The following is a 141,138-nucleotide window of genomic DNA, read 5'->3' on the forward strand; positions in this document are numbered from 1 at the left end:
CTGTAATGAGATCTGGTGCCCTCTTCTGGTGTGCAGACATAATGCAGGCAAAATACTGTATACATAATAAATAAATAAATCTTTTAAAAAATTCATAAATGAATCTGGATCCCCCACTAAATAGAAGCAACCATTGGTTTATGCACTGGGCTTGAAGAATTTAAACACTGACCAAATTCTTGTCAACTCTCCAAATACAGTGTGATGGATAATTTTATGTCAACTTGACACAAGCTAAAGTTATCTGGAAGGAGGGAACCTCAATTAGGAAAATACCTCCATAAGATTGGGCTGTAGCTTGGTAGTGATGGCGCACACCTTTAACCCCAACACTTAGGAGGCAGAGACAGGCGGGTCTCTGTGAGTTTGAGGACAGCCTGGTCTACAGAGTGAGATCCAGGACAGGTACCAATACTACACAGAGAAACCCTATCTCGAAAAAACCAAAAAAAAAAAAAAAAAAAAAAAAAAAAAAAAAAAAAAAAAAAAAAAAAAAATTGGGCTGTGGGCAAGCCTATAAGGTTCTAATTTTTTTTTTTTTTTTTTTTTTTTTTTTGGTTTTTCGAGACAGGGTTTCTCTGTGTAGCTTTGCGCCTTTCCTGGAACTTGCTCTGTAGACCAGGCTGGCCTCGAACTCACAGAGATCCACCTGCCTCTGCCTCCCAAGTGCTGGGACTAAAGGTGTGCGCCACCACCGACTGACTAAGGTTTTAATTTTAATAATTTAATTTTAGTTTTAAGAATATAGCCAAATGAATGGAAACACATGAACTATGAACCAATGGCTGAGGGGTCCACACTGGATCAGGCCCTCCGAATGGGTGAGACAGTTGATTGGCTTGATCTGTTTGGGAGGCATCCAGGCAGTGGGACCAGATCTTGTGCTCATTGCATGAGTTGGCTGTTTGAAACCTGGGGCCTATGCAGGATTGTTTGCCTCGGCCTGGGAGGAGGGGACTAGACCTACCTGGACTGAGTCTACCAGGTTGACCTCAGTCTGTGGGGAAGGCTTTGCCCTGGAGGAGATGGGAATGGGGGTGGGGGCGTTGGGGGGAAGGTGAGGGGGACGGGAGGGGGGAGAACAAGGGAATCCGTGACTGATATGTAGAACTGAATTGTATTGCAAAATAAATTAAAATAAATTAAAAAAAAAAAAAAAAAAAAAAAAAAAAAAGAATTTTCTTAATTAGTGATTGATGTGGGAGGGTGCTGTGCATTGTAGGTGGTGCCACCCCTGGGGTGGTGATCCCGGGTTCTGTAAGAAATCAGGTTGAGGAAGCCATGAGGAGCAAGGCAGTGAGCAGCATCCCTCCGTGGCCTCTGCATCACCTTCTTCCTCCAGATTCCTTCCCAGTTTTGAGTTCCTGTCCTGACTTCCTGGACTGATGGACTATAATGCGGAAGTGTAAGCAAAACAAAGCCTTCTCCTGCCAAATTGCTTTGGTCATGATGTTTCATCACAGCAAAAGTAAAGCTGACTAAGACAAGCTGGTATCCTAAGTGGAGTATTGATTGCTGTGACAGACCTGACCATGTTGTCTGGGGGAAGACTGCAGAACTTTGGGCTAGGTAAGTCACTGAGTGTTGAGAGCTCAGTGAGCTGTTCTTTAGGAGCTTGGACGATAAGACTGTTGAGAGCAGTGCAGAAGATGGAGGCCTGGCTTGTGACGTTTCAGAGGGAAGTTTAAAGACTCCACCAGGGCCATTTGTTATTTTGAATTAAGATCCTGTGGTTCTGGTTAGCTGGGGCTGAAGAATCAGCTGTGATTAACAAGAACTACTAAGGCGAAAAGTTTGCTTTGCTGGGGTACTTGATGCTGGGTGGCAGGAACTAAGAAATCGGCAGTGATTAAGAAGACATTAGCATCATTCAGCTGAAATCTGGGAAGTGTTTCCTGAGAGCACAGAGGAGCTGCATTCTAGACACAGCCAAGGCCGTACCTCGTGCCAGCAGCCAAACTTGATGATGTGTAAGAGTCACCCAGGCGGTACTGGTTTTGAAGGCATGAAGGGGTCATGGAGAGCCACTGTGAAAGGCCATTGGTAAAGGTGCAGCCTCAGTAGCAGTTGAAGCCCCACGACTGAAGAGGTCATGAAGAGAGGTTGAGGCTTGGAAGAGAACTGAAGAGAGGCTATTAGTCAAAGTGTAGCCCAGTTGCAGCAGAGACATCAGCACTTTGGAAATGTCAGTACCATGGAAGTGGAGCCAGCCAGAGTTGTGTGTGCTGCAGAGGGTGGAGTCTGGGGAGTGATTTTGATTTTTATGAGAGCCCATAGTTGAGAGATTTTGAACTTTTTTTTTTTTTTTTTTTTTTTTGGTTTTTCGAGACAGGGTTTCTCTGTGTAGCTTTGCACCTGTCCTGGAACTCACTTGGTAGCCCAGGCTGGCCTCGAACTCACAGAGATCCACCTGGCTCTACCTCCCGAGTGCTGGGATTAAAGGCGTGCGCCACCACCGCCCGGCTGAGATTTTGAACTTTTAAAAGAGATATTGGGACGGGCGGTGGTGGTGCACGCCTTTAATCCCAGCACTCGGGAAGCCGTGCCGGCAGATCTCTGTGAGTTCGAGGCCAGCCTGGGCTACAGAGCGAGATCCAGGACAGGCACCAAAACTACACAGAGAAACCCTGTCTGGAAAAAAACAAACAAAAGAGAGAGAGAGAGAGAGAGAGAGAGAGAGAGAGAGAGAGAGAGAGAGAGAGAGAGAGATCTTAGATTTTTAAAGAGACTGGATAAAGGGACTGAACTTCTGTTTCTTGTTTTGTGTTTTTCAAGATAGAGTTTCTTTGTGTAGTCATTGGCTGTCCTGGAGCTCACTCTTACAGACCAAGCTGGCCTGGAACTCAGAGATCTACTGCCTCTAACTCCTGAGTACTGAGATTAAAGGCTTGTGCCACCACACCTGGTGGGACTAAACTTTTAATGTGTTTAAATTTGTAAAGACTGTGGGAATTTTAAAGCTATTTATTTGTTTGTTTGTTTGTTTGTTTGTTTGTTTTTTATAGTCAAGTTTCAGTAAGCCTGGTTTCAGCAGGTGCACTGGCAGCTGTAGAACATTCTAGAAAACACCGAGGGGAGCAACACAGCCGACATGGCCTGTCTTTCGCAAGGGGGAAGGTTACTTGGTCCAGCTGATTTTAGGAATGTCATAGTGCTCGGTGAGTGCGTCCAGGTGCCGGTTGAACTCCTCCACTCTCTGCTTATGGGTTTTGGACGCCTTCTTCAGGATTCTTTCCATCTGCCGCTTCTCCTGCATCTTCTCGAAGGCCACCTGCGCCGGCGTGCGCTTGTCCAGGCAGCACCTCTTCTCCTCCTCCTCCTGGCTCTTCTTACTCGTCCCCATGGCCTCCAGAAGCTTGGCCTTGTCTATGTCCTTCTTCTTCTTCTTCTTCGGCTTCGTCACGCCAAGCTCCGCAACGCCTTTCAGCTTCAGGGGGCCCTTCTGGACCTGCTCGTACGCCTCCATGGGGCTTGCCCGCCGTGCGCCGTTATTTATGTTTTTAATGTGAGCTATTGGGGATGAATGAGAAAAGAGAGGTTGTGGCTTAACGGTGATGTGTTTGTGTATCAAGCTGATGAAGGGTCAAATGTGCTGAATTGTAACAGGAATTGCTAAACGGTCTTATTTAAAAAAGAAAGAAAAAAAAAATACAGATCCAGATATTGGGGTAAAGGCTTAGAGAGACAGAACAAGTCACAGCCAACCTCACCTCGCCAACTCTTCAGCCGATCCCGTTTCCATGAATACTCAGACTGAAATCCTGAGTCCTCACCCCTGGGGGTCTCAGTTGAACTGCTGCTTAGTTCCTGTCTCCTCACGCCTTATATACCATTCTCCACCCAGCCATGTCACTTCCTGGGATTAAAGGCGTGTGTGTGTGTGTGTGTGTGTGTGTGTGTGTGTGTGTGTGTGTGTGTGTGTGTGTGTGTATGTGTGTGCTTCCCAAGCAAAGACATGAGATCTCAAGTGCTGGGATTAAAGGTGTGTGCCGCCACTGCCTGATTCTGCTCCCAGTGTGGCCTTGAACTCGCAGAGATCCACTGTCTGGCCTCTATGTCTAATCTAGTGGCCGGCTCTGTCCTCTGATCCCCAGATAAATTTATTAGGGTACACAATATATTGGGGTACACAATGTATCACCACAAGGAGCTCTCCTCTTGCACAAGTCCCTACCTAATATTCCAATGGCAAATACTCCACAGTTCTTTCAAGATTAGTTTGGTGTGGTGATAAAGCAGAACTAAATTACCATATAAATATCAAATCCTCTCTTAGTCATCGAAGAAGTATTTGCTACCTGCCTACTGCAGGCCAAACATTCCCTAAGGCTTGAAGATACAAGGGCACAAGCGTTGTTGAGCATGGTGGTGCACAGCTGTAATCCCAGCACTTGGGAGGCAGACACAGGAGAATCAGGAGTACGAGGTCAGCCTGGGCTACACAGAGAGGCTGTCAAAAGAAAGGAAGGAAGGAAGAGGGGGAAGAGAGAGGGAAGGAAAGGGAGGAAAAGAAAGGGATGGAGAGAAGGAGCGAGACAGTGACTTCCTCTTCGAGGAACAGGGATAAACACTTGTGCTCAACCCAGGAAAATCGGAAAAGAAGCACATGGTCCAATTTTCTGGAAGAAGTCGGGTCGGAAACCTGAAAAGGGCTAAAGCCAGCCAGAGAGAGTGGACAGCAGCAGCTGTAGTTAGTTACTCAAGTGCTGGGAGGGGGAGCCCGATCGCAGATGGCCTCCTCCTCAGGCACTGGGGAGGAGCTTCACTGTCTGGAGCTGGCTACGGAAAGCACTGAAGAAAGGGGCTTTTGTTTGTTTAGATTTGTTTTTATTCGTATTTGTGTGTGTGTGTGTGTGTGTGTGTGTGTGTGTGCCACTTAATGTGGGTGCCCGAAGCTGAACTCAGGTTCTCTGTTAGAGCAGCCAGCACACGATTGCTAGGCCATCTCTTCCACCCTAACATGCAAAGGCTTTGTTTTATTTGATTTTTTTTTTTTCTTGATGCATCACTATGTAGCCCTGGCTGTCCTGGAACTCTCTATGCAGACCAGGCTGGCCTTGGACTCACAGAGAGCCACCTGCCTCTGCCTTCTCAGTACTGGGATTAAAGGATGTGACATCATGCTCAACTGCAAAGGCTTTATTTATTTATTTATTTATTTATTTATTTATTTATTTATTTATTTATTTATTTATTTCTCTTTCCAGACAGGGTTTCTCTGTGTAGCTTTGCACCTGTCCTGGAACTTGCTTTGTAGACCAGGCTGGCCTCGAACTCACAGAGATCCACCTGGCTCTGCCTCCCGAGGGCTGGGATTAAAGTCAGACACCACCATGCCTGGCTATCAACCCTTTGTCTACTGCCACTGATAACCGCATGACTTGGGCAATGACTTAGCATCTCTTTTCTTCCAGTTTCCCATCCACTAATGGCAAGTTGTGGCTAGACTATTTACCTCATCAAGTTACAGGAGTTAAATGACACACTGGGACTCAGGATATTGGCAGTTATCAGACTGTCACCAGGACCACATTTTACTTAACGAAACAACCACCTAATGAGTCCCCTTGATTTCAGTCCCTTTCAGTCCCTTCTCCTTTGCTCTACAGCTCTACTGATCTTTCTGAAAGGCAAATCTCTCTATGGCACACTTTGGAGTAAACCTTCCCAAGGTCCTAAATGATCTCCAGCACTGAAGGGAGAAAGGGGTAGTGGGGTTGGAGAGATGGCTCAGTAGTAATGCTGTGGTGGCGCATACCTTCAATCCCAGCACTCAGGAGGCAGAGCCAGGAGGATCTCTGTGAGTTCGAGGCCAGTTTGGTCTACAGAGTGAGATCCAGGACAGGCACCAAAACTACACAGAGAAACCCTGCCTCAAAAAATTAGACAGACAGACAGACAAAGAAGACTAGACTCATGAAATATTTAGGAGGTTACATGGACAGGACTGAACAGCTAATTATCCAATTGACGTTCGTCGCTGACTGGGGAGGGAGACAGGTAGCAATGATAATATGCAAGCTTCCATCTGGGGTATCTTGGAAAGTGCAGGAGAAGCCATGGGGTCGGTGGGAGAAGGGTCTAGTCGGGTGTGGGGTTTGATTTCAAGGCATCAGAATCCCCATCAGGAGCTGCTGAGAGGCAGGGGCTGTGGTGGAGCTCAAAGCAAGGTTTGTGATGCCATCAACCTCAACTCCAGCCAAGTGGAAAACAGAGCAAAACCACCTTCAGAGATTCTGACCATGGCGCCAGCTTCGAAAGCAAAACATTTAAATGAAACTCCCTGTACGTCCTTCTGCTGATTTTTCCGAGGACCCTACCTCCTTCCCTTCTTCCCCAAGTCTGGCAGAGTCTGACTGTATCACAGTCCCGTCTTCAGCCCAAAGTGAGCTGGGATTACTGGTGTGTGTAACCAGGCCTGCTAAAACGTGTTTCTTATCTCGAAGCCTCACAGAGATCCACCTGTCATCTGTCTGTCCCAGCCTCCCAAGTGCTGGCATTAAAGGTGTATACATCTAGTCCACGAGATTTTCTTAAAGATTTATTTTAATTATCATTTAAAATTTTGTCCGTTTGTCTGTGTGTCCGTGTGTGTGTGTGTGTGTGTGTGTGTGTGTGTGTGTGTGTGTGTGTAAGTAGGTATGTGCACGTGAGAACAGGTGCCCTAGGAGGCCCCCTGAGAGTTTTAACACACGCTTCCTAAGGGCCCATTTCCCCCAGGGTGTGGGAGCTCTGGCTAGCAACATCAACTCCTGACACACCAGGGAACCCGTTAGCAAACCAACATATCGGTGTCCTCCCCGGTGTCCTAACAGCCTGGAAACAGCTCCGTACTCCCTTTGCAACTGGAAGACAGTCCACACTGGAGCAAGTTTGCTTTGCTGGAAATGCTAGAGAAATAGTAACATCCCAAATATGCTACTTACACTTCCGGTGAATTAATGTCTTCCTTTGACTTCCTTTCCAGCCACTGAAGATGCTGAACTGGTAGAGGATTCCGCTTGTTCTAGAACTCAGGACTGAACTCAGGGCCTCCCCTATGCTAAGTGCCTACACCACTACTGAGAAGCCAGAAGAGGGCATCTGATCCCCAGTTTTGAAGTGCCATAGGGATGCCAGGACTCGAACCCAGGTAGGTGCTCTAGAAGAGCAGGAGGTGCTCTTAACCTCTGAGAGTCCAGCCTACTTCCAAATCCCTGGTCTCAAGTGATTCTCTAAGGTCCTCTCCCAAATAGCTGGGACACAGGCCTGTGCTACTATCCTTAGCAAGAAACAGCTTAATTTTTATTACATTTTTATTTGGGGGTCAGGGGCACCACGTAGGAATCTGTTCTCACCTTCCACCACATGGGTCCAGGGATCAAACTCAGTTTGCCAGGTTTGGTGGCAAGTGCCTTTCAGCCATCTTGCTACCACAAATTAAAATAAACATCTTCTCACTGGGTGGTGGCAGCACACACTTTTAATCCCAGCACTTTGAGAGGCAGAGGCAGGAGGATGTCTGAGCTCGAGGCCAGCCTGGTCTACAGAGTGAACTCCAGGACAGCCAGGGCTACACAGAGAAACCCTGTCTCAAAAAAAAAAAAAAAGAAAAAAATCTAAAATAAAATAAAATAGTAATGTTTTACTTAAGAGTTTTGTCTGCATGCATGTATGTGTACCACTCCTGTGTCTGGTGTCCTACAAAGGTCAGAAGAGGATCTTGGATCCTCTGGAGTTATGGACAGTTGTAAGCCTCTATGTGGGGGCTGGGAATTGAACTTGGGTCCTTTGCCAAAGCAAGAAGTGCTCTTAAATGCTGAACCACCTCTCCAGCCCCTGCTTTGGTCATAAATCACAAGCTCTGCCTATTTCTAAGAGATAGCCTAATGGTTTTGCTATTTTGTTTGTTTGTTTATTAACCTATTTGGGTTGGGGGAAGCACATGCCAATCACGTGTGGAGGACAACCTCCAGGAGTTAGTTCTCTCTTTCTACTATGCGGGTCACAGGAGTCGAACTCATGTCATCAGGCTTCTACTGAAAGCATCTTTACCCACTGAGCCATCTTACTAGCCATTTCAAAGGTCATTTTCATTTTGTTTGTTTGGAGACAGGGTCTTGCTATATATAGACCAGGCTGGCCTCAAACTCAAGAGATCCACCCGACTCTGTCTCCTGAGCACTGGGAAAAAGTGTACACCACTATGCCTGTTGCTGGCTCTTGTTTGTGTTCCCAGAAACTCTTTTAAAAAAAAATTTACTCATTTTATGTGTATGAGTGCTCTATCTACATGTACCACTTTATGCCAGAAGAGGGCATCAGATCCCACTATAGATGGTTGTGAGTCACCATATAGTTGCTGGGAATTGAACTCAGGACCTCTGGAAGAGCAACCAGTGCTCTTAACTACTGAGCCATTTCTCCAGCCCCCAGAAACTCTCTTTTTAAAACAAAGACTCTAACTTTTTCTTTTGGATGTTTTCCTTCTTCCTGCAAAGCTACTGAGATACTTATATCCAATACTTCCATGTTGCTTTTGCCACTGGCATGGACTTCTTAGGAAACTATCCAGGCTTTTACATCGACCAGATGAGATGTAGCATACTCAGAGTTCAAAATACTGACTGTATCCTCAATTCCTTCAGGAAAGCTTATGCAAAATACCTGTACAACATCTATGCACAAAGCAGAAATGTAAAGATGATCATGCCCGACTTTATTATTATTATTTTTTTTTATTTATTTATTTTGGTTTTTCGAGACAGGGTTTCTCTGTGTAGCTTTGCGCCTTTCCTGGAACTCGCTTTGGAGACCAGGCTGGCCTTGAACTCATAGAGATCCGCTTGGCTCTGCCTCCCGAGTACTGGGATTAAAGGCGTGCGCCACCACCGCCCAGCTATGCCCAACTTTAAAAAGCCTGATGAGAGGCTCTGATATCAACCTGTTTGAGATTACCAAAATAACTCAGTTGTTTTGATTTTAAAAATTATACCTTTAATAATAGAATATTGTTAGGATAATACAGCTGTAGACAAGACACTAGGATAGTTGACCTATACCAAGGGAATGCCTCTACAGATTACTTGTTCATCCCCGCCACAACCACAGAACACAGTCACAGAGTGTCTGGGTATGTGCCGAAACAGCCAGGGACCTGCAAACAGAAGGCATGCAAAGAGCACCAGTGAAGCGTGGCAGCGGCACGACTTCCACAAAGCTCAGCACAGGAAGTGGGCAGCAACTGACCGCAGGAGAGCGAGCGGAGCTGGCATGGCCACCCCGCTGGAGTATACACGCACGGAGAGGTGGGAAGGCCATCAGAAACCTTTCCCGAGCCTTTGGTCTCCTAGAAAGCGAAAGCAGCAAATGGGACGCTAGCATAACCTTTAAAGGAAGGCTGGAGGAGGGTTGCCGGGGTGGAGTGGGGGAGCGTGGGGGCGGGATAAGCACAGGGGAGGGAAAGGGGGGGAAATGAAGCTGGGTCAGAGGTGCTGTCTTCAACTGCTACTCCCAAGCAGTCACTTACAGTGACTCAAAGAAGCAACAGGAGAATGCTGAAATCCACCCACGTCATCGGCTACACTGATACAGACAATACATCTGAGTTTAGTTACCAAGAATACGCAAGTCACCTAACAGTTAAAATATGAACACCCACGGCAGGCTAGATTTTGTACAGAATAGAAACCACATGCCCTGCCCCAGGTTCGTACTCAAATGGGAGGGACCACTTAAAGTTCCCGGGAGTGGTTTTTCATTCGGTGGCTTTTGAGGTTGTCCCTAGTGAGTGATACGGTGTCACCCAGCAGTGCTCACAGTGACTCTGTAGTGAAAGCGCTACACCTTAAATGCCAAATCCCAAAGAATTTGAACAAAAAGCGTTTTTTGTTGTTTTTCAAGACAGGATTTCTCCGTGTAGCCCTGGCTATATTGGAGCTCACTCTGTAGACCAGGCTGGCCTGGAACTAACAGAGATTTGCCTGCCTCTGGCTCCCCAGTGCTGGGATTAAAGGCGTGCGCCACTCCTCTATCTACTCCCCACCCCGCAAAAGTTTTCTTAAAAAAAAGTTAATGTTTGCAACTTTGTACTAAGCACCATAGAAACAGGCTGGGCACCGACTCCCTCCCATCCCCGCAGGACTGACTAAGCACCAATAACCAATATCCGGCTAGCTTGTAATTCCTACTTGGGCTGAGATAAGGAGAACTGGGTACTGGGCTACACTGGATCAACCCTTGCTTAAACTATTTGTATCTGGAGGCTGGAAACACATTCCTCTTTAGATTTATTTGTTTCTTCTGATGATGCCGAAGAGGTTTTCATCACAGGAGAAGATAATTCAGTCTGAGAAAGGACAATGGACTTAACTGTCCAGTCATTATCTCACAATTGATGGACACATACAAACAGAGTTTAGTTCTATACAAACCGAACCTTGCAGGAGCGTGCATGCCTGGCACGAGCTTTCAGATTTTTTCCCGAACAAGAGAAAAATAAAGGACATTTCTCACATCGGAGTTATGTCTACAGTTCTATCTTATGATCTACATCACGCAAAAACATGCTGATTCTTATGACTTCGGTTTCTGCTATTAGAATACACATTTCACTGTACATACACATGCCTTTATGCAAGCTAAGATAAAGACTGGGGTGTGGCTCTATCAAACCCTAGAGTTAGCAGTACAGGGGCCAGTGATCTGGAAAGTTAGATGGCAGAGAACACAGAACTGACTGACGTTCCCTGGGAAGGGCTCTGTGCCCCCTTCCCTGGAGGGCTCAATTCACTGCCTACTCCAATCATCACTCACAGGCCTACCTACCTATCTTTTCCTAAAGGCAGTTTCCATACTATGATCCCTAAAGTGATTTCTGAAGGAAATATGTAAACCTGATTAATGACTGCGTCAATGGGAACCTCTTGCTAAGGTCACCACCATCCATGGGCCCTTGGTCCTCAAACCTGAACCTCCTTCTTCCCTTCACATTGTATCTTCAGGCAGCTTTCAAAAACATGCAAGCTATACACGAGGGAGAAACAAGGAGAAACGATGTGATCACTGCCCTCAGCGTGCAGAATCCTGTGTGCAGGATGGCAAGATACAAATCTGAGCCACTCAAGGAAAAAGCCTTTTGGAAGGGAAGTGCATGAGCCCAGCTACTGCAGTGTGTGAACAGTGGCAACCCAGGACAAGTCTGCCTGCCTTCTGCCGAAGCAGCTGCGACCACCCTGTCTCGGTCCTACATTCCCACTGCAGCCTTTTTGGGCCAAAGATAGGAGAAAAAAAAAAAAAAAACTTGAAAGATCTACTCCATCTCCAGGCCCAAGCATCCACCATCTTGTCCTCTGGCCTTCAGTTTTCAACTGACTTGGGATGGGGGCTGGTTTCGATGAAGCGATTCATATAATAATCAATGGATAAAAAAATAACTATTTCGGAGGAGGGGATAACATCCCCAAAGCTGTGGGTCGGAATTTCAAAAAGGCTGTCTTCTTCCATGTTTTAAACTGTGGCCCACGACAAGGAAAGTCAGGTAAGGAAGCTCACTGATACCAAATAGAACTGTACCTTCAAATGAGTCATTTCTTACTCGGATTACAGGACTCAGTCAGTATGGACTCTCTTGTGTTTAATAAGAGCTGAGCTCCGGCTGAAACTCTTATCACATTCAGTACACTCGTAGGGCTTCTCTCCAGTGTGAACCCTCTGATGGGTGATGAGGTTGGAGCTCTGTGTAAATCCCTTCCCACACCGCACACACTCATAGGGCTTTTCTCCCGTGTGGGTCCTCTGGTGCTTAATCAGATCCGACCTCTCCCCGAAGCTTCGCCAGCACTCGTTACACTCGTAGGGCTTCTCCCCGGTGTGGACTTTCTGGTGTGTGATCAGGTGAGAGCTCCGGCTGAAGCTTTTCCCACAGGCGGTGCACTCATACGGCTTCTCGCCCGTGTGCGTCCTCTGGTGCTGCGCCAAGTGTGAGATGCGGCTGAAGTTTTCCCCGCACTCGTTACAGTGGTACGGTTTCTCCCCCGTGTGGGCCCGGCGGTGGCGCACAAGGTCCGAGTTCTGACTGAAATTCTTCCCGCACTCGTCACACTTGTAGGGCCTCTCCCCTGTGTGGACGCGGTAGTGTTTGATGAGGTCAGACCTCTCACTGAAGCCTCGCCCACACTCATTACACTCGTAGGGCTTCTCGCCCGTGTGGGTCCTCTGGTGCTGAGCCAGGTGGGAGCTGCGGCTGAAGCTTTTCCCGCACTCCTCACACTCGTACGGTTTCTCGCCGCTGTGGGTCCTCTGGTGCTGGATGAGGTGAGAGAGGCGGCAGAAACTCTTCCCACACTCATTGCACTTGTGAGGCTTCTCCCCGGTGTGGATGGTCTGGTGCTGGATGAGGTGAGAGCTCCTGCCGAAGCTTTTCCCGCACTCGCTGCAGTCATAGGGCCGCTCGCCAGTGTGTGTTCGCTGGTGCTGAATAAGGTGGGAGCTGCGGCTGAAGCCCTTTCCACACTCGTAACACTTGTAGGGCCTGTCTCCCGCGTGCGTTTTCTGGTGTCGGTTGAGGTCGGAGATCTGACTGAAGGCCTTCCCACACTGGGAACATATGTGATAGCGGATGTCTGCGTGGACCTCTTTGTGGACAAGCAGGTCCGTGACTTGCTGGAGAGGGTAGCTGACCCACTCTTCTGCTGTCAGGTCTTCCCACGGTCTTTCGGACCTGTCCCCACTTTCAAAGGCCTCTTCACTTTCAGGATTCTTCTCGGCATCCCCGACAGGCTCTTCGGACATGGTCACAAATTCTACATCTTCACTAAGCTCTTGTTTCGAGTTTGCTTCGTTCTCGCTCCTGATCTCAAAATCTGCGAGAAGAGTAAACAGCGTGCAGACAGGTCAGTGTACAAACGGACCTACCGTGTTCTGGGCACCGAACTAAGGGGTTCTATTTATCCTCTATACATGGTGCTGGAGAGTAAGCCGGGGTTTGGGGCGTGTTGTTTAAAAGTTCTACCACTCAGCGACACCACGTCCAGCTCCAGAACCGAGTTCTCTTTTTTTTCTTTTTCTTTTTAGTTTATTTCAGCAGCGGGTGAGAAAGCAAAAGTGGGAAGTACGTACGTCATCCACAGGGGAGGGGGAGCTGAGCTGAAGAGCAATGGCAACACACTAGGTTTTTAACATGAATAAATGTTAATGCTCACAATTATCGTGAAAGTCCCTATCTCTGAAGAAGAGAGCCAAGACTCAGAGAAGTGAGGTGACTTTCCCAAGGTAATGTGATACAGAGCAGGGCCTGGAGAGATGACCTGGAGGCTAAGAGTGCTCATATAGAGGACCTGGGTATGGTTGCCATTACCCACACACCGGGCAGCAGTGGCGCGCACCTTTAATCCCAGCATTCGGGAGGCAGAGGCAGGTGGATCTCTGTGAGTTCAAGGTCAGCCTGGTCTACAGAGCGAGATCCAGGACAGGCACCAAAACTACATGGAGAAACCCTGTCTCAAAAAATCCAAAAAACATGAGAACTTAAATTAGAATATCTAAAAGACTCTAGAAAAATTTTGGGGCATGTGTCATTGTGTTTAATTTGTTAAGCCTTCTTAATTATCACATTATATCTACTAAGAACCTGTTGTTGTTTTTGTTCTTTTGGGGTGCTTGCCACCCTGCTCCCAAATAAATCATACACATGGAAGATTATTACTTATAAATGCCCGGCCTTAGTGTGGCTTGTTTCTTGCCAGCTTTTCTTAAGTTATTCCATTTACCTTTTGCCTCTGGGCTTTTTCCTTTTCTTATTCTGTGTATCTTATTTTCACTCCTACTCCCTGGCTGGCTGGGTGGCTGGGTGGCTGGGTGGCTGGCCCCTTGTGTCCTCCTCCTTCTCTTGCTTCATCTTCTTTTCCTCCCAGATTTCTCCTTCTGTTTATTCTCTCTGCCTGCCAGCCCCGCCTATTCTTTCTCCTGCCTCACTATTGGCCGTTCAGCTCTTTATTAGACCATCAGGTGTTTTAGACAGGCACAGTAACACAGCTTCACAGAGTTTAACAAATGCATCGTAAAAGAATGCAACATATCTTTGCATCATTAAACAAATGTTCCACAGCATAAACAGATGTAACACATCTTGAAATAATATTCTACAACAAGAACCTACCAGACTACTATGAAGAAAAGTTATTTTTTAACTATCTTTATCAGGAACTTTTGTTTGTGACAGGGTCTCTTAGCTGGCCTAGAACTATGTCAGGTGACACTGAATGTCTCACCCTTCTGACTCTATCTACTCAGTACAGTGAACACTGGTGCACCCCACCGAAGCAGCTCCTGGATCATCACCTCTTTTTTTTTTTAAATTTATTATGTACACAGTGTTCCACCTGCGTGTTTGCCTGCAGGCCAGAAGAGGGCGCCAGATACCATTACAGATGGTTGTGAGCCACCATGTGGTTGCTGGGAATTGAACTCATGACCTGTAGAAAAGCAAGCAGTCAGTGCTCTTAACCTCTGAGCCATCTTTCCAGCCCCATGTCTTCAATTCTTACTTGACAGAAAAAGCAACTTACAAACGTCACTTAAAGTCACAGAACATAAGGATGCTCGGTTCAAAGCAGTCTCTCTTGCAGAGAGGAGTGTTGGAGAGCATGCATGGAATCCGAGGTTCCACGTGTGCTCAGCATATGCTCTACTACTAAACTATACACCAGAACCAGGCCGACAGTTTAACTAAGTAAGTATATTGCATATACTTCAATATTTCATGTATTTCAAGAGTGAAAATAAAAATATACAACCCGCTAATAAGGAACTTCTATCAGACACTACATTTTTCAAATTGGGTTTCTTAGTACACACCAGAAAACAGTTAAGTAGTTATGTTCATTGAAAAGGGTCTATGATGCCGGGCGGTGGTGGCGCACGCCTTTAATCCCAGCACTCGGGAGGCAGAGCCAGGCAGATCTCTGTGAGTTCGAGGCCAGCCTGGGCTACCAAGTGAGTCCCAGGAAAGGCGCAAAGCTACACAGAGAAACCCTGTCTCGAAAAACCAAAAAAAAAAAAAAAAAAAAAAAGAAAAAAGAAAAGGGTCTATGAGTAAATTAATTTGGTAACTAGTCACAAAAACAAAAAACAACCCCCCCAAACAAAAACAAACAAACAAAAAACCAAACAGAGGTTGGGAAGATGGCTTAGTAGATTAAGTATCTGCTGTACAAACATTAGAATCTGGGTTGGGACATCAAGCACACACAAAAGCTGGGCATACCATGAATCCCAGCACTTGAGAGGACGGAGTCAAGTGGATCTAGGGAGCCTGCTAGCCAGTCAGGCTCACTGAAGGGCTAGCTCAAGGTTCAATGAGAGACCTTGTCTCAAAAAAATAAGGTGGTAACAGATAGAGGAAGTACTGGGAGGGGCCTCTGGCTTATACACACAGATGAAGCAAGCAAACAAGAAAAGAAATCCAAGCCGGGCATGGTGGCACACGCTTTTAATCCTAGCACTCTGGAAGTAGAGGCAGGGGGTTCTTTATGAGTTCACGGCCAGCCTGGTCTACAGAGTGAGTTCCAGGATAGCCAAAGCTGTTACACAGAGAAACTCTGTCTCAAAAAAAACCCAAAAATCCAAATGTTTAATGATACGTTAAAGGAACCAAGGGGTCCTGAGATAAAACAAACAAACAAACACCTTGAAGGGCCTGAGAAGGCTTAGTGGTCCAGAGCACTTGCAGAGGACATGAGTTCAGTTCCCAGCACCCACATCAGGCAGCACACAACTGTCTGTAACTCCAGCTCCAGGGACTCTGATGTCCTCTTCTGGCCTCCGTGGGCACTAGGCACTCATGTGGTGAACAGACATACATTCAGACACAACACCCATACACATTAAAAGGAGAAACAAAACAACAAAGTGCCTTGGAAACATTTATTAACCCTCCCCTAAATTTACCTGGGTAAGCAACAAGGTTCTTCGTGATTCTATCTAAGAAGTACTCCTGAAATAGTCTATAGGGATGCAAAAGCATGTCTTTTTAAAGATGCTCCTTCCTTTTCTTCTTTTTGTTGTTGTTGTGTGGGGTGATATATTTAGGTTTTATTTGCAATAGATCTGGGTAAATAACATAGTTTGGCGGTTTAATTTTTACTTCATTTTTAATGACGTGTCTGTGTCTAGGTTGGGGATACATGTGACTGCAGGTGCCCTTCAGGGGCCAGAAGAGGGCATCTGATCTGCTGGAGTTGGAATTACAGGTGGTTGTGAGCTGCCTGATGGGGGTGCTGGGAAATGAATTTGGGTCCTTTGCAATAGGAATACATGCTCTTAACAGCTGAGTTTTTGTTCATTTTGTTTTTGGTAGTGGAGTTGTGGTTGCTGTTTATAAGGAACAATTCAAGGGACAAAGGCTCAAGGAAAAAGTAGGGTAGGGGAACAAATCAGAATAAAGTATACCAACACATATATATATATATAAAAACATCACAATGAAATCCTTTATTTAGTATCACCTAGAAATGAATTTAAAAAAATAAAAAGAATCCAAAGAAATTGGGACATCAGAGAAAGCCCAAGCTAAGGAAGTCCCTCAGGTCACCTTTTGTTCTGAGAATAAAACATTTAAAAATACCTTAGTCCTGTGCCTGGCTTTATGTAGAGCTGAGGATCAAACCCAGGGCTTCAAGTATGCTAAGCACTCTTCCAGCTGAGCTGCACCCCCAGCCTCACGGTTCTCCTCTTCATGGGATTTGTGATCTAACTAGGCAAGGATTCCTCCAAAACAACCTGAAGGATGATCACCTCTGAAACAGCTCCAGACAAGAACCTACCTAGACAAAGTACCTGAGGCAAAGCTGCAGCTCTGGAGCCAAAACAAACACCAGCGGGGTGGCTTCTGCCCCTCTGGGAACCTGTTTCAGAACCCCTCATCTTCCAGCGCCCTAGAGAAAAAGCACCGTTTACAGGACATTTATGTCCTGGCAAGCGCCACAGCGTCAGACCTGTTTGGTCAGTGACCTGTACAAACAGGCTGCAAAAGGCGAATGACTCAGGGGTGAGAATCCTGAAAGTCTCTAAAACTGCAGAAACAGCTTTTTCTTTTTTGACCATATAACATAGATCATCCCACATTTAAAGCTTGGAGTAACTAATTGTGTGGTTTTCCTTAAAAACAAACAAGTCAGTATTGAAAGACCTAAGTAAGCCATTTTGACAGTTTCAAAACAGAAGATGAAAAAAGATAAAATCCTCACTCACCCAGTGAGACAACATTTCCATAATTCTCCTGCATCACGTCCCTGTAAAGGTCTCTCTGTGTAGGATCCAGAGGTCTCCATTCTTCCCGAGTGAGGTACATGGCCATATCTTCAAATGTCACAGGGGCCTGAAATCACACAATGCTTCCTCACTACTTAGTATCTAGGTGTTTAGTACCAGTTTTTCTTCTTGAAATTAGAGACATGGTTAGAAATGTCGAGAAGGCAATGGCATTAAGTCTGATCTGTAGAGTCCAAAGAAGAAATAAGAAAGAAAGAAAAAAAAAAGACATGTGGTCAAAGGCAGGGGCAATCCATTAGCTAGCTACCTTCTCAAGCAATCTACTAAATATCCCTGCCCACTTTAGGACCCTTATCCACTAGCCATATCTTCGGAACAGATCTAGAACTTACATGGCTCCATATCTCTACATACAATGTTCTCCTTTTCTAAAACCAGTGAAATTTTCCTCTTTATGGTCCAGTTCGAGCACCGCTGTTCTGTCCCCACCCCCCACCCTTTTGCTCTTCACTCCTTCCTCGGATGCCGCATCTAGAGTTAATCACTCCACGATTTACTGGTTCCCACACCACAGCACTTTATTGCTAAGGTAAATAGAGTGCTTATCATATTGTATCAAGGTTAATCGGATGCACCTCTCTCCCTACAGATTGTTGGCAAGGAGGGTACCACCCATCTTATTCGGTTTTATTCTCCTCAGTATTTAAAAGCATAGCAGATGTTCGATATATGCTTGTATATGGCTAAATTAGCCAGGACTAGCCCCTGCAGCAGAATAGCGAAATGAGCTAATCCCAGGGAATTTCCTATAGGGGTTTGCAGAACGGGGAAACACCGGGCGAGTTGGGTAAGTAGAGGCGAGGTCCGGGAAGCCACCCTCGGCTTACCTGGGACCCAGCCATGAGCAGGGTGGCTGCCATCTCAGGCTCAAGCGTTCGTCTCCTGGGAGAGAGAGCAGGAAAACCAGCTAGCAGACAGCGCTGAAGGAGGCGAAAAGCAGAGAGTGAGGCGCGGCAAGAAGCCCTGCCCACTCCCTAGGGCTGGAGTTCTGGTCGCAGGGTATGCGGGGACGGCCCAGGACTGGTCACTCTCCTCCCTGACCCCCGAGCGTGACCCGTTCTTCGTGTCTCGGCTAATACCGAGTACAAGCACTGCTAGAGTAAGGGAGGACAACCGCTGGCTAGGTGCCCCCTGGGCTGGGGGTCAGGCCGATGCTATTTGAGGGAGGAGGCTTTCAACCCAGCCCCACAGAACGCCTCTGCTCTTCCATCTCCGGCCGGGGCCTTTCCGGCAGCAACCTCAGCCAATCAGCAAAAAGACTCATAAAACACGGGACCAATCAGATGCCAAATCATCAGCCCTCCTCCTGCCGCGTGGCCGAGCATCTCCACCACGCGTGCGCGCGCCTCGCGGCCTGCCGGGACTTGGAGTTCCGCTCTGGCGTACAAAGGCCACTTAGAGGCCAAGAGCAGGGGTGGGGAAAGAACAAAAGGAAGGAAATACAACCACGTCCTTCAAGACCAGAAGGAGTATCCTCCACTTTCTTCTCGGAGATCACAGCATGACTCAGTGAAGGGGCTTCCCTGTTTTTTCTCGTGGCCCTGCGACCGTCTTTGAGTCAGATATTATCCGCCAGGTCAGACTGAGTGTGGCGGCCTGGGCTGAACTCGGTTGGGATCAGCCCTCATTTTTGACAGCCCCGGCCAGAGCGGGAAAAGGCTCCAGTTCCCTCCCTCGGGAGACTCCGGGGACGCGGTGGAACTTTGGGCCCCGCCCACGTACTCACGACACCTCCCAGCGCTGCCAGCAGCCTTGGCTCTCCTTGTCCGAGAACTACAACTCCCAGCAGACCTTGCAGCATTCGCAACCTGCCTGCAGACTACATATCCCAGGAGGCTTCGTGCTGCACGGCCCTCTGCGGGAGTGCAGTAAGCCGCCTGGTCCAGGGTATCCTGTTAACCCTCTAGGGAGCTTCTCGCGCTTTTTTATAGAGACCGAACCCAAGTGCACTTATCTAAAACGCCAGAACACTGAAATCAGAAGCGGGGAAGGGGGTAGGGTGCGTAGGGAGAGAGCTGGCCTCAGAGTGGAGACTCAAGGACCTTGCACTTTTGACTGTCTCTGCTGAAATGATTCTTGAAGACCTCCCAACACCATTGAGACTCTGGGCCTGAAGACCTGAACCTGAAAGAGTCCTAAGGATGTTAGCTGTCTCTGTTTCAAAGAAGCCACAAACCCGGGTTAGGGCAGAACGAACAGGCTTACCTCCTAGTCTGTGAAAGATCCAACGGATTGCTGGCTCCAAGATCCTCGAGAGGCCTGAGATCCCTAACGCTCAGAATTCTAAAGAACCCTGACGTTCGGAAAGATTCGAGATATCACCAGCAGATTCCGGAGATCTCAGAGCCACGGGTAGAAATCCGAATCCATGTATTAACAGGCAAAGGCCAGAGTTTGATGATTGAGCCCAAAGCTTCAAGATTTGCAGAGACCTCAGACTGTTCTATTGCTCTGAGAAACCACAAACTCATAAACAGATCCCTGAGGCCACAACAGAAGGCCAATAAACACCAGCAGTAACTATGCTGCATTCAGTAAGAGTCCTCCAAACGGAAGGACTTGGAGCCTTCCCTTTCCCCAGCCGGGATGAAGGAATTAGACAATGGAAGGCGAGGGCTAGGCAAAGCAGGCATTCTGCGTGGGGAAGAGCTCCCAGCTTGCTGTAGCCTTGGAGAGGGAAGTGATGGAAAAAGAATATAGCAGCTTATTAGGGACTCCCACCCTCTTCAAGTTATAAATATCCCCAGAACCTTGGCTTGATGCCCAGAAGCCTGTTGTCTCTGGCTGAACAGGAGACTTCTCTGCCTGGGCTGGGAAAAGGGGCTTTTCTTTTGTTTTGCAGATACATCCACGAACTGAAGGACTTAAAAAAAATTTTTTTTTCAAATATGACTCCCGGTCATGCTTTTATTAGACTGCCCTGTTCCCCAGTGCCGTTATTTATGGCTACATGACTCAAGGATCTAAAAATGAGCTCGCAGGACCCCTACCAGCCATAATGTGTCCCTTCTAACTGTGTTTCTCTTCCACTCCCAAAGCTGGGACTCAAAAATGTTTAGATGCCACAGAATTATACCATTGTACCTACTGTAAAGTTGATCCAGCCACCGTGTAAATTAGAATCCTGAAGGATTTACAAGAGTCAGAAGAATGTGGGCATAAAGGTTAGACAGACCTACATCAGGACCTAGGCTGTGTATTCTTCAGGAAAATCTCTCCAGGCCCATTTCCTTTTTTAAAATTTATTTTATTTTTAATTATTTGTAGTCATGGGGGAGTATGCGCATGTGAGTGCAGGTGCCTGAGGAAGCCAGAAGAGGGTGTCCAGGTCCAGTTACCTGCAGGAATTACAGGTGGTTGTTGTGAAATGGTGCATGAGAGGCCTTGGAGGGTTTGCGCCTAGGAGATACGTCATGCCAGCGGCAGCCCAGGGGGCATGGTGGAAAGTTACTCACACCATGCAGGTACCACATCCACGTGGAAAGTTTTATTAAAAGGGGAGGGGAAAGGGAATAGAGAGAGGGAAGGAGGGAGAGAGAGAAGGAGAGGGAAAGAGAGAAAAGGAGAGAAAGGAAAGCGGAGGTGCCCGAAGCCACCTGGAGAGAGGGAAAGGGGAAGAAGAAGGAGGAAGGGTTTTTTTCCTCTTAAAGGGGCTTTACATCAGGATGCTGGAGGGTCCGCAAGGGGCAGGCCAGAATGCCAAACAGTTGTGAACCACCCTGTGAAAGCCCTGGAAAACAAATTTAGGACTTCTGCAAGAGCATATACACTTTTTGTTGTTGTTTTTCCGAGACACAGTTGCTCTGAGTATCCCTGTCTATCCTGGAACTCATTTTGCATGCCAGCCTGGCCTCAAACTCACAGAGATCTGCCTGCCTGCGCCTCCCAAGTGCTGAGATTAAAGGCATGTGCCACCACTGCCCCGCTGAGCAGTATATACATTTAGTCACTGAGCTACCTCTCCAGCCCCACCATTTCCTTGTCTGTACAGTTGGAATTGCCATAGCTAAGGAAGTTGAAAAGGGATTTAAACCACCCCTGCACAGAAGTATTTGGATGGATCTTGCCTTTGGTAGCAGGAGAAACTTCCAGAAAGGTCCATGGGTATATTCAATGACCCGAAGGTCTGGGCAATCAAAGCAACTGTGGTGTGGCCCTACCCTCACACTGTCGTTTCTGCTGGAAATACAATAGGAACTGGAAGTCGGGCCAGTGGGTGGGTTCAAGTTCATGGTATGTAGAGCCTCGTATATGGGATTGCCAGCAACTCAGAAAGTTGAGGCCTCACTCAGACAAAACTGAGTCAGGGGTCAACAACCAAACTCCTAGAAACAAGGAGGATGACTGTTGTAGAGTTGGGCTGCTTAACAGCAGGCCTCTAAGGTGAGAAGCCGGCCCAGGCCCGCCGCCGCGGAAGGGGCTCCCTTTTCACGTCTCTTCTAGCAGATTGCTTTGTAAACTCAGACCTCTTGTCCCGCGGCTGTCAAGCTTTAAGCCCTCTTTTGTCCCGCCTGCTCTTCTTTTTATTCCCAAGGACTGCGCCTGGGGCCAGGATGGCTCTGTGTGCCCAGCTTGTCAGTTTGCTGGAGTAAGTGCTTTTTCTTCATCCACCTGGGAGTGGAGGGAAGGTATGAAGAGGAAGAGAAGCACTGGGGGACTGGGGCAGGAAAGACAGTGGCTGAGGGGCTTCCTGTGGCAGCCCGCTGCTTAACATCAAGGGTTGGGGTGGGAGGGGGTGGGAGGGGGTGGGAGGGGCGGGTGGGAGGGGGGGACCGCTGGCTGTCACTGGAGGAGGCGGCGGCTTCCTGCCCTGTTGTTCAGTGTTATTCAGAAATACTGTTTCGGGTTTTCTAGAGGGAATTGGAAAGTCCTGTCTGTCCTCATCATTCATCAAATGATGAGCACCTACTGTGTGTGGAGATTTCAGTACAGCTTAACCCTGGGAAATGAGGACCTTTGCATGTCTTTAAAATATGCATTTGCTACGGAATCAGTCAGTGTTCCTGTGGGGCTCTGTAAATGTTTTGTTTGTTTGTTTGGGTTTTTTTTGTTGTTTTTTTGTTTGTTTGTTTTTTTGTTTTTTTTTTTTTTTGAGACAGGGTTTCTCTGTGTAGCTTTGGAGCCTATCCTAGAACTCGCTCTGTAGCCCAGGCTGGCCTCAAACTCACAGAGATCCACCTGCCTCTGCCTCCCAAGTGCTGGGGTTAAAGGCGTGCACCACCACTGCCCAGTTGGTAAATGGTTGTTTTTAGTAAACATTTTTCTAAAGATTCATTTTTTTAACTTACCACCGTGTGTGTGTGTATGTGTGTGTGTGTGTGTGTGTGTGTGTGTGTGCACCCCAAGAAAGCCAGGAGCTCGATCCCCTGGAGCTGGAATTGTAGGCCATTGTGAGCCATCCAATGTCAGTATTGGAAATCAAACTCCAGTCCTCTAAGAGAAAAGCACCTTTAATCTCTGAACCAGCTCTCCAGCCCCATATTTTAATAAACCTTACGGTTATCTATGAGCAGTCTATTGCCGTTTTTCTTTCTCAGAAGCATTAATCTGTTGAACATTTTAAAACATGGCTCCATGTTTGTAATTCCATTTTCTCAATTTTCTTTTTCAAAGGAGATGACCTGGGTCTCCCTTGACCTTACAGCCGCGCCCAGACGTGCATCCTGTCCTGTCCCTGCCCGCCCGCCCACCACCCCCTTCTCTCTGGGAAGGAGGGCGGCTTTGCAATGGAGGTGCCATCCAAGCAGTCTTGCAGACTGTAGGCATGTCAGAGATGGAGGCTGTCGGAGGGAGAGCTTTGGTCTTGAAAGTTTGTGCAAAGGCACAGAGGCGTGAAAGGACAGCTCTGTTCCAGCATGGCTCGGGTTCCTCAGGACCAGAGGGAAGAGTGGCGGGGGTAGAAGCAGGGTGAGGACAGTGTCTCAGGTTCCCTGGCATGCCTGTCTGTCTCTGCCATTGGCTGCAGATCAGTGAAGCTGGTAGTCAGTCCCACATGAAGGCCCCAGGGGCTGGCCTGGGTGAGAAGAGCCGATGGTCTCTGCAGGAGGAGAGCGGGGCCCAGAGGACCGGGGCGCTTGGTCTCATAATGCTTCTGCTAGTTTTTCCCAAAGAGAGTATTTTCCCAAAAATGTAGGGCATGGCTTTAAAAATGCACAATGGGCCGGGCGGTGGTGGCGCACGCCTTTAATCCCAGCACTCGGGAGGCAGAAGCAGGCGGATCTCTGTGAGTTTGAGGCCAGCCTGGGCTACCAAGTGAGTTCCAGGAAAGGCGCAAAGCTACACAGAGAAACCCTGTCTTGAAAAAAACCAAAAAAAAAAAAAAAAAAAATGCACAATGGACCTATCTGGTATTGTCCAGGCTGTTTAAGGACACCAACTGGACCCAGGTTATTATTCCCTTTCTGTACCTGATCCTAAGCTAGGAACTGGACACCACCCCCTAAATGGCTGCAGGGCTGCTGTGAGGGTTAAGTGTGAAAATGACACAGAGGAGGGCCTTGGCACATGGTGGCCATTGTCTGTGGTGATATTTTGTTGTACCAAAATAAAATTTACCTGAAGATCAGGGAACATTACGAGCCACTAGATTAAACATAGATGTCAGGCAGTGGTGGCACACACCTTTAATCCTCGCACTTGGGAGGCAGAGATCCAAATGGTTCTCTGTGAGTTCAAAGCCACCCTGGACTACATGAGATTGATTCAGTCTAGGAGAGAAAACAGAGCCAGGCAGTAGTGGCACACACCTTTACTCCCAGTACTTGGGAGTCACATGCCTTTAATCCCAGGAAGTGATGGCTGGGCGGAGAAAGGTGTATAAAGCGTGAGGAGACAGGAACTAAGGCCCTTTTCGGCTGGACCCCTTTCAGCTGAGGACTCAGAGACATTAAGTCAGAGGATTCATGGAGTGAGAAGTAGCTGTGGCTTGTTCCTTTGTCTCTCTGATCTTTCAGCATTTACCCCAATATCTGGCTCCGGGTTTTTTTTAGTATAAGACCAATTAGATTTTGTGTTACAATTGTCCCAGACAGGAGGGAGTTAAATGTGTCACAGATGTTCTGTGTGGCAAAGCTATATGAAGTGACTCAGAAGGTAACTGGGGATCTGGGTCTAAATTCAAGCTCTGTCTCCCGAGAACAAATTACTCCCTGAACTTTGGGCTCCTCGGCTTATTTTTTTTTTTTTTTTTTTTTTTTTGGTTTTTCGAGACAGGGTTTCTCTGTGTAGCTTTGCGCCTTTCCTGGAACTCGCTTTGGAGACCAGGCTGGCCTCGAACTCACAGAGATCCGCCTGGCTCTGCCTCCCGAGTGCTGGGATTAAAGGCGTGCGCCACCACCGCCCGGCTCCTCGGCTTATAAAGAATCTAATAATACAAACAGTGATCTAGTGGTTGCCGGGATGGGGGGATGGGGCCCCTCATATGTTAGACTGACAGACAAGCTCTCTACCACTGAGCCACAGCTTCAGCCTTTAAGAGATGGATAAAAAACTTGGTGGGTGGTGGCAGTGCACACTTTTAATACCAGCACTCAAGAAGCAGAGGCAGGCAGATCTCTGAGTTCGAGGCCAGCCTGGTCTACAGAGCGAGGTCCAGGACAGCCAGAGCTACACAGAGAAACCTTGTCTCAAAAAAAAAAAAACTAAGACTGAGAAGATGGCTCAGTCAATATGGTGTTTGCCGTACTAGCCTGAGGACCTGAGTTTGATCGCCAGCACTCATGTAAAGGCTGGGTATGGTGGCATCCTGTAATTCCAGCTCTGGGGAGGTGGAGACAGGATGGTCCCTGGGGCTTACTGATCGGTGAGCTCCAGGTTCAATGAAGAGACCTTGTCAAAAAAAAGGTGAAGAAAGATGTACAAAAAAAACCCTTGACATTGACCTCCAGCCTCCACGGGTGTAGACACACACTTGCATGCACATGTACACACACAAGAATACACACATGCATACAACCAAAAAACCTGCTAGACAGACATATTCACATATGACAATGTGAATGTTGTAACTGAACTAAACTGCCAAACTATAAATTTCAAATGGTTAAGATGATTTGCTGGGTGTGTTCTACTGCAGTATTAATAACTGATTGACCATGGATCTCACTGTGTTAGTCAACCTGGTCTAGAAATTGTGAACTCATTCCCCACCCCTACAGACAGGGTTTCTCTGTGTAGCCCTGGCTGTCCTGGAACTTATTCCGTAGACTAGACTGGCCTCAAACTCACAGTAATCCACCTGTCTGCCTCCTGAGTGCTAGCATTAAAGGTATATGCCACCATTGCCTGGCTTAAGTAATTTTTTTAAAAAGTTGTAATACCACCAACTCAAGCCAGCCTGTACTTTCAGTTACTGAGGAGACAAATGGAGGAGGAGCCCAAGTTCAAAGTCAGCCCGGGAAGCTTAGGTGAGACCTTATCTCAAAAAAATAAATAAAATAAAAAGGCTGGAGATATAGTTCAGTGGTAGAGTGCTTGCCTAGCATGCTTAAAGTCCTAGGTTCAAATTAGCTCTGCAACAAAACAATACTGACCCAGTTCTTGGGCCAGAGGGTTCATTGAGAAAGTCAGTGTCAGATGCTCGTAGTGAAAGGACTAGCTGTTGCTACTAAACAGCGTGTGTGAAGCAGGATTGAAGCCTTTTGCATGTCACTAACTTCATGCTGGGAGTGAGTATTGCCACTGTTTTGCAAGTGGAAAGCTGGAAGTACGGAGAGTTACGTAGTGTGCCCCAGATACTCACCCACTTGGTAAATGCCCAATGACTGACAGACGCTATTGGCACTGTGAGGCAAAGAAGTATTTTAAAAATCATGGCCTGAAGCAACAGACTGATCTAGAACCCTGGTACTGTTGCCTGGGGGTGGAAATTGTGACTTCATCTGTCTGTCTGAGGTGAGCCTGAGGAATGGGTGCAATTTGCACCAGCCTGGGGTGGAGGAAGCCGAACAGCTAGCCATAGGTGGGAAGGGCCATGTGTAACGAATAAGGCAAACAGCCCGCTTAGGCTGGAGCAGCAGATCAGGGGTGGAAGACGAGCCGTCAAGACCAGATGGAAGCAGGGCGGTGGTGGTGGCGCACACCTTTAATCCCAGCACTCGGGAGGCAGAGGCAGGTGGATCTCTGTGAGTTCGCGGCCAGCCTGGTCTACAAAGCGAGTTCTAGGATAGGCTTCAAAGCTACACAGAGAAACCCTGTCTTGAAAAAAAACCAAACAAACAAACAGAAAAAGAAGGAGAAGAAGAAGAAGAAGAAGAAGAAGAAGAAGAAGAAGAAGAAGAAGAAGAAGAAGAAGAAGAAGAAGAAGAGAAAAAAAGACAGGGTGTCGGGATGGTGGTTAATGGTTAAAGAGCACTGGCTGCTCTTCCAGAGGACCTGGGTTCAGTTCCCAGCACCCACATGGCAGCTCACAACTGTCTGTGACTCCAGTTCCAGGGGATCTGGCACCCTCACACAAGGATACATGTAAGCAAAACACCAATGCACACTAAAAAAAAAGAAAAAGAAAAAAGACAGGGAGAGGGGAAGCGTCTCCCAAACCATCCCCCCCCCAAAAAAAAAAAACCCTCCAGGTTCCTCAAAACATAAAACACAGGCAGATAGCAGATGGAGTGGGGGATGCTTTGCAAGCTGGATAAGGCATTTGAACTTTATTTGTGGGCTGATGGAAATGGGCTGAGGATGCCTGAGGAGGCCACTCAGGGACAAAAGTGGAATAGGGAGTGTAGTGCATTCCTGCTGAGCTCCTGGCCGGGTTCAGAGAGCAGCACCTAGCCCTAATCCTTCCTTTGTTTAACCACACCTTTTGTTTCTCTTACCTTTTGTTTCTCTGATACCTTTTGTTTCTCTTATCGCCCTATGTGAATCTTGTCTGAGAGTCAAGGATCAGAGTCCCCCCAAGGATCAAAGGCCTATGCAAAACTTGGTCCAGGAAACCCAGACCGCTGTGGTACCTGATAAGTCAAGCAATTTGCAGTTGGCATTTGGTCTCTGGGAGCTCCTTTTAAGTTGCTTTGAAGGTACGGAAATTAACTGGCTTAACTGTAAATAGAGAGTAAATAAAAATGCCCTAGGCAAAGGGAAGATGCTTCAGTCCTTCCAGGCTGGACCCCCCTGCAGCCATGAAAGGCTAGATTCATTCTTAAGATGCCTCTGAGTCTCCATACCACGGACCCTCGTGAACCCACACCCCTGTGTTACGACACACAGTTACAAGGGAGGGCACTGCACTGGGAGCCCAGTCGAAGGGCTTTTCCATCAGTCCCAGAGAGAGAATCTTGAGAAGCCATCTTGATGGTGGCAGTGGCGGAGAGAAGGGCTTCACAACGGAGAGACTTTGCTATATCTGAGAGGCCCTGGGTGACACGGTCTTGAGTTAAAGAGAATGGAAGACTAACAAAAAGAGAACGGGTAGCCTCAATGAGATGATTGAGACTTCTGGGTGTGTGGGGGTAAGCACTGGAGAGATGGCTCAGTGGTTAAGAGCACTTGCTGCTTTCAAAGAGGCCCCAGGTTCGATTCCCAGCACCTACATTGTGGCTCACAATCTTCTAAAACTCCAGTTCCAGAGTTATCCCATACCCTCTCCCGGCTTGTGTGGGCACCAGGCATGCATCTGGTGCACTGCCATGCATGCATGCAGGCAAACACTCATGCCTTATATGCATGAGACCCTTTGGTTGCCTGATCCCCAACACTGGCAGGGGTCGGGAGTATTACGGGCATCTAAAATATGGTATCATAGTCTTTATTTTTATTGATTGTCTGTGTGAGAGACCCTGGCGGGCTTCTAATTCATACAAAATTAACAATGACTTTGAGCTCCTGAGCTTCCCAGTTAGCTGGGATTACAGGTGTGCAATAATATGCCCAGTTGAGGGGGCTAGACAGATGGCTCAAAGGTTAAGAGCACTGACTGCTCTTCTAGAGGTCCTGAGTTCAATTCCCAGTACCCACATGGTGGCTCACAACCATCTGGAATGAGATTTGGTGCTGTCTTCTGACATGCAGGCAGAACACTGTATACATAATAGATAAATAATGTCAAAATCAGTTGTAGGCTATTTAATGGGCTATTATTTTCCATCTATTTGCTGAAATAACTTGTTGAGATCTTTTTTCCAAACTCCCAAAACATGTCTTCTTTCTGCTTCACCTCATCCAACCTTGTCCTTTTCCTCCTTCAGGGAAACAATCTTGCCTCCTCCAGAAAGCCTACCTGAGAGGTAGATGTTAATGCTAATTTGCCTAAGGCTTGGTGAAGGCAGCCATGGCGTTAAGAGGCATCCCCAACAAATCTGAGAGGCCAGTGTGGCTGTGGAACCAAGTGTGAAGGTGAGGCAAGGCCCTCTAAGCCCCGCCAAGAGCATGGGGGGGAAATGGACGCTTTTAAATGGGGGTGGCAGAGCAGGGAACTTGAATGCATTCACACCTGTGATCTTGCCACTGAAACCGCATGAATCGGATGGATCCTGGGTGGGGACAGGAAAACACACTGGCAGGGTATTATAAGACCTACAGCCCATTCAATCTTTTTTGTGTCCTTTTGTGAAGGAGACATGTGGTCTTGCACGGGCTTGTTCCTTCACGGTTTAATCTGACTCATTGCCTTTGTAAACAGTGAGGTCACTGACAAAGATGGCTCAGGTTGGTTTTCCCCATGCTCTAACTCCTTCCGACCCAGAGAACGTTAAGAGGTAATTAGCTTCTGGTATTGAAAGTCTTTCAGGGTGTCTTTTAAAATACTCACTCATGGGCTAGGGAGAAGGCTCAGTAGATAAGGTGGTTGGCACCAAGGATGAGGACCTAAGTTAGGACCCCAGGACCCATGTGATGGAAGGAGAGAACCAAGAGCCAGTTCTCACATGGTGTCTTCCATACACACAGTGTGGCACGCGTGTGCACAACACACACACACACACACACACACACACACACACACACACACACACACACACTATGAATGAGTGAATGAATGTAAAATTATCTGTGACATTTTCTTTTTTAAATTTACTCATTTTTTTATGTGCAGTGGCATTTTGCCTGCATCTATGTCTGTGTGAGGGTGTCAGATCCCCTGGAACTGGAGTTATACACAGTTGTGAGCTGCCATGTGGGTCCTGGTATTGAACCCAGGTCCTCCGAAAGAGCAGCTAGTGCTCCTAACCACTGAGCCATCTCTCCAGCCCCATCTGTGACATCAGTGACATTTTCAAGGGTAAAATGTTACCACTATAACTCCTGTTATAAACAGCATTATAATACTGAACATTCATTGCTTAATTCTAAGGCTGGAATTTTTGTTTTATAAAGGATGTATAAAGCTTTCTTTACCTTTTAAAAATATATTTTAGTTCAGTATGTAAAAGTGAGGGAATGTAAAATTTAAAAAAACATGCTAAAGCAACATTAATAAATTTTATGAAATTAATAAACATCTAATAAACTAACATTATTAGATTGATAATGGGCACTGCTGTGCTCTTCCTTTGGTTTACAAACAATCGGATGGAGGATTAGATACATTTGCTCTTAGCCAGAAGGTGAGAAGCAATGGAGAATTAAATCATGCAGAGAGAAATCTAGGCATCGGAACCCTTCCTACTTAGAGTGTGGTCCATGGCCAGAAGCACTGGCAGCGCCCGGGAGCTTACTAAAACTAAAAACTCTCAGCCTCACCCGGGGCCCACCGAGTCGGATGCTGTATCTCAACCTGACCCCGGGGTCAACTCCCAGGGTAAACTTTAAGGAACACCTAGATTCCTAAGTGCCATCCCTCTGCACATCTGGGGGTGACATTTGTGCCTCAGAAGCGGCACACATCACCACCCAGTGTAGAAGTCCGTTTCCCTGCCAGGCGGAGACCAGCTGGAAGGTAGGGCTGAGGCTGTGAGCAGCTCTGGATCTCCCAGCATCGTACACAGGGACAGGAAGCAGATCCAGATGTCTGTCCTGCTCTGTCTTTAGGAGCTTCAAGCGGGAAACCCTCTGCGGAGTCAGCCTTTCCACAGGCAACTTTGACTGGTGTAAAAGCTGGAGGCTTTAGCAAGTTTGCCTGCCTGCCTGCCCGCCTTTCTCTCGACATCGCTCTTTCTTCGTTTATTTTTTGGATGGATGTGTTTAGGGGAGGTGCCCGTCCAATGGCATGCATGTGGAGATCAAAGGGCAACCTGTGGAAGTCCACTCTCTATGTGGATCCTGAGGATCAGACTTGGGTTATCAACTTGGCAGAAAGTGATTTTCCCCTCCTGGGCCATCCTGCCAGCTCCCTGTGGCAGATTTCCCTATCCAGTCTGTTTACAGGTTCCATCTTCTAGTGCAGGTCTATGACAGGTGGAAGGAATCTGACCATCCATTCGGTAGGGGTGATGCCCAGAAGACGACAGCTCCTCCACTATCACGATCCAGCAGTGTTACCCCATGGGGACAGATGGAAACTCTGTAGCCCCTACAGTCACCCTAGGAGGCAGGAGTTCTGCCCACGGTTGTACTCAAGACATTGGTGCAGAGGGGTGACATATTCAAATTCCTAGGAGTCAGAGGCCTTCTGTGCTTCGGCCATGGTGGGACGCACGGTCTAGGAGACTCAGTCTGGGGCTGCTAGACAGTCAGTGACAGAACTATCAGAGCTCACCACACCTGCGTCAAAGGCTGTTCTAGAAGTTTGTAGCTTTGCCTAAAGCTCTCCTCAGTATAATGAGCAAGCTGATGTCAACACGGGATAACAAAGCTCCTATGTTCCACACACTTCTTGGAGGCTCAGAGAGCTGTGAGGAACACCCTCGGTCTGGGCAGGCTCTGGGGTTCAGGACCCTCAAGGTGGCTAAAAGTCATGGCATTGCTGTAACCCTGCCTGCATGCTAGATCTATTCCTGCCTAGAATGATCCAGAGTCCTTAGAGGCCTTTCAGGACACAGAGCATTTGGGGAGAAGCCAAACCACACAGCGACCCTTCTGACACGCAACTGTGTAGAAAAAGTTGGTCTTGAACTTACAGCTTTCCTACCTCTACCTCCTAAGCACTGGGATTCCATGTATGCACCACCACACATGGGGTTTTTTTTTCTTCTAATTTTTTTTTTTTAAGATTTACTTATTTTATATCTCTGAGTGTTTTGCCTGCATGAATGTACGTGTACCACATGTGTGCCCGGTGCTCTCAGAGACCAGAAGAGGGCATCAGATCCTCTGGAGTTTTGGATGGCTGTGAGACACTATGTGGGTGCTGGTAACTGAACCTGGGTCCTCTGTAAGAGCAATAGGTGCTCTTCACCAGCAACCCATCTCTCCAGCCCTCATGTTTTCTGTTTTGTTTAAAGATAGAGTTTTGAGCTGGGAGTGTAGCTATGTTGGTAGAGTGCTTGCCTAGCAGGCATGAAGCCCTGGGTTCAATGTCCAGCATAAACTGGGCATCATGGCACAGGCCTATAATCCCAAGTCTTGAAGGTGGAGGCAAGGTGACCAGAAGTTCAACACATCCTCAACTACACACGGAGTTTGAATTTATCCTGGGTTGCGTGAGACCCTATCTCAAAATACAATAAAATAATAAAATGGAAATGAAATAAAGAAAATAAGAGACAGGGTTTCACTGTTTCCTAGGCTGGCTTTGAACTCCCAGACTCAGGTGATCATCTTCAGCCTCCCAAGCAGTTGGAATCACAAGCAAACAGCACCATGCCAGGCTTTTGTCCTTTCTTCTCTCCTTCCCCTCTCTACTCTATAAGGGGATGGATCTACTCCATGCTGGGTGGAGCCCAGGGCCTACCCTTGAGTGGTACCCCCAGCCCCAATCTGCTATTTTTCAGTAGGGGAGGAGGAAGAGGAACTAAAGATGTGCCAGGCCACTGTCATGTCAAAGATAAGACTCCTCTGATTTGATGCTGACACTCCACATAGGTGCTGGGGTGAGCATCACGATCATTTTTCATGACTGATTAGTAATTGGAAAAAGAAGCCTCCCCACACACACACACATAGCACACACACCTCCTCTAATCCCTAGCCTCATCCAGGGCTCAGCAGTTTCCTTCATTTGAACTTTTATTGTTGCTCCGGGTCACACAGTCTGTTTTTGTGGCTTGATCTTCCTCACCTTGTCCACCGCGCTCCTGGTGGGGGGTTCCGTCAGCAGAACTATAAAACCAAAGGCAACAGCATTAGAGGTCTCTTCGAGTCTCAGAGACAAGAAGGCGGATACAGCCAGGCATGGTATGGTGGTGCCCGCCTTTAATCCCAGCACTCAGGAGGCAAAGGCAGGTGGATCTCTGTGAGTGTGAGACCAGCCCGGCCTGTGTAAGGAGTCCCAGGACAGCCAGGGCTACATAGAGAGACCCTGTCTCAAAACAACAACAAAAATAGCATGGTGGTTACAGACCACTTGGCTGGACTTTAGCTGTCCCACATGGCAGTGGATATTAACTAGAAATACTGTCAGAAGACAAGATGCAACCTCCCTTGGATCCTGCCTTTCCAACAGGCACAAAGGAGCAAACAGAATGTCCTTTCCTCATAGTAGCCACCATCATGGAACACGGATCTTTGCTAGGCCATGGTAATATGTTTAAATCCATCTCACCAAGTGTCTTTTCCATTTTTTTTTCTTCAATTACATTTTTATAATTGTGTGTGTGTGTGTTTGTGTTCCACTGGAAATCAAACCCAGGACCTCATTCACATCAGAACATGCTCTAGTCCTGAGCTATACCCCCAGCGAGCAGTATCTGGGAGGATTCTGCTGGGCTCTCATGGCTGAAAACCGACCATTGCCCCTGCAGGAGCCAGGCCTCTAGGTCACAGCACTGAGTAGTAGAAGGCTTTTCCAGAGCTTTCTAAGAAGGACAGGACACTCAGGCCACCTCAGGGCTACTCCACTGTGACAGGGCTCAGCTTCCCTGTCTTATCCATGTGTGGCCAGGTTCAAAGGCAATAGCTTCAGTGAAAGCGCTTTGCAGAGGCCTGGTTTAAATGCTGTTTTTTCCTCCCCTCTGTGGTACCCAGGAAGCCAAGCCCATCCATGTTCAACAGAAGGCCTTGCCCACACTGTAATAAACACTGAGCTGCTACTCTTCCCAGCTGCTGCCCTTCCAAACTAACACTCCCTTCCCAGGAAATACCTGCCACTGTCACTATACTGCAGGCTGGCAAGCCTCCAGCCTGCTGGCACAGGGCCCCCTTCCTGTCTGTAGATATACTATTTCTTATATAGGGCAGCATCTGTGGATGATGGGGAGGGAGAAAGGCACAAGCATACAGACCTTCCAGCGATTCCCACATTCATTGCACAAGACAAAGGTGGTCATGGGCTCATCAGCACTGCGTGTCTGCACCTAACAGAGAGAAGAATCATTCATAAGGTCACCCCCCTGCTGTGGCTCCCACTGTCTTTAGAAGTGGATTCAAATCCCGAAGGTCGACACTGACATTCACCAGACTTTGGTAACCTCCTTGACATGGATGGAAAATCCCTTTTCCTCTGGTCATCTGCCAGCTCACTCAGAATCCCACAGCTCAGCCTGGCCATTGCACTTGCACTCTTGTTGATCCTTCCAAACTGGTTTCTCTTCTTCTGTTCCAAGCCTCACCTCTTACAAGAAGCCTTCCCAGACTCACCCCCTGAACACACTGTATCTGACATGGGTCTGGGCCGGAGGTACCTGGGAAATCACCTGGTCTACTGTCATCCTGCAAGTAGCTGAGACCCAGAGAGGAAAGGGGGCTTGCAGATCACTGGGGCAGGTTATGCTGTGTTTTCCTATTTCCGGTCCTCCAAGTCACTCTGGTTCAGTGACATGGGTTTCCACCACAAGGCCCTGGAGTTCCCAGCTTCTCTAAAACCAGCCTGGTGATGTCCGCTGGGATCAGCAGCGGGGGAAGGAGCCCTCTGTTGGTATGTGCCTCCAGCTGTCTGTCAGGGGGGCACAGCAGGGCACAGCCTTGTCACTACACAGCAGTAGTAAGGAGGAAGGGCAGCAGTGAGCTTTGGGGGGAATAAACTATGCTAGTGAGCAGCTCACTTCTGAAGGCCAGTGTTGTGCAAGCGCCCATAACCCCATCTGGAGCAGGCACAGAGGATCACAGGAGCTTGCTCAGATGTCCCCCAATTCCGGAACTGGACTGCTTCAAGAGATCCTTTCAGAAAACAAGATGGATGACTATATTTCTACTGTAGCCACAGGGTGCTGAGGGCAAAGTGGTCCTCATATTTCCTCCCCACCCTTGTGGTAGCGTCTCATATTTATGTATCCAAAACTAACCTTGAACTTCTGACCCTCTTTCCTCTCTTTAAAAAAAATTAAATTACATTTCATTTTGTGTGTATGTATGTGGCTGCATATGTCATGGCATGTGCGGAGGTCAGAGGACAGTTTGCAGGAGATGGATCTCTCCCTTTTACCATCTGGGTCATCAGGGTTGGCAACAAGCACCTTTACCTAACGAGCCATCTCGCTAGCCCCCCCTCCCTCTACCTTTCTAGTGCTGGGATGAGAGTGAACCACCACTTCTGGTCTCTGTGGTGCTGGGGATCAAACCCACTGCTTCAAGCCTGCCGAACCACCACTTCTGGTCTCTGTGGTGCTGGGGATCAAACCCACTGCTTCAAGCCTGCCCCCACCCCACACCCCACTGATCTACCAACAGAGCTACATTCCCAATCCTAATTTTTTTTTTAAAAAAAAGAGGTGCTGTGGGATGGTCTGTATGTCAAATGTGTTGCTGATTGGTCAATAAATAAATCACTGATTGGCCATTGGCTAGACAGGAAGTGTAGGCGGGACAAGGAGGAGAATAAAGCTGGGAAGTGGAAGGCTGAGTCAAAGAGACACTGCCAGCCGCCACGATGACAAACAGCATGTGAAGATGCCGGTAAGCCACGAGTCACGTGGCAAGGTATAGATTTATAGAAATGGATTAATTTAAGCTGTAAGAACAGTTAGCAAGAAGCCTGCCACGGCCATACAGTTTGTAAGGAATATAAGTCTTTGTGTTTACTTGGTTGGGTTTGAGCGGCTGTGGGACTGGCAGGTGAGAGAGATTTGTCCTGACTGTGGGCCAGGCAGGAAAACTCTAGCTACAAAGAGGTGTGTGTGCACGTGTGCATGCACACACTCACAGTGCATGCATACATGCAGGTGCACACTGAGGCCAGAGGGGGACATCAGATCCCCTGGAACTGGAGTTACAAGCATTTGTGGACCATCCAATATGAGTGCTGGGATCTGATTTCTCTTTAACCACTGAGCCATCTCTCTAACTCATTTTTCCCCCCTTTCAGACAGGTTTCCCTATGTATCCCAGGCTGGCTTTAACGCCCCCGCCCCCAATCCTGCCCTCTTGCCTCAGACTCCCCAGTGATGGAAATACAGACATGTGCCACCATGCCTGGCTATCTTGATGAATTTTGCTTGCTGAGCTGAGCAGGTAAGAGAAATGAAGAGAGTTCTAGATTCACTAAATACGAGTTAGAACTCAAGAATATTGCTACTCTGAGGACAGAACCTAGCAATAGGCCATTCTTGGGGTTTAGGGGAATGTCTGTTCCCCATCTCCCAGTCTGCTATGGTTCTTGGGTATCTTCATCCTCAGGAACCCCCTTAGTCATCACTGGACAAGCTGACTGGACTCCCTCAGAAAGGTTTGGGACCCAACAGCCCATCATGGTGGTGTACACATGAAATCCCAGCACTTAGGAGGCAAGAGGATCAGAAATTCCAGGGTAGCCTTAGCTACAAAGTAAATTCAAGGCTCTAATAACCAAGTATGATAAAAAGAAAAGAAATGTTCAGATCTGAGTTCAAAGTCTTCCTGCCATCAGCCTGCCTAAGCACCATGGGTTTCACACTGCTACATTTCCTTCCAGCATCTGTGACTCTCCTGAAGTCTGTGCCCAGCAGTGTGCATGGAGGTCAGTGTGGTGCAGGTTGGGGTCTGGGGCTTCCTCTCACTTCAGGACAGACAGGACACACTGGTCCTGTTCCATGGATATATGGCAGCTCATTCCACAATCTGAACATTTTCCAGAAAGCCACAAGGCATTGAGGTGGCATCTCCAAGCTTGCCAGTGGCCTGAAGCGTTTGGTTCCTGTTCCCCTCAACACCTTCATGGGCTCCCCCTGCTGTGGCCCTGCCCCACTCCGCCTAACCTCTGCCCACCTGGTTATAGGTGCAATTCTTCTTCTTGCACTTGCTACATCGCAAGAGGTCAGTGGTGGTGCCGCCTGTCTTGGCCATCTGGTGCTCACGGATGGCCTCCTGAGTCAACGCGTTCCTCAGCTCCCTCAGCTCATCGCTGGCCATTTCCTGGAGAGAAATGAGTCTGTTTGGGGGTGGGTGGGGGAGCTCTTTCCTTTGTCAGGTTTCTAGAGTCTGAGCTGAGGAGGAAGTACCATGCTGGGTCAAGAACATAGAGCTGGAGGAGAGGTTGGACTCCCTGGTCCCACCTGACCTGGGAGAGGCCTGTCCTGGAGCAATCTCCTCTCCATCCTGGCTGGAAGGTCCAGCCTGGGAGTTCTAGCTGGGTCAAGGTCAGCTGGGAATGTGCAGGACAGCAGCAGGTGCTGACAGCCGGAATTAGTACTGTGGGATCATTCCTTTAGGATGGTGCTCATCCTGTCTGCCAGGCCTTGGCCTGGATCAAACTGTCCTGGCATCTGACCTGGCTGCTGCTCACCCGTGTCCCATAGCCTTCCACTCTGGGCTTTAACCCAGTGCCTGCTTGAGCTATGAATGCTCTCTAGCCCTGTGTGCTGGTGGGAACCATGACCTGTGGGCTACACCACCCAGCAGGTCCCCACAGTAACCAGGCTCACACATCAGGTCTTCAAGCTTGATGGCAAGCTCCTTTATCTATTGAATTATCTTGCCGGCCCCATTGTGCTCCATTTAAAAGGTCTGGGTTTTGTGGTTGCTATTTGTTTTGAGTTAGGGTCTCACTATGTAGTTCTAGCCACACACCACACATTCATATTAATCACATACCACCTACTCATATCATGTTACACTTGCAGTAATGATACATCATATGCATATCACATATCATACACATAAACATTCCACACATCACCTACACCACAGAAAGCTATCTATATCACACTCACACACTAAACATTCTAACCATACATTTGTCACACACACCACAAACACTTTGTATATCACATATATACCACACACCACATCACACATACAACAACATACAATATCGTACACACACCCCAGATACTCATTCCATACATTATGCACAGAGCATACACCATGTTCCTCCGCTCTGGACCACCAAAACACCCTCAATCCCACCCAGTCTTTAGAAGCTTAACACATTTCCTCTCGCCTTTTCTAGGTCTCTTCATTTCTCCAACGTCTGAAGACTGATGGGGAGTCCCCTGGTAGCTCTGGAAGCTAATCACACCCAAGGGTGTGCCAAAGATCTTTCAAAGATGCGGGGTCTGAAATAAGTGGGTCCAACAAGAGTCTCCTATGACCCTCAATACTTACGAACTGGTGCGGGCTGGGCTGGGCCTGTTGAAAGAGCACCTAGATCATGTCCTTAGAGTTACATCCACTGCTCTCAGAGCTGGGCAGCAAGGGGCCCTGGCCAGGACCCTGCACCAAGGCCCCATGAACCTCCTCACCTCTGCTGTCATCTTGGCGATGAGCCCTGGGGAAATGGCCCCAGTGAGCACGTTCCGCCTCAGGCCAGGATTCCTGGGGTCCTTCAGGTTGCTGATGCGGCTGCGCACACGGTTCCGGTACTTCATATCTGTGCTCTTGAGTTCCTGATAGATATGTGTCTGGGTCAAGGGCCATCTTGCCATCCATGGAGGAGCATGGGGGAATGGGATCCTGCTACAGGAGCCAGGGGTCATCTCTGTGGCCTCTGCTTAATGGGCATCTGGTTTGAGCACTGGGGTCAGCCAGGTATCAGAGACAGGAACAGAGAGAAGAGACTAGATTATAGCAAGCACTGTGGTATCAGGGACTCTGGGAACAGGCACCCTGGTTTGTCTGAGTCTCTCTTGTGACCTCAGGTGAGTCACATGACTTCTGTGCCTCAGTTCCCTTTTTTGTTTAAACGCTAACAAACAAAAACAAAAAGCAGGGCTGTTAGGAGGCATCACTGAGCTGTTACACATGAGGAACCAGTGTGGGGTCTGGAACATGTCCATATTCAGGGATGCTACCATGAGAAAAATGAGGGTAACCTCTCGTTTGAAAAGACCCCAGAGTTGGGGAGCAACTGTCAGAGGAACAGGTCAAGAGCCACGTGTTCCTGGCTCCGAGAAGTACAAAAACAAACCACCGGAGCTGAGCGTGGTGGTGCACACTTAAAGAACTCAGGAGGCAGAGGCAGACAGATTTTTGTAAGTTTGAGGCCAGCCTGCTCAACATTGTAAGTTCCAGAACAGCCAGGGCTATGGAGACCCTGCCTCAAAACACCAAGAAGCAAAACAAAACAACAACAAAATCTAGTCAGCAGTCCTGTTCTCCCTGGCCACCTCCAATTTCTTCTGAGACAGGTCTTTTGCAGTCTAGTATAGCCTAGATCTCTCTGCGCAGCTGAGGATGATGCAGCCAAGGATAGCCAAGAACTCTCTAGTCCTCTCGCTTCCTTCTCTTGGGTGCTAGAATTATAGGCACGCACTCCACCAACCGAGCCGTACCCCCAGCCTCACCCACAGTGTCTGCTCGGAGTTCTCCCTCCCTCTGAGGCACACAGCCTTTCATCCCAGGGATCCACGTTGGGAATGATTGGCCAGTTACTTCTCCCACAAGTAGATGAGGAAGCTGAGGCTTGGAAAGGGTTCAGGTCCTTGCTCAAGGTCAGAGGGCAAAGTCCCAGTGGGGCCAGGGCTGCAAGCCAGGCCTCTTCTTAATGGCCATTCTCTGCTCCCTCATGGGCAGGAAGTCACCCCCGGCCACCGACCATAGTTAGTACTGTCTAAGCCCAGCGACCCAGATCCTCCTCCTCCCCTCTGGAGACGCAGGGCAGGGCTGGGAAGGCCAGCCTCATTTTCTTGGTCTCCTGAGCCAAGCAAAGGAAGCAAGACAAAGCTGTTGCTGGGAGAACACACAGCCGAGACAGAGTCCAGGGCAACGTGCAGCGTGGGGCGGCTGACTTTCAGGGACTGTGGGAAGGAGGTGGAGCTGTGGCTTTTGTCCATCTTTGTTTTAATGTCATCTGTACAGTAAGACTGTGAAAATAAGAGAATATGGGGGCTGGAGAGATGGCTCAGAGGTTAAGAGCACTGGCTGCTCTTCCAGAGGTCCTGAGTTCAATTCCCAGCAACCACATGGTGGCTCACAACCATCTGTAATGACATCTGATACCCTCTTCTGTATACATAATAAATAAATAAATCTTAAAAAAAAAATAAGAGAATACACACAAAGCATTCGGGAGCCAGACTATGAGTTTAAAGCTGCCATCCCGAACTTCTGTAGTGTGGATCTGTGGATCCGAGGGGATGCTTGGGGACACCAGCCTCTCTGGCTCCTCCTGCACACACCAGTATCACTAGGGAGGATCAGGTGGAAAGCAGTCCTGGGGACTCTGGGGACGATTCAGAGGGTCACACCCATGACCCATGCCATGTTAGTTCAGGGTCACTCCACAGAGGACAGATCTTTTGAGGGACACAGAGCATATGAGCCCTGTATTCATCCTCCCCTTGGCTTGCTGCGGCTTTAGCTACTCTCCTCCCAAGAGGGACAGAGCATGGAGGAAGCAAATGGGAGGAGGGCAGAAGTGGGACCGGGTACCAGGCCACCCACTCTGCTTCAAACTGGGCTTGGAAGCCACTGACCGTTCTGGAGACAATGAGGATGAAGTCCTGAGACCCCGAAGCTCTGGGTTCTTGAACTGACAGAAAATGGTGAAAATATATTTGCTGAGAGACTGGAAAATACAAAATTTGTTGAGGTATGGCTGGATAATCAATGAACAATGGCTAATAGAAACTACCAGAGGCTGTGCCGGGGTAGACCAAGGGTTGACTGCAGGCAGGAGACAGAAACAGGCAAGTTAGCTGCCTATAGTCTGTTCCCTGGTCTCCCAGTCACACGTCACATGTGCCACTGAGAATCTTTTTCCCCTGGAGCTCCCCTTCATTCCACACTTCATCTTAGACATGTAAACCTCTGTCTGCAGCGAGAGAAAGTACAACATCCTTTCAGTGGCAAGCAACTATTTTCCCTAAGAAGCAAATCTTCTCTTGTGGTAGAGTCGTATTACAGTTAGTCACCTCCGCTGTCTCCACAGGGCAAGGAAAGCCAGAAGGTGATCGGTGGTGGCACACGCCTTTAATCCCAGCACTTGGGAGGCAGATCTCTGAGTCGGAGGCCAGCCTGGTCTATAGAGGGAGTTCCAGGATAGCCAGGGCTACACAGAGAAACCCTGTCTTGAAAAACAAAACAAAGGAAAAAAAAGTGGAGGGTTCAGCAGTTAAGAGCTGCTCTTTCAAGGGACCCGGGTTCGATTCCCAGCACCCACAGGGCAGCTCACAACTGTCTGTAATTCCAGTTCCAGGGAAGCTGACATCAATGCACCTAAAATAAAGTTAAATAATTTTTTTTGGTTTTGTTTTTTGAGACAGGGTTTCTCTATGTAGCTTTGCGCCTTTCCTGGCCTCGAACTCGCCAAGATCCGCCTGCCTCTGCCTCCCGAGTGCTGGGATTAAAGGCATGCACCACCACCGCCCGGCTATTTTTTAAAAAAGAAAAAAAAAAAAGGTGGAAAATCAGGAGGTGAAATCAGTGGGGAAAGTACATATGATCATATGTATGAGCATATAAATCCACCAGGCATGCTGGTGTGTGCCTTTAATCCCAGCACTCGGGAGGCAGAGGCAGGCAGTTTGAGGCTAGCCAGGTCTACATAGAGAGGGAGTTCTGGCAAGCCAGGGCTACACAGTGATATTCTATTATAAAAATGTACTTTCTTATACATAGGGCCGTAGACCAAGACTTTCAGTCGGGCTGTGACATCTTGGGAGTTCCCAGCCTTGGTTCCCTGTGTATACAATGAGAACACCAGCATGCACCACAGGAATGGGTGGGAGCATTAAGAGTCAAGAAGTGTCAGTTTCCTGGCACAGTGCCTGCCTAACAGCATCACAGAGCGCAGTTCGTGAGTTGAGGAGGGAGGGGAACACCGTGCATGAAGCATGCTGCCTTCTGTTCATTCAGATCTGGCAGGCAATGACTTGACCAGCTGAGACCTGCATAACGTGGCCCGTTTGGCACAGCAACTAAGCCCTCAGGTTCTGGAGTCACATTTCCAGGGTTCAAACCCCAGCTCTGCAGCTCCATTCAGCTGCAGGAGCTCCGACGGTTGACAGTGCCTCCCTGGGCCTCTGGTGCATCACCTGCCACCAGATAAACCCAGGGAACCTACTGAGGGGCAGGGTAAGACCTAACAGCAATATCAGCTGCACTTAGGAGCTCTGGTTCAAGGGCAGAGCAGGGAGCTGTCCCCAGAGCTGCTCCCACACCCCGCCAACCAGACAGTCTAGGCAGTCCTAGCCCCACGTGACATGAGGATATGGTCTTCTATTTCTGAGGCCAGCTTGTCACAGTTGACTCCGTAGTCCTTGAAATCATCTAAAAGAGACCAGGAAATAGACATCAGCCCCGTGTGACTTTGCCAGGGATGCCTCTTGACAACGGCATTTCTATACCCCTACTGAAGACCTGTCTGAAAATAAATAAATAAATAAATAAATAATAAACAAACAAACAAACAAACAAACAAATAAATAAATGGCATCTGGCCTCCACTTCTCCTCCCTCACCCCTGGCCAAGCCCTCACCTTCTGCCTTCAGGGCTGCTGACAGCATCTCCACACACTTGTCCCGAACAGAGTCCCCTGTGAGGTAGCAGGGGGCCAGGAGACAGACAGAGGGGGCAAATGTGGGAGTTGAGGGGCTGCTGGGGGTCTTGGGAGTTTCCACTTTAGATCTGCTGCTGTTAGATCTGAGGATGACAATCGGTAATGGGCATGTTGACACAAGGCAAACAAACCACTTATGGAGAATAGCATTCCAGATGTTTCCATGGATGCTCTCCTCTAATTCCCATAATTCCCTTCTGAGGCAGAGGCTGTTTTAGATTTTTGACAACGGTCATCCCATTTAATGCTCATAGCAATGCCAGCAGGTCCATACTATTCTTATCCCACACTAGAGCTGCCACCTTAGAAATAGATGAGTTATAGCCGGGTGGTAGTGACGCACGCCTTTAATACCAACCCTCAGGAGGCAGAGGCAGGCAGATCTCTGAGTTCGAAGCCAGTTTGGTCTACACAGTGAGTTCCAGGACAGCCAGGGCTACATAGAGAAACCCTGTCTCAAAAACAAACAAACAAAAGACAAAAAAAGAAAGAAGGAAGATGCGTTATGAAGATGAGCTTGAGGCCCAGTGTAGTGGCACACTCCTTTTAATCTTAGCTCTTGGGAGGCGGAGGTGAATCTCTGTGAGTTCAAGGGCAGCCTGGTCTACATAGTAAGGTCCAGGCCAGCCATGGCTACACAGCAAGACTCTGCCTAAAAACAACAAAACAAAAAAAAATGAGTTAAAACATAAGAGCTTGACTCTGGTCACACATCTGGGAGCCTGTAGAAACTCAAAGCCAAGCATTTGAGCTTCTGGAACCCAGACTCCTCACCAATCACTGTGCTCTACTTGACAGAGAACAAGGGACACTCAATGGTCCAGCTCCCAGCTCTTCTGCACTATGCTGGTTGTCCCCTTCTACGTAAGTTTATATCACCATCCCGTATTTATCAGGCACTGCATCCGTTTATACCATCCATCCATCCATCCACCCATTCATCATTTGTCAGGTCCCCACTCTCCAGAAACTGCTAAGAACAAGCAGCCAAGGGGGATTGCCTCCCTCTCTCCAGGAGCTCACAGTCTACTGGGTAATGCCTCTCTATCACCATCTAACAGGCCTGACTCAGCAAGGACCAGAGTTGTGCCAGGCACTTCTCGAACATTTTCGAGTTTCATCTTTATAGGAGTCCCCGGTGGCTGACACCCTTACCACCCTATTTACAAACAAAGGAACAAACTTGGCAGATCCCTTCACTGAGCTGTACCTGGAATGACTCACCAAGACCACAGCTCAGGGCTGTGTGCCAACACCTTCACTGTCTCTGGTACATTGTCTACAGTGATCCCATTTACTGCAGAGACCAGATGAAAAAAATAAAAATCTCATAGTGCAGGCTAGCCTCAAACTTACCAAGTAGCTGAAGATAACAACGAACTTCTGATCCTCCTGCCTCCACTCCCAACTGCTAAGGTTATAGGTGTCTATCCCCGCCTAGTTTATGAGGTGCCAGGGACTGAACCCAGGCTTTGAGTATGCTAGGCAAGCATGCTAGTACCTACAGCCCCAACTGGCTGATTTTTGGGTTTGGTATTTGTGTGAATGTGTGTGTCCATGTGTGTGGAAGCCGGAAGTCAACCTCAGGTGGTCTCCGGAGTCACGCACCTTATTTTCTGAGATAGAATCTCTTGCTGTGACCTTGCTCACCACTTTCAGGTTAGGCTGGCCAGCCAGGGAGCTGTCTCTATCTCTCCAGGACTGAGAACACAAGCATGCACATGCTCCGCGGCGTCCAGCTTCTCACGAGTGCTTTAGACCGCATGTATGTTTGCTGAGCTATCTCCTGGTCTTTCTTTCCTTTTGTTATTTTGGTGTTTGGAGACAGGGTTTCTCTGTGTAGCCCTCACTGTCCTGGAATTTACTCTGTAGACCACACTGGCCCCAAATTCAGAGATCCGCCTGCCTCTGCCTCCCTAGGGCTGGGATCAAAGGCGTGCACCTCCACATCCCAGTAGGCCTAAAGAGTTTTGTCTGAGAGTAGGACTGACTGAGTAGCTGGCATTTCCCAGAGTTAAAAACACCAAGTCGGCCGGGCGGTGGTGGCACACGCCTTTAATCCCAGCACTTGGGAGGCAGAGCCAGGTGGATCTCTGTGAGTTCGAGGCCAGCCTGGGCTACCAAGTGAGTCCCAGGAAAGGCGCAAAGCTACACAGAGAAACCCTGTCTCGAAAAACCAAAAAAAACCAAACAAAACAAAACAAAAAACAAACAAAACAAAACAAAACAAAACACCAAGTCAGTCAGGTCTCAGCCCAAAGGCCATACATACCCTCAGGGAGATGTTCCCCATCACCTTAGGCAAGACAGACTGTCTCTACCCTGCTTTCTTACCGCATAGCACTTACCCACGTCTATAATTAACTGGCTCACGTGTTTATAAACATTGTCTGCTTCCATCCTCAAATGACAGTCCACACAGAGACCATGCGGCTCAGTCACTCCTCTAACTCCACACTCAGCAAGTGCTCGATAACCTCTGCTGAATGCATGGCGGACAGAAGGAGTTGATGACGGACAGAAGGAGTTGGTCATAAAGGGATGAAGGACCAGGGAGTGCAGATGGAGCTCATCCGGAGGGAGGCGTATCTTTTCGGAAGGCAGTGAATAGCCCTACTCCCTGGGTTTACAGGAGGACTCACTCTCCCATCTCCTCAGTGGAAAGAAGTCCTTACTGATATGTGTGGCCCGGCACACATAAAGTCCAAGGCTCACCAAGGAACATATACAACATACAGAGCATATAGAGCATATTCCCAACCTGTGGGTTGTGACCCCCTTGGAGGTCACATATCAGACATCCTGCATATCCAATATTTACATTATAATTCATAACAGCAGCAAAATTATAGTTATAAAGTAGCAATGAAAATAATTTTACGGTTGGGGAGTCACTATAACATAAGGAACCACATTAAAGGGTCATAGCGTTAGGAAGGTTGAAACCACTGATGTAAAGGAACTCCACAGCACAGGGCGTTGGGGCAGACAGTAGTGACAGCTGTCATATTTGGAATGCCTGCACTGAGTTTGAATCCAAGCTCCAGAGCTGGGTGTGGTAGCACATCCCTGGAATTCCAGTGCTCAGGAGGCTGAGACAAGAGGATTATGAGTTCCAGCCTGGGCTACATAATGAGGACCAGTCTCATACCCCAATCCCTAAAGAATCTAGGCTTTGGGCTAGAGAGATGGCTCAGAGGTTAAGAGCACTGGCTGCTCTTCCAGAGGTCCTGAGTTCAATTCCCAGCAACCACATGGTGGCTCACAACCATCTGTAATGAGATCTGATGTCCTCTTCTGGATGCAGGCAGAACACTATATACATAATAAATAAATAAATAAATCTTAAAAAAAAAAAAAAAAAAGAACCCAGGCTTTGATGGTCTAGCAGATAAAGACAGCTGCTACCAAGCCTGATGACTTGATTTCAAGTCTTGAAACCCACATGGTAGAAAGAGAGAACCAATTCCCCAAAGTTTTCCATGCGCAAACACACACACACACACACACACATACACATACACACGAGCATGTGCGCATACACACTGCATTTCTAGGCTTCAGAGGTAATGCCAAAGCCTGGTGCACCCACTTTGTAGCTCTACGTCCTTGGGTGGGTTCTTTTACCCCCAAATATGTTTTCTCACATGTAAAATAGGAAACCCATCATATGGGTGTGTTGTAATGACTAAAAGGACCTAAGAAAATTCTAGCAAAAAAGTATCCGGTTACTCATACTGCATATGAATGTGACTGTTCCACATGTGCAGAGTGTGGGGGTGGGCTGGGAACAACGCCAGGCCTTCCATCTCACCATCTGATCCTCACAATGACCTTAGGGAGTCAAAATTACTTCCACTCCATAGATCAATAGAGCAAGTCTCAGAGTTAAACTGAGTTGTCTGAAGTCAATCCACCCAACTTCCAAGTGGTTGAGCTACATGGGACAGGGCTGTCTGCCTCTCCAGTTCTGCCAACATATTTCACTGTGTCTAGAAGCGAGAGTTTTCCAAAGTCTCCTTACCATGCAAGGTGGAGCATCTTCCCTGCCTTCCTGGTAGGACCCTGGCTCTGTGCCTTCCAGCTTGACTAGGAAATGGCTGCCTAGATTTTGTGTCTGGGCTGTTTCAAGCAGTCATGTTCATATCATTAGGAACTGCCAAACTCCAGAAAGGGCATCATTAGTGAGACTCAGGGGTTAGATACATTGTATCTGCACTTTCCTTTTTTGTTGATTTGTTTGGTTTGTTTTGTTTTCTCGAGACAGGGTTTCCCTGTGTAGCCCTGACTGTCCTGGATCTCGCTCTGTAGACCAGGCTGGCCTCAAACTCACAGAGATCCGCCTGCCTCTGCCTCCCGAGTGCTGGGATTAAAGGTGTGTGCCACCATGCTCAGCTGCTTCACCTCCCTTCTGCTCCCAGGTCTGTCAGCCTCACCTTCAGTCAGCACTAGAGCCAGCTCTCAGAAAATCCTGCCCAGTGCCTGGCAGAGGCACTTGGGGGCCCTGTTTGCTGCTCTTGCTTGCCACCTTGAGGGCAATTTAGTTACTGCAAGTGTGCAGAAGCTGCCTGGCCAAAGTCCAGATCTGAATGCAACTTTCTTCTCTGTTACAATGGAGCCCTGTGTGTGTGTGTGTGTGTGTGTGTGTGTGTGTGTGTGTGTGTGTGTGTGTGTGTGTGTGTGTGTGTTACAGCATAGTCCCCAGAACACCTGTTCATTCCTTATGTCATACTTTTGCACCCCTATCCCAGGGCACTCCTGTCCTCTGAGTTAGCAGGCCATCTCCCAGCTCAAATTCTCCTTCCTATGTGAGGCATGCCTTGACACTCTTCCTGTGTTCCCACTGCACGGGACAGCCACTCCACTGAACCCAAGCTGTGGGTCCAAGGAATCCAAGCTAGCATTGGGGTGTGTGACCTCTGTACCGCGTCCTGTTGTGTCCCAGAAAAAAATCCGCACGTGTGGCCAATATTTACAACTGGAAATTTCCTCTGAAGACTATGAATGTCTAGCTTTCCTTAAAAACTGGGAGGCTTAGCCGGGCGGTGGTGGCGCACGCCTTTAATCCCAGCACTCGGGAGGCAGAGCCAGGCGGATCTCTGTGAGTTCGAGGCCAGCCTGGGCTACCAAGTGAGTCCCAGGAAAGGCGCAAAGCTTCACAGAGAAACCCTGTCTCGAAAAACCAAAAAAAAAAAAAAAAAAAAAAAAAACAAACTGGGAGGCTGGGAGAGACGGCTCAGCAACCGAGAGAGCTGAGTCTCCTTGCAGGGGGTCTGTTACCATCCCAGCGTGGCTCACGACCACCTGTAACTCCAGGTCCAGATCCAATGCCCTTGGCTGGCCTTGACCTTCTGCGCATGCATGGTGCACATATATAAACTCATGCAAGCAGACACATATACACACAAATTTAACAACAGCAACAACAACGCCTAGAACGGGAAGACTGTGGGTTGGTGAGACGGTTGTTTGCCGCCAGACCTGACAACCTGAGCTCCATCCCGGAACCCACACAGTGGAAGGAGAGGAGCAACTCCTACAAGCTGTCCTTTGACCTCCATGTGTATGTCCACACACATGTACACAACCAATCAATCAAATAATAATAATTTTAATATTGGAAGATCAGGGCCAGAGAGATGGCCACAAAAGTCTGATGCCCTGGGTTTGATCCTCAGAATCTATATAAGGATAGAAATTGAGAACCAGCTCCACAAAGTTGTCCTCTGACCCCATGACATGCACCCACACATCATGTACACACTCATAATCACACACACACACACACACACACACACACACACACACACACACGAATGCATGCTCACACATACAAAGAAAAAAACTGAAGAGTGACAGCCAACACGGTGGCACACGTCTGTCTGTACACTCAGTTATTTGGAAAGCTAAGGCAATAAGACTGCTTGAGCCCAGGAGTTTAAGGTCAGCCAGGGTCCTCACACAGTGAGATCCTGGTGGCACACACCCTTAACCCCAGTTACATAGTGAGACCCTGTCTCACAAACAACAACAAACTCTTAAAGACACACTGGATGGGCATTTTCATAAGGGAACCCTTGGTTGGGGCTGGGCAGTGTTGCCCCTTCAGGCAGGCAGGTAGTCGAGTTGGCTACACTCTGCACTAGTCACCCAGGGTGTGACTATGTCCTTGATGCCTAGGGGACGGTGGGTTTGCAAAGGCATGCTCAGCAGCTGGGCTTGCTGAACAAATGAACAGATGCATGCATGAATGAATGAATGAGATTAAACAGAGCTGGCCATGACAACATAGACCTGTAATCCCAACATGTGGGAAGCTGAGGCAGGAGGATTTTGAGTTTGAGGTCAGCCTCAACAGAGATCTTGTGAAAAGGAACAAGGAGGTAGGAAAAGGAGAGGAGAGGAGAAGAAAGGGAAAGGGAGGGATTGTGATGGTGGTCATGTCAGAGGAGCTGCAGCCAGCAACGGAGGACTGGCTACTCTGGGTCCTCCCCGGAGAGGCAAAGTCCCGGAAGGATTGTTCCCAGAATGCCCCTCGCTTCTGCCGTGCTTCCTCCTGCTTGCTGCTGCCTGCCGTGTTCCCGCTGTATTCGGCACGGTGTGATTACTATGTGAAGGGATCCCACTGTATCTCGTACAGTGTGACTGTTTCATGGGAAAACTCCACTCCTCACTGGGCAGTTCACTTGCAGATCATAATGAAGATGATTCTTATGAGAGCAATGATGATTAGTTAGATCTACGATATAACTGAACTTTCTGAGTTAGCCTAAAAGATTCAGGTGGTTAAGACAGTAAAGATGATTGGGGAAATGGTTTAGGTTATTCTGCCAATTCTCCAGTAAGAGATTTAAAAAAAAGGCAAAAGTAGGCTAGCAGTCACCTTCCCTTTGTTAGATATGAGATTTACTGAAGATGAAAATTAAAAACAAGGAAGTTTCATGCATTCTAGACCGGTGAATGCTGCCTGTGGAAAAACAGGCAGATGATTAAAGAAAACAATTATGTCCCTACACCCAAGGTTAGGCCTGAGTTCTTTGGTCATATAACTTACAGAATTAATCACAGGTCCTAGTATGCACCTTAAAAAAACAAACTTGTGAAAGGAAATTAAATGACCCTATTGTGTGTAAAGAAAAATAGATGGTCAGCTGACCACTTGGTGAAAGTTTTTTATAAGGATAGGAATCTGTTACCCTGAAGCCACAAGCATCGGCTGCCAGTACAAAGGGAACTGGCTAAAATACACTTAGCTTGCTTAAAACTTTGTGAGTCAGTAATAAAAGAATTATTGCTTTGAGGCGAAGATGTTATGGTGGGAAAATGAATACAAAGAAAAATGTTTAATTACTTGTGGGCTTCTAAGGACAACACGTAACTTGTGATCTTCATGTGATTTCTTCCTATGTAAAGATTTTAATTTGTTCTTGGAAAACATGTAACTTGTGGTTGTGAGGTAATCTTTTCTTGCGTAGAAATTTTTGTCTTGGGATGTATAAAAGGATAAAATAAGAGATGTAGAAGGAAAGACGCAGAGAGATAACGTCGCGGAAGACACAGAAGAAGAACATCTGGGAAGGAAGAGGAAAACATCAGGGCAGAAGAACCGGAAGAATAGCGTAGAACAAGCAGCAGAATGAAAAGTAAAATGAAGAATTAAGCTTTGGCCCTCAGAAAAAGTCCCCATGTGTCTGTCTGTCTGTCCAGTAGTTTACTTAGTCTACATCTCTCTAGTTTCTCTGACCTGCTGAAAGCTGGGCTTTCAGCAGCAAGATTGATAGTTTCCTGATGAAAGACTACACTTCCCAGCTTCCCTTGTGGACCATGGGAGTCATTCTTGCCCCTCTAAGGGGCTGCATCCCATCTTCTAATGTAGGCATTTTGGCTACTCGCACATGTGGGAACAAAGATGCCCCCTGGCTATGAATAAACAAGGTCCATCTAGGGTCAGACCAAGCCTCTCTTCCTCTCTGCCTTCCGTCTCTCTACAGCTGCCTTAAATAATCTAACAGAGATGAGGAGGGAAAGAGAGAAATCAAAAATGAAGAGGTAGAAAGTAGAAAGTATAAGATGGATTAAGACCTGCGTCTGCCTTTTGATCGCCTATACTGATTCTTAACCGACAGGGAATGGTACAGCTACCAGAAAGATGATACATTCTGCTTGGTTGGCTTTCAGAAGAAAAAGAAAGCACTGTGGAGGAGCCAGGAGGCAGTTGGGAAAGGAGTTCTGGAGGTAGAAATCCTTCCCTCAGAGCTAGCCTCATGTCCCATGACATTTAGCATCTCTTCCAATTAAATACCAGCAGTGTCTCCCCACCTCCACCCCTCACCCACAGAGTATTCCCCATGGAGCCTCCTAGGGAGAACCAGTGGAGAACAGGATGATGTTGGAGCTTGTTTCCTAGGCCTTGCCCTCTGCAGACATTACTAATTGATTGCAGAGTTCTTTTCTTCAGAGGCAGGATGATACAGTCTCAGACCCTCAGGCACAGTTCAGGAGCCTCTACTCACCAGCTGGGGCTGCCACTTCCCACCATGCTGAATCTGGGTCAACCTCCCAGGCCAGGTAAATCTTCATAAAGCTCTCAGTGACCACATTTTGTCCTCCTACTCTTTCCAAGGGCAATCTTACTGTTACTGAAATGAGGCTTCAAAATAGTGCATCATCCAAGACATTCTCCTATAAGCCAATACACCCTTAGTGTCCAGGCAGGCCAGCCGGGGATTCAGTATGGCTCCTAGATCTGCCCCATTTCTCTCCGTTCACCACTAGGCAACTTGCCAGCCTGCCTGGCTCTCCCTCATGTTTCTTTGGCTGCTCTCACCTTTGACCTTCCCTTCTTCTGGACCCCAATTTGTACTCATACCTTTACCCACAAACTCTTTGGTGCCCTCACTCAGGTTTCTAGCCTAACATGTCAGCTACATACTAATGACTCATTTTTATGTCCAGCCCAAGCTTCCTTACTCCACTGATTCCTTTGCTCTGCCAAAATGTCTTAAGTCAGCTCAAATCCAACATTTCCAGATCTAGGCCTCAAACTGGTGATCCACCTGCCTCTGCCTCTTAAGTGCATTGCCATCCCACCCAGCTCAGAAGACCTGAACTCTTTTTAATTCTACAGTCCACTCTGATGCAGCCACCAACAAAAGCCTGATAACTCCTGTGATGCCATTCCCAAGCCAGTGGCCCCAGTTTCTAAAGGAGCCGTGTGGGACTGGACTCACCCATGCATTGCCTCCCCCAGTCTGCTCCTGCAGACTCTGTCACTGTTCCTTGGCTCTCTCTCTCAGGTTGCCTTCACACACCTAGGACCCTTGGCTAGGTATGACTCCAATACCTGCATAACCAGCTCTCCTACCTCTTACTATACAGCCTAGGCAGGCCTTGAGTTTACAGTAATCCTCCTGTCTCCAAAATACTGGTTTTGGTTTGTTTTTCTTTTTCTTTCTTTCTTTTTTTTTTTTTGGTTTTTCAAGACAGGGTTTCTCTGTGTAGCTTTGCGCCTTTCCTGGAACTCACTTGGTAGCCCAGGCTGGCCTCGAACTCACAGAGATCCGCCTGGCTCTGCCTCCCGAGTGCTGGGATTAAAGGCATGCGCCACCACCGCCCGGGGTTTGTTTGTTTTTCAAGACAGGATTTCTCTGTAGAGCCCTGGCTGTCCTTACTGAGCTCAACTTGACCTTGGGGATGGTACTCAGTATTGGGGTGACAGCGACTTGTCAGGAGTCACACCTGCAGGTCCTAGGATTTGGAGGTAACATAGTGTATGGGGTTTCCTACTTTCTCCTGCTTCAGGCTTCCCCTGCTGAGCAGTGCTCCACCCCCTCACTCCCATCCCAATGTACAAGGCCCATAGCCAAGGAGAAGTCAGAGGCTTCCTTTACCTTTCCACAGATGGCCTTTTTGGAGAGGAGGTGGAGGACGACCTGGAGTCTACAGAGTCTCTCCTGGAAGACACAAAACTGGAGATGATGCCGTTGTGTGGTCTGACAGCAGCACTGCTCTCCCGGGAGAGGGACCCCTGGAGCAAGGCCTGATGGGCAGAGGATGAGGGAGCCTCCCTGGGCCACAGCGGCCAGGGAAAGGGAGGTCCGTCCAGAAGTGCCCACCCCCACCTGACAGCAGTACAAGAGAGAAAACAGATGTCTACAGAAATGCTACATTCAGTCGGGCGATGGTATCGCAGCCTTTGATCCCAGCACTCGGGAGGCAGAGGCAGGCGGATCTCTGTGAGTTCAAGGCCCGCCTGGACTACAGAGTGTAGCTTTGCGCCTTTCCTGGAACTCACTTGGTAGCCCAGGTTGGTCTCGAACTCACAGAGATCCGCCTGGCTCTGCCTCCCGAGTGCTGGGATTAAAGGTGTGCGCCACCACCGCCCAGCTAACTTCTGATTTCTAAGGCACTGTTTCCTGCCACTGTTTTTTGTAAAATTCTTGTCTGTAAACTATAGTTTCACTCTCATCTCATCTAATTCTCCTAATTCCACAGCTCACATTTCCTAGTATGCTGCGCCACTTACTTCCTGATTATATGTATTACGCAACAGCCCTCCATGAAGTTATGGAAGAGTGGTGTGTGTGAGGACCAGGCTGTACTTCAGCGGTAGAGTGCTTGTCTAGCATGGGGAGGCCCTGGGTTCCACCCCCAGCACTGTGAAGAGAGGCGACAGGGACAGGAAGAGAGGAGAGGGGAGGAAGAGAGGAGAGAGGAGATGAGAGATGGAAAGGGGAGGGGAGAGAAAAAGGGGAGGAGGGGGGAGATGCCAAGCCTGAAGACTGGAGTTTGGTACCAAAAATCCACATGGGAGAAGGACAGAATTGACTCCTACAAGTTATCCCCTGACCGTCATATGTGCACACACACACACACACACACACACACACACACACACACACACACAAATGTTTCTTAAGTCTGTGCATTGAGGCATTTGAAAGATTCTGAAGGTATGTGTCGGCAGTGTGACAATATCTACCACCAACCTACTAACTACCAGGTGGCCAAACATAAACCCCAAGAAGTTGGAGGACTCCCGGTTACAGGGACTGAGGAAGATGTCGTTCTTTTCCTCCTGCTCCTGAGTGCTGTGTTTACAGTCATGTGCCACTGTGCCTGGCCCCTGTGAGTATCTCAAGGGTGAGCAATGCCAGGGCTACACGGCTGGCATGCTCCCCACCCCTTCACCTTTCTAGGGGAAGCCAGTGCCACGTGAACCAGTCAGATTGAACCAAAGGCCCCAGGATGAGCGCTGGAGAAGACACGGACAGCCACCTCTGAGGGCTGATGCCTTCCGGAAAAGTCTCTGAACAGCTGCTGGTGGAGGACATGGCAGCCCAGGAGAGAAGTACCTGGGTTTGGGCTCTCCCCCGCCTTTCTTCCTGGGCGGAGAAAGACCCACTTCTGGTTTCCAGTCGGAGCAGCCGAGGCCCTTCTCTTTCCTCTTTGCTTTGTCTCTTTCTCCTTTGGCAGTTCTGGGGGAGTCTGCAGATGAAAGAGTGGCATTGTCTCTCCACGAAGCCCCTTTTCAGGACAGCCCTGCAGGGCTTTGGGCACTGGGGAATAAAGTGTCAGGACCGGGGGACAGCTGCATGCGTGCCCATTACACACACACACACACACACACACCCACTCATGCACACATGTGCATGCACGTGCACACATGCACACACACACAGAGATGCATATATAATATGTACACCTCACATGGGAGTGTGAACATAGAAGTACACCCATTTTTGCAGAGTCAGGCAATGTGCACAAACACGCACACAAACAGAAACATATAGACACATACAAGAAAGGTTAGATGCTACATACAGATCTTACACTTGCGCACACAACACCGTGAACTCCATGATTCAGGGGCCACGTGCCATTAATTAAATAACTCAATGACACTAGCCGAGCTGTACAGGGAGGAGGCCCCATCGTCCACCAGTCTCGCCCCCTCTCACCCAGCAGCCGCTTCCAGTTTTTAATGAGGACTTTGGCCAAGGACACCACCTCCTTGTCTGAGCAGTGCTTTCGAACTCCGTTGACAGCGACTCCGATCCTGGTGGTCTGTGAGGAAGGGATTAAGGGAGCTGACCCACAGGACTGGTCACTCTTACCGAAGGAAGCAGCACCAGCTCAACCATCACTTCCCTCCAACCTAGACCTCTCCAGGTTCCTGGCCCTGACCCTGGGTCATCTATCCTAGAACTAGGCCCTGACCTGCTACCCTGCCTGAGACCCAAGCCTATACTGATAGGTAACTTTGGTGGAGAGCTGGAGGGTACGTGTTGGCTGTAATTAGGGTCCTGTACCATTCTCAGTCCGCTAGACACTGAGAAAAAGTCTTCACTTAGACCCACCTCTGGCTACCATATCTCAGATCTGCACTTGTCTTTTAGGGCCAGAAGTCTCTGGTAAAGTTTGGGGGTATGTGGAAAATCTAAGGAGGACTTGAAAGCAGGGGACATCATCCTCTCCCTGGGTCATGGGCCACTTGGATCCCACAGCTTTGGATAGAGATTCAAGGAAACCCCCTACTCCCTAAACCCAAGGACTGTGACCCCCGAGCCTGGGGAAGAACCTGACCTCAAGAGATATTCCCCATGTCCCAACTCCACGTCTGCATCTCACCCCAAAGAGCCCCCTCCGAAACCTCCTCAGGGTCTTTCCCTCCCACAGAGGCCCTACCCCAAGAGCCTCCCACACCTGCAGCAGCTGGATGGACATCTGGCAGTTGTTCAGCTTCTTCAGAAGGTCGAGGGCCCCTTCCTGTGGGAAGTCATAAGAAGAGCACTGAGGTACAGGTGATGCCCCAGGCCTCTCTCTGACTGCTGTGGGCTTTGGGGAGAACAGACAGATGTGTGGTCCAAGGACAGGCGTCGGCACACAGAAGAAGAGAGAAGGGAAAGGTTCTGGCCCCAGACCAGTTGGCTAGCTGTGCCTCCCACCACCTCCCTTCACCAAGCCCTAGTCTTTCCCTCTGCTTCACTTTCTGCCCAGCACACCCCTGGCTTGTGTCTGCCTCGGAATGGAGTCACTGCCTGGCTTACTGTTGTACCAGAAGCTTCCATACCTCCTTTCCTCTCTCCACATCGCTTTCCCTCACTTACTGTGAGCTTACAAGGATGAGGACTACGAGCTTTGTGTTTGTTTTGTTCGATGTGTGTGTGTGTGTGTGTGTGTGTGTGTGTGTGTGTGTCTTACTATGTTGCCTAGGCTGGCTTGGAACTCCTGGGGTCTTCCCACCTCAACCTCCCAAAGTGGCTGGGATTTTACATGCTCATGCTACTGCATCCGGCATTTTCAGGCTTTTAGATCAGCTTTATGAAGGTATCAACTGTATGAGTTTTTTCTTTTCTGCATCTATGTCTCAGTGTGGTGTGCATATGTATGTTTGCATGTGTTTGAGTATACGTGCACATGTGTGTGGATGCCTGTGTGTGGAGACCAGCGGTTAACATCTCTCTTTCTCCAGCACTCTCCACCTTATATACGGAACAAGGCCTCTCAAGTGATCCCAGAGCTTGTCCATCTGGCTAGTCCCAGCTAATCAGCTCACTCTGGGATCCCTTGTCTGTGTCTCCAGCACATGCTAAGAGAACAGGTGGTCATCGGATGGGTGCTGGGAATTGAAGTCTAGTCTTCAAACTGGTACAGCAAACACTTTATCTGCTGATCCATCTCCCAAAGCCCGAAATCGGTTATTTGAGCTTTTAAAAATTATTATTTAAAAATGTTTCATTGAACCAGGCAATAGTGGCACATGCCTTTAAAAACAACACTTGGGAGGCAGAGGCAGACAGATCTCTGAGTTCGAGGCCAGCCTGGTCTACAGAGCGAGTTCCAGGACAGCCAAGGCTACACAGAGAAACCCTTTCTCAAAAAAACAAAACAAACCGGGCAGTGGTGGCGCACACCTTTAATCCCAGCACTCGGGAGGCAGAGCCAGGCGGATCTCTATGAGTTCGAGGCCAGCCTGGGCTACCAAGTGAGTCCCAGGAAAGGCGCAAAGCTACACAGAGAAACCCTGTCTCAAAAAACCAAAAAAAAAAAAAAAAAAAAAAACCCCAAAAAAAAAATTTAATTGTGTATATTCCTATGCATAATTTAAACATTTTATTTTAAATGTACATTTTATCTACATGCAAGTATGTGCACCACATATGTGCCTGGTACTTGTGGAGGTCAGAAGAAGACGACATTGGACACCCACCCACACACACTGAAACTGGAATTACAGATAGTTGTGAGCTATCCCATGGGTTCTGAGAACTGAATTCGCTCAGGTTCTCTGTAAGAGCAGCCAGTGCTCTTAACCCCTGGATCATCTCTCCAGCCCCATATGTATATTTTAAATTATGTGTATGTTTTGCTTATGTGCCTCTAGGTGCTATGTGCATGTAAATGCTGGATGTCATGTCCCCTAGAGCCAGAGCCACGGGTAGCTGTGAGTTGCCCAATATGGGTGCTAGAAACTGAACTCTAGTCCTCAAGTGCTGGGATTAAAGGCGTGCACCACCACCGCCCGGCTTCCAGTATTCATTCTTAACCACTGAGCCATCTCTCCAGCTCCCCTGAATTGGTGCTTTTTTTTTAAACAAATAAAGCAAATGTTTTTCAAGAAGGGTTTCTCTGTGTAGCCCTGGCTCTCCTGGAACTCATTCTGTAGACCAGGCTGGCCTCGAACTCAGAGATCTGCCTGCCTCTGCCTCTGGAGTGCTGGGATTAAAGGCATCACCCGACTCCTGAGTTGGTACTTTTTTTTTGTTTTGTTTTGTTTTGTTTTTCGAGACAGGGTTTCTCTGTGTAGCTTTGCGCCTTTCCTGGGACTCACTTGGTAGTCCAGGCTGGCCTCGAACTCACAGAGATCCGCCTGGCTCTGCCTCCCGAGTGCTGGGATTAAAGGCGTGCGCCACCACCGCCCGGCTCTGAGTTGGTACTTTAAGAATATATTTTTTCATGGTTTATCTTGTTGGAGGAAGGCAGGCCAGGTGTCTTGCCAAGGCGCACTGTGGAGGACAGAGGGTACTTGCTGGAGCAGGCTCTCTCCTGCCACCACGTGGGTCCCAAACTCAGGTCACCAGACTTGGCAATAAATGCCTTTACACATTGCCTGTCCCTCTAGTCTGCCTGTGAGTTTTGACACACGTGTGATCCCATGACGCCATCACCACCAAGCACACGGATGCCACTCCAGACACTTCCTTGGGTTCTTTGTATTGCATACCTTTGTCACCACCAATGTCACACAACCAACATTCTCCTCCCATTGCTGCAAGTGACGTGTGTGTGTGTGCGTGTGTGCGCGTATGTTTATGTGCATGTGCCTGCCATGCATGTGATAGGCATGTGCTTGTGGTAGAGACCGGAGGTCAATCTTGGATGCTTTCTCTCAGGTACCATTCACTTTGTTTTGTTGAGACAGTCTCTCTCAACAGGACCACAGGCTCAACAGGTGGGCTAGGCTGGCTGGCCCATGAGCTCTAGGGAATCTACCTGCCTCTAATTCCTCATTGTGGTGGTTCCAAGCATGTGCCGCCATGTCTGGCTTTTTGCATGAGTGCTGGGGCTTGAACTCGGGTCCTTGTGGTTGTACACCAAACACTTTACTAACTGACTTATCCCCCACCCTTGACTTTCTTTTTGTGGGTTTTTTTTTCTTTTTTGTTTGTTTTGAGACCAGGTCTCTCCATATAGCCTGGCTGTTCTGGAACTTGCAATGTAGACTACACTGGTTTTGAACTCACAGAGCACCTGCCTCTGCTTTCTCTCCTAAATGCTGAGATTAAAGGTGTGGGTCACCATGCCCAGCTCTAGACTTTTGTTTTGTTTGTTTGTTTGTTTGTTTTTGTTTTTGTATTGTTTTGTTGGTTTTTCGAGACAGGGTTCCTCTGTATAGCTTTGCGCCTTTCCTGGATCTCACTCTTTTTTTTTTTTTTTTTTTTGGTTTTTCGAGACAGGGTTTCTCTGTGTAGCTTTGCGCCTGTCCTGGAACTCACTTGGTAGCCCAGGCTGGCCTCGAACTCACAGAGATCCGCCTGGCTCTGCCTCCCGAGTGCTGGGATTAAAGGCGTGCGCCACCACCGCCCGGCTGGATCTCACTCTTTAGCCCAGGCTAGCCTCGAACTCACAGAGATCCCCCTGGCTCTGCCTCCCAAGTGCTGGGATTAAGGGCGTGCGCCACCACCGCCCGGCTAGACTTTGTATTCTTAAGCATGTTTTTTTTAACAGGGTCTCAATATGTATCTCAAGCTGGCTTCTCCTGCGTCAAACTCACAAACGCTGAGACCAAAGGCTTGGGCCACCATGCCTGGCCAACAAAAAAAGTGTAGCCCTGGGTGGTGGCAGCGGTGATGGCACACATGCCTTTAATCCCAGCACTCAGGAGGCAGAGGCAGGCGGATCTCTGTGAGTTCAAAGCCAGCCTGGGCTACAGAGTGAGTTCCAGGACAGCCAGGGCTACACAGAGAGACCCTGTCTCGAAAAACCAAAAAGTGTGGCATAAGCACCTCTTTTGCTTTCCTAGCTTACTGTTTCTGAGATCCATCTATATTACCTCAGATCAACAGGGCCAACAGTTCCTTTTTTTTCTACTGAGTAGTTTTCCATTATACATATCTGTTTATCTAATAGTATAAAATACTTGGAAGAATTCCTGGTATATAGTAAGAATCCAGTGGACGGAATTTTTGGGTCATTTCAATGTGGAACCACTACAAAGACAGCGCCTATGAACATGTACCTTCAAGGCTTTGGGATTTGTTTGGAAACAAGGTCTCCCTAGCCCAGGCTGGCCTTGAACTTGTGATCCTCCAGCCTCAGCTTCTAGAGTGCTGTCAGCCCTCATCTCTGAGTCTTTCTATGGACAAATAATTTCACTCCTCTTGAGTAATGAGCATTGCTTTCCTCTCTAAGACCTTAGACTTCTGCACGAGAGCCGGCTGCTCGCTGAGTAAATAAACGCAAGAATGAATGAGACGGGGCTAGAGGGGTGGCTCAGGGGTTTGAACACTTGCTGCTCTCTAAGAGGACTCGGTTCCCAGCACCCACAGGGAGGGAGGCTCACAACCCGCTGTCCTCTTCTGGTCTCCATGGGCACTGCAGGCATGTGGTCCCCAGACAGACGGACAGACAGGCAAAATTCCCATGCACACAGAGTAAAAATAAATAAGTATTTTTTTTTTTTTTTTTTTTTTTTTTTGGTTTTTCGAGACAGGGTTTCTCTGTGTAGCTTTGCGCCTTTCCTGGGACTCACTTGGTAGCCCAGGCTGGCCTCGAACTCACAGAGATCCGCCTGGCTCTGCCTCCCGAGTGCTGGGATTAAAGGCGTGCGCCACCACCGCCCGGCAATAAGTATTTTTAACGAAGTAGAAAGCAGAAGGAGGAGAGAAAGAAGGAAGCTTACCGCCGAAACTCGGTCTCCTGGTCCTAAGCACACCTTCAGCCCATCTTAGCCTCCTCCTTCCTGGCACCTGCAGCTAGAAGCCAGCCCTGTCGCCTCTCAGCTTTCCGGCTAAGAGCAAGTTTAGTGTCTAGAAGCCAGCCCTGGCTATCTTGAGATTAATTCCCTGAGAAATACAAACTAACTATGTCCTGTATGTCCCTTGGCTGGTTCCAGCTCTCAGCCTCCCCTTGCCAGGACCTGGACCACATCCGATGAACTGCCCTCTGTTAGTCCTTAGCCTCCCTTAGCACTGAGGTTCAGTGTTTCCAAAACGACCCACAGACGGGTGTGTATATGAACTCGTGTGCATATGAAGTCTTAGGCACACAACTCCATGCTTAATGTTAACGCAAGGTTTACTATGTGCTGGAACACGTCTAAGTCCCTGACCTGTGCTGACTTCTCACAAGGAGGAGCCGGGAAGGCAGTTCAGTCAGAGGAGTGCTCACTTCTCATGCACGAAGCTTAGACACGGTTCCCAGCACCGTATAACACCGGGGTGGTAGTTCACAACTGGAATCTCAGCTCTTGGGAGGTAGAGGCAGGAAGAGCCTCCAAATTCAAGGTCATTCTCAGTTACAAATCGAGTTTGAGGCCTTATCTATACATATGAGACACTGTCTCCAAACAAACCACCCCCACCTCTCAGAAGGCCCCTGGGAAGTGGGTCCTATTTACTATTCTACTTTTGCAGAATTATTAACCCATTTCACAGAAGAGGAAAACAAGAAACTTTGCAAAGAGCTAGGCTGAACCGGGCAGTGGTAGCACATGTCTTTAGTCCCAGCACTCAAGAGGCAGAGGCAGGCAGATCTCTGTGAGTTTGAGGCCAGCCTGGTCTACAGAGTGAGTTCCAGGACAGCCAGGGCTACACAGAGAAACCCTGTCTCAGGGAAAAAAGAAAAAAAAAAGCTGGGCTGCAATGAACACTGGGCTTGGAGCTTCACATATTATATCAAGGCATAAATCTGCCAACACATACAATCATGGAGTACCAACATGGGTAAGTGGAGTCACAAGGTGGTGAATACCGCTAGCCGGTTCCCAAAGAGAAAACCCTGACTCATAGCATTTGCTAGTTTCTGTGGTGCAAATACTCCTTCCTGCGATGGTGAATCTCAAGCCACCAACATGTTCCTGAACTGAGTTTTCTTTTACATTTATTTATTGTATGTGTGTGCACACACATGCACATGTCAGAGCACACATGTGGAGGTCAGAGGATGGCCCACTGGAGTCAGTGTCTCCTCTTACCAGGCTTTGTTCTGGTCTTGTTGTTGTTTTCTCGTTTTTTGAGACAGGGTTTGTCCTGGCTGTCCGGGAACTCTGTAGACCAGGCTAGCCTCCAACTCATCGATCCACCTGCCTCTGCCTCCCAAGTGCTGGGGTTAAAGGTGTGCACCACCATGCCGAGCTCACCACGCGTCCTGAACCCAGTTCGACAGGCTTAGCGGCAAGCAACTTTACTCACTGAGCAATCTTGCTAGTCCAGGTTTGTTGTGTTTTTGTTTTTGTTTTTTCCAAACCCTGACCCCTGATGATATGTGGGGAAGAACTGGCAGGGGAGGCCCTGGGCCAAGACTTCTTTTCATTATAAGCATATTAACGTTTTTTGAAACTCCTGAAAATTCCATAGTCAATGTTAAATCATTTGCAGCTCACCACTGAGTACATGTTTCTGTATCCCGGGTCATCTGGAGAGTAACACCCATGAGCCTGTGTTGTAGGTGGGCTCCTAAAGCTGTATGTCAATCCCGCTGGGTGTGCCTCTCTCATTGTATGGCTAACAGTCTCTCTGGTGCAGGCGTGAAGCAGTGAGGATGCAGACTGAGACCCAACTGTGTCAGTTTGTCCCTCTGTGGTGACGTCTGAAGGTATAAATGAGGCTGTTGGCTTTGCATATCCCAGTGAAGCCGTGGTGTCAACTTTTGGGGCATTCTGCTTTAATTCAAGTTGTCAGAGTGCAGCACGTGGACCATGCCTGTCCTGTTAGTGGCAGGAGCTGCATCTCACACGCAGTCAAACAGAAGGTGTGTGTGAGGTAGTTCTGTTGATATGTCAGTAAGTGTACACTGGTGTCTGTCTCTTGCAAACTCCTTAGCTGGTGCATGCTCACAGTATCTGACAAAAGCCCCAAGTCATTGAATAAATAAATTCCAGCCCTAAGCTGCAACGTGGAGGATCTGTCTAATTGCAGGAAGTAGTTCCTTCTTGGACTAACCACCACTGGGCAGGCCCGCTTTCACTCTGAGTGCAGGCCCGCCTTTCTCAGGCAGAAGCCCAGAACTCTGTGCCTACCCAAACCCTGCTAGCGTCCAGGCAGATGTGGCTCTACATTAGCTCGGTCCTGTAAGGACCCTGTGGCCAGACATGCAGCTTTCCTGGAGACAGCTCTGGCACTTCCATGGGACCCTCATCCCCAAGAGGCACTGTTTCCTCTTCCCATTTCACAGAAGAGGAAACTGAGGTCCGAAGAAGAAAAGAGGAGTAGCTGGCCTAGGGCTGTAAAAGGACTGAGGGGGAAGCCATGGCAGGCCCCTTAATCCTTCCAAGCTGGCTGTCTTCCCTGGAGCCTCCTGAGTTTCCTTCTACCCCTAAACCTTCTCACCCACAAGTCCAGACTTCCTTTACTGGCCCAAGTCTGGGGTGAGCAAGGGGCTAGGCTTAGACAGCCTGCGTACCTGAAATACCATTCCGTTCCAGTTCCTTGGCTGGGCTCTGCCATCTCCAGCCGAGGAAGTGTCCTGTGACTTGAGGTTAGGTTTTGCTGGCAACTTTGGGGGAAGCCCAGAACAACCCAGTGAAGGCAGGGAGCTGAGGGGGGAGCGGCTGCCTCGGCAGGTGCAGGTGAGCGGCATTTTTCTGCATCCCCTCCAACCATGCAGAAGCAAGCCTCGCTCACCTCAGCGACCTGCCTCAGACCTGCTACTGGCTTTGCACACCCGTGTCGCTCTTTGCACACCTCCTCAACCCTCCCTACTGCCCCCAGAGATGCTCTTCCCTTAGGCATTCAATCACCTTACAGACAAGCGGTTCTCACCACTGGACCAACCACCATCCCATTGTTGCCCTGCAACTATCCCAGGATGCCTGACACTCCTTGGCTCCTCAGGCCTCAGTCACCCTTCCTGGCTCTGAAACCGCTCTTAGGGCCCCAGCAATTTTCAACTTTCCTGGAATGCGCCGGCAATGCAGGTCCCGATGTAACACATTGCTAGAAAAGGACCCCGCGGCAAGTCAGCGCGGAAGGCCTTATCCCCTGGATCCCCGGTCTTCTCCCTTTCAGTCCACGCCCTCCAGAATTGGCACAGGCGCCAGCCACCAGCCTGAGGCAAAGATCGCTAGCTAGATCAAACATTAACTTTCCATCTGGCTCTCGATGCACGCTGCTGAGACTGAGAGATCAGGGACCCTCGCGCAGGGCTGCGGACCCTCCTCCCGACACAGTTCCCGGTCTGCGCACCTCCCCCGCTGGGGCAGCCCTGGCCTCATCCTCTCCTTCCCCCGCCCAGCACCTGTTCACCTCCGCCCGCCAGGGCCTCCTGCAGCAGCCAAGGAAAAAGTTGCAAACAGACTCCCGGCACCCCAGCTAAGGCCCTTCGCTCGGGTCTCGAAGGCCCACTCCCCGGGGGGGGGGGGTGCAAATATGAGCCTCGGCGCCCCCTCCTCAAGCGGAGTTTCTCTGATCTTTTTCGAGTCACCCAGAATTTGTCCCTCCAGCTCCCTCCGTGCCTGCAGCTCCCCGGCCTTGCGCACACCCGGAGCCCTGGGACTCCCAAAGTCCTCGCCCCCGGTTCGTGTTTCTCCTCGCGCTTTCTCTGCTCAGCGCAGGCAGCCCACGCGTGCACCCGACCTGTCCACACTGACTTGTACCAGCCGCGTTCAGGGGGGCCTGCACGATCCCCTCCAGACCTGGCCACGCACATGCCCACCCTAAGTGCCCAGCAAGTAACGGGGACTCCCCTGCCTGGCAGCCGGCCGCCCAAGTCCCGAGCGCTCCCTTTGGGCACACCGCCGGCACGCCCACCAAGCCCAGGGCTGGTGGAGTCGCGCCTCGGTGGCCCCGGGGGCTGCGTTGCAAACTTTGCAGCCTCACCGTCTTCTTCCGGGCCACCATCTTCTCCAGCTTTTTGGCGATCCTCAGCAGCTCCTCTTCCAAGCCCATGTTGGTCCACGACGCCCCGCTGGGGTTAGGGGCACAGAGCAGCAGCGGGCGCCAAAGCGCAGAGCGCGAGCCGCACGGGCCGCAAACACACCAGCTACTCAAGCCCGGCGGGGGCGGGGCACGCCCCTCCCAGCGCTGGGGGAGGGGTGGCGGGCACTAAATATAGACTTCAAGGACTGCCCGGGCAAAGATTGCCTGAGCCAGACGGGTCGTACCTTTGGGGGAAGGACCAGGCTGGAAGAAGGGGCTCTTCCCCTCCGACCCTCTGAGGGGTGCCCCGGGCTGCAGAGACGTTTGGGTATGAGGGTTCCCCTGGGGTGTCAGTGAAGCTGCGGGAAGTTCTGAGCTGCCGGGTCTTAAGCATCGTTTCGCTCCCAGAAGGGGGACTTAGCTCCGTGGCTATGGCCAAGCCGAGAAAAACTGGTGCATTCATTGGATCTTGGTGCAGATCCTGAAGTCGGCTTGCCCTAACTTAGGCTCCTTCGTGTGCCCAAGGCCTGTGGTGTGCATGCGTCTCCAGCTTTTTCTCGGGAGGTATGGTCAGAGCCGTCTGCCGCCGCAGTCAACTTTATTGTGTTTCTAACAAACTCTAAGTCCTGGAGTGCAGCCATGCTCTGAGAGGCTCAGCTTTGGCGAGTCTTAGGGCAGTGTGCAAAGGGTGGGCTTGGAAGCGTAATTTTGGGTGGAGGGAGTAACTGCCTCCCACTCTCAGCTGTACACACATCTGCTCTCGGGTGGAAGGATCTTACAAGACTCCTCTGCAGACCTAGCTCCCCTCCTGACAGAAAATGACCTTCCTGCGAGGGTCTCTGATCTGGATGGAGGGCAGAAGAGGGTCCGCGGTGTGTGGGGGTGGGGGAACTGTGAAATCCCCCAACCTTCTGAGATAACCTCAGAGAACTAGGTCTGGACCAGAGGTAGCCTGTTGTAGACCAACTGCTGCTGTGTGATGACCGGCAAGGATTTTCTTTTTTCAACAAACGTGTCCAATCGCCTAGCAAGAAAGACCTCACCGTAGCAGGCTGGGCAAAATAACCATCAAAGAGGACTGTATTCATCACAGCTGGGGTGGGGCAGGAGAGGAGAAGGCACTTGAAAGGCCCAGCTGGGTGTCATCCCTCTCAAGAAGTGAAATTCATGGCAGCAAAGGGCAGAGTGGAGTTTGGTGGGAGAAAGAGGGGATCTGTGTAACCGAGGAGGCAGCACGTGTTTATTCTATTTACTGAGCACCTACCATGTTCCAGGTAGTTCTAGCATCCAGAAGGGAGCAATACTGCTCTCCTGGAGAACTCCACGTACAAAGCTTAGGGATGGAAGGGTCCCTGGCCTGTCAGTGGTGGAGGAACTGAAAAGTCGGTGGCTGCAGCATAGGGATTCGGAGAAAGGTGGGGTTAGTGTGTGTGTGTGGGGAGGGGGGGTGCTGGCTTAGCACCTAGTTGCCAAAGCCAGGTTTTTCTTGATTAGAGCTTCTGGGAGGCCTCTTGGTCAACACAAGTATGAAGGACCCTAAGAAAACATGTCCAACCTTATTGTACAATGGGAATCTCAGGAAGTAGGATCTGTCACTGATACTCTCCCGGAATGTAGGCAGCACTGCTGGTACCCATTATATCCCTCTCTGCCTACCTGTCCACCTGAGAGGTCACCTGCACACAATCATGACACACAGCTGCCACTTGGCATATCTCCCTGTGAGCTTTGGGGGCAGCAGGGAACTGATACCCCCAGGAGGGGCCCAGCATTGGTAGTAAACACCGTGTTCTTTATTCTTTTTTTTTTTTCCGAGACAGGGTTTCTCTGTGTAGCTTTGCGCCTTTTCCTGGAACTCACTTGGTAGCCCAGTCTGACCTCGAACTCAGAGAGATCCGCCTGGCTCTGCCTCCCGAGTGCTGGGATTAAAGGCGTGCGCCACCACCGCCCGGCCGTGTTCTTTATTCTTAAAGGGACAGAGTGAAGGTATTTCCTAATCCATGCTCCTGCCTCGGCCTCCAGAATGCTGGAGTTACAGATGTGCCAAAGTGTCAGCATCCTTTATGCTTTGGGGTGTGTGTGCATGTGGTGACTGGAGATTGATGGGTGCTTTTCTCAATTGCTAGCCACCTTGTTTTTTGAGACAGGGTCTCTCACTGAACTTGGAGCTGCTCAGCAAGCTCCTGGGGTCCGCTAGTGTCCACTTCCCCAGAGCCAGGAGGATGGGAGTACACTACACGCCTGGCATTTGCGTGAGTTCTGGGGATTCGAACTCACGTCCTCGTGCTTGCGTGGCGAGCACATTGTCAACAGCCTTCTCCTTGCCCTCCTCCATTGCTTGCTGGCCTCCTGTCTCACTTCTCTGCCCTCGAGCTTCCAGGGGTCACCTCACAAACTACTTTGCCCAACACATCACCTCAGGGCAATCAAGGGACCATGGGGGAGTCGAGTCCTCACATTTCAGTCCAGTGCGCTTCCCTGCACACCAGAGGTTCTCACACTTAGTGCCAAAATTTTGGATTAGCCCATTCACCGCGTAGGGATGACCATTACCACGCAGAGATGGTTTGAGTGTATTTTCTTACATGCAGCTAGATTCCGGATGTGGCAATGTTGAGTGGTGACTGAGCCTTTGAGGGGTGGAGCCTAGTGGGAGGTAATTACATCGCAGGGGGTGCTGCCTTGGAAGGGCTTGAGGCCTGTCTCTCAGAGCAAGTGAGTTGTTATAAAGCAAACTGAGGCCACTGCACATAGGTGCTTACTTCCCACTTCTCTGCGATGTTGTGAGAGTCAGGGGGCTTTTACAGGGTGGGTAGGGGTGTTCACGACATGCTGTTTGGACTTTCTAATCACCAGAATCCCAAGTCAAATAAAACCTTTTGCTGTAGAAAGTGCCCTGCCTCTGGCCTTCTATTACAGCCACACAAAACAGACTAAAAGAGGCTGTGCTGGAGGGTGTTCAACATCCCTGAGGTCAGGGATGCTCCCTCCAGTTGGAAACCATGTTTGCCGTACCAAACGTCTCCTACGGCAACTCCCTGCTTATACTGTGACCACTGTTCTTTACCAACCATGTCCCTCACCGGGGCCAGGGAAAGAATGCCGAGTCCCAAGAGTCTTTGTCCCTATTACTCTTTAGAACCCATAAAGGAACCAGCAGGATCCATCCCTCCCCCAGAATCCTTTATTAGAGATGAATAAAAGAGTAAGTCTGAGATGAACAAAAGCTGACCCTGGGAGGCTCAGAAGCAATCCTGCTTCTTTAGCATCAAGGCGCATCCCAGCCTCCACGGTGAACAGACTGCTGGCCATTCACTGGGTGCCCCCTGGTCTCCTGTGTTTGGATTGGTCCGCCCCGTAGGACCCAGCAGCCAGTGGCTATAAAAACAGCTGTCCATGGTTGCTGACAGCATCTGTTTTCTAACTGGGGCTGAGCAGTGGTGGGATTTCTGGCCCTGGAAAGCAGACTCTTGAAGTTTGCTCTCCTTTCTTGGCCCCTCACTTCCCCTAGACTGGAAGGCTTCTGGTTTGATCAAGAGAACAGGGAGAGAAGTAGGGTCAGTCAACCCAGACCATTCCTTTCCTTCCTGTTGAACCAAGGAGGCAGGCAGACAGGTGAGTTGTACTCTACTTCCCAGCTGGGGAACACAGTACAGACTCCGGGGAGGTGGGGGGTCGGGGACAAGGCTCTCCCTCTAAAGGAGGCACTCAGAGTACTTAGCCTGCGCTGCATTGGCCTTGGCCAACTACAACTAGGTTGTAACAGTTGCAATGATCAGACAGGAGACCAGCTGACATTGGTCCCGCCTCTGAGCTCAGAGCCACCCTCTGCAATCTGGCTCTGCTCATTCCAAGTCAGTTCTTGAGACCAGTTTTCCAGCAAGGGACCACACCTGTGGGATGCTTGTCTTGTTCATGCGATATCCATAGTACCTTGCAAAGGACTGGATATAAAGCTGGAATTCATTAAAGGAAAAGACTAGACTGATAAATGGCCCACAAGACAGTGCCTGAATGTGAATGGTGGGGAGCAGGTCCACCCTTGTAGTGAGGAACAGTCCTGGTCTGGTAAAGATTGAGAGCTGTGTAACTGAACCTAGCCCAGGCACCCTCAGATCTAACTTCAGGACTGCCTGGCCCAGGACATCAGTCCCAACATAGAAGGACCAGTGTCTTGGTAGGGGTATGGTCCGGGGAAGGTGAGCTCCCAGTTCTGTGGTCTCAAGTCTCAGCTCTGAATGTCGGGGTCCAGTGTGGGCCATGCAGAGGGCTCAGCAAGGAGCTAGTCGTGCAAAAGTTGCAGAGAACTTGCCGGGAGAACCCCGGTCTTTGAGCCGTCTCCTTCTGTGAGGCCGACCTGGGAAAAGAAGAATAAGGAAGTGCTGTGGGATGTTCTGTATGGCAAATGTGTTGCTCTGATTGGTTGGTAAATAAAACACTGATTGGCCAGTAGTCAGGCAGGAAGAAGTGTAGGCGGGACAAGGAGGAGAATAAAGCTGGGAAGTGGAAGGCTGAGTTAGAGAGACACTGCCAGCCGCCACAATGACAAACAGCATGTGAAGATGCCGGTAAGCCACGAGTCACGTGGCAAGGTATAGATTTATGGAAATGGATTAATTTAAGCTGTAAGAACAGTTAGCAAGAAGCCTGCCACGGGCATACAGTTTGTAAGCAATATAAGTCTCTGTGTTTACTTGGTCGGGTCTGAGCGGCTGTGGGATTGGCAGGTGACAGAGATTTGCCCTGTCCATGGGCCAGGCAGGAAAACTCTAGCTACAAGGAAGACACTTTTAAAGCTCCTTTTGCATCTTCTCTGGGAAATGGCTAGAGTTGGGCTTCACTCAGCTTCGCACAGTCCTGAGCAGGAAGGTGGCACCAGGCCTAACACTGGCCATCTCAGTCCATAGCGTTGTCACTGTGGAGAGAGGTCTCCCCTCCCTCTAGGCCTGCTCTTGACCAGTTCCACAACCCAGGTCCTGCCCCTCAAACCACACACCCAGAGCTCCTACCAGAAAGTTCCTTCTAGACAGAGGCTGCCGGGCGGAGGGACTGTCGTCTAGACTCCGACCTCCCCGTCTGTAGGATCGAGTGCTCTCCGAGCTGGAAGACAAGGATGGCCAATGCCACTCTGCTGCCCGGAGCCCCTCAGAGGGACCCGGGTAGACAAACAAGGCCAGGGTGGTGGTAACTGGGAACCAGAGTCCACCAGGCCCCTAAGGCTGGGTCATCACAGGCCCTGGAGGGCTGGAACTGATCTCTCCCCAGAGGGCTCTGAGGATGTTCCCAAATCCACTGCTCCCCAAACTCAAGTCCAGACAAAAAAGGGTTTGTAGAGAAGAGAGGCAGGCCGGGCAGCGATGGCGCACGCCTTTAATCCCAGCACTTGGGAGGCAGAGCCAGGCAGATCTCAGTGAGTTCAAGGCCAGCCTGGGCTACAGAGCGAGATCCAGGACAGGCACCAAAACTACACAGGAAACCCTGTCTCGAAAAACTGGGAAAAAAAAAAAAAAAAGAGGCAGTTGGATTGACAGGTGAAGATTTCATGGGGGCTTAAGAAGGATCCATGCAGGTGGGGCTAAGCTTTTTCTCCTGCCCCTAACTTCAGTAGCCCAAGCCCCAACTCTTCCTTGGCTCTCCTGGCCAGACTTGAAAGCAGGTGGTAGTACGAGGAAAAAAATAAGCCACCCTCCACCCAGGTCCAGCCTACAACTTAGGTCCTAGAGTGAGACTATGCCCAGGCTTCAGACAGGTACTGTTCAGAGGTGGGGAGGCCAACACCTGCTCAGAGAGGTCAGGGGGCACACTGGGTGGCACAGCAGAGCCGTACCAACCTGAACTTGACAGGGAGATGCACCTCAGCAGGAGTGGTCCCAGAAGCCGGCCCAGGTCGGGAGGTGCCTGGTGGCTCCTGGAGGCCTTCTTCAGGACTAGGCGGGGCTAGGCTCAGTCCCCCAGGTTCCACAGAGCTGGTGAGGCTGGATGAGGAAGACGCTGGACTGTTTGGGTTCTCTAAGACCTCGGGAGACTCTGACCTCAGGCTGGGGGCATCAGAGCGATCTAGAATCACAAAGTGACATTTGTTTTGTAATTGCTCCCTGTGGTAATGTGAAGCTGGAGAGATGGCTCAGTGGTTAAGAGCACTGGCTGCTCTTCCAGAGGACCTGGGTTCAATTCCCAGCACCCACATGGTGGGTCTCAACCGTCTATAACAGGATCTGATACCCTCTTCTGTCACGAAGGTGTACATGCAAATAGAGCACTCATATACATAAAATAAATATTTTTTAAAAAAAGAAGGCTGGGCGGTGGTGGCGCACGCCTTTAATCCCAGCACTCGGGAGGCAGAGCCAGGCGGATCTCTCTGAGTTCGAGGCTAGCCTGGGCTACCAAGTGAGTTCCAGGAGAGGCGCAAAGCTACACAGAGAAACCCTGCTTCGAAAAACCAAAATAAATCAATAAATAAATAAATAAATAAATAAATAAGGAAAGTAGAAATACTTTTCTCCTTGTCCAATGTCAAAGCTGACTTTAGCTTCTAGGATCCATCATGTTCTTTTGTAACTCCCCAGACCCTCTACCACCCCAGCACTCTCATTTAGGAGGGTCATGATGTGCCGTTCCTGTTCATCCCCGCTCCTCAGCCTGGGCATTCCTGCTCATCCCCCAAGCTCAGTTTAGGCACTGCTTCCCTCAGGGAGCCCTCCTAACGCACTGTCAACTCCAGTAGGATCTACTCTCCCCTTTCTCTCCCGGCCTCCCGGAGCAAGTTCCATTCATCCAACACACAAGCCCAAGAGCACAGCCAAGCTCTGCTGGGCGCTGCAGAGGACCAAACCTGGACCTGCTGGGATCAGCACTCTAGGGTGTCGAGCCTCATGTTATGACCGACCGCTTCCCAGGCTCTATCCCCTCACTAGGCTCACACAGGGCATGCTCCACCAACTCTTGTCTTTTTGTTTAAGTGAAGCACTTAAGAATCTGAGCAAGACCAACCCGGGTTGGAATCTCACAACAGAAGCTTCAAGAACGGTGGCATGTCACTTAACATCTCTTCCTTTACCTGAGGAGAGGATGGCAACCCTAAGGGAACCTTAACGGGCAGGATGGACTTGCCGCCATTCATTCTTTGTTGTTATTTTCAGACAGGGTCTCAAGGAGCCCAGGCTGGCCTTAAACTCAGTATATAGCCAAGTGTGGTCTTGAACTCTTGATCTTCCTGCCTCCACCTCCTCAGAGCTGGAATTACAGGCATGAGCCACCACACTTAGCTCTGGCACGTACCCGCGGCTCAGTGCCCTCACACAGCAATCTCTCAATAAACAGCATGATCACAATACTTCAGGGCAGCCAACTATACCTCCACTGGAATGTCCTGCTCGCCCTGGGAGTATGGTCCTAGAGGAGTTTTTGACAGGCAGGGGTGGGGGGCTGTCCTCACTCTGGCTCTGAGAGGTAGCTGGTCCCGGGCTAGCAACGGTCTCGTAGGTCTTGTTGCTGATGTCCAGCCTCCCACTGCCCCAGCAGGCCTGAGCTGGGGGCTTCACAGGACAGTGCTGTGGGGACAAGGCCAGCTTGGTTTCCACAGCTCAGCTTGCTCCTTCCCACAGCAGGCCCAATATGGCTCTTGTCTGGTGCCCTCCAGAGGGGAAGGGCTGGGCCTACCTTTTCTTCCTCATCCTCCTCACTGTCAAAGCCATGTTCCAGGGAATGTCCCCATGGGTAGTCCATGTGGAGAGGGAAGGTGAGGGTCCCTGCTTGTGCCTGCTCCAGCTAACAAAAACAAAGCCTTGCCGTGTCAGAGGGCCAGCAGGGGTGAGGAGGGGTTAGAGGGCGGCCTCTTCCCTCAGACTCACCAGTTCCTCACACTCTTTGTGCTGTTTCTTCTTGGCTATGTCCAGAGCTGTCTCTCCAGCGTCATTTACTGTGAAGGGTAAATCCAGGGACCATGGTCAGAATCAAGGCAGCTTAGAGGTCAATATGGGCCTCAGAATTGGATTGTCTGGGTATGAAAACTGGCTCTCTGACGTCCTAGCTCTGTGACCTTAGGTGACCTACTTTGGACCTTCCTGCTGCCACCTAGGCATATTTATTGTTACACAAAGTATTTCCTCATACTAAGGCCCCTCATCTTAATTCACATGTCTTACTGAAGGAGAGCGTCACATGCCTCCATGACTCTGGTCCTTCGTTATGTATGGTGTGCAATACACAATAATGCAAGAGTCTCAGGTGTGCCCTGGGCTGTCTTGTGACCAAAGTCATGGGATGGCTGCAAAGCCCCTTCAGCCAAACAATTCTACAGATCAAGGGAAACAATCACTGTTTTCCACAAGGATTCTTCAACGTCAAAGTACTTCTAAAAACTAGCTGTTCATTCTAATATCTACCCCATAAAATGATTCTGCTAAATTCCTACAACACTACTTAATCTCTCTGGGTCTTTGTTTGTTTGTTTGTTTTTCGAGACAGGGTTTCTCTGTGTAGTTTTGGTGCCTGTCCTGGATCTTGCTCTGTAGACCAGGCTGGCCTCGAACTCACAGAGATCTACCTGGCTCTGCCTCCCGAGTGCTGGGATTAAAGGCTTGCGCCATGAGCACCTGGCTTCTCTGGGTTTTAACTGTCTCATCTATAAAATGAATATGATATCGGAAACTATCTGGTCAGGCTGTGTTGATTCACTGATTAACAGTACAGATCACTTATCATGGGGCCAGACACATGTTCTATAGTAAGCAGAGTAACAGTTACATCATTAGTGTACCCAGATTCAGATAGGATTCAGTTTGCTCCATCCCCACCTTTTGGCGGGCTCACACCTCCCATTTTACAGGTGAGGAAGTTGAGGCTCTAGAAGTGAATGACAGCCCCCACCCCCGGGGCCACAGAGGAGTGCAGAAGCAAGCCAGGAGTAGGAATATTAGGAGTATGCCTGCAAAGAATGTGCCTGCTGCCAGTGCTCTGGTCTGTGAGGGCAGGAGGCCCCACATGGGGCGGTCTGAGAGGAGTCTGGAGGAGGCATCAGGCCGCACCTGCCCCCACGGGAGCTCTCCCTTTCAGCAGCAGCTTGAGGCAGTCCAGCTGGCCGTGGAGCGCAGCGCAGTGCAGGGCGGTGTTCCCATCTGCGGCCTTGGCATCCAAGTGGCCACTGGAAGGAGGGGTCAGAGGGAGGTTCAGGGAGGGGGACGAGCAGGTAAGGGGGTCAAAGGGAGGTTCAGGGAGGGGACAAGCAGGTAAGGGGGTCAGAGGGAGGTTCAGGGAGGGGGACAAGCAGGTAAGGGGGTCAGAGTCCCAGGGAAGGAGACAGGGGCAGGGAGGCAGTGGGGGAGGCTGCTGGTGGCAGACGGGCTCTCACCCATTCTGGATGAGGAAGTCCACTAGGGGCAGGGAAGCCTGGCTGGCGACTCTCACGGCCAAATGCAGGGCGAGCTCTCCAGGTGCCTGAACACACACACATGCCTGAATTTCCCCTCACCTGCCCTCAACCCAGTGCTGCCCTCTTGAACCCGGGTTGCCCCAGCATCTCTGATTATGAAGTGGTCAGAAACTCCACGAGATGAGACCGAACAGGCAGACCCTCCCATTAGGGAACCGTGAGAAAGCCCAGGCAGTCCTTTATGGTCTCCTTCAGTGGTTCTTCCTGGGCCCTAGGAGAAAGGGTTCCCAAGTCTCCATTGGGCTGGGGCTCTCCTTTTCTCCCACATCCTCACAGAGATCTCTTTGGCCTCCTGCTTTCTAAGTGTGCCCATTCTGCCCCCCTTACCCAAGTGCTATGGTCCAGCTTCCCACCTCACCCAAGTGCTATGCCCTCACTGTCCACTAGGTGGCCTGTGAAGATTTCAGACGCGCAGTTCAGAGACATCCTGCCCCACGTCCTCCAGGGCTGGGGGCTCACTCAGGGCCTCACAGGCTAAGCTCACTATGCTCAATCACTGAGCTACAGCCCCAGCTGGAGACATCCAGTTGTTCTGTTTGTAAAAGATTGCCTTCATTTTTTGTTTCCAGTTTCATGTGCCTGAATGTTTTGCCTGCATGTCTGTGTACCACATGCATACAGTGCTCACAGAGGCCAGAAGAGGGCATTAGAACCCCTGGAACTGGAGTTACAGACAGTAGTGAGCTGCCATGTGAAAACTGGGGATTGAACCCGGGTCCTCTGGAAGAGAAGCCAGTGCTCTAACCACTGAGCAATCTCTCCAGTCACATAACATCCAGTTTTCAAATGTCCAATCAGTCACAGCCACTCCTGCTGACGAGATCATTCTGAAACCCTTCCTCCCTCATGAATGCATCTCCAAAATGTAGCGGCTTTCACTGCTCTAATTAGACCTGCCTTTTCCCACTTCCAAGGATATTGTTAACCCATGTTATAGACCAGGAAACAGGACTCAGAGAAGTTAAGTAACTGCCCTGGGTCACACAGCTAAGAAAAGATAGAGCCAGGATTCCAACCTAGGTCTGCTTGGCTGGAGTTATTCTCTTTCCCACCTAATGTGTAAGATTTGAGCAGATGGGGGCTGGAGAGATGGCTCAGAGGTTAAGAGCACTGGCTGCTGGCTGCTCTTCCAGAGGTCCTGAGTTCAAATCCCAGCAACCACACGGTGACTCACAACCATCTAGAATGAGATCTGGTGCCCTCTTCTGGCGAGTCGGCATACATGCAGACAGAACACTGTATACATAATAAATAAACCTTTAAAAAAAAAGATTTGAGCAGATGGTAGAAGATTGATCGTCACATCTGGTCCTAGAGGAAGTCTGAGGAGCATGTGAGTGTAGGTGGGTTAAAAGTGGCCCTGGGAGGGGGCTCTCACCTGCCCATCAGGCCCTGGCAGCAGCTGTCCAAAGTCCTGCCCATTGGCAAAGGCCTCCAGCACAGACAGGAGGTCCCTGTGGCAGATAGCTGCCCTTAGCCTCTGGGGCTCAGGTGTGGACTGGCGTGCAAACCTGTGTTCCACATACTTGGCCACAATGTAGTTCCTGCGGCTACTCCTACCAAGACAATAGACAAGCACAGGTCCTCAGAAGTTGTTCCACATAGTAGCTTCTGGAACCCCCTCCAGGAGAATCTGGTGTCCTGACAACTTCCATGTCAGAGAGCTCTCTCCTCCCTAGCCTTCTGACCCCAGATCCCTCTCGGACTCTGGGAACTGGGGAGCTAGCAAACCCCACCTTTTGAGACCGTCCTTACATGTCACTCTCAGCAGAGGGTTTAGGGCTGCCGTGGGAGGGCAGACGGGCCTCCATGACTTCATTGAAGTGGGAGTTTCCGATGTTCAAAGCCAGCTGGAGGGAGAGCACAGTGTGTTGAGTCAGCCAGGAAAATCACGGGTTAGGACAGAGCCCCTGGCAAGGTTCAGCCTTCTAGAAAGTGAGGCCCTTCCCCACAGTTCCCCAGGTGCCGCCCCTACCAACCCCACTTTGGTTACTTTGGATCCATTCCCAGTTAGCCAAGCTCGGTCTCCCAAGCCCGGCCCCACACCCCTCACATTTCTCTCTGACCCCTGACCCTGCTCTCACCAGCAGCTCGCAGGGGCCCAGGAGGTCCAGGGTGAGGGACTGTATGCGGGAGAAGCGCACGCCCAGCTCGCGGTGGACTCCGGAGCACTGGATGCAGGTGAGCACACCGAGGTTGGTGCTGAGCCACGTGGGGTCTGCAGAGGGACGCAGCTAAAGCCTACAGCCCAGAGCCCCTTCTCCACACCTCCCACCAAACCTTCCCCACCACTGACCTGCAGCCCCACAGTCGCAACAATGGCCATTCCCCGGCCGACTCTTCACCTCAGCGATGAGCATCTTGGTGAGGTCCTGGGGCTCTGCATCCAACCTGGCGCCGCCCCAAGACCACTGGCCCCCACTGGGCTCCCCATTAAAGGCGCTGCTCAGTGCTTCATCCTTACTGTTCTGCAGCACCGACACCCATCTGTGCGGAAGGAACAGGCAGACTGGGGACAGAAGACCGGGTGTGGACCGAGCTCCCTGCCCCATGCACGCTGCCCCTACCACAGCTGGCCCAGAGCGCCACTCACGCCTCACACTCCAGCTCGTCCTCTGCATGGAAGTGGTAAGTACGGTTGTCTGTGGGTGAGAGAAAAGGGCGTCAAGCCCACAGATCATGCAGGCCTTCCCCAGGACAAACCCCTGTGTGCCCCTGAGATCAGGCCCTCCTAAGTGTCACCCCCTTCAGAAGTCATCTCCAAAGTAGGACCCCAGCTCTCCGTACGAGGCCTTGGCTCCAGGGTCAGTGCACAGCACACCCCCACACCCAGCACAAGCACAGCATGCCCCCTACCCCCAGCCACCACCCCACTCTACTCTCCTTGCTTCCTACCTCTCCCCCTTCACCCAGCCCTACCAGACCCCAAGCTGTTGTGTCTAAGGCTTTAACCATATGACACTCTGCTTCCAGACCCCATGGGTCCCAACTATCAGGGAACAAGGTCCAGACCTGTAAGAGACAGTTCCAGGCCTTGCCTCTCACTGTTCCCATGTGTGAAGTCCCTTGTAAGACTGATGGGGGAAGTCTGCATTCTGCTTCCATGCCTCCTACCCTACTGCCCCCCTTAAAGCCCCCCCCCTTCTCATAAATGCTACAATCTCTGTGCCTCTCAGAGCTAAATGCAAATGCTCTCTCTACAGCAGTTCAGGTCTTCTGAGGGTCTCTATGCATGCCTCTCTCCTCTGGACAACCGGCCCCCCATCTTAGAGTCCTGGGTCCCCTCCTCATTCCTTCCAAGAGGGTTGGTTCCCTGAAGAAAAGAGCCTTTAAAAAAAATGAGACAGGGGGTTGGGGATTTAGCTCAGTGGTAGAGCCTTGCCTAGGCCCTGGGTTCGATACTCAGCTCAAAAAAAAAAGAGAGAGACAGGGTCTCATGTAGCCCAGGCTAGCCGAAACTCCTCATGTAGCTGAGGATTACCTTGAACTTCTGATCCCCCATGCTGGGATTACAGGTGTGTACCACCATGCCTAGTTCTCAGAACAGAACCCAGAGCTCTGTGTGTGCAAGGGTGTGATCTACATTCCTGGCCTGAAAGACCAGCTCCTTCCCAGCCTGCCCTAGATCCACAAAAAATTTAAATCAGTTTCAAAAGCCAGATAAGCCAGAGCCATTCAAATGTGCTCTAATGGCCATACTTTATATATATATGAAAGTAGATGTATTTTCATGTTCAGCGGGACGGGAGGTGAAACCCTGTAGAGTACCAAGCCCTTGAAGTCCTGGGTCTGCAGTGGTAGCCTTTGGCTACTTAGTGGGACTGAATCCAGAGCCCTGGCCTCAGCCCCTCAGGAGGAACACTGGGCAGTGTGGGGCTGGCAGAGACTACTCACGGGTCACCAGGTCGAAGCACCGTTTATCCTCAGAGTTTGGCCTCACTTGACACGTCAGCAGGGTCAGCTTCACCGGGGGCCGGTTTATCTGTGGGAATTGGAGGATGGAGGACACACGTGTTACCCCTGGGCCTACGAGTCCTTTGTCTTCTATTAAATAATCACGACAGTCCTGTTCCTCCTGGGGAGGGGATGTGGACACTGTCCTTCCTCCCAGCAGGGATCTCTAACACTGGATCTGAGGGCTCCACATCTGTCTGCTCAGAGGTCTCACCATGCTGTGTGAGATGGTCAGGCAGCCATACTTGACGCCACACTTCCTCTTCTGCCAGACTCTTCGAATCCTAAAGCCCAGAAGGACAGAAGAACAATGACCAGTGGCTCACATCTAACTCCCCTGCATCAGAGAACAGAATCTATGACCTTTCCCGCTCGTTGTGCTTCGCTACGCGCGGCCCTCGAGAAGCTCCCAGTATGAGGGGGACAGCCTCATGCTTTGGAATTCCTACTCTAGAGGGCCAACACGACTCTGGTACCCTGAGAGCTTCTAGCCTGATGGAAGAAACGAAACTCATGGACCCACTTATTTTGTGTGTGAGCATGCTAAAGCACAGGAATGGGGGGCAGAGGATGACCCAAGGGAGTCAGTGTGGTGGCTTGAATGAGAACGGTCCACACAGGCTCATGTTTGAATACCTGGTCTCCAGTTGGTAGAACTGTTTGGGAAGGATTGGGAGGTGTGGCCTATTGGAGGAGATGGATGTGTCATTGGGGAGGTAAGCTTTGAGGTTTCAAAACCCATGCCATTCTGTGTATGTTCTTTTTCTGCCTTGTGTTTATTGGTGAGATGTGATGTCTGCTGCCAGGCTCCCTGCCATGATAGTCACGGACTCACCCTCTGGAACTATAAACCCCCTATAAACTCTTCCTTCCATAAGTTGCCTTGGTCATGGTGTCGCTTCAGAGCAATAGAAAAGTAACTGAGACCGTCAGTTCTCTTTCTACGGTGTAGGTTCCAGGGACTGAGCTGAAATGTTCAAGCGTGGCAGTAAGCACCCTTACCCTCTAAGCCAGTGGCTCCCAACCTTCCTAATGCTGTGACCCTTTAAATAGTTCTTCACGTGGTGACCCCAACCATAAAATTATTTTGATTGCTACTTCATAACTGTAATTTTTTTTCTACCATTATGAACCATAATGTAAATGTCTGTGTTTTCTGATGGTCTTAGGTGACCCCTGTGAAAGGGTCATTCAACCCTAAAAGGCAACAGTTCTCAACCTGTGGGTCACGACTCTTTAGTGGTTAAATGACCTTTTCACAGGGGTTGCCTAAGACCATCTGCATATCAGATATTTACATGACAATTCATAACAGTAGCAAAGTTACAGTTATGAAGTAGCAATGAAAATAATTTTATAGCTGGGGGGTGGTGTCACCACAACATAAGGAACTGTATTAAAGGGTCACACCATTAGGAAGGCTGAGAACCACTGCCCAAAGGGGTCATGACCCACAGGTTGAGAACTGCTGCTCTAAGCCATCTCACTGGCCCCTTTGAAAATGAAAAGCTAATGCCAGGAAGCACGGCATAGTTGATGTTTTTAGTTTTAGGCATATACAGAATACTGTATAAAGGGCAAGGATGAAGGCGTATTAAGTACTTGGTAAGTCTTAACTGCTGCTAGATATCAAACTCATGGATATCCCCTGCCTCAGCCTTCCAAATGCTGGGGTTAAGGGCATGTGCCATGGATGGCTCTGTTGCTTCAGTTCTTGAAGAACAACCTTTAGTGACCTAAGAGTCATGTGCCCAGTTGTCCTTTGATAACTGTATACCATCAGACTGTGCAAAATGGTCCACAGGAATATAAGAACAGTCCTTGGGGCATCCTCTCTAACCCGCATGTCCTAGCCGTGTGCCTTGGGCGAGTTGCCTAAGCTGAGTCACTCACCCATCACTTTTCTTGTACAGGAAGCCCACCTTCTCAGTCCCAAACTGCTTGTTGCCTTGGTGCTGGTGGATGCTGTAGCCGCCCCCTGAGTTCTTCCGGTTTGGATGCTCCTGCCCCTCAGACATGCAAAGGAGACTTCAGGGTGTCTGGGAGTGAAGAGCCCCGTGCTGCACTGCTCCTCGGGGGACGGGGGCTGTAGGGGGGTCTCCCTCCCTCCCTCCCTCCCTCCCTCCCTCCCTCCCTTCCTCCTTCCATATGCCAGGGTGGGGTGGATGGGTCAGACATCTCTTGTAGAATGATTCAGGGCCTGACCTCTCTGCTCTCCAGATGCAGCATCCCTCGGAGGGAGTCCCGGAGCTGGGTCAGCTTCTGCAGTTCCTCCTCCTGAGCTTGCCGAAGCTACAGGCAGAGGACAGGGTCCACAGCCAGTGAGAAGATGCTGCAGGGCACAGCCTGACCCAACACACTGGGGCATGTCTCACTCTATGACGGGAGCCAGCTCTCCACACTCATAGCTTCCCAGAAGGACGGGGAATTGAACCCATAACTGAGGGACAGGCCAGCCTTACCTCATGGACCGAGGCTGCCAGCTTGTCGATGAAGGGGGACAGGCTCTGAGCTGCCTTCCAGCCGTCCTGGAAGAAGCTAAGAAAGGCCAGAGGCCAAACAAGGGACCAGGGAAGGATGGAAATGTGGACAAGGCAGAAGTTGGAGAAGGTCTCCCCCTATAGGGCACCCTGGGGCATGCAGCCTGAGGGTGAGAGGAGGCATGCAGAGGTGAGACTACAGGTTCAGATCTCACTGACTAGCCTTGAGAGCTTGATAAGTGGGCCTCAGTTTCCCCATCTATAAAATATGGATAAGTGCTTTATCTGCTCCAGAGGTGTTGGGGGATGGGTGGGATCACCATGCCCGATCCTTAGTGCCTGGACCATGGTGAATACTTTATACAGTAGCATCATAAAAAAAAAAGTATTGCTCATGACGTTCAGACATACATAGACCTGGAGGGTCTCAAGCCCCGGAGGGGTGCTTTGTCCTGTCCCCCACAACGCATTAAAGGTGGAGGCGGGGGGATACTTACTTGTGCTGGGCATGGAAGAACTTGATGAGGCTCTGAAGGAAGTCTGGGCCTTGCCTCACCTGACTTTCTCCAGCTTTGACAAGGTACTGGCAGAAGACAGGACAAGAAACGTGACGCAAGTCAGATCCTGGTGACGGGGTTCTGTTCTCCGCCCCAGGGCTAATCCTGTTAGCCGTGACTGAACCTTGGTTACATCCTACAGGCCAGCTGGCCAGCCCTAGGGCCTTTGACTGGAGCCTTGAGGGTCTGGAAGAGGCAAACAGGAAACACACCCAGCCCGTCCTCACTGGGGCCTCACCGCACCTCACACATATGCAGCTGGAAGACCCGTCGCTCCCGCTGCGTGTCATGGGACAGCTCCCCGTGGCTTCCTCCTGCGACCCTGGCTCGGTCCCTCTCCTTCTCCAGCTTGGCCCTAGGTCATAAAGAAAGACATTTGAACAAGACTCACCAACCCGTACCCCCTCCACCATCCCTGCTATGACGCCATGGGGGTGCGGGGACAAAGCCCCTCTCTGTGCCATCTGTGTGCTAGGGCTGGCAACAAGAGAGGGTGGGCCAGGTCTGGGGAGTCCAGGGGGTCACGGAGGAGAAAGACACGAATCAAATCAGAGTCAGGAGAGTAAACGAGAGACCTGGCCTCGTCACGGCAGCTTAGGAAGCAATGTCTGTGCTGGGACTAGAACCCTGAGACACCAGTTTGGAAGGAGCTAGGCCTGGGCAGGAGGCCTAGACCGTGGGATACCGTGAGGTGGAAGACTCAGGGAGCTGTGCAGAGATGGACAGGGGTGGGATACTGCCTGAGGCAATGGCAATGGGGAGGCAGGACCACGGTGGGTCTGTTTCCCACCAGCTAAGCTTCTGGGTGGGCTTGAAGATTTTATGCCAGAGGTGATGAAGACCGTGTGGAAACAAGGATGACTAGTTCTGATTAGCTGGAAGGGACTTAGAGGATGTGTGTGGGACAGATGACCACAGAGCCTTGGTCCTCATGAGCTCACAGAGCTTCTCAGTCAAAGCTCTGAGAGCCTGTGGCACCCAAGCTGGGGCTGCAGCTCCAGGGCACAGAGCTCGCCTAATACTCATGAATGTCTGGTTCAATCTCCACACCTCCCCTCCTAAAGAATGAAATAACTAGGGCCTCTCCCCTGCACCTCAACAGATCTCCAGGAGAACTGTTTCTCTTCTTTGGGGAAGGTGGGTCCATCTGTGGATAGTTTCCAGGAAGTCCACCCACAGCAGCCAAGAGTGTATTTGCACATCTCAGGCTGGGTGCTGACATCCATGAAACCCACGTACAGGAGACACTTGCTTAACAGTTCTGCGTCCCAGGGAATGTGAGCCCTGAGCAGAGCAGAGCAGGCACATGGGTTGGGACTACTCCCAGCTTTGCAGCCAGTGAGTTGCACAGCTTCCCCTCTTTGAGCCTCAGTCTTCAAATCTGGAAAATGGGGTGGCCTTCTATAGGCAAGTAGAAGACTGAGCAAGCAGAAGAGAGAGTTGGGGGTGGGGGGCACAATGTGACTCTGAGAGGTAAAGACAGGTATCCAGGTGTAATGAGGAGGGAGAGAAAGATAAGACTCAAGGCACATTGTGCACCTGCCAACCTTAATGCCTTGAGCTAGGTTGTGATGCCAAGTCTCCTGCATACCTCCCCCCCTGCTCTCCTCTCCATCAAATCAAACTGCCCGCACATCCTGCCCTCTGTGTGGATACTACCATGGCACGGCCACCTTGTAATTTTCATCATTTATTGAGTCACCTCTCTTCTTCTTTTTTTTTTTTTTTTTTGGTTTTCTTTTTTTTTTTTTTCTTTTTTGAGCTGAGGATCAAACCCAGGGCCTTGCGCTTGCTAGGCAAGCGCTCTACCACTGAGCTAAATTCCCAACCCCTTTTTTTGGTTTTCAAGACAGGGTTTCTCTGTGTAGCTTTGCGCCTTTCCTGGAACTCACTTTGTAGACCAGGCTGGCCTCGAACTCACAGAGATCCGCCTGCCTCTGCCTCTCGAGTGCTGGGATTAAAGGCGTGCACCACCACCGCCCGGCGAGTCACCTCTCTTCTTGTCGTATAAACCAGCAAAATCCAGTAAGGCAGGGCCCCTGGTGCTGGGATTGTTTGTTTATTTTTTTATTTACTACCTATGGATTGGGGGTGACAGTAGCGCCTTCTCCTGCCGGGGGAGCAAACCTGGTAATGGTGCAGAGAGTTTTCCCAGCTCCTGCCACTAAGGAAGCTCTTCCAAAGCATTGAGTGTGATTCCTCCTAATTTACTCTTCTCAGAGATGGGGTCTTACGTAGCCCAGTCTGGCCTCACTGTGTATCAGAAGATCATCTTGTCCTGACCTTCCAGCTTCTACCTCCCAAATGCTGAGAGTATAAGTGTGCATCACACCAGGTTTTATACAGTCCCAGGGAGCAAGCCCCGGTCTTGGTGTGTGCTAGGCAATCACTCTACCAACTGAGCTACATCCCCAACCTGACCATTATTTTATTTTACATTTATTTATTTATTTTTGGTTTTTTGAGATAGGGTTTCTCTGTGTAGTTTTGGTGCCTGTCCTGGATCTCGCTCTGTAGACCAGACTGGCCTCAAACTCACATTGTTTTTAGATTTATTTAATTTTTTGTGTACAAGTGTTTTGCCTGTGGTATGCGTACCACATACGTGCCTGGTGCCTGAGGAGGTCAGAAGAAGGCATCAGATCCTCTAGAACCGATGGTTGTTAAAGATGGTTGTGAACCACCATCTAGGTACTGGGAATCAAACCGGGTCCTCTGCAAGAGCAGCCAGTGCTCTTAACCAAGGAGCCCTCTCTCCAGCCCCAGCCCTGGGTACTTTAAATGCACTGTAAAACTGTGCCATTTTACAGATGAGGAAACTGATCTGTATGGACCAGCCTATTATCTATTCATGGTCCTCGGCAAGTGCAGGACTTGGCATGTCAGCAGCCCAAGATAGAGAGAGTGTCCTCTTTCCGAGGGGCTCCAGAGCTATCGATGTTGTTGGCAGCCTGGGCCACCCCAGTGCTGCCTGGCCTGGCTTGTATGTGCTAGAACCACATAGGACCTTCCAGCTCACTAGCCTCAGACAACACCTGGAGCCCCATGGAAAGGAATGCATAGTCACCTGTACCAGGACATGCCACTCGAACACAGTCCTAGTCAGGGCCATATCAATAGCGTATCAAGGCAACCCTTGTCTTGTCAACAGAATAGTATTCTCTTGAGATGAGTTTCTTGTTTTGTTTTGTTTTGTTTCTGGAGCTGAGGACCGAACCCAGGGCCTTGCGCTTGCTAGGCAAGCGCTCCACCACTGAGCTAAATCCCCAACCCCACTAAATCCCCAACCCTTGTTTTGTTTTGTTTCTGAGACAGGTCTCACTTCCCTGACTGTCCTGGAACTCAATATGTACACCAGACTGGCCTTAAACTCATAGAGATCTGCCTACCTCTGCCTCCCAAGTGCTGGGATCAAAGGCACATGCCACCTCACCTTTGAAATCTCACAAAAAGTTTACTAGAAAAAATTAGTAAAGGCAGAGTTTCTTGGGAAAGAATTATAGGGAAAGGCGATTCTGTCCATTTTGGTAGACGTGGCTCTACAAGGCTAAGGGAAGAAGAGAGTCACGTGGTTCCCTCGGCAACTCATACAGAAGGCTAGCCTGTGTCTCTCCTGCCCATTTTTGGACCTCTGTAATGAACAGATGGCCACACCCCATCCCAGACAGGATGAGGCCCTGTGCTCACAGCTAGAGGGGAGGAGAGGTGACCTTTCAGTCTGGACCTGGACAGGTGTGCATAGCTCAAGGAGACGGAGGGACAATAAAGGCTCCAGCACCTGCTCTTTGGAACCCATCCCACAGCAGTCATTATGCACAGGAGCAAATATTAGTTCCCAGGATGCTTCCTCCCTGACAGGCGAGATCAAATACACTGCAGAATGTATCTGTTGGCACATCCTGCCCCAGTTAACTGTTGCTGTCTGAAAATATGTACTAATGCAGAAAGATGGGTCACATTTTTGGCTCCTTTTTTTTTTTTTTAAGACAGGGTTTCATGCATCCCAGACTAGCCTCAAACTCTGTATGTAGGGGTGGGTAACCTTGAACTTCTCACCTCCTGCCTTCTCTTTCCTGAGTACTGGAATTACAGGTCTGTGCCACTGCCACACCCACTTATATTATGCTGGGGATTGGACCTAGGATGCAATAGGCAAGTACTTTCTTCTTCTTCTTCTTCTTCTTCTTTTTTTTTTTTTTTTTTTTTTTTTTGCTTTTTTAAGACAGCCCTGGCTGTCCTGGAACTGTAGATGAGGCTGGCCTTGAGCTCACACAGCTACCTGTCTCCTGAGGGCTGTGATTAAAGGCTACACCACTACACACTGAGCTACACCCCAGCCCTGTTTATTGTTTGTTTACTTGCTTTTGAGACAGGGTCTCATTATGGAGCCCTGGCTAATCTGGAATTCACTATGTAGACCAGGCTGGCCTCAACTCAGAGAGATCAGACTGCTTCTGCCTCCTAAGTGCTGGGATTAAAGGTGTGTGCCACCAAGCCCAGCTAATGTTCTCATTTTTGAGGCAAGGTCTCTCTATGTAACCAGGCTGGCTTCAAATTTGCAATCCTCCTGCCTCACCCTCCCAAATACAAACATTATAGGTATACATAAACACATCCAGCATCACAGAATATTTTTTAATAAACATAGTAGATTATATAATATAGTTACTTTGATCTCAGTCTTGTCAACACATTTCACTGTATATAGAAGAAGAGTAAGTGGAACAACATTACCGTCTCATTTCCGGGAATTAGAGGTTTTCTCTCCTGTGCTTTGGTAATTTCTCCTCACTTCATCTTCGTTTTCAGTTTTTTCTTTTTTCTTTTTTCTTTTTTTTTTTGGTGGGAGGGTTTGAGACAGGGTTTCTCTGTGTAGTTTTGATGCCTGTCCTGGATCTCGCTCTGTAGCCCAGGCTGGCCTCAACTCACAGAGATCCGCCTGCCTCTGCCCCCCGAGTGCTGAGATTAAAGGCGTGCGCCACCGCCACCTGACTATGTTTTTATTTTTTTGAGACAGGGTCTCATGTATCCCCAGCTGGCCTCACACTAGCTATGGAGCAGAAGCAGACCTTGAAGGTCAGCCTCCTGCCTCCACTTATATGCTGCAGCAGTGAGGGGGAGTGAGCCGCCACACCGCACCCGGCTCTACCTTTCTGTTGTTTGTTTGTTTTAACGTAGCTTCTGGGGGTTGAACTCAGGTCCTCTGGCTTGCAAGGCAAACACAACTGAGCATCTCCCTAGTACCCCCACCCCAAGGTGAACACAACTGAGCATCTCCCCTTCCCTCTTTTTTTTTTTTTAATTTCATCGTCTTTTCTAAATTATACATAAGAAATGTATTTTTCTTTAGCAAAATGTAAGCAAAATAATTTTTTTTTGTTTTTGTTTTTTTTTCCAGATAAGGTTTGTCTGTGTAGCTTTAGAGCCTGTCCTGGAACTCGCTCTGTAGATCAGACTTGCCTCGAACTCACAGAGATCTGCCTGCCTCTGCCTCCTGAGTGCTGAGATTAAAGGTGTGCGCCACCGCCACCCAGGTATAAGCAGACTAATTTTTTTTTTAAAGATTTATTTATTTATTATGTATACAGTGTTCTATCTGCACATATCCCTGCAGGCCAGAAGAGGGCACCAGATCTCATTAGAGATGGTTGTGAGCCACCATGTGGTTGCTGGGAATTGAACTCAGGACCTATGGAAGAACAGCCAGTGCTCCTAACCACTGAGCCATCTCTCCAGCCCCAGACTAATTTTTACAAGGAAGAATACAGGTTCTGATACAGGAACCTCAGAGAGCCCAAGGAGTCTGCTCAGGAAGGGTGGGCCACTGGATGCCACAGACTCCTCTGTCCCTGGGATGGCCCACCGCTGGTGGCAGACCTAGAGTATGGTGCGGAGCACACAGGAAGCCTGGGTGTGCCACCACCTCCCCTCTCTCCTTCTGTGTCCAACCTTCTGTTTGCAGCTACCATCTGCTGCCCAGCTGTGTGGCCCTGAGCTAACAACCCAATCCCTTTGGGCCTCTGGACACTAACACCTCCTTCTCAGAGTCGAGTGATCTTGAGGACGCAATGTCCCTGTCCACATGGGCACCATCCCATGGTCCTATCACAACAGCTCCCTTGGGTTGTCTTGTAGCAGAGACCTCAGTAGCCAGCCAGGCCTGGCCTAAGAGCCAGACACCCTGAATGACACACCCCAAAGTCAGCCTCCTTCTTCCACACAAGCACCCTCCCAAGTCCACCCTTCCAAGGTTACTTACACTTTGGTTTCATAGTCTTTCCATGCCTTTTCCAAGTGCTTTTTGGAATCCTGGGTTGGAAAAAAAAAAAAAAAAAACAAGTTGCCCAAAGGGAAACATGAGCCCTGGAATAAACAGTACACTCTGCTACTTTGAGAGGGACCTCACTCTGAGTTATGTTGTCCAGAGCTGTTCTCCAACTGACACCCACTAACATACCCAACCAACTCCCTTCCTGAAGATCAGCCCACCCCAACTTCTCCCTAGAGCTGCTAAAAACCAGTCAGGTGTGGTGGGTTCTAGCCTGGGATGCAGCCGACCTCTGGGCTCTGCTCTGAGTCTTCTCATGGGCCATGGAGGATGAGGGCAGGAAGATGAAGGTCAAAACACCAGCCCTATTTTATCCTACCAATTTCCCCTGTCAGATATGAGGCCACCCTCCTACCAGGAAGAGTATGAATGCACAGACTGGTTGACAAGTCTCCCTAAGGCCACACAGCAAACCAGTAAGACACAGCTGACTCCTGGCCTGGCTAGCCTGGGCCTGATGGCTGAGCCTGAGCTAGCCCAGCTATCCATACCCTCCTAGACAGCCTCAACTTCTGAGGGAAAAAAAAAAAAAGTCACCCGACTGGTTTGGGAGGTTCCCAGGCTGGTGTCACTTTGAAATGAGGACAGTTCCTCCCCCATGCTTTGTGGGACAGACTGTGCAGGGAGGTGACAGTGCCACCCTCCATTGAAGGACCTCTCTGATGGACCCAGAGCCAGCAGATGCAGAGGAGCAGCGGTGGGGCACTGGGGATCCTGGGCCTGCACCCTGAACCTCCCATGTACCAGCACTGGGCAGCATTCGTGCCTCAGCCATCCTTCAGCCTGCTAGTAAAGGTGAGGAGCCAGAGCCGGAGCCAAACCCTACACGTGGCATGGATGCCAGGCCCTCCACTGACCCCAGAGCAGGATGAGGCAGGAGTCCTGCAGTGACAACCCCTGACTGGCTTCTCCTTCCGCCCAGCCCTACATCCACTGTACCCTCAGCAGCCCCCTCTCTCCCACATAGACACTCACATGCCGCCCGTCCCTTAGCTGCCCCTTCATCAGACTGTCCAGCGGGAAAGAGACGATGTTGTTCAGGTTCTGAACCTGCAAAAGCAGAGAGCCCACCCCAAGGGGGTCAGGGGCCAAGGAAGTACGAGAAGGTAAAGGAGAACCACAGGAGTGTACAGAGCAGGGGGAGGAAGAAAGGAAGGGGCAGAGGAGGACGAGGTGTTGAACTCAGTGCCCTCCCCGGACTGCTCCACCCCTGCATGGGACTCTTCCTGTCCTGTTGCAGGACTGAGGACTGCCTTTGCTCCTGAGTGAAGCGGAGGAGGGCAGGGAAAAGTGAGGCTAGACATCAAACACAGCTGAGGGTGGGGGGACGACTGTGACCCCAGCGTTCAGAAGGCCGGGGCAGGAGTGGGACCGTCTCAAAACAAAAGGGGAAAGATGTGTTAGAACTGTACAGAAAGTTCAGGTCAGGGGTCAGAGGTCAAGAGGCATAACTGACTGACTCATCCTGATCAGTTCTGAAGATAGATGCTAGATTCAGGTCGGAGAGATGGCTCTGTGGTTAAGGGCTGCTCTCGGAGAAGACCCAGCCAGGGTTCAGTTCCCAGAAACAAGATGCTGGATTTGCCCTGAGTCTGGCAGGAAGAAGCAGGAGCCTCACCAGGTTCTTGAAGAGCGCGGCCACCTCACGGGTGAACACAGCCAAGTTCAGGAAGCCAGTGGACAGCTCATGGCTGTTCTGGGACAGGTGACTATTCCCCAAGGCCTCCACAGCCTCTCGGTACTGTTCCTCATTCTCCACATGGCCTGCAGACAAGGAAAGGCTCTCAGAGCTGGCTGTAGGCCTAGCTGGGCCCCGGGCCCCAGACCCCAGGCCGGCTCACTCACCGAGGCCAGAGCTGTGGATGGCCCGCACAGCCTTCTTGATCCTCTGCAAGATAGCCTGGTCTCCTTCCAGGACCTAGAGGCAAAGTGTACAAGGGTCAGTGGGGCAAAGTAAGAGGGCCTTGACTTCAAGACTCTACCCTCCAAACACACACACACACACACACACACACACACACACACACACGAGTCTTGCTGTCCTCTGAGCTCCTCTCTGGGCTCCCCCTTCCAAGCATAAGCTGACCACTCTCTTCTGCCCGACCATACAGAAGCCACAAAAAATAACCAAGCCACTCAAAGAAGACTACAGGACTACAGACTTTCTCACACTACTTAGTGCCAGCCAGCCTGCCACATAAACCTAGAGAGTCAAAGATTCAAGGGAGCCACCAGACTTTTGGCTCAACCTAACCAAGGCTACCTTTTTTTTTTTTTTAAAGATATATTTATCTATTGTGTATACAGTGTTCTGCCTGCATGTATGCCTACACGCCAGAAGAGGGCACCAGATCTCATTATAGATGGTTGTGAGCCATCATGAGGTTGCTGGGAATTGAACTCACGGCCTCTGGAAGAGCAGCCAATGCTCTTAACCTCTGAGCCATCTCTCCAGCCCCCACCACTGTTTCTTTTTTGCTTGTTTGTTTGTTTTGGTTTTTTTGAGACAGGGTTTCTCTGGGTAGTTTTGGTGCCTGTCCTGGATCTCACTCTGTAGACCAGGCTGGCCTGGAACTCACAGAGATCCGCCTGGCTCTGCCTCCCGAGTGCTGGGATTAAAGGCATGTGCCACCACCGCCCAGCTCCACCAAGGTTTCTTAAGCTATGGGTCACATAACTAAATGTGAGGATCACAAATGATAGTAAAATGTTTCTAAAGATGTGATGACCAAACATTAATTCAAAATCAAACACATAATGAATCTGAGATATTTCTGGCAGGGTTCACCCACGCTGTATGAGGCAACTTGGTTCTGAACACGCAACATAAGCACCTTACACTGTTTGCCATTTCACCACACGATACAACAAATGCAGCCTGAAACGTCTTGGTGCACATTCGAGACTTGTGTATGTTAGGAACTGCAGGGGTTCTGTTGTATATACAAAGCTTTCTGCCCTTACAGAAACACAATGGTTTGATTATAGGAAACAGAGACTAAATATTCTCCTATTATTCCTCAGCATGGATCAAATTAGTCCTATCTGGGCCCTGGAGAGATGGCTCAGTAGTTAAGAGCACAGAGTGCTCTACAGAGCACTCAAGTTCGACTCTCAGCATCCATATCGGGAGGCTCACAGCCAGCTCTAACTCCAGTTCCAGGGGATCTAACGCCCTCTTCTGGCCTCCACAGGTACTCACACACAACGTGGTCAATGCATACACATCCACATACACATAAATAAAAACAAAATAATATCTTGGGCTGGGCATGGTGGCATATACCTTTAATCCCAGCACTTGGGAGCCAGAAACAGGTGGATCTCTGTGAGTTCGAGGCCAGCCTAGGTTTACAGAGCTAGTTCCAGGACAACCAAGGTTACACAGAGAAACCCTATGTTGAAAAAACAAAAAGAAAAAAAAAGAAAAGAAGAAAAGAAAACTATTAATGGGGAATTTCTGAGAGAAGCCTGGGAGGGAAGGTGTTTGGAGGAAGGCGGAGGGTAATGACAGTGGTGAACCAGGAGCTCAGGTTCTCGCCTCCAGCATCTGTCACACAGCTGACTTCTTGGTCCTGGCCACACACACAGAGGTAGATGGACATCACCACGACCACTTTACAGGTGAAGCAGAAGGAAGATGTCAGATCATGGGGCAGAGTCAGAACTTAACGCAGGATGGGCCAAATCCACACACTCCAAATGCGCACATCCAGCTGACCTACAAGAGTCAAGGGCATGGCTTTGATTCATGGACCACAACCCCCTCTGAACCTCAATCCCAGCTCCACCACCTCCACCAGTGTCCCCACTGTCCCCTTAAAGTAGGGGAGGACCAGAAAGGAGAGATAGGATCTGGCTAAAGGAAGCAAAGTTGGGGCTGGAGAGAGATGGTTCGGCAGTTAAGAGCACTGGCTGCTCTTCCAGAGGACCTGGGTTCAATTCCCAGCACCCACATGGCGGCTCACAACTGTCTGTAAGTCCAGTTCCAGGGGATCCAACACCCTCACACAGACACACATGCAGGAGAAACACCAATGTATATAAATAAAAATTAATTAATTAATTATTTCTGTTTTAAATTTTTTTATTAATTTTTTAATTGAGAAAATTATTTAATTTTTTAAAAAGGAAAGCAAAGTTGGCAGCAGTCCTCAATCCCGAATTCCTAATAGCCCCGGGCCTGTTCCTCAGAAAACAGAATATAATGGTCTGCAGGACCCTGGAGTGGATTCCAGGACAGAGAGGTGGAACTCAGGGAGACACAGACTTCAGCCCAAACAGGACGCTCCCAAGTGAGCAAGAGTTTCCTCCCGAGGGAATGAGCTCTCCGCCACCTGACATATTAGAGGACTTCAGGGCTAAGGAGACTGAGGCTCTGGATCCTAAATCAGAACCGATGGGCAAGGGCTGACAAAACGGCTCATCGGGACAGGTGCCTGTGCGTGGGCCTGATGACCTGAGTTAGATCCTGGGGTTCCTCAAGCTGACAGGAAAGAACTGAGTCCTCAGAGTGGTCCTCTGATCTCTACACTTGTATCTTCATATGTACACTCTCAAGAGTGTGTGTGTGTGTGTGTGTGTGTGCGCACACACACACACACACACACACACACACACTTGCAGATACACTGAAATAAATATATAAATGAAATTTAAATGTAAGAACTGGTGGCCATCTAGATTTCTTTCAACACTGAGAGTCAGTACGTCTATGCAAAAATCTGAATATGCACTGGGCAAAGATGGATGAAAACCAGCGCAAAAGAATTGTGTCTGAATGTGGGAAGCCCAGGAGAGTCCTTCAGGCAGCCTGGCCTATCCAGCCCAAGAAAAGGCCTGAATTTCAACCACTGTCTATGCCCTTTGTGCCCCTCACCCACCCAAAACACACACACACACACACACACACACACACACACACACACACACACACACACTGGCTCTTGGCCTGTGCTTTCTGCCTGTGCAAAAGACTAGAGATGGCGGCACCAGGCCATGCCCGGATGCCCTGCCTTCAGCCTGCATCTCTTCTTGGGTCGGGATGCATCAATAGTACCCATTCTTCATCCCTGTGGCTCTGCAGTGCCAGCCGTGGTTACCATGGCAACCCAGCAAAGGGGCAGTAAGGCCCGGGAGCTGCAGATTAAGTCTCACTAGTAGACACTCACTCCTTTGGACCATCATAAATACAAGGCACAGACACCATTTTTGTGTCTGCAGTGACCTTCACGGCCATCACCAATCAACAGCAGTAGTTTCCCACTGGTTCTGGGTTTGTCACTCTGCTGAGGTGACTCTCCGGGTACCCTCCACCTGGAAACCCCTGCTGTAGCCTACAGCTGTGCTGAAGCAGGAGGTTGGACCACTTACTTCTCTGCTCTGGACCATAAGGATGTCTCTGGACAGACCAAGGCACAGACTATTAGAGCAAACCATTATCTGTAACGCTCCATAGACTGAAAAACTAAAGCCCAGAGGCACTCTTCTCCAGGTCTCACTAAAAATGCAAACAGACTAAGGGAAAGCTCGGAACCAGAACCCAGACAGGCTGGGGAGACGGCTCAGTGGGTAAAGGAATTTGCTACCAAGATGGATGGCTACCGGCACGGTGGATGGGGAGAGCTGATTCTGTCAAGTTGACCTCTGACCCCCACATGTGCACTATGGCATGTGCGAGTGTGCACGCCCGCGTATGTATGCACACATAACATAAATAAATGTAAATTTAAAGATAAGCAGAAAACAAAACATAACCGCCATGAGCAGTTCACGCCTGTAACCACAGCCGGTGGCAGAGGCAGGTGGACCTCTGTGAATCTGAGGACCTCCTGCTCTACGCAGTGAACCCCAGGCCAGCCAGGGCTACAAATAACAGTCACAAAACAAAACAAAACAAAACAAAACAAAAACCAGATGGAGCTTTTTGTTTGTTTGTTTGTTTGTTTGTTTTAAAGACAGAGTTACTCTGTATAGCCCTGGCTTTCCTGGAACTCGCTTTGTAGACCAGGCTGGCCTTGAACTCACAGAGATCTGCCTGCCTCTGCCTCCCAGTGCTGGGATTAAAGGTGTGCCTGGCTGACTATTCATAAGGAAGTACACATGACGTAAGCACCCCAGCATTCTAAGGAGGCCATGGAGACACATGTTGTTTGCTGGTTTCTGTCTGGAAGATGAGTCAATGATACTCAGGGTGAAGAAAGACACCTCAGCTCACACAGCTCCATCTGTGTCCCATTCCCTGCAACCTAGACCCTGGAGGTCTGTCCACAAACTGCGACCAGCACCTCTGGAGTTACACTTATCAATTTAGAAAGTTCTGTTCTGCCAGCAAGATCTAGAAAGGAGAAAAAGAAAGGGTCTCATAAATTCATTTGACCACCTTCTAAAACTGTGTATGGCTCTTCTGCCCAACAAGCCCCAGACTCAAAGCATTCCTGGGTTCGTGGTGCCCCCCAACCTTTCCCAGACCTCTAACCAACAACTGTGGGGAGGTCATGGAAGCCTTGCTGCTGTTCAAAATGAGTTCTGGAGGGGGCGGGGAGGCGAATCCTGACTCCTTTGATCTCAGACTGATGTGCACAGGGAAGATTAAATTACATGTTCTAGATAGGAAACCTGGTCATTAACGCAGGTTATTTGAATGCCCAGACCAAATTACACTAAACACATTTAGTAAATAATGTAGAAACTGCAAACAGTCCCAGACGAAGTGAGTCTCTAGAGAGAGAGAGAGGAAGGAATGGAGAAGGGGGATTTTGTTTGTGTGTTTGCTTGTTTTTTGAGACAGGGTTTCTCTGTGTAGCCCTGGCTGTCCTAGAACGCACTCTGTAGACCAGGCGGGCCTTAAACTCAGAGATCCGCCTGCCTCTGCCTCCCAAGAGCTGGGATTAAAGGCGTGAGCCACCACCGCCTGGACTTGAGAAGAGAGGAATTAATTTTTTTTTTTTTTTGTAGTGCTGGGGATCAAACCCAGGGTTTTGAGCATGTCAAGGAAGTGCTTTACCCTGGAGCTACAACCTCAGTCCTGGAGAGGAAATCTCAAGTCTTTAAAATATGTATCAACAAATGACATTACATGAACTTTATTTGAGCCCTCATATTTTTAAAGATTTATTTCTTATTTATGCACATGGGTGTTTTGATGTCTATCACCACTTGCATGCAGTGTCCGAGGGGGCCAGAAGAGGGCATCTGATCCCCTGGAACTGGAGTCACAGAGGGTTGTGAGCCACGGTGTTGCGACAGGGAATTGAACCTGGGTCCTCTGAAAGAGCAGTTAGTGCTCAACCATCTCTCCAGCCCCTGAGCCAGTTCTTAAAAATGAACTGTAACGCTCACTTCGGCAGCACATAGACTAAAATCGGAACAATACAGAGAAGATCCGCATGGCCCCTGCGCAGGGATGACACGCAAAGTCGTGAAGTGTTCCATATTTAAAAAAAAAGAAAAAGAAAAAGAAAGAGCTGCATCTGGGTATGATGGCACACATCTATAATCTCGGTACTTGGGAAACTGAGGAGGAGGATGAAGTTCCATGTCAAGGAGAGTTCCAGGCCAGTTTGGGTCAAATAGTGAAAGCCTGTCTCAGAGAGCAACTGAGGGCTGCGAAACAGCTCAGTCAGTAAAGCGCTCACCTCACAAGCGTGAGGATCTGAGTTTGAATCCCCAGAACCCATGTAAAAAGCTGATCGTGAGTGCGTGGGGGTGGGGAGGGGTGGAACCACAAAGCACACTCTGTTTAAAAATATCATAATGGAAGCCAGGTGATGAGGTGTATGTCTTTAATCCCAGCATTTGGGAGGCAGAGGCAGGAGAATCTCTGCGAGTTTGATGCCAACCTGGTCTACATGGTGAGTTCTAGGACAGCCAGAGCTACATAGTTAGAGTCTGTCTAAAAAAAAAAAAAATTATAATAGTATCATATAGAGGTTTTTAATTACACACACACACATTATAGTGGTATCTAACACATCATATGCCATTTAAAAATTTTAATAAAAGCTGGGTATGGTAGTGCATGCCTGTAATCTTGGGGTAGTGAGATGGGAGGTAAAGACGGATCCCTAAAATCTGATAGGACAGTTAGCCCAGTCCACACAGTGAAGTTCCAGGCCAATGAGAGACTCTGCCTCAAACAAAAGGAAGACACTCAAGAAACAACACCCAAGGTTATCCTCCAACCTCCACACACGTCATACCATCCACACGTGTGCACACCATCATAAGAGCGTGTTCACTCATACACATCCACACACATAAAAGTAAAAGGTCTTAGGACAACACTGAGTAATTGATGATTTAGGGATTGGGATACTGTTGAAGTTTGGGGACAATGATGGTAACGTAGTTACAGAAACAGCATCCTTGCTGCTTAGAAAGGCATCCCTGACTACTGAAGGATGAAATGATAAGATGGGATCTGTTTCAAAATAAGACGAGTGAGCCCAACATGGTGAAATCTGCACTCCCAGTCCTTAAAAAGGTAGAGGCAGTTGGAGCAGGAATCCAAAGCCATTGTTGAGTATGTAGTGAATTTGAGGCTAGCCTGGGCTACATGAGACCCTGTCTCAAGAAAAACAAATCGAATAAAACAGAAGACAAATCAAAATAAACAAGAATTGGAGCCAGGCACAGTGGCACACGCCTTTGGTTTCAGCCCTCGTGAAGCAGAGGCAGCCTGGTCTCCACAGCAAGCTCCAGGCTGGCCAGGGCTACCTATGAGACCCTGTCTAGAGAGAGACCAGGGGCAGGCAGGTGGTACGGACCAAAGAGGAATAGCAAGGGGTGGGCGGAGTTTGCCAACTTAATGTTTCAAGTTTCCCATAAAAAGTAACAGTTGGGCCAGGCAGTTTAATCCCAGCATTTGGGAGGCAGAGCCAGGTGGATTCCTATGAGTTCGAGGCCAGCCTGGGCTACAGAGTGAGATCCAGGACAGGCACCAAAACTACACGAAGAAATCCTGTCTCGAAAAAACAAAAAACAAAAAACAAAAAAAAAAAGCAAAAGTTGAGGGCTGGAGAGATGGCTCAGTACTGCTCTTCCAAAGGACCCAGGTTCAATTCCCAGCACCCACATGGCAGTTCACAGCTGTCTGTAGCTCCAGTTCTAGGGGATCTGACACCTTCATACAGACATACATGCAGACAAAACACAGATGCACTAAAAATAAATTTTAAAAAAGGAAAAATTGGGGGGCTGTAAGGTGAAAGAATAAGACACTTGTTGAAACCAGTGAGTAAGCTAAGGGTAGGCTCAAAACTTTCTACAAAGCAAATAAAGAAGACAAAAGGGCTCTTGGGGAGAGCAGAACTGAGGGCTGGCTGCCCGAGTAACCTGAAACTCACTCAGCGCCTTCAATGCTGTGCAGTGAGTTGGCCCCTTTCGGCTTTCAGTAAGAGAGAATGGAGACTGGGAGATTCTGGGGCCCAGGCCTGGTGGGAGGGTCCCAGGGGAGACTAGGAGGGACCGAGGCAGCCCTTGGTAGAGGCGGTCAGTCAAGGAGAGAGAGGTAGACTGCTCCTTGCCTGGGCTAACCCTTCTCAGGCAGGGTGACTCTCACCCCAGTCCCTAGTCCCCCTGGGCTGCCAGCTCCCGCCACCCAGTAAGAATGGCAGTCTCGACCACTCCCTTCTCAATGAAGACGGAACTGTGTAAGGCTGCTCCTGTGGCTCGTGTACAAGTGAGCTGTGCTGTCCGTGTTGGACACTAATTTTGCTCCTGATCCAGCAGACCCCAAGAGAAGCTTAGAGCCTAGAGAGCCCCTGCCTGGGTGGCTGGTACAGGAACACAGAGGGTAAGGCTGGGCCTGGAAACGTTGCCAGCCTCATACTTCTGGGGTAACCCTAGCTTAGCTCCATGACCAAGGGTGGACTGAGGGCCCCTGGAAAACTGACGCGGGGGCCCCACAGTCATGATGAGTTCCTGCCATCCTCTAGGTGCGGGGAGGGAGGATGAGGCTCTGTCCCTGTCTCTGTGCTCACAGCTTAGGTAAAGACAGCATACCCGTGATGAGGTGCCGGCTAAGGGCTGAGGATGCTTGGCAAACCCAGGGCCAGAGCACAGAGCAGCCCTGGACCCACCTAGGGGAAGCGATGCATCTTCAGAGCCTAAGATGAGGAGCCACAGACTGAGCAAAGCAAGAGAGGACTCTATGCAGGGTTGGGCACCCCTGCCAGATGCCCCGGAGCAACAGCCTGAGGAAGTGTGAGCAGTCAGGCCCCAGAGTTAAACCTCTGGCTGCACAGTGAAGACCCCGGGAGGGTGAACGGCAGCGAGTGAACGTGTCTGTCCATCGCTGCATGCCGGCCTTTATTGCCAGCACCAGGCCCACTCTGTATTTCCTGTGGAGTCCTTTCATCAAATGCAGGTTTTATAGATGAGGAAACTGGCCAGCTGGAAGTTATGGCATGTGCCCAAAGAAGGCTTGCAACCTAGACGCTTAGCCAGACAGGCAGATTCCAGGGGCCAAGTTTTAACAATCCCCTGGGTTTTACCCTACAAATCATGGAGCACCTAGAGGGTCTGAACATGGTCTTGGGGTAGAAAGTTAGGCTCCAGAGGGCAGCTGCAGCCAATGCCCAGGTAGGAGACAGGGAATGCTGCCTTGTCCCTGGGGCAGGACAGGGTGACAGGAGTACAGCCAGCTCTGGCCTGGAGCAGATTACCCAAGAGGAAGGACGCAGATTCCATACTAGCTGGAGAGCCCGCACCCTGTAAAATGGCCCAGTGGCCCACTTGAGGGCTGTGGCTTTGGGGCAGGGGCTCTGCGGTGCCTCGCTCTATCAATCATACCCTGTAGGTAGTGATTAGTCTCCCCATTTCACAGAGGAAGGAGGGAGGGAGGCCAGGGAGGCTGGGCAAACGGGTTCAAGGTCTCTCACTTCCCCGCCCCAGCAAACCATGAGGCAAACCCACGGGGTAGGAGCCCTGCCCTCTTCTTCTTCTTCCTTCCATCTCCTTTTGGGGGAGGGGATCTTTTTTTTTTTTTTTTGTTGGTTTTTCGAGACAGGGTTTCTCTGTAGTTTTGCACCTTTCCTGGAACTCACTTTGTAGACCAGGCTGGCCTCGAACTCACAGAGATCCTCCTGCCTCTGCCTCCCGAGTGCTGGCATTAAAGGTGTGCGACACCATCGCCCGGCTGGAGGGGATCTTTTATAGCTTAGGGATGACCTTGAACTTCTGACCCCCTTGCCTTTACCTCCAGAGTGAACCCAGGGCTTCGAGCATTTGAGGAAAAGACCTTACTGGGTCTTTTCTCTAGCCCTCTCCTCTCATCTCCCCTCCATCCCCTCCCCTTCTCTCCTTCTCTCCTCTCTCTCTTTTGAGCCCGAGTCGTACTCTATAAACCAGACTGGCTTCACACTCATAGCAATCCTCCTGCCTCAGCCTTTCACATTCTAGGATTATCAGCATGTGTCACCACACCCTCACACCGGATTTCCCAATCATCTTTTCTGAAGAGCACCAACTCCTCTAACAGGGACGTCTTCAGAGGCAACACAGGAACACAGAGGGACCAGGCAGCTCCCAGTGCACATGTTCAAAGCTGCATGACCAAGTGACTTGGACCGGAGGCTGAAGGGGGTGAGGTCCTGCCCCCTCTGTGTGCCCAGAGAAAGCTCCTTCTCCTTCTAAACCTCAGTTCCCTCATCTGCAGTTTAGATCTGACAGATGTGAGTTCTTAGGCCCATTCCAAGGGATGCTTGGAACTCAGAGCTGAGCTCACGATGCCCTGCAAGGCTGCTCCAGCCTGGTCAGCCCCAGGACCACAAGTCCCCCAGTGACTTCACCCAGTGTCCCTGTGTCCTGGGCCTGCATGTCCCACTGAGCAGTCAGAGGTACTTGAGGAGAGCAGAGTTCAACCTTCTGCCTCGCACAGCCCTATGAGATCCAGGTCTGGCCGGTAGGGCGGCTTTGCCCAGTCTCCCCCATGCCTGGGCCTCCCTCTTCAGAGCCCCTCGCCTGGAATGAAGAAGCTGGGCGGTGACAGGGAAGGCTCCTGCTGATTCTGCCATTTATTATTTCAGGACTTTAGCGGCTTTCCTTCCTGCGAGGACGGAGCCCCAGCCTGCCCTGTGCCCCCATACACCCCAGGTGGGGCCTCCGCGGGTGGTTCCTAGCCTGGGCAGCAGGCCAGCCGGGCCAACTCAGTCCCTCCACTGCCCCTTGAGGGGTAGTTGGAGGCGGAGAGGAAGAGGGGCTTCAGGAAAGGAGCCACACCCTCCCACACATGGAGACCTCAATAAACCCCAAGTTTCCTGGCTGGGATTTTCCTCAGGAGATTTCTCGGCAGTGATGAGCTAAGAGAGCAAGAACTTTGCTGGACCGATAGCTGAAGATTCCCGAAGATTCCCAGCCGACCCCTGGCTGCCAGCCCTGGATTCCACCCAGGCAAGGGAGAGAGCCTGGCCTGCTGGACAGAAAAGTAAGAGATCTGGAGCCTGGCGCCCTCTGGCCTCGACTGGTAGCCAGGACAACAGCCACCCCCGGCTCTTCATCAGGAGCCCCTCTGGCACCAGCTACGGAGCGCTTGGCAATCTTGGCCATGCTGAGCTGTATCCAGTCACCTCAGCTGTTCCTTCTGCCTGGAGGACTCTTCTTCCTTCTGGAAACCATCACCTCTCCTGACTCAGCGTGAGGGTCACCCCAACTCCCACCACTGCAAAACTGACCTGCCCCGGCTTTTGCCATTCCGTGCCAGCTACAGGCTTTTCTCCTAGCCCTTCCCGTCCTGTGTGCCGCACACGTGACCTTGGCGGCGAGACTGGAAACAGAGGGAAGGGAGGGCCTCCTACGTGTGTGCTCAGGTGGAGGCCAGGGAAGGGCAGGGGTGCCCTGTTCCGTCACTCTCTGCCTATTCCTTTGAGACAGGGTCTCTCACTGAACCTGGAGCTGGGCTGGCCGCCAGCAAGTCTGTCCCTGTCTCTAATTCCTGCAGTGCTGGGGTGACAGGCACTGGCGTGACCACGCTCAGCTTTTTATACAGCTGCTGGGGTCCGAACTCAGGTCTCGTGCCTGTGCAGCCAATGCTCTTACCCACGGAGCCATCTTTCTAGCCCCCTCATTACTTTCCTATATGCATCACCCACCACCGGGGTGTCCATTAATACCTATGGGATGAAGGAATGATTGAATTAATTAATTAGTCAGTTAATTACTGTTATCAAGGCCCCACAGGAACACAGAAAGGCAGCAGGGATTAAGAACTCCATTTGTCATAGTATGATGTCCAAGTTCGGGGTCCAGTCCTCTTAGCTGTGTGATGTGAGGCAAGTGACTTAACCTCTCTGAACCTCCATTTCCCGTTATCAAGTGAGATAACGATGGTACCTATCTCAGAGCACTGAACCCCTTCAGCATTTAAGTGACTGCCTTGGGGTGCTGTGCATAGGAAGGGTTTCCTAAGAGCTGTCATTGTCCCGTAGCTGCTTTTTCAATGTCCCCAGGCTTCCCAGGAGAACTACCTAGAGTGCCAAACAAAACTAAACAAACAACAACAACTAAACAAACGAATAAACAAACACTGGCGCCTCCCTTGAGGCCTATGACCTCAAGGACCCTGGGAACAGCATGAGGAGCCCGGCCTCACCAGCAGAGGCAGGAAGCTCAGCTCTGGGCCAGCTTCCCAGGTGCAAATTCTGGCTCTGCCACTTTCTACTGGTGGAGTAGCCAGATTTAGAAAAACAAATACACAACACCCAGCTGGATTGACATTTCAGACAACTGATGAACAACTTGGGGGGTGAAGTATGGCCCAGATACTGCAAGGCCATCCTGTATGCTACCCGGCAATCCCGCTTGCTACCTTATCCCTCGATGCCCTGGTAGGTTCCTTCCGTGGGGAATCATCCAAGTGAGTCTGTGGAAAACACTTTCTACGCTGCCTGCTCCGTGTGCTAAGCTAGGCAAAGGGACGGACTTTAGAAATGCAATGCTGGCCAGGCGGTGGTGGCGCACGCCTTTAATCCCAGCACTTGGGAGGCAGAGGCAGGCGGATCTCTGTGAGTTCGAGGCCAGCCTGGTCTACAGAGTGAGTTCCAGGACAGCCAGGACTGTTACACAGCCATACCATGTCTTGAAAAACAAAACAGAGAGAGAGAGAGAGAGAGAGAGAGAGAGAGAGAGAGAGAGAGAGAGAGAGAGAGAAAGAATGTACTGCTCTTCCAGAGGAGCCCTCCTTTGGTTCCCAGCACTCACATCATGGGTCTCACTAATTGCCAATAGCTGCATTCATGTGCATATACTCACACTCAGGTGGACACACACACACACACACACACACAATTTTAAATGCATATTTATTTATTCATTCATTCTTTATTATGTATGGTACTGGAGGTTGAATGAGGACCTCACATGCTAGGCAAACACTCTACCATTAGGCTGTATCTCCATTTTATTTTATTTATCTATTTTTGTTTTTTCAAGACAGGGTTTCTCTTTAGCTTTGGAGCTGCCCTGGATCTCGCTCTGTAGACCAGGCTGGCCTTGAACTCACAGAGATCCGCCTGCCTCTGCCTCCTGAGTGCTGGGATTAAAGGCGTGTGCCACCATGCCCAGCTGCAGCACACTGTCTTAACCCCAAGCCATCTCTCTAGCCCCGAAATACATAATTTTTTTAGTGGAGACGTAGCTCAGTGGTAAGGTACTAGTGCAAAGAGTGTGCAAAGCCCTGAGTCGGATTCTCAGCAGAAAAGAGAGAAAGAGGGAGAGAAAGGAAGAGAACAAAGAAGGGGGAGGAGGGAAAAGTTTAAAATGGTGAATTGTAGGTGATGTAAATTTTGTCATCACTTTAAATAAAACTACCTAATGGCATCACAGGAGACTGCAACCCGCAGCCAGGCCTGAGCCTCTGGGCAGGTCAGTAACAGATGCTTGCTTCAGGAACAGGTAGACGGGCGAGCAAAGGATGATCCTGCCTCCTTTAGAACCAGGCTCCAGAGAGCCGGGTGTGGTGGCGCACACCTTTAATTCCAGCAATCAGGAGGCAGGGACAGGTGGATCTCTGTGAGTTCAAGGCCAGCCTGGCCTACAAAGCAAATTCTGGGACAGCCAGAGCTACATAGAGAAACGCTGTCTTGAAAAAACAGACAGACAAAGGCTCCAGGCCTGGCCGTGCATACCTATAACCCCAGCACCCGAGAGGCCAAAGCAAGGAGGTCACTGCAAGTCCAAGGTCAGCCAGGGCTACAAATGAAGACCCTGTCTCAAAATTCCTAATAAAAAGATGGTAATAAACAAACAGACAGGTTCCACACTTCACTCACTGTCTTCCAAAGCACAGAGCCCTTTCTGACTTGGCCCCAGGACTGCACAGACTATTCACTCACATTCACCCGCAGCACTTGCCTCATCCCTGCTACAGACACATTTGTCTGTTATGTGCTGGGTCTGTGATGAAATCCTCTCAAAGCATTTTGTTAGCATGCTCTCTGACTTAGACATGGGGAACTGGATTCTGAAAGGTTAAACTATTATCTGGGGTCATACAGCCAATAGCAATTCAAAGCCAGGTCCGTCTGACCTCACTTACTGATTGCAAATGGATACGTGGGCCATAGGTTGATCGTGCTTTCAAGGACGGAGTCCTTCCCTACCAGCTGGAGCCCTTGTCTGGTCACCTCTACGACCTCAGAAACTGCCTTTGTCCCCACGGGTGTTCTGTAAATATGGTTTAATGGGTCACTAACCTCTAGTGGGCATTCAAAGCTTTCTGATCTACTATCACATTGACCGCTCGGCCACCTGGAGAATTTCCAGGCGGCTCCTGCTCAGGCCTCGCCCCTGGGAGACTCTGATTCCATAGGGTCAAGGTGGAGCCCAAGGTATCTGAGGTTCTTCAAGCTCATGTAAGGTCTAGAACAAGAAGAGGAACCTTCAGCAGTTGCTACCTGATCAGCCAGCTCAGTCCTCCAAAGTGCCTCTGGTGGCTGGAGAGGCTGAAATGACACTCCTGGGGCCTGCCTGGGAGCCTGAGGAACCTGTATGCTCTCCTAGAAACATCGGGCCTCTTAAGGTACTTAATCTGCCTAAAACCTAAGTGACTGAAGGCTGGGGATGTAGCTCATGTGGTAGAGGGCTTGCCTGGCATGCGTGAAGCCCTGGATTCAATCCCTAACACTGTATAAAGTGGATGGAACATGTTTGCAGTCCCGCAGGAAGATGGGGAGTTCAAAGTCATCCTCAGCTACTCAAGCTCAAGGCCAGCCTGAGCTACAGGAGATGCTGTCTCAGGAGAATAAATAGCAAGGGCTGGGGAGACAGCTCAGTCAGTAAGGCACTTGCTGGACAAGCACGAAGACCCGAATTCAGATCCCTGGCACTCACATAAATAGCCAGGCTCACAGTTCTTCTGTGAGGTAGAGACAGGCAAATCCCTGGAGGTCATTGGCCAGGCAGCAAGCAAGACCCTATCTGAAAATACAAAGGGGCAAGAGCAATTAAGCAAAGACGTCTGAGGTTAGCCTCTGGCCTCCCACACGCACATGTCCAAGTTCACCAGCACACACATTCACAGATCCACAACACCAAATGCCACCGCCACCCACCACCCCACTCACCCCCCTCACACACATCACACGCACGTGCTACAATTCAAAACATAAACAACAAAGCTAGATGATCAAACTGCCTTTGAGGGTGTTTCTTCCTTCCAAAGTTTCAGTTTCTCTTCCCAGATCTACCTTGTCACTCCAATGACCAGAAACAGCTGGCATCAGCCAAGGAAAGTACACACTCAAGGCTGAAGTATGCGGGACAGACTTGGAGACCAGGCTGAGGCCGACCCTCTCACCCCAGACAGAGGCGGGCGCCTAGGAGGGGCAGGGCTGGGCTCCCAGATCCCCAGGTCTCATTCACCTCTCTTCACTCTCTTCCAAGTCGCAGACAATCTCCTACAACCTGTGCACATCTCTCCAGCACACAGGAGAACACGACACCAACCCTGTCCACACACTCCACTGACCTCCGCAGTGCCGAAGCCGTTGGCGGTTTCCCTGTCTGCTTATTTAGCTACAGCGGCACCCCGGCAGCTGGGAGGCCACCCCTCCCTCCTCCAAACATTCTCCTAGCTCTGAGGTCCTGCAGTCTCCAGGTCCCTCTCTACTCCCTTAGAAGCTCCTTTTCAGTCTCCTTCATTGGCTTCTTCTACTCTCTCTCCAGACTTCATCTCCCCAGAGGAACGGCCTGGGCTCCTGCAATTTCCACCGCTAGGATGGATGTAAATGAGATGCACAGATTCAGAGACTTTGGGAGTACCGGGTTATAGACTCCCAGACATGCTACACACTGGTTAGCCCGTGCCAAGGACATCTGACATCATGACACAAGTCTTAGCAGGCCATGTCTCATAAAAGGCGGAGAGACTGAGTTCTTGCTTTTCCAGGCTCCCCTGCACCTAGGCTCAGTTGATAAGAGGCTCTCACTGTGGGTCTGAACCAGAACAATAGAGCACGCAAAGTCCATTCGTAGTGCTGATACGCATCAGTAGTAACAGTGTCCCAGGAACAGTGACACCTCAAGCTGTGGCATTTAGTGCGTGGCGCAGTGTCCTGCCAACCTGGCTCTGTATGTCATTTTTGGCTGGTCTCTGCCTGCTGCTCAGGGCTGGTTCTCTAGCTCTGGGCACTTCTGGGAACTACTGAGTTTCCATTCAAGCGAGTTCCTATTCTGTTAACAGCCTAGGTGGGTGTTGCTAGGGCTCACAGTAAGATGCCTAAGACATACCTACCATATCCCACTGTTTGGGCCTGGTGTGTATGTGTGTGTGTGTGTGTGTGTGTGTGTGTGTGTGTGTGTGTGTGTGTGTGTGTGTATGTGTGTATGTATGTGTGTGTGTGTGTGTGTGTGTGTGTGTGTGTGTGTGTGTGCATGTGGGCCTGTGTATATGGGCCAGAGGTTGACAGTTGACACTGGATGTCTTCTTCAATCACTCTCCACCTTATTTATTTATTTTGTTTTTTGCTGTCCTGCAACTCACTCTGCAACCAGGCTGGCCTTGAACTCAGAGATCAGCCCACCTCTGCCTCTGGGGAATGCTAGGACTAAAGGTGTGTGCCACCACTGTCGAGCTTCCCCACCTTAGTTTTTGAGACAGGGTCTCTCATTGAACCTGGGGCTCACTAATTCAATAGACTGGCTGTCCAGTAAAACCCCAGGGACCCTCCTGCCTCTCCCTCCCCAGCCCTGGGATTACAGACATGCACTGGCAGGCCTGGCTTTTTATGTAGGTACTGGGGAGTCTAAATTCAGGTCCCCATGCTTGTACAGAGAGCACTTTACCTACTACGCCATCTCCCTAGACCCCTCATTTGTTGAAATAGTTCTCCATGTGCCTTGTTTTTGTTGAGGCAGGGTCTGATTCTGTAGTCGAGGCTGGCCTCTTAACTAGCTATGTACAACAGGCTGGCCTCAAAAGTTATAGTCTTACGGTCTCTGCCCCATGAGTACTAAGATTAAGTGAGACCTTGTCTCAAAAAAGCAAAACAAGCCAGGCATGGTGGCACACAACTTTAGTCCCAGTACTCGGGAGGCAAGGGCAATCGGATCTCTGTGAGTTCAAGAACCAGGGTTACATAAATGAGATCCTGTCTCAAAATAATAATAATGAGTAATGATGGTAACAATAATAATAGTCACACACACACACACACACACACACACACACCACAGCAAAACCAGAGTTACTAGCATTGCCTACAAGCTTCCATGTGACCTGCCCTGTCTATCCTAACTCATCCGGAATACTATGATCCCACTAGGCTCCTCTCCCCTTGACCTCTTTTCAGTATCACAGACAATCCAGGTTCTTTACTGCCAGAGGACTTTGCTGGAGCCGCTCCCTCTAACTGAACAACCCCGGCCCATCATCCTCTTTCTAGTTTTTATGTGTTATTTATTGGTTACTCAACCAATACTTTCTAGGTACCGACTGTTACGACAAGGGGCTGGGTGTAGAGCTCACAGCAGAGGACGTGTTTAGTACGCATGACACCCTAAATTCAATCGCTGGCCACACCAAAAATGTAAAACTGGGAATATAATACCAAGCTTAAGAGTCTAGTCTCAAGGAAGAGAAAATATATTCTATAAAGAAACCAGATGTTGCTGATGATCTTTAATTCCAGCACTTAGGGGGCAGAGGCAGGTGGATCTTTGTGAATTTGAGGCCAGCCCAGTCTACAAGCGAGTTCCAGGACAGCCAGAGAAACCCTGTCTCAAAAAAAAAAAAAAAAAAAGAAAGAAAGAAAGAAAGAAATGAAACCAATGTTAATGAAATAGTTACGCAAATAAACATAAATTTTAACCGGGCAATGGTGGTGCATGCCTTTAATCCCAGCACTGGAAAGGTAGAGGTAGGTGATCTCTGTAAGTTTGAGGCTAGCCTGGTCTACAGAGCTAGTTCTAGGGCAGCCAGGACAGTTCTAGACAGCTACACAGAGAAATTCTATCTTGAAAAACCAAAATAAATAAATAAATAAATAAAAGTTTTATCTGTGGGAAATACAAGAAAGCTGAGCAGCCAGGCCAGCTGGAGGTCACCACAATGTCCTAGGAAGAGTTGACAGGTGTGGCCCAGGAAGCAATAAGGAAAAGCAGGCAGACTGCAGACACACAGCCGGTAAAACTCATGGCCCTTGGTGAAAAGAGTGCCTGAGCCTCCCAACTTGTCCACCAGAACCTGGCAGTCGGCCTGAGGAGTCGTGAGTGTGGTCTAAGCAGAACCTCTGCAAACCACTGGACATGAGTCCGGGCTGCGTGAGTCACTGAGAGCTCCGAGGTAACTGAAGCCATGGGCTAGACAGTCTGGAGAAAAAGACAGCAGGAAGAGAGATGGTGACCCAGGGCTCAGCCTTAAGGAAGGCCTGGACAAGGGGATGAACTTCCTGCCACCTGCTACCATGTGCAACTGCTGTTGAATTTGCTCATCTCTTCCCCGGCTCACTTCTCCGGAAGAGACTGCCTTTAGGGCAGCGACTGCATCTCTCTTGCTGAGAGATGGATTTTCCCAGCACCCACCACACAGCTTGGAATGCAGGGCCATTGTGAGACCTTTGGCAAGGCTGCCTCATCTTGTCCTTAGTCAACACGATTGGGTTTTCAATCCCTAATGCCTAGCGAAAAGTCCGAATGTCTAACTTGTGTTCAAGGCCCTCAGAGATGCCAAGCATCCCTTAGCATTCCGATGGGATAATGTGTAACTGCTCTAAACAGGGAGGCACCTGGCAGCATGGGCCTCTCCCCAGAAGCCAGACTCCATCAATAGAGAGAAGCTTCATGGACCCTGTCCTCCTTCTTTAAGAAGTACCCTCCTCCCCCAGGGTAGATCTGTGGCCATGTTTACCCTGCCTGCATCTATCCCTCCGTGACCTCTGTTGAATGAGGGGTGGAGACCCAGCTTCTGTCATCAGTCCAGAAGCTGGGCTGGGCTGCCAGGAACTTGGAAGTAGGACATGAGAGACTGGCTGGGTTACCTTTAGACACTGGACCAGTGAGGTCACATGACCGTGGGGACTGAAGTTGTGCTCTGGGGCCTATGTAATGAGAAGGGAGCAGAAGATAATCGAGTGAGACAGAGTGGGAGAAGGTATATGAAGCAGCTGCCTAAGCCCCTGAATCCTCCCAGGCCTCAACTCCCAGGCCACATGGCATCTTCCTGGCTTCACTGTTCAGTTCTGAGAGGCACCTCTAATTCTTCAAGACAAGTTTCCTTTCCACAGACACAGGCTTGCGGGGGTTCATATTTTCTACAGCCTCCAGGATCACGTAATTTTTTGTTTTGTGTTTTGAGACAAATCTATTATGTCACCCTGGCTGTCCTGGAACTCGCTCTGTAGACCAGGGTGGCCTCGAACTCCCAGAGATCGACCTACCTCTGCTTCCCCAGGGCTGGGATTAAAGAAAGACATGTGCCACCATGCCTGGCCTACATAATTTTTACACTAGAACAAAGAGACACACCATGAGGCCAGTTGTGAGAATACTAATACTTGTTATGCTGTCATTTTGCTTTTTGGGATTGGACCTAAGACACTGAGCCGTATCCCCACCCTAAGAATATTTAAACTTGAGAATGAGATCCTCAGCCAGATGAAGTGGCACACATCTATAACTGTAACATTCAGGAGGCTGAGGCAGAATTTGAGGCCAGCCTGGAGCTACACAGCAAGGCCCTGCCTCAATTAAAAAAAAGAAAAGAAAAGAAAAGAGAAAGGGGGGGGGGGAGGCCGGGGGCAGGAGGAGGGAAGAGTGGGACAGCTGTAATTGGTATGTAAAATGAACAGAAAATTTCTTAATAATAAAAAAGAAAGAAAAGAAAAGAAATTCTTTCAGAAAACCAAAATCACTGGGTGCAGGGGTGGTAGTGCACACCTGTGATACCAGCATTCAGTAGTCAGAGACGGGGATTATGAATTTCAGGCTAGCCTGGGCTAGACCCTGTCTCCAAATACACACACACACACACACACACACACACACACACACACACACACACACACACGCGCGCACGCGCGCGCGATAAGGAAAAGGTCATTTTGACTCCATCAGAATTTCAACTATGCACTGTCAGACATGATATAGATTTTAGGTAAACATTCTCCTAACCATGACCCTTCCCCCATCCGTCAGCTCTGAAGACAAACACTGGGAGCGTGCACGTGTCCACAAAGACTGCCTCTTGCAGAGCACAGGTCAAAATGGTCTCCTGAGTTCTTTATATGCTTTCCTCAAACCAGTCCCTGAATTCACACCCTTGCGTTCTCCACTAAACCAGGCTCATCTAGTCTTCTGCCTGGAAGTTGAACTTCCTCCAGGAAGGCCCCCATGTCGCACTGGTCCTCCCTGGCTCACCCCAGCTGTTCCTTTGGCCTCTGACAACACTGTGTCTTTCGCTGGACACTCAGGACAGCTCCTGGCATTCCTACTTGTTACCCTAAGATGTGCTGCATGCCCTCATCCAATCAGCAAACCAAAGAAGGATCATGATGTCCTCCTCAGTGCCCAGCACAGAAATGGCACGGAGAACCGTACAAAACACGTCCGCCAGCCAGACCTGCCATGTCACACGCGGCAACCGCTTTACTGTCCCTGTGAAAGTCAATGGGATGGTGGCTGTAGGGGGTCCAGGTCGGAAGGGGCTGTCTGATGCAGGGGTTATTTCAATACTCTCCCATGCTGCACGGAGATTCACAATGAAAAGCAAACAACCTTTAAATCCAGTGAGGTTAAGCAGGGAGGAATTAGGAGACTCGGTTTCAAGATGAAATAATTGAGGTTTAGAGAAGTTCTAGAGGGAGGCCAGGCAGGCCAATGTTGCAAGAAAGAGAACAGGACCAGAGGTTAGGACACTGAGGGAGAAATGGCAGCTGCCCCACACCCTTGCTCTGGGAGTTCAGGCACTGTCTTGCCCTCTCTCTATCTCTTTCTCCTTTTTTTTTTTGAGACAGGGTTTCTCTGTGTAACAGTCCTGGCTGTCCTGGAACTCACTTTGTAGACCAGGCTAGCCTCGAACTCACAGAGATCCACCTGCCTCTGCCTCCCAAGTGCTGGGATTAAAGGTAAGCACCACCACCGCCCGGCTTGTTTCTCCATCTTAAATGAGAGGGATTCGAGCTGACTGCACTCTCACAGGGTACTCCAGCCTGCACACTCTTGGTTCCTATGACCTGTCCCAGGGTCCTTCCCAGTAGGGTTGACCAAAAAAGGCCCGCAAGTCCCAGGACAGAGTCCCTAGTTACTTCCAGGAAACCACCTAGACCTGGAAGCCTTGATTTGGGAAGCAACTAGAGATGGAATCCTAGAGTTAGATTAGTCATGCCCAGTCCTGGAGGAAGGAAAAAACCCAGTATCAAACGGCATGTAAGCACAGTATAATAATAGAGTGATGCAACCACAAAACCAACCAGAAAACTCCAGCAAAATCTAATTCAAATGTCAGACTTAACTTTGGGGACACTGGAATGCTGAAGAGAAAAGCTGTGCTTGGGGAACCCATGTCTTTATGTTGAAATAAGTAAAAAAAAAAAAAAATGAAAGTTTGTAAGTGCATGGATCTGAAGGTTAAAAAGGCTGGCTTTTGTGTGGTCTGCCCTGGGGCAAATCTGAGCCCCTACCAGAGCCCATTATATTTCTAGACTCATTTCGTCTCCCAACACAAAGTGCTTAAACACCAGGTAGGGTCAGATGCGCAGGCACATGCAGTCAGAGCAGTCCTTTCTGCTCTGACTCAACAGTCTAATGGACAACAGGATGACAGGTAAAACCCCTAAAGATGTCCTGGAATGCAGAGGCTCTGAGCCTACCCGCAGGAGGCACTCCTGAGGGCAAGGCCAAGGCTATGGGGTAGCATTTCCCTAGAAGCAGCCAGTGAGATACCCACATTTGTGAGTGGACTCTAAACCAGGGCTTCTGCTCAAGCCATCCTAGCCTCACTGGTTCTTATCTTCATAAAGACATGGACTCCTGGTCCAGGTGTGGTGTGCACCCCTATAACACCAGCTCTTGAAAGGCCAAGGTGGGAGGACCCCAAGTTTGAGGCCAGCTTAGGCCATATAGCTAGACAGTCTTAAACAGCAACAAAAACCAAAAAGTATTCCTACTGTGTGCACAAGAAATGAAGATCCAAGACATTGCTATCTAAAGAGATCTGCCAATTACCTTGACAGTAAAATTCCCATCTTTGCACACATTGCTTCCATGATCTCACAGCTCTATGAGGTAAACAATTATCCCCCACTTTACAGGTCAGGTCACATGACCAGGCCCACCCATCTTGCAAACTGCAGGGCCAGGGTCTGAACACAGGTTAGCATCCCCGGAAATTGACGTCTTTGTACAAGTCTCTGTCTTCCTTACCAAGGAGGAAAGAGTCCAGACAGAGGGCTAGCCAGTCAGGGGAGAGGAAGAAGGGAGATTTCCTAAGACCTCAGCTCTGAATATTTCTGTGTAGCTTTGAATCTGCCACACAGGAGGGGCACCCTTATGGTTAAGGGTGGGGGACCAGGGTACTGCTGAAGTCCAAAATGCCACCCCAATCTGGGGCATCCTCTGGAAGAGGGCTGGGGTCACATTATTCTCCTCTGGCCGCGGACCACAGGCTGTCTGCTCCAGCATATTCCTTACGGACAAAAGACTGTAGCGAATTCAGAGAAGAGGAATGAACTCCAGTGAGCATGGGAATGGGGTGGGGCAGCCTACAAGGGCGAAAGAAAGGGCCTGAGACACTTTGCCTGGAAACACAAGAGAGGGGAGGGGAGAGAGGAGTCTGTAAACTTGCCCGCGACAGCCAAGGTGAACCCCGGCTCCTGGCGCCTTCCCATTCACATTCATTCCACAAGGCGAGCCAAGTCTCAGAACCAGCGGCTAGGAGGAGGGGGTCTCCTCTCTCCTGAAGCCTGGGAGAGGCAGTAGGTTCAGGACTAAGCCTGCTTCTCAGAAAGGGAGTGACCTAGGGGGTTGCATATTTGTGGGGCTCCAAAAACGAAAACACAAAACTGTAAGCCACTGAGCAAATACACATATGATGGGCAGGTCGCCCAAAGTATTTGAGAGATGTGCCCCAACATGTAGGAGTCTTTATCGAGGTGACCCCAAGATCACCCACAAAGTCCCTCTTCCTAGCTCCACCGTGAGGACGCAGATGTTTAAGATGAGCTAGGTTCCCACAGATCTAGTAGAGGCGAGTTTCTGGAGCGCCGCAAAGAGCCATCGTAGCTCCAAGCACTCCTGCAAAGGTCAAAGCCAGGCCCCGAACTGACGTGAGCCCCCTCCCGCCTCGGCCCCTCACCTCCTCCCGTGCCAGAGCCGCCCCCCGGCACCGGGGCATCTTGGTGGCGAAGGCAGCTGCCCCGGCTGGGGAGCTGAGGTCCTCCGCGGTGACGGCCAGAAACTCCGCGACACTGAGCTGCTCGGGCATGGCGGGAGCGGGGCGGAGACGCCGGGGCTGCCTGAGCCGGGCGCGGGGGACGCTGCACTTAACCGCGCTGGGCTGGCTGCACCGCGCAGGGCCTGCCTCCACTACCCGCAGCGTCCCTGTCCTGGCCTCCTCACGCCCTGCCCCCTGGCCCGCCCCGCCCCTAACTTCCCGGTCACGCCCCGTCCACTAGCCTTTCTCTTCGGCCACGCCCCTGACTCGCTCATCTAACTCCCTGGCCACGCCCCCGGCTCCCTAGTCTAGCTCCTTGGCCAACCCCCCCCCCCCAGTGCCTTGCCAAACTCCCTGGCCACGCCCCCATCTTGCTTCCCTAACTCTCCGGCCACACCCCAGCCGCGCCCCTAACTCCCTGGCCACGCCCCAGCCCCGCATCGGCCCCACTCAGCCCTGCCTCCATGAGCTGCAGTGGGGAAGAGCTTTCCCGGGATCCGGCTCTCAACTCTCAGGCCCCGCCCCCAATCCGCTTCCCTTACCTCTTAGCTCCGCCCCCAAGGCCTGCGGGACGCATGCCCGCAGCCTGCCTCGCCGGCCCCGCCCCCGCGGCCCTGCAGCCTCCAGCCCCGCCCCTAGCTCTGTGCCCCGCCTACCGTGCTCCTGCTCTCTGGCCGGTTTGCTTCTTTCTATTCGCGCCTGCTGAGGTTAAGGGCAAGGTCTGCGCCACCAGGCCATTTAAGATCTCCGCTGTCACCTAGCTATGTGCCATTGAATCAATTGCCTCTCTGGTTTTTAAAAGTAATTTATGAGTTTGGGATCGTGCCATAACCTAGAGTATGTTGAAGTAGGAACGGGAGAGGGTCACCCTCATCTCAGTGACACAGAACAGCTCAGGTTTTTGTTGTTGTTTTGTTTTGTGCCAGATTTCTTAATTCCACCTGTGGCCCGGGGGCCCTTCCCCTTGCCCCGGCGTCCAGCTACCTTCCTCGTCCATCTCCTTGGGCTCTCTCAGGGGTTTCTTCTTGGTACCTTCACCGTCCAACCTGGCGCCTGTGGCCTCTTCCCCAGACCAGATCCTAAGTGGCCCCCAGCAGCTGCTTCGGACTCTGCTCCTCGCTGACACCTTCAGCCTCTGGGACGCTCTCCTTCTTCATTTCCTTCCTGGATCTCTGTGCTGGCTCTTTCTGGTTTAGTTCTGTTTGCTTGCTTTTCCTTTTGTTTTGAGACAGACCTTCCTCTGACTGCTGCTCCCCCGACCTCCGTCCCTCTCTCCTTCATCGCCCGTCTCTTCTCTAGTCACTGACTTCCTAAATGTCTGTCTCTTCAACTCACTAGGCACACACTTCTGCCTGAGGACCTTAGAACTGGCCTCTTCCCCAGTCCTGGAATTCGCTTTCTCCAGATTAGCTTCTGCCTGACTGCCTCCTTCTGGTTTTTGTTTGATTTTGAGTTTTGCTTTTCAAGGCTTAACTCAAATGTTTCAAATGTGACCATAATGCTTATCCTGGCCACTGTGTTTTAAACTAGTCACCAGCTGCCTCCCTCACCCCTCACTCCACATCCCACATCTCTATCATCTTTACCTTTTTTTTTTCCTATCCAGCACTTTTAGTACGCTGGGTTTGGGGTATGAGTTTGCTTTTTTTTTTTCAATGTATATGGATGTTTTACCTGCATGTATATCTCTGTACCATGTGAATGAAGGCTGGGTGCTCTTGGAAGCCAGAGGAGGGCATCCGATCCCCTAGAACTAGAGTTACAGATGGTTGTGAGCCACCATGTAACTGTTGGGAATTGAACCCAGGACCTCTGCAAGAACAAATGCTCGTTACCCACCAAGCCATCTCTCCAGCCCCTTTAATTTTATTTTTTTTAAATTTACAATTTGTGTGTGTGTGTGTGTGTGTACTCAAACACATGTGTACACATGCATGACATTGAATTCATGAGGTCAGAGGACAACTCTCAGGAGTTGGCTCTCTCCTTTCCCACGTGGGTGGCAAGGATTGAACTCAGGTAACCAGGCCTGACAGCAAGCTAGCTCCCTTGTTCATGTATCTGTTTATTTATCTTGAGACAGCGTTTTATATAGACTCAGACTTATGTGTAGCCATAGATAACCTCAGACTCCTGACCCACCTGCCTCCTGAATGCCAGGATTGCTGACATTTGCCAGCTTACCTGACACTTGCTGTAGGCTAGCCAAGCACTGTGGCAGCATTACACCTCTGAGAGCCGTCCAGGACGATGCTTGTTTCTTTTCCTTTTTTCTTTTTTTTTTTTCCTTTTGAGATAGAGTTTTACTGTGTAGCCCTGCATGGCCTGGAACTCACTGTACACACCAGGCTGCTCTCAGACTCCCAAGAGATCTGTGTGCCTCTGCTGGGATAAAGGCATGTGCCATCATGCCTAGCTCATGCTGTTCCTATGTGCCTCCATCTACTGCTCCTCTACTACTATGTAAGCTCTGTTGGAAAGGACAAGGGTGTTGTTCTGGTTAGGGCTTTGTGGGAAACCAGGCTAGTGTCCAGAGGCACAGACCGCCTGGGTTGAATCCTGTCTTTGTTCTCTGCCTTAGGTAAATAGCTCCATCTCCACAGACCCCAGTCTCCTCTTCTCTCCCAGGTGGAATGAGGGTGCCTCCCCTCCTAGGGTGGGCAAAAGGAGTAGAGGATACAATGAATGCAGGGTTTAGCCACAGCATGCCTTCACCCGTGTTATTCATTATTCCCACAGCTGACACACAGTGAGTATGCAATGAACATGACATGGCATGCCAGTTTACATGTGCTCAGTGTCAGCCGATCCATGAGCAGAAAGGGCAGGATTCGAATCCAGGCTTTTTGCTGCCATGTGATCTGCCTTCTGGAGACCAGTTCCAGGCTCATCTCCAGGCCGTAGGTAATTCATATCTTTAGTATAAATGAGTGAGAACTGAGTTCAGGATAAGGATGGCAGTAAAGAGGATCCCTGCCCTGAGGATCCGAGCTAGGCTCTTGTCCACCACTCCCAGGCCTTCCTGATCCAGTGTGATCTGCCCCTTCAACCTCTCGGGAGAAAGAACACACCTCCACATAGTTCCCAAGGGCAGCAGACCGCCATCTGACTGACTGCCCTTGTCACCCACCTGTCTCTCCTGTCTGCATTATTTTTCCAGTTTCTTTTCAGCTTCATGGCTCACATGCCATACACTTTACTCTGAGAAGCCTTCACTCGTGTCCTGGGATGTTTTAATGCCCTTTGCACAGGTTCTTGTGTTTTCACAAACCCACAAAAGAAAGTGTCTAAAGAGAAAATGGGGAGCACCAAATTGTAAAATGTCCTCTGGGGCTGGGGAGTTGGCTCAGCAGTTAAGATCGCTTTGTGGCTCTGACAGGGGACCAGGGTTGAGTTCCCAGCAACCACTTCAGGGAGCTCACAGCCACCTGTAACTCCAACTCCAGGGGATCCAACACCCTCTCTTGTCCTCCCCAGGCATCTGCACACATGTGCACATATCTACATACAGACATATAATTTAAGAACACAAATCTTTTAAAAAAGAGGGTATGCATGTCAATCCATTTACACGACCATAGTTCCAAAGAAGGGGATTTTCATGTTCCCAGAGCATGAAATAATAATGAAAGTGAAATAATTTATTCAAGATGCACTTTGTGTTGATTCTTTCCTAAACCCAGTCCATACAATCCTCTCAAATTTAGCTCCCCACGTGGTCCACTTTGTTGTCTTGTTTTTCCTTCACACTCTGCCTGCCGAAGCCCTCCCTCTCTGCTCAACTACCTGCTCCCTAACTCCCTGGCCTCAAGTGTTGTGAGGGGTTCCGGTCCAAGGAACTGCAAAGTGCCCAAGAGTTGAACACAGTCACTTTCCAAGGCCCTGGGGTCTTTGTATGTCCTCAGCTCAAGCCACTAGCTGACCCCAATCTTCAAATTTCAATTCTGAAATTCCCTTAAGAGAAAATAAGCCAGGCGGTGGTGGCGCACGCCTTTAATCCCAGCAGAGCCAGGCGGGTCTCTGTGAGTTCGAGGCCAACCTGGTCTACAGAGAGAGTTTCAGGAAAGGCGCAAAGCTACACATAAAAACAAACCCTGTCTCGAAAAACCAGAGAGAGAGAGAGAGAGAGAGAGAGAGAGAGAGAGAGAGAGAGAGAGAGAGAGAGACTCCCAGCCTGAGACACAAGAGCTCAATCCCTAACTTGAGCACTGTAGCTGGTGTCATGGCGCCACCTAGCGGTAGGCAGTGCCCAGCCTGCACAGCGGGAAAGCCGGACACAGTAGCCTTGAGTGCCCACCAGGGTGTGCCCGACTTCTGTAGAGCTGGAAGGAAGGTCACTCACACTCACAGAGCAGAAGCACAAACCTTCCCGCATACACAATACACAGGCAGTTCCCAGAGAACAGTGTGACTGGATTAGATACTTCAAAAACCAGATTCCCAAAGGGTCAGGGAACCCATGAACAGCTGGAACCTTCTAAACTTATTTGGTAGGTACATAAAAATGTATGATATGTGAATGTATATCAGAACACATCTGCACAGCTAGGCACTACCATAGTTCTTAAGAACAGGATTTAGGAGCCAGGCTGTAGTGGAACATGTCTTTAATCCCAGCACTAGGGAGGCAGAGGCAGGCGGATCTCTGAGTTCTAGGCCAGCCTGGTCTACAGAGTGAGTTCCAGGAGTTTGATCCCTGGAACCCTTGTGAAGCTGGAAGGAGAGAAAGGATGCCACAAGGTTGTCTTCTGACTTCCACATGCATCATGCATGCTGTGGCACACAGGTAACATGTACACACACACACACACACACACACACACACACACACACACACACAATAGTAACTAAATTTTAAGAGAAAGATGTTTATGATGCCTTTTTAATTTTTAAAAAGGATTTATTTTATGTATACAAGTGTTTTGCCTGCGTGTGTATGTGTGCACCACCTGGGTGCCTGATGCCCATGGAGATCATAAGAGGGCATAAATCCCCTGGAACTGGAGTCACCGTGTGGACGCTGGGACTCTAACCCAGATCTTCTACAGGAACAGTAAAAGTTCGTAACCACTGAGCCATCTCTCCAGCCCTCAGCAGCTAATCTTTTAAAAGGAGGAGGGCCTGAGTGGTTGGGGGTGATGTTCAATTGATAGATTACTTGCCTTTCATGCTCAGAGTCCTGGGTTCCATCCCAGCACCTCATAAAAGCAGTATGTGAGCCAGGAGTTGGTAGTGCATGCCTTAAATCCCAGCACTGGGGAGGCAGAGGCAGACAGACCTCTGTGAGTTCGAGGACAGCCTGGTCTACAGAGTGAGTTCCAGGACAGCCAAGGTTACACAGTGAAACCCTGTTTCAAAAAAAACAAAACAAACACTGTGTGGTGCTTGTTTTCTTTTTTTTAACACCAATAATTACACCTATAATGCTCGTAGTCCCAGCACTGGCAAGTTGGGAGAAGGAGGATCATAAATACAAGGTCATCCTCAGCTGCAGAGAGAACTTGAAGCCAGCCTGGGCTACATGAGATCCTGTCTTAAAAAAGGTGAAGCTGGAGAGTGGGTTCAGTGGTTAAAAGTGCATACTATTCTTGCAGAGGACTCAAGTTTGATTCCCAACACCCATATTGGGGAGTTCACAACTGCCCATAACTCCAGTTCCAAGTGATCTGATACCCCTCTGACCGCATATATAGACATATATATATATATAGATATATAGATATATATATAAATTAATAATAATATAATTTTTTGTTTGTTTGTTTTTGTTTTTGGAGACAGGGTTTCTCTACGTAGTTTTGGTGCCTGTCCTGGATCTCGCTCTGTAGACCAGGCTGGCCTCTAACTCACAGAGATCCACCTGGCTCTGCCTCCCGAGTGCTGGGATTAAAGGCGTGCACCACTGCCACCCAGCATAATAATATAAATGTTTAAAAGAAGGTGTGAGGGATTGGGATGGGGTGGGTACACCAGGATATGAACTAATAATGAAAATGATATTCATCAAACCCTACTTTGTGCTAGGTGGAATGATATACGCCTTTAATCCAAGCACTAGGGAGGCAGAGCCAGGCGGATCTCTGTGAGTTAAAGGCTAGGACAGTCAGAGCTAAAGAAACAGACCCTGTCTCTGTCTCAAAAACAAACAACAGACTCTTGCTTTGTGCAGGTCCTCTTCACATATAACTTAGGAATCCTCAAAAAGATAATTTATCCAAACGTTGGTTGATGTAGCTCAGGGGTAGAATGCCAGGGTAGCATGACGAGGGCCTGGATTTGATTCCCAGCACTGCAGCAAAGCAAACCTTGCCTAAATTCATTAGCCAGGGAGTGAGGAAACCAGAGGGCAGATGCTGGCAGTCAATCTGGCTGTGACTAGGTGCCGGTCTCTGTGCTTCAAACTCGCCTGGCAATGAATGAGATGGATCAGCAAGCTTGCTTACTCACCTTGTCCTGGCCCTGGGTACCACTAGCTAGCTGTGTGACTTGAGAAACATAAATTCACCTTTCGGAGCCTCCCGGATGTAATCATAGTTCACAGTGGGTTTTGAAAGGATGAACTAGAACAGGTTCCAAACAGGGTCGGCTTTTGGCTGTGACCACCAGGGGGCAATAGTGCTCACCCTGGGTGAACACCTCTGGCACCCAGTCAGAGCTCCAGACAGCATCCTCAGAGTTGTTTTTATTTCCTGTCCTTTTCTCTTCCCACATTTTTTTGCAATAAGGTCTTGCTATGTAGCCCAGGGTGGCCTTTAACTCTCCATCCTCCTGCCTCAGCCTCTGGAGTACTGATAGGTGTGCAACCACACCTAGTTCCTAGTGGTTCTGTTCATGAAGGGACCACATACTTCTGAAAGGATGTGTGGCCTAGAGCAACACAGAGACACCAGCCAACAGATCCATCAGGCATCCTCCTGCGTCCACTCAGCTGGGGTCATCTGAACTCTGGGGTGAACGTCCATCCATCTTAGTCTGTTTTCTGTAATTAAGCCATTATGTTTCTGTAAGAACAGAAAATCTTGTATGCATGGTAATGTGTAAATGGAAGTTGTCCTGTGTCCCACCTGGCCCGCAGCAGCTTATAAAATAATCACTCAGTGGCTTAATATTAATTACAAACTGTTTGGTCTATGGCTCAGGCTTCTTGCTAGCTACTAGCTCTTTAATCTTTTCTTTTTTTTTTTTTTTTCAAGACAGGGTTTCTCTGTGTAGTTTTGGTGCCTGTCCTGGATCTCGCTCTCTAGCCCAGGCTGGCCTCAAACTCACAGAGATCCACCTGGCTCTGCCTCCTGAGTGCTGGGATTAAAGGCCTGTGCCACCACCACCTGGCTAGCTCTTTCATCTTACATTAACCCATTTCTATTCATCTATATTTTGCCACGTAGCCGTAGCGTTACCAGTCTGCTGGCACCTTGCTCCTTGGGCAGCTGGATGGCATCTCCCTGACTCCGCCCTTCTTCTCCTTGTCTCTCTCTTGGATTTCCCGCCTGGCTATAACCTGTCTTGGCATAGGCCAGAGCAGCTTCTTTGTTAACCAATGGTAGCAACACTTATTCACAGCATACAGAAAGATCATCCCACGGTGGTAATGACCTCTTATTGAATGAAGATAAAACCTTTTCACAGCCTCCAGTCCGAGCACGATGTTTCAGACAGAGTTCGCTAACATGCACGGCATGAGAACAGGCGCAGTGCAAATTACGAATGCTGTGTTCAGAACCAAGGTTGCCTTGAAGTCCCACAATGCATCCCTGGCAGCCTTGGCTGGAAACACCTCAGATTTTGGTACATTTGGTTTTAAATTCACTTTTGGTCATTATGCATTTGGAAACGTTCTGCTGTTGCCCCACCCCTCTTGTGTGACCCCCTCTTGTGTGACTCCCTCCACTCAGTTATGGCATCCCATACAGAGTCTGTCTACTGCGGTTTAAATGGACGTGCCAATCTATAACTGTGTTGAATTGGAACCGGCTGTAAGCAGCACAAAGGGAGGCACTATGGCTGTCCTCAGCACCTGACGGATGCAGGCACATAGTAGGTATGCAGAAAATGTTGTGAACATGGTGTGACGGTACATACCTGTGATCCCAGCTATTCTGCAACCTGAGGCAGGAGGATTACAAATTCAAAGCCAGCATGGGCAATTTTAGCAAGACTGAAAACAGTGGGGGGGGGGATAAATTAAAGGGGGGTTAGTGTTTGAATGCTTGATTAGTGTGTGTAAGACCCTGGGTTTGAGCCCATATTCTGAAAATTAAAAAAAAAAAAAAGTGACCGGACAGTGGTGGCACACATGTTTAATCCCAGCCCTCAGGAGGCAGAGGCAGAAGGATCTCTGTGAGTTTGAGACTAGCCTGATCTACAAAGCGAGTTCCAGGACAGCCAGAGCTACACAGAGAAACCCTGTCTCAAAAAACCAAAAGAGGCCGGGCGGTGGTGGCGCACGCCTTTAATCCCAGCACTTGGGAGGCAGAGCCAGGCGGATCTCTGTGAGTTCGAGGCCAGCCTGGGCTACCAAGTGAGTTCCAGGAAAGGCGCAAAGCTACACAGAGAAACCCTGTCTCGAAAAACAAAACAAAACAAAAAAAAAAAAAAAAAAAAAAAAAAAAAACCAAAAGAAAGAAAGAAAAAAGAAAAAAGCTTATGAGATAAAGAAGTGACGATCCCTCCCTGTTTTCGTTTGAGACTGGCTGCCGGGTTTGAACTCATGACCCTCCCGCTTCCACTTTCCAAAGGCTGGGATTTTAGGCGTAAACCACCTCACTCAGCCTGATGTTTTGTTTTTTCTGGTTCTAAGTAGCTTACATTTTCATCTCTATTACTAAACATCTGAACAGACAGCCTTAACAAAAAAAAGTCCTCCTGCTGAGTCCTGGGCACCCTCTCCTCCTGCTGAGCCCTGGGCACCCTCTCCTCTGGGGTCTTCCAGGCTTGATTGAACCCCAGCTTCAGGTACCTAAGGGCTCCATTGCTGACACGCCTGTCAGGCTGTGGCCGCCCTGCAATCAGGAAGCAAAAACTGAAAGCAGGTGTACATTGTGGACCAGGAAGGAGACTTCCAACCCCGCCCTGACACGGCATAGATGCTCCATCCATAAATGTTCAATAAATGAACGACCCTTGCTCAAAAGAGCAAAGGGGCTAATTTCACAGGCCTTGGCAAGCTGACTTTTTTTTTTTTCCTTTTCTTTTCTTTTGTCATGGGGGAAGGTGACTCGGTGGAACCCAGTGTCCTGTACTTGCACAGGCCCTACCACTGAGCTATACCCCAGCCCAATTCATACACTCATTCATTCATTCATTCATTCATTCCACAGGAAAGGCTTTGAGTTTTCCAGTAAACGTGCTGATGAACTCATCTCTATCTCAATCCTACCTGGCTGTGACTTCTTTTTCTTATTCTGCAAGGCTGTATTTAGTTGGTTAATTTTTATTTATGATTTTGTCACAATGCTTAAAAGAAATGACCTATAATTTGTGTCCTCCTTGATGGGCTGTACACCTTTTACACCTACTTAAGGCATGCAGTTTGGGGGTTTTCATGATACTCAAAGTGCTAGGCATGAGGCAGGCGGTGGTGGTGCACACCTTTAATCCCAGCACTAGGGAGGTAGACTGAGTTCTGGGACAACCAAGGTTACACAGATAAACCCTGGAGAGAGAGAGAGAGAGAGAGAGAGAGAGAGAGAGAGAGAGAGAGAGAGAGAGAGAACTCGTCTCAGGTGATTCTAGCTTGTGTTGAGCTGGCAACACTATCACAGAATTACGAAGCCATATCCACCAATCCAGGACACCTATATCACCCTCCCCCCTGTTCCAGTGAGTTCTTTCTCTCTCTTCCAGAACTTAACCATTAATCTGCTTTCTGTCTGTGTAGGCCTGCCTGTTTCTGAATATTTTATATAAATGAGATTACATAACTTGTGTCTGGCTTCTTTCTGCTATGTGGGAATAAATCTGTTCACCAGCTGTAACCACCCGAGCTGTTCCATTTTTGGATTCTCACAACTGATAGTGCTATGAACATTTATGTACATTTTTGTGTAATCACACTTCCTTATTGTCTTGGGTTATTGGATTGCATAGTGATTCTGTGTTTAACTGTTGAGGAACTTTTTGCTAAAGTGGCTGGCTGCTCTGTTTCATAACCCACTGGTGGCCTGGAGACTCCGAACTCCTCCAGTCCCTTCACAGCATGTGTTCTTTATCACATGGAGTTGTTTTGTAAGTGGGAGTGATGAGACACCTTATAGATTTGATTTGCATTCCCTGATGGCTAGTGACATTAAAAATCTTTTATTTACGTATTGGCCTTTTAAAAAAAACCTATACCGCCAGGCAGTGGTGGCTCACGCCTTTGATCCTAGCACTCAGGAGGCAGAGGCGGGTAGATCTCTGAGTTCAAGGCCAGCCTGGTCCATAGAGCGAGTTCCAGGACTACACAGAGAAATCCTGTCTTGAAAAACAAATAACAGAATCTATATCTTCCTTGAAAAAGTTATTCAGATTCTTTGTTTTTATTTTATTTATTTGTGATTTTTTGAGACAGGGTCTCACTGTGTAGCTTTGCTGGCCTGGAATTCCCCAGGTAGATCAGGCTAGCCTCAAACTCATTCACAGAGATCTGCCTGCCTCTGCTTCCCAAGTGATGGGATTAAAGGCGTGCGCCATCATGACTGGCTCTGGGTTGGCTTTTTATTAAAGGTATATGAACTCATTTTCTTAAGATTGCGTGGGAACTGGAGAGATGACTTAGCAGTTAAGAGCACTGGCTGCTCTTCCAGAGAACCCAGGCACAGTTCCCAGCACCAACATGGCACCTCACAACTGTCTCTAACTCCAGTTCCAGGGGATCCAATGATCTCAGTATACCTTGCCTGCATATGCTACACAGACATGCATGTAGGCAAAATACACATATACGTAAAAAAAAAAAAAAACATTATTATAAAAAAGATTATTTTATGTGTATGAGTGTTTTGCCTGTATGTTTGTATGGGCATCATATGTGTCCAGGGAGGTCAGAATAGGGCCATGTGGGTGCTAGGAATTGAACTTGGGTCCTCTGCAAGAGCAGCCAGGGCTCTTAACCTCTGAGCCATCTCTCCAGCCCTGAGTTCATTTTCTTTTCTAAATACAAATCCCTAGATATATAATTTATAAATAGTTTCTCCCATTTTACAAGATGTCTTTTCACAGCTGGGTGGTAGCACATGACTTTAATCCAACATTTGGTAGGCAGAGGCAGGTGTATCTTTGAGGCCACTCTGGTGTACTGAGTGAGTTCTAGGACAGCCAGGGCTATACAGAGAAACTCTGCCTTGAAAAAAAAAAATACAGAAACAAAAAAAATGTCTTCTCACTTTACCGATGATGTCCTGGCTGGCCTTAAGCTTGCTAGGTAGTTGAGGCTGGTCTTGAGCCCCTGTCTCCTCCACCTCCCAAATGCTGGGATTCAGGTATACACTATGACACCTGACTTTGATGATGTCCTTTCCAACAAATGATTTTTAAAAATTCTTGGGGCTAGAGAGATGGTTCAGTGGGTATGAGTGCTTTAGGAGTGAGCACAAATACCTGTGTGGTAGTTTGAATGAAAACGGCCCCCATAAGGAGTGGCACTACTAGGAGGTGTGGCCTTGTTGGAGTAGGTGTGGCCTTGTTGGAGGAAGTGTGTCACTAGGGGGTGGGCTTTGAGGTTTCAGATGCTCAGGCCAGGCCCAGTGTCACTCTCTCTTCCTGTTGCCTGCCGATCCAGATGTGGAACTCTCAGCTACCTCTCTCTCCAGCACCAGGTCTGCCTGCATGCTGCCAAGCTTCCCACCATGATGATAATGAACTAAACCTCTGAAACTGTGAGCCAACACCCACCAAAAAGGTTTTCCTTTATAAGAGTTGCTATGGTCATGGTGTCTCTTCCCAGCACTAGAAACCCAAAGAACTGAGTCCACATTAAAACAAACAAACAAAAAAACAAGCATGGCAGTGAGCACCTGTAACCCCCGTGCTTGGACAGGTAGGTATAAGAGATTGCTGAGGCTGGCCAGCCAGTCAACTCCGCTGTAAAATAGGCAGTTCTTGGCTCAGTGAGACTGTCTGCAGGGAATATGGTGGAGAGTGGCAGAAGACACCTGAAATTGCCCTTTGGCCTTTGCGCCTGCACCCATGTGTGATGCTGAAGGTGCCGATCTGAGGAACCTGCTTTGAGATGTAGAGGATGTGATGGATGAGGTTAGAAACAGGGAGGCTATTCGGGGGGCAGCAGCACCACCCCGTGTGGAGTAGGGAAGGCAGGCAGGTCACACGGCAGAGGTTGGCGCTGCCAACTCCAGGCATGGGAACAGCAATGCAGGGAAAGGAGGACACTTGGGGGCAGGGTACATCAGCTGGGCAAATGTGGTCCTCATCCCCAGCCAAGGAACCAGACCCTCAGTCAGTAATAAGTGTCATTCAGGAAGCACAATGGGGCTGAGGTATAGCTCAATGGTTGGGTATGTGCTTAACATGAATGAGGTCCTGGGTGGGATTCCCAGGTAGTTCAGTGATTGGGTATGTGTTTAACATGAATGAGGTCCTGGGTGGGATCCCCAGGTAGTTCAGTGGTTGGGTATGTGCTTAACATGAATGAGGTCCTGGGTGGGATCCCCAGGTAGTTCAGTGGCTGGGTATGTGTTTAGCATGTAATGAGGTCCTGGATGGGATCCCCAAGGCTCCAAAAAAGAAAGACATCGAGACAAAGCTTTCCAGAGCTGCCACTGTTTAATGCCCAATTATCACAACAGAAAGAAACTCGCTGGTGTTGATGGCAGGACTTTGGGTGAAACCAGGAGGTAGGTGACCCACATGGAGTCCCAGCTCAGGGACCCCGGACGCCCAGGCATCCTCAAAACAAACACCTGCAAGACTTCATCTCTCCCAGCAGCCAGAGGCTGGCCAGAATTGTGGCCACGATGGTCCCTACAGGGCCTTGTGGGAGAACAGGGTGCCTAGGTGAGATGGGGCCTCTGGGCACAATGACAGAAACCAAGAAACTGATTCTAATCCACCCCAAAGGCTTCCGATGCTCTAAAGCTATACAACACCCAATGCCGACCGGCTAAGCAAATTCTCTACAATGCTAACCTGTGCAGAAGGGAGGCTGAGAACATGGAGGGAGGGGAAACCAAGTCACACCCCCTCAAAGTTCATAAACTCCCACTCCTCATGGACACACCAGCTGGCGTGTTATCACGGAGGAGGGACTGACTCATCCTAACACCTTCACTGGCGCATTTCCAACCCTATTTACAAGTTTAATTCTGCTAAGTGCTCTGGGGTCCCCACATGCTTGATGTCGCTGGGGACACACATGACTTGGGGGCGCTGGTGGGGCTGGGAAACCTCCCTGAATAAAAGGTTTCACCCCAGAAAGAGCCTGGCATCTTTCCCACCACAGCACGAACATTCCCATGGGGCCTAAAAGAAACACCACTCAAGCCGGGCGGTCGTGGCGCACACCTTTAATCCCAGCACTCGGGAGGCAGAGGCAGGAGGATCTCTGTGAGTTTGAGGCCAGCCTGGTCTACAGAGTGAGATCCAGGACAGCCAAGGCTACACAGAGAAACCCTGTCTCGAAAAAACAAAAACAAAACAAAACAAAACAAAACCAAACAAAAGCCCACTCAAACCAGTGTTCCAAATGGGGTACACCCACTCTTTTAAAGCACTTTAAGGAACTTGGGGTTCTCAAGTATCATTGGCAAGAAAGAGGCTTGAGCTTGTTTTCCACGCCAGCCTGGGGCTTCTCCTAGGAGGTCTAGCCCCTTGACCAAGCGGGGTTGAAAAAGAGGCAGCCAGGGCAGCAAGAGGCAGCCGCTGGGAAGGCCTCCGTCCATCCCTGGGCTGGGCCTTTGGCAAGTGAATTTGAATTCTGGATTATTAACCTCACTCCAGACAGGAACTACAGCCCTCTTCCCCTAAACCTTAGCTCTCCGTGCAGAGGCCAAGGCACGGGGGGTCCGGCATCTCCGTTCTCGGAGTTGGCACATAGCTAAACAGCAGAGATCTGAGAACAGCGATGCTGCCTCCCGTCTCGGGAGCACCCCACTGGAGTCCAGGGAGCACCCTCATCACCCAAGGGTCACCTGGGGGTCTAGAGCACGCTGGGCTTCCATGTGGTCCAATAAGTCCGTGTCTGGATGCAGGCGCGTCCAACCTGCAGCACAGGCCACAGAGAGCTACAGACACAGCCCAACACAAGACTGTAAACGTCCTTAAAACATGAGTTGGGCCGGGCGGTGGTGGCGCACGCCTTTAATCCCAGCACTCGGGAGGCAGAGGCAGGCGGATCTCTGTGAGTTCGAGGCCAGCCTGGTCTCCAAAGCGAGTACCAGGAAAGGCGCAAAGCTACACAGAGAAACCCTGTCTCGAAAAACCAAAAAAAAAAAAAAAAAAAAAAACATGAGTTGGTTTTTTTGTTTGTTGCTTTTTGGTAGCTTAACTGTGCAGTTCTTAAGGGTGAACTTCACATCGCAATGTCAAAAGGTTAGACACTCGATGTCAAAGTAAACAAATTCCAAGGGCAGCTGTGGGACACTGACCACTCCCCAGAGGGGACGAACTTGGGGGCCCGAAAAGTTGAGCTAAGGATAAGACAAATTATCCCCAAATGGGCATCAATTCCTATTAGCCCAACATCTAAACTTCAAATGCCAGTCAGCCAGCTAGGAGCAACCTGGCATAGGCAACTTCATCTTTTAAATCAATTTAATGCTACAAACTTACAAAAAAAAAAAAAAGTGCTGTCCTGCTGAGCCCCTGAGAAACCCGAGCTCCCTGAAGATGGGTGGAAGATCTCTTTCCCCTGGGTGCACCATGTGTTGTCCAGAACACATGGCCTTGGTTCAGCCCAGCATCCTCCATCCCAGGAAGGACAAGGGAGACTAGCAGACTCCTGTCCCCATCAGGACCACAGAGACCCTGGATGGTCAGCCTATGGGGATATAAGCCCAAGGCTCTTCCCAGATCCCCACTCCATCTCCTCATGTGCTGCTGAGACCTACTCTACAGTGAAGAGCATCCTACCCTCCACCCCCGTCATCCCCTCAGCATTCCAGTGGGGAAAAGGTGCAAACCTGCCCCCAAGCTCCTGTCCCTTGGGACCTTGGAGATGGAGTGAGGGCTTGGGAAGGCCGGTCCTTAAGGAATCTCCCCCTTCAACAACTGTGACCAAGAAACCAAACAATTCTCCCAGGGAAGCACGGGTAGCCGTGGGGTGCTTCTGGTCTTCTTCCTCACACTTGTCTCTGCCTCCACCTCCCAGGTCTATGACCAGGATGAAGCAGACGCTCTGATTTGAGTAATCTCCAGTATGCATGACACGTGCCTCCTGATTTTCCCAGGGGCTCTTCTGGCCTAATTCCTCAAGGCCTGTATTTACATTTTGAGGCTCAGGAGAGATAAGAGATCCAACAGGAAGGGAATCTTCTAGGCTACCTGCTCCTGTACCTCAACGCTACCTCCCCCAACATAGCTACTGGAACCTTCTCTGGGATGGAAGAGACGGAGAATCCTAAGCTGATGCCGTGCCTGGGCCCTGCACTTTACTAGAATTACAAGGCCTAAGTGCAATTAACATTCAAGCAAACTGGATAGTCTCCTCGAGACCCAGGTACCACTGTGGAAGGAGGGCCAAGGAGTTGGCCCCGGGCCCCTGGAAATCCAGATGTTCCCTTAGACAGTGGGCATGGGAGGGCCTGTCTGAGGAGAAACTAGAACAAATCTCCCTGCTAAAACTCAGGGCGGACAAACAAACAAACAAACCTGAAATAAATACAAAGGCATTAAGTGCTTCTTGAAAAAGCCAGGGTCCAACTGCCCCTCAGAAGGAGGCAGCAGACCCTTTCCCTGAACACGGTCACCTGCACCTGCTGTCCTTCATGAAGGGGTCAGAGATCAGAAGAGGAGGACCAGGGCCTAGCCCCCGACACACTCCTCACTCATGTCCTCCGAGTCTCCCTAGCTGGCCTCCGCGGAAGGAAGGCTGGAACGGAGCCACTTGTACACAAGGGTGACACCTAGTGGCCAGTGTCCCCGCTATGGGCAGAGAGCCTGTTAATCTGTCTGTGAGGAGGTAGAGACAGAGGCAGGACTCTTCAATTAATCAACAGGTCCCCAAGGTCATAGGAGTCAAAGAGGTCGCTGATGCCCTCACCCTCATCCATGCCCCACAGGTATTCGTCCTGGTCCAAGGGCGGGGAGAAGTTGATCAGAGGGGAGCTGGCGGTCAGGATTGGGGACAGGAACTGGTCCTCAGTCTGTTGCAGAAGTGGGTGCGAAAGCTCCAGCATGTTGTCAGTGGTTTCCAAGGGGACAAGGGATGGTGCTGGTGGTGGCAGGACCGGCTGGGGCAGCAGCCCTGGTTTTGGAGACAAACAGACAAGAGTCATGTCTGGCCCTGAGCACACGGGGTAGTCTTCCAGCTCTCTGGTTGGCTGGCCCCTCCTCCATCTCTCCACTCAACGGCATGGTGATGCCACTGAAGCCTCATTTTCCACTCTCTCCTCCCCTCTGCTGGGTGCAGAGGTCTGCTCCCAAAACCTGCCCTGGGCTTCTGCACCCAGCCTACCCTGCTACATTGAAGGGCTGCTGCTGAAGCCGTCTGCTCGTTCCCGCATTTCCAGCTTCCCTGACCCTCCTACATCATCACGGTACACAACGCCCCGAGAACTCCTATCTTCAAAAAGCATCCTCTCGGCCAGGCGGTGGTGGCGCACGCCTTTAATCTCAGCACTCGGGAGGCAGAGTCAGGCGGATCTCTGTGAGTTCGAGGCCAGCCTGGTCTACATCGAGAGATCCTGGACAGGCACCAAAACTAACTACACAGAGAAACTCTGTCTTGGAAGAAAAAAAAAAAAAGCATCCTCCCGGGCCGGGCTGGGCTAAAGAGGTGGCTCAGTGTGCTGTGTGTGCAGAGGAGCTGAGTTTGGTTCCCAGTGTCTGCACCTGGCAGCTTGTAAAGGGTAGCTCCAGATCCAGGAGATCCGATGCCTTCCTCTGGCCTCTGTGGGCACTTGTGTTCATACACACATGCCCTCACACAAGTAATGAAAAATAAAATAGGGGCTGGAGAGATGGCTCAAAGGTTAAGAGCACTGGCTGCTCTTCCAGAGGTCCTGAGTTCAATTCCCAGCAACCACATGGTGGCTCACAACCACCTGTAATGAGATCTGGTGCCCTCTTCTGGCCTGCAGGTGTATATGCAGGCAGAACACTGTATGCATAATAAATAATAAAGAAAAAAAATAAATCTTTTTTTTAAGCATTGCCCCTCCCACCCCCAAGGGACAGAACAAACGGGTCTGGGAGAGTGGGATGTCCATGTGCAGAGGAATGAAGTTGGACCCTTACATCATTTCCAAAAATTAGCTCAAAGTGCACTAAAGACCAAAGGCAAAAATCTCTATCTACTAAATTCTTTTTTAAATTTATTTTTATTTTATATGCATTGGTGTTTTGCCATGGATGTTGGGTCCCCTGAAACTGGATTTACAGACAGTTGTGAGCTGCCATGTGGGTGCTGGGAACTGAACCCAGGTCCTCCAGAAGAGGAGCCAGTGCTCTTAACCACTGAGCCATCTCTCCAGCCCCATCAATCTATTAAATTCTTACAGAAAAATCTAGAACAAAAGTTTCATACCAAGTATGGTGGCTTATACCTCTAAATCTAGCCCTTGAGAGGCAAGGGCAGAGGCATCATAAGTTTGAGACTAGCGTGGTCTACATAGCGAGGTCCTCAAACAAAACAACAAACAAGGGCTGGGGTGACGGCTTAGTGGCTAAGACAGTTTGCACCGAAAGCAGGAGGACCGGAGTTCGAATCCCCAGCACCCTCGTAAAGGCTGGCAAGGCTGCGAATGCCCACAACCCCAGAACTGGAAGACAGAGACGGGAGGATCCTGAGAGCTCATGGGCCAGCCAGTCTAGCCAAATAATATCAAGCTTCAGATCCAGCGACTCGGTCTCAAATACAGGACTTGATGTCCTGCTCTGGCCTCTGTGTGTGTATGCACAGTTACACATGCATGTGCATGGAAAACACACACACACACACACACACACACACACACAACACATCAATTACAACTACCACCATCACTAAAGCTTGGGACTGGAGACATAACTCAGCAATAGAGTATTTGCCTGGAGTGCACGGGTCCCAGCTTCCATCCCCAGCACGTGGCAATCTTAACACACTGCTGAGATGACAGTAAGGAGCCTGGCGATGGGAAGAAGAATGTGGCAGCAAACCCCAGCCCTGTTTCTTACCGGCTGTGGACTCAGAGCCCCAGCTTTCCCATCTGGCTAAGGTAGAAACTCTACTTGGGGAGCAGAAACTGAGGGAGGGCCTGTGGAAGCCGTGGGGTAGGGTGAACCTTGCTCTCCTTCCTGCTGCCAGTCATGGCAAGGCTGGAGCCGTCCTTGGTAACATCTATTGCTCCGTCCACTCTGAATAGCGCCAAACTACACCTGACCCTGCACAGGCGGGTGCTCTGTTCATATTTGCATGTATAAAAACCACAATCTGGGGGCTGGAGAGATGGCTCAGAGGTTAAGAGCACTGGCTGTTCTTCCAGAGGTTCGGAGTTCAATTCCCAGCAACCACATGGTGGCTCACAACCATCTGTAATAAGATCTGGTGCCCTCTTCTGGCCATGTAGACAGAGCACTGTATACATAATAAATAAATAAATAAACAAACAAACAAACAAACAAACCACAATCTGGTGGTGTCATCCCCCCGGAATGGGCCCTGCAACATTCATGAGAGGTTTTTGTTTTGTTTTGTTTTTTTGTGTACGCATGAAAAGCAGTACCAGGAACAGAAGTCAAGCCTTTGTACATGCTAGGGAAGTACTCTACCACCGAGCTACATCCTTAACCTTCTCCATACTTGTTATTTTGAGACAAGGTCTGAATAAGTTGCCTAGGCTATCCTTGAATTCACTATAGCCAGCCTCCCATTCATGCCCCGCCTGTCTCAGCCTCCCAAGAAGTGGAGATTACAGGCTTTTGCCACTAGGCCAGGTGAATATTTATTTGTTTATCTACATATCTTGTGAGCCTGGGTCTTACTAGTTGCCAAGGTTGGCCCTGAATTTCTGGCTTCAAACACTCCTCCTGCCTCACCCAGTCTCCCACACCTGGGACTACAGGCTCCAACCCAAACCTCACAATTTCAGATCCTGTATCTCACAATGCCAGAGCCTGGACAGCTAGTAGAAGCAACTCTTATTCAAGCTCCTTCTATCACGAGGAAAATGAGATCACAAAGGGTTAGCAATTCCTCTGGAGATGCCAGAACCTTAAATCCCAAGACTGTTACACTCTCCATTCTGGGCCTGGCCTCTGGCACTCACACCTCAGAAATGATTCTACTTTGGGGCTGGAGAGATGGCTCCCCTGTTAAGAACATACTGCCCTTGAAGAGGACCCAAGTTTGGTTCCCAGCACCCACAAGGGGGCTCACCACTCTCTATAACTCCAGTACCAGGGATCTGGTGCCCTCTTCTGGCCTCTGCAGAGCACTGTATATATGTGGTGCATATGTATATACATAGAGGTAAACACACAATTAAAACAAAAATTTAAAAATCTTTAAAAAGAACCACAAACAAAAACCTCTACTTCAAGCTGCTACATGGGGCCCATGTTTGCACCTTTGTGAGTGAGTGTGCATCTAAGTGTGTAATGAACACCTTGAGAACAACTTCCATTTCCTCCAACGTAAAGTAGCAAGCAAACTGACTCTACCCTTGCCTGCCCTGGGTATTGGAGATTGAACCCAGAGCCTCAGTGGGTAGGCCAGTACCCTATCCCTGACCTCCACCGAAGCCTCTGGGGCTTCAGGTCTAACACTAGAGAGCTGATGCGAAGCTTTTACCACTGTCTCCATGAAAGGTCTCGGAGGATGGCTAATGCGCAGGTAGTTCTAACTCTGGAGAGCTGTGTACATGTTGACAGCTGAGCAAAGAGGGCAGAGTAACAGGAGGCATGACAGGGTGGGGCACAGGTCTGGCATGAAAGATAGGGACTGGGGAGGTGCCCAAAGGGACAGATGGCTGGCACACAGAGAAGCCCTGATCCCTGAACGACACATACAGGAGGGAGTCCCAGAGAAGAGTCAGGAGTCTGGGCTCTTGTCCAGCTCTACCATCAACTTGCTGTGAGACCCGAAAGAAGCCGCTTGCTCTCTCTGAACGTTAGTTTAATCATGTAGAATGAGATCAAAGTCAATAAACTTCTGTATAGGGCTGGACAGTATTTTAGGTTTTGTGGGACACATGTGGCCTCTGTAACACAGTTGCCCTCTACCCAACTCTTTATTTATTTATTTATTTATTTATTTATTTATTTATTTATTTATTTATTTATTTATTTAAGATTTACTCATTTTATGCATACGAGCATTTTTCCTGCATGCATGTATGGCATCATGTGCATGCAGAGCCAGCAGCGGTCAGAAGAGGGCATCAGAGCACCTAGAACTGGAGTTACAGAGTCACCACGTGGGTGCTGGGACCGGAACTCATGTGCTCTGCAAGAACAGCAAATGCTGCTAACAGCTGAGCCATCTCTCTAACCCCCTCCCCAACTCTTGAAAAATGTAAAAACCAAGGCAGTGGGGTGCAGCTTGTGATGGGGTGTTTGCCCAGCATGTGCAAAGTCCTGGGCTCAGTTCCCAGCGTAACCACTAAAGACAAAGGAAAACTGAAGTTCAAAGCCATCATTAGCTCGTTGGCCATAGGAAAACAAGCCAGTTTTGACCCGCAAGCCTGGAGTGCATCAACCTTTGTGTCAAAGAAACAGAAGCAACCTATGTCCTGTAGAGCATCACACCAGGCCTTTCCCGCCAGGCCAACCCCTGCCTTTCTTTAGACACTAGGGTTTCCAAGATGGCTCACTGAGACAAGGTGCTTACAGCAGAACCTAGTGACCTGAGTTCAATGCCAGGACCTACACAATGGAAGGAGAAAGACAATCCTGGCAAGCTGTGGGTGGTACATACGCCGCCACCACCCACAAACAAATGTAACAAAAATCAAACAAAAGCCGACTAGAGTTCTACTTCAGGAAATCCTGATCCAAAAAAACCAAGGTGGAATGCGGGTCTACATGACCCTGCAGACCGTGTTCATGTGACCTGGGGCAGAATCCCAGTAGAAGGCAAGGCCATTCCGCAGAGGGGGCTTCTGGCTCCTTGGACTCATTACCTGCACCCACCACCCACTCCCCCACCCCTGGCCAGGTGTGGGCCCTCCAGCCAGGAGCCCTTCCTGCTGGATCCTGTGCCTGAGGACACAGCACCAGGCCCCTGTGGACCAAGGGTCGCCAGAGCACTGTGCTGCCTCCCAGCTGTCTGTCTGTCCTAGGCCAAACTGCGTCATCTCTCCATCTTGGTTTTCTAGCACTAAACCAGGAGTAGTGAGATCGCCTCCAAGATGTGCTATGGAATGGGAGGGCCCAATATGGAGTCCTGGTGCAAAAAAAAAAAAAACCAAAAAACAAAAAACCACAATAAACCTAGCCACTGTCACCAGAGAAAGTTTTGAGCCTTCCTCTGGAAATCCAGAGTTAACCAGGTGTGGTGGCACACACTTAGTAATCCCATCACCGGGGAGGCAAAGACAGAGAACCTCAACTTCCAGGTCAGCTTGGGCTGACCTTGTCTCAAACAATTAAAAAGACCTGGGGCCAGTGATATGGCTTTGCAGGTAAAGGCGCTTGCCACTAAGTCTGACAATCTGAGTTCGATCCCTGGGACCCGCATGGTAGGAGAGAAACAATTCCTGCAAGTTGTCTTCTGACCTCCACACCCGTGTCACGGCATGCACGTGCATACATATCCACGAATCCACATATAACAATAAATAAATGTAAAACAAATATACAAATAAATGGTTTGTAAAGCGGCAACCAAGACTCAGGTTAGGGATGGGGTTCAGTTGGTAGTGTGCGTGCAGACTGCGCACAAAATCTTCTGGCGTGCCAGAAGAGGGCACCAGGTCTCATGATAGATGGTAGTGAGCCACCATATGGTCACCGGGAATTGAACTCGGGACCTCTGGAAGAGCAGCCAGTGCTCTTAACCTCGGAGCCGCCTCTCCAGCCCCGTAGATGAATATTTTGTCTGCATGGATGTGCGTGCATCACGTGGGGAGTGTGTTCACATGCACTGGAGCTCATAGTGCTTGGGGGATGCCCAAAAAAGCCTTGGCTCCTCTGAACTGCAGTTATGGATGGTTGTGAGCCACCACGTGGGTGCCGGGAACTGAACCTGGGCCCTTTTGTTCTCTTAGTCATCGAACCACCACTGCCCAGCGGCCTTAGCTAGTCTAACAGTATAAAGATATATTGAGACTATAGACTTTGGATCTGGTTACTTTCAGTGTGATTTTTTTTTTAATTAACAAACTCTTTATAATAAAATTTTTAATTAAAAACCAAAAATGTTAAAAAAAAAAAAAAAAAAAAAGGCTGAGGATGTGGCTCGGTGGTGAAGTGCTCACTTACCTAGGAAGCATGATGTCCTGGGTTCAACTCCCACACCACATACATGCCCCCACTTACTGCGGCTTACTGAGTGCCACGTGCTTGGCTGTGAGCCAGCCTCGCAGCGATTGTGGCAGTAGAAATGACAGTAACGGTTACTGTCGGGTCAGACACTCGGCTCACGTTAGTTCCCTAATCCTTTTAACAACCTAAGAGTTAAATATTAACGACTCTCGTCCAACCTACAGACGAGGAGGCCGAAGCCGAAACCATCGAAGGGCACACGGCTGAGGGGATGCACGAAGTGCGGTGATCACACGTGGGGACACTGGGTAAGCTGGGTATCCCACAAATGCGGACGGGGATGAACGGAGCCCCTGCTCCGCCCACCTCCCCTCCCAAGGAGCACGGTGCCTACCTGAAGACATTAGGGCCTCTGCGATCCCAGGGTCGGGGCTGCGGCTGGGCTCGGCGAAGTCAGGGATGGGGCTGAGGGTAGAGGTGGAGGGGAGGGCCTCCTTGGCAGGACTGTCTGGCTCCTGCACCTCCTCCGGGCACAGGTAGACTTCAATGGGCCCTTGGGTACTCTTGAGATAAATCTGCAGGTTGTCCTGTCGGAGGGAGAGAAACCATCTCACAACGCTGGACACAGACCCTCAAGTCAGCCGGTATGAACGGACACAGGTAGGGCTACCTGTGTGAGCAAGCTCAGCCCCTGAACCCGACGCTGTCCTCCCTACCCAGCTGGGAGAACCTGCAAGTCCCCTTGGAGGGAGGACACCTTGACTTTCCCTTGGGGAATAAGCCTCCGCTCGGCCCTGCCATGAAGTTTGTGGAAGCGGCCTTCCAACTCCTGGGGCCCCACTTGGGATGCAGCTGGGAGTCCAGGGCCATGTGGCTCCCTCAGGGTGTCACATGGCTGAGGTCAACCCAACCAGCATTAGGTCCCTTCCAACCGCGCATGTGCGGCGGCTAAGCTGTTGACGCATGCGCTCTACCACAGGTGGGGAGCCACTTGAGAACAGCAGAGAGAGAGGTGGGCAGGGATAGAGAGCACGGGACAGACGGGAACCGTGATTTGAGCCCCCAATTAAACTTTGTCTCCAATCTCCAAAATCCTGGGCTTGTCACTCGGTCTCCTCACCACAGGCTTAAACAAGTTGTACTTGGTTTCTCTACCCCGTCCCTTCCCACCGTATCCCTACATAAGCCACAGTGACCACACACACACACACACACACACACACGGACACGGACACGGACACACACACACGGATACACACACAGACACATACATGGACACACACACACACACACACCACACACCACACTACACCATACACACACACACACACACACACACACACACACACACGGACACACGGACACACACGGACACGGACACACACACACGGATACACACACAGACACATACATGGACACACACACACACACACACACCACACACCACACTACACCATACACACACACACACACACACACACACACACACACACCATACACCACACTACACCATACACACACACACACACACACCATACACCACACTACACCATACACACACACACACACACACACACCACACAGATACACACACACACCACACCCCACTACACCACACACACACACCACACTACACCATACACACACACACACACACACACACACACACACACACACACACAGGCACAAGTTCAGGTCTCCATGGATCACTTCACCTGGCAGGAACTCTTGTAGTCCCTGAGACTCAGTTTACCCGTCACCCCAAGGATGCTTCCTCTGTCCTTTAAGCACATTTTCAGCCAAGTAACAGACCTATTGCCTGGGTCCTGAGCCGAGGGGCGGGACTTTCATTACCTCTGTAGTATGGGTTCCTTCAAACACATCATCTCTGGATTCACTATGTGCCACACCCTGACAGAAGCTGAGCAGCTCATTCTTCTGTAAAGCTTAAAACCCTCACAGGGGCTGGCATCTAGCCCAGCGGGTGGAATGCTCGCTAGCAGGTATGAGGTCCCGGGTTCCACCCTAGCTTCACCTAAACTCGTGATGTCATGCATGCCTATAACCCCAGTATTCTGGAGGCAGTCAAGAGGGTAAGAGTTTCATTCTCTGGTTATATAGTAAGTTTGCAAGGAATCGTGTCAAAGATGGGCCAGAGAGCTGAGATTTGGTATGCTTAAAAAAAAAAAAAAGGGGAAGAACCAGTCTGGGGTTGATGAGGAAGGAAATGACTCAGTCTCAAGCTGAAACCTGAGGACGGCTAGCAGTCCACCAGGCAGGGAGAAGGAAGCACCTTCAGAGGGGCCAGCATGTGCAAAGGTCCTGCACTGAAGGACTCAGTGCAGCCGAGACTGGCTTAGGAGAGGAACTGGGTGGAGTGCTCAGAGCACCAAAGGCTTCTTAAGGAGTATGAAGGATTTTGGTTTGGCATTGGAGACACGGCTCAGTGGTTAAGAACACTGGCTGTTCCTCCGGAGGACCCAGATTTGACCCCCAGCACCCACAGGGCAGCTCACAACAGCCTGTAACTCTAGTTCCAAGGAGATCCAACACCCTCTTCCGGCCTCCACAGGCACTGCATGCATAGTATACAGACAACATACTCAGGCGAAACACCCAAACATATAAATAAAAATATAGATCAATCTCAAAAAACAATTAATTTTGATCTCGGAATGGGGAGATCGATCAGCAGGAAAAGTCCCTGCTGCCAAGCCTGATGGCACACAGGAGAAAACTGACTCCGACTTGTCCCTGATCTCCATACACGTGCTGTGGCGTGCGTGCACACACACTCTTACATACACACACACACACACACACACACACACACACACACACACACACACAGCGGGTGTGGGGAGGGAATAGGGGACGACTAACTAGACAAATAAAATTTTAAAACAAAAAAATCCTTGCTCTTGTACCAGAAATGGCGATGCCTGTCTCTAATGCCAGCATTTAGGAGGCAGAGGCAAGAAGATCACGAATTTGGGACTAGGCTGGGCTACACAGTGAGTTTAACGCCAACTCGATCCACACAGAGAGGCCGACTCAAAAAGCCGAGGGTACAGGTACAGCTCGGTCATGGAGAATGTTAGCACATGCAAGGCCCCGGGTTCCACCCTCAGCACTGAAGAAAAACTGTTTCCATCGTGAGCCTGTGAGAGCATGGTCAGCAGGTGAGGGTTCTTGTGAGTCCCGATCTGCTTCTGTGGGGACACAGGTGCATGCGCACAGGAACCCACGAAGAGGGAATGCAAAGAAAAAGAAAATCTCTGCAAAACCAGAGCCTTCCTCAGGCCAGTGTTTAGTCTCCATTTTTCTTCTCAGTTTCTGCCACTTGTGCTCTAAACCCCAGGATGGACTAGCGGAGCTGGGGCTGGCAGTGCCAAGCAGATGCTGCAGAGCTACCCAGGGCCTCCCCACGCTCTTCTCCATCTAATGTCTCCCAACTCACCTCTGCCCTGTCCGGCACTTCCAGTCTTGTCTGTGGAGGGGCCTTGACAGCGATCACTGTCTGCTCCTTGAAGTTGCCCACAGCACGGATGTCCTGGTAAGTCACATAGGCCAGTGTAGGGGCAGGAAAGTTAAGAAGAGCAACTATCTTGTCAAAATGCAGCCCCCCCCCCCCCCCCCCCGGCCTGCCAAGGGGCTTTTATCTCCTCTCCTAAGCCTCTGAATATCACATCCTCACACGTGATACAGTTCAGAAAAAACTGCCAGTAGCTATAACCTGTTCTTTGAATAGCACAAACCATCTTCCAATCTGATGGAAAACCAACAGATTGCATACCCATGTCTACTGTGGCTGTTTGTAACCACCAGGAAATCGGATCGGCCTAGATGCCCATCAACAGAATGAATGCTGAAAATATGGTACAGACTCAACAAAAATGATTCAGCCTAAAGGAACAGGAAAATAGGAAACATGCAGGAAAATATTACATGAAGCCAGGTAACCCAGGCTTGGAAAGACAAACACTGGCCAGACAGTGGTGATGTATGCCTTTAATCCCAGCACTTGTAAGGCAGAGGCAGACAAATCTCTGAGTTCAAGGCCAGCATAGTCTACAGAGCAAATTTCTGGACAGCCAGAGCTACACAGAGAAACCCTGTCTCCAACAACAATAACAACTACACATACATACATACACACACACACACACACACACACACACACACACACACACACACACACACATATTTATACACACACTGAGCCAGGCATTGCAGTTCATAGCTGGAATCCCAACACTTTCCTAAAGAGGCTGAGTCAAGAGGATTGCCATGAGTTCAAGGCCAGTCTAGGCTACAGTATAAGACAAAAAATGGAACTCTAGGGCTGGGGATGCAGCTCCAGAAGCGGTTTGTAGACCGCTTGCTTAACATGCATGAAGCCATGCGTACGAACCCCAGGACCACATAAACTGGGCATGGTGGTGTACACCTATAACTCCAGCACTCAGGAAGTAGAAGCAGCGGCTGTGCTGGCAGGGGAGTGGGGTCAGAGAGGGAAGTTGGGAGTAGATATGATCAACGTATACATGCATGAAATTGTCAAAGACTAAATAAAAGGAGAAGAAAAGAAGAAATACAAAACAAGATCGATGGGTTGGTGAGATGCCTCAGGGTAAAGACACTTGCCCTCAAGCATGACAATTTGATCTTTGGGACCTCCATGGAAGAAAGAACCAACTTCCACTTGTCCTGACCTCCACACATGTGCCACAGCACAATGTGCCCCCCCAATAAATACATGTAATTAAAAAAAGAAAAGACGCCGGGCGGTGGTGGCGCACGCCTTTAATCCCAGCACTCGGGAGGCAGAGCCAGGCGGATCTCTGTGAGTTCGAGGCCAGCCTGGTCTCCAAAGCGAGTTCCAGGAAAGGCGCAAAGCTACACAGAGAAACCCTGTCTCGAAAAAAAACCAAAAAAAAAAAAAAAAAAACAAAAAAAGAAAAGACGTTAAAACTAAACAATAAATTAAGACTGGGAAGCTCAACTAGCTCCAAAAGCCATTCTAGCCCTTATCAACACAGCACAGTGGGTACCAGGCATGGCACCTAAATCTTTGGGCAGGATCTCACAAAAGAAAAAAACAAAACAGGGGCTGGAGAGATGGTTAAGAGCACTGGCTGCTCTTCCAGAGGACCTGAGTTCAATTCCCAGCAACCACATGGTGGCTCACAATCATCTATAATGAGATCTGATGCCTGCTTCGGGCATAAAGTTGCACATGCAGATAGAGCACTCATATATGTAAAACAAACAAATCTTTAAAAAGGAAGAAACGAAGGAAGGAAGGAAGGAAGAAAGCACCCAAATTTCCCTAAGCTTGAGAGGGAGATACAGATACGACAGTCCCCTAGAGGAGGGGTAAGAAAAGAGGTAAGAAATCAACTGAGTGTAGATTTCAAGAGCCAGCAGCCCCGCCCCCTCCCCGTTTCCCAGCTCCCCGCAGAAAGGATATTTCTTGTTGGCGTTATCTTCCGTCAGGTGCTTGAAGGTCTGCGAGCAGCTCTGGATGAGCTGGTCCAAGGCCTGCTCCGCATTCATCAGTTCCTTCAGCTCCTGGCCCAGCTGCTGCTGCTTTGCAGGTCGGGTGGGGTCTTCAAATATTCCCCTGCCTCTGGGAACAGAGCAGCCCCCAGTCAATGCCCGTCCATATTCACCGTCCCTACTCAGGGTTGCCCGGCACAACTGCATGAGGGAGCTCGGGAAACTCCAAGCCAGGGTGAGTCTCCAGTGGTGCCCATGCCACGTCGTGCATGTCAGTGGTGGTGCCTAGCTCCCTGGGAACTGTCATGGATTACCACTTGAAGTTTGGTTAGAGATAAGAAACCTGAGCCCCAGGGTCTAGCCTTATGCCCCAGCCTCCACCAGATGGAAAGGAACTGTTGACTTTAGCCCTGGCCCCGCTTCTGAGTTTCCTTTAAGGTTCACGCCAGGGTTCTTTCAGGCCTTGTAGCTGTAGGGAGGAGTCTGACCCACACCTGTGCAGCTCCCAAGAGGCTTTCCTAAGAGGGGGGATCCTAGGGACCTGGACACACGGAGCCGGGGTCCTCTCAGGCCTTTACAACCCCTAGAACTCCTCCACTAGATCCCTCTGCTCTGGCTGCTATTACTCCAGCATTTAACTCCTGTCCCATCCCACTCAAACACACTGGCTATGCCCCTCCTCAGAGACCTATTGGTTGGCTTTGGCCACCTACCACCATCACCCTGTACTTGTTGTAGATTGCTTGTTGCTGGGGAGGGCACTCCAAAACTCACACTCATTGGCTACTGTTCCTGGCCCCGCCCCCGACACATGCACCCATTGGATGGTGCCATGGCCTGGCCCAGGCACTCACACCCACTGGATGTTGTTTTTGGACTTCTTGCGGATGAGCTGGATGCCCTCCAGCACGTTGGTGATGTCATAGATGCGTCGCTTCTGCACATCCAGCACTTCGGCTGCCCAGTTCAGGTCCAGGACCCCATCCTCCGACTCGCTCAGGAGGTAAATGAATTTCTTGGTGAGCAGCCCCAGCGACGTGTCATAGCGTGTCTTCTCCCCAGGAGACTTGGGGGCTGAGGAAGCAAAGATCCCACTCACACACCGCTCTGGGGGAGCCAGCGTGGGTTCTCTGCAGGAGTTCAGCTCCATTAAGCAACACCTTCTACCACCCTTCACCGAGAACTGTCCAGCGTGCGGAGCACCCAGGCAGGGGGGTTCTCCACTGCCGCACAGACCCGGAACCTGTAACTTCGGAGGAAAGAGACTTGCTCCAGGTCTCACCGCCAGGGGGCGCTGCAGAGACCGGAAGCGAAGGGTCGCTACTCCGGGTTCAGAGTACCTTTCCACCCTAGCTCAGAGGAGACACAGCCACAACTCCAACAACTGTTGGGAAGGTCACTGTTCTGGGCATAGTCCTTAAGCGAATACCCTACAGGGTTGTACAGAAGCACATACTGGCTAAGTAATTGGTTCGTTTTACCCAGCAAGTGGCAAACCAGGATTCAAAATGCAAGCAGTTTGCCTCCAGCCTTTCCCCTACACCATTATCCTCTCCTACCAATTATACCAGGAATTAGGAATTGTGGTTGGGAGGGAAGGACAAGCCTGGATGTGAGAACATTTTTATAGATCCACGCTTGCCTTTTCTTTCCAGGTGTAGCCCAATAATTATCTGAGGGGAATCATCTAACATCA

General features: G+C 49.8%; 4 protein-coding genes and 1 non-coding gene across 12 annotated transcripts in view; 1 reads left to right on the top strand and 4 right to left on the bottom strand.

The window, feature by feature from the left end:
* Nucleotides 1–2,720: 2,720 nt before the first annotated feature.
* On the bottom strand, nt 2,721–20,015 carry Znf436 (zinc finger protein 436). Of its 6 annotated transcripts, none has more exons than XM_052717058.1 (4): nt 19,516–20,015; nt 18,138–18,192; nt 17,230–17,356; nt 10,252–12,842 (listed from the first exon to the last, which is right to left on the bottom strand). In XM_052717058.1, the coding sequence occupies exons 2-4, from the start codon at nt 18,168–18,170 to the stop codon at nt 11,590–11,592; spliced, it is 1,413 nt and encodes a 470-aa protein (XP_052573018.1). In that variant the 5' UTR covers nt 18,171–18,192; nt 19,516–20,015; the 3' UTR covers nt 10,252–11,589. The 6 variants fall into 6 exon arrangements, with proteins under 6 accessions (XP_052573021.1, XP_052573018.1, XP_052573015.1 ...); XM_052717055.1 differs by having other exon boundaries at nt 18,138–18,230; nt 19,516–20,014; XM_052717059.1 differs by having other exon boundaries at nt 17,230–17,473; nt 19,516–20,012.
* Nucleotides 20,016–32,309: 12,294 nt separating this feature from the next.
* Tcea3 (transcription elongation factor A3) lies at nt 32,310–63,876 on the bottom strand. Its single transcript, XM_052716644.1, has 11 exons — nt 63,731–63,876; nt 54,897–54,959; nt 54,152–54,257; nt 53,546–53,678; nt 52,082–52,144; nt 42,111–42,274; nt 41,845–41,901; nt 37,935–38,089; nt 36,460–36,606; nt 33,564–33,635; nt 32,310–32,442 (listed from the first exon to the last, which is right to left on the bottom strand). The coding sequence occupies exons 1-11, from the start codon at nt 63,797–63,799 to the stop codon at nt 32,434–32,436; spliced, it is 1,038 nt and encodes a 345-aa protein (XP_052572604.1). The 5' UTR covers nt 63,800–63,876; the 3' UTR covers nt 32,310–32,433.
* Nucleotides 63,877–66,318: 2,442 nt separating this feature from the next.
* Nucleotides 66,319–111,631, bottom strand: Asap3 (ArfGAP with SH3 domain, ankyrin repeat and PH domain 3). Of its 3 annotated transcripts, none has more exons than XM_052717421.1 (25): nt 111,309–111,631; nt 88,367–88,439; nt 88,140–88,285; nt 87,497–87,571; nt 86,453–86,502; nt 80,437–80,548; nt 80,134–80,219; nt 79,619–79,694; nt 79,362–79,448; nt 79,050–79,159; nt 77,371–77,440; nt 77,097–77,184; nt 75,796–75,844; nt 75,499–75,689; nt 75,287–75,420; nt 74,958–75,052; nt 74,581–74,758; nt 73,122–73,207; nt 72,799–72,914; nt 71,623–71,690; nt 71,432–71,539; nt 71,127–71,322; nt 69,624–69,826; nt 68,779–68,869; nt 66,319–68,126 (listed from the first exon to the last, which is right to left on the bottom strand). In XM_052717421.1, exons 1-24 carry the CDS (start codon nt 111,435–111,437, stop codon nt 68,792–68,794), a joined length of 2,604 nt encoding a protein of 867 aa, XP_052573381.1. In that variant the 5' UTR covers nt 111,438–111,631; the 3' UTR covers nt 66,319–68,126; nt 68,779–68,791. The 3 variants fall into 3 exon arrangements, with proteins under 3 accessions (XP_052573381.1, XP_052573380.1, XP_052573382.1); XM_052717420.1 differs by having other exon boundaries at nt 69,601–69,826; nt 111,309–111,630; XM_052717422.1 differs by lacking the exons at nt 80,134–80,219; nt 80,437–80,548; nt 86,453–86,502; ... (2 more) ...; nt 88,367–88,439; nt 111,309–111,631 and having other exon boundaries at nt 69,601–69,826; nt 79,050–79,195; nt 79,619–80,114.
* LOC128097995 (U6 spliceosomal RNA) lies at nt 93,857–93,961 on the top strand. The gene has a single exon (XR_008214047.1). It is a non-coding gene; the product is annotated as a U6 spliceosomal RNA (small nuclear RNA).
* A 14,195-nt stretch (nt 111,632–125,826) lies between the features above and the next one.
* Nucleotides 125,827–141,138, bottom strand: part of E2f2 (E2F transcription factor 2) — a 22,481-nt gene continuing 7,169 nt past the window's right edge. Inside the window, exons 3-7 of the mRNA XM_052718039.1 lie at nt 140,297–140,516; nt 139,413–139,572; nt 137,401–137,514; nt 134,335–134,527; nt 125,827–127,782 (exon numbers count right to left, since the gene is read on the bottom strand). Of these exons, the coding sequence (XP_052573999.1) occupies nt 127,520–127,782; nt 134,335–134,527; nt 137,401–137,514; nt 139,413–139,572; nt 140,297–140,516 (950 nt within the window). The 3' untranslated portion in view covers nt 125,827–127,519. The remainder of the gene's footprint in view (nt 127,783–134,334; nt 134,528–137,400; nt 137,515–139,412; nt 139,573–140,296; nt 140,517–141,138) is intronic.

This window comes from Peromyscus californicus, unplaced genomic scaffold (genome assembly GCF_007827085.1).
Source record: "Peromyscus californicus insignis strain IS unplaced genomic scaffold, ASM782708v3 Scaffold_5__1_contigs__length_169319896, whole genome shotgun sequence".
Taxonomy (NCBI): Eukaryota; Metazoa; Chordata; class Mammalia; order Rodentia; family Cricetidae; genus Peromyscus; species Peromyscus californicus.

What these genes read in the sequence shown, in the direction of transcription:
- Znf436 (XM_052717058.1), bottom strand. Translation starts at nt 18,170, where the DNA reads ATGGCAGCCACCCTGCTCATGGCTGGGTCCCAG. An exon ending in TGCTCATGGCTGGGTCCCAG is followed by an intron (nt 17,357 to 18,137) that starts GTAAGCCGAGGG and finishes GTGTGATTTCAG; the next exon opens with GCCCCTGTGACATTTGAAGA. An exon ending in TGGAAATGTTGTCTCACTGG is followed by an intron (nt 12,843 to 17,229) that starts GTGAGTGAGGAT and finishes CTCTTCTCGCAG; the next exon opens with ATTTTGAGATCAGGAGCGAG.
- Tcea3 (XM_052716644.1), bottom strand. Translation starts at nt 63,799, where the DNA reads ATGGGCTTGGAAGAGGAGCTGCTGAGGATCGCCAAAAAGCTGGAGAAG. An exon ending in GGGGGAGAGCCCAAACCCAG is followed by an intron (nt 52,145 to 53,545) that starts GTACTTCTCTCC and finishes TGTGTCTTCCAG; the next exon opens with GAGAGACTCTGTAGACTCCA. An exon ending in GGCCTCAGAAATAGAAGACC is followed by an intron (nt 38,090 to 41,844) that starts ATATCCTCATGT and finishes TGACCCAGACAC; the next exon opens with ATATCTATCAGGAACTCAAG.
- Asap3 (XM_052717420.1), bottom strand. Translation starts at nt 111,437, where the DNA reads ATGCCCGAGCAGCTCAGTGTCGCGGAGTTTCTGGCCGTCACCGCGGAG. An exon ending in TGACCATCTCACACAGCATG is followed by an intron (nt 77,185 to 77,370) that starts GTGAGACCTCTG and finishes CAATTCCCACAG; the next exon opens with ATAAACCGGCCCCCGGTGAA. An exon ending in AGCAGGACATTCCAGTGGAG is followed by an intron (nt 69,827 to 71,126) that starts GTATAGTTGGCT and finishes TTGTGATTCTAG; the next exon opens with ATCGCTCTGATGCCCCCAGC.